Source organism: Leucoraja erinacea, chromosome 28 (assembly GCF_028641065.1).
Source record: "Leucoraja erinacea ecotype New England chromosome 28, Leri_hhj_1, whole genome shotgun sequence".
Taxonomy (NCBI): Eukaryota; Metazoa; Chordata; class Chondrichthyes; order Rajiformes; family Rajidae; genus Leucoraja; species Leucoraja erinaceus.
Window position 1 is genome coordinate 13,152,771 of NC_073404.1, and position 144,179 is coordinate 13,296,949.

A 144,179-nucleotide genomic window follows, 5' to 3' on the forward strand; every position below is an offset into this window, starting at 1 on the left:
CAGGATGTAGATGCTGAGGCAGTTGGTGCTGATAAATGCACTCCATGCGTCTGCCTTGTTGGACATGGTTGTCTTCTGGTTGCTTTGTCATGATTATACCATAACTAATCCATGCAACAGCACCACATGTTTCTATGTTAACCTATCCACTGTGCTGTCACCTGTGTGTCTACCTTTGATTTTTATCCAGCATGGATACCTACTCCAGGCCCCACTGTTCTTCCATTCTCCCTCGGGCCTCCCATTCATTGTGTCAGGAGTCCCCTTCTTAGACCACCTAAAATGTATCACTTCATAGTTATCAGGATTACATTCCATGCCAATGCACCGCACAATAACATTCTATAATCTAAGACTATCCTCACCATCAAAATCACCACCAATGAATGTTGACAAAGTCAAACCCTTAATAAGACTCGAGGACGTATAATTGACCATCAGCAGTGGGTTTATTTTACTTGCACAAGTGGAGAAGTCTCGGTCAAAGGCTGTGATCACAACTCCAAAGTTAGTCGGTACAACAGGATATTTATACACCAAAAACCTGACAACTGAGGAAGTAGAAAGGTGAGGCAGATTGATGTGTTAATTAAAGGATCTATACTTAGATGATACAAAGGTCGTGACTTTTTGCTTCCGGACACAAGGTAAGGATGCTTAATATGTTAATGCTTGACACTAGATTGTGACTAGACACAAAGTGCAGTAATTCAGTGGGTGAGACAGCATATAAGGAGAGAAGGAATGGGTGACGATTCCGGTCGAGACCCTTTGCCAGACTGAAGATTCCACAACACTGGGGAAAAGACTATTCCTCTCATGATTTTAATTACCTTTATAATATGATGCCTCAGCCTCCTGAACTTCATGGAATATAGCCCTAGACTGCCCAACCTCTCTCTCTAACTCAGGCCCTCAAATCCTGGCAACACCCTCATAAATCCTCTGCAGTCTTTCCACCTTCATGCCATCTTTAAATGCCACATTTAGGGTGATTAAAACTGAATGCAATATTCCATATGTGGTTTTAATAATGTCTTACAGAACTGCAACATAACTTATATACTTAATTCCCAGACCGAAGGCCACCATGTCAAAACCACCTTCATCATCCTTATCTGCCTATGACACGTTTCCAAATGTAGATTAAACAAACCCTTCATTCTTTCTTTTCTAATAACTTCCCTGCCACTGGTGTCAGGTTCCTCACAATGTCCATTCTGAACATCATGCCAATTAATCTCCTCTGTCTGCATGCCCAAGGGTTTCGACCCGAAACCTTGCCTATCTCCTTCGCTCCATAGATGCTACTGCACCCGCTGAGTTTCTCCAGCATTTTTGTGTACCCAGTGGTGATCTCTTGATTCCTTTAAAAGGTGCTTTGTAACTTTGCCGACGCCCTTTATGTGGCAACTGTTGGGTATGTGGAACAAGGAATTTTACAGTGACTTGTACATGTGACAATAAAACATTCATTCATTCACCCAACCCCTCGGTAGCATCGGTCCTGGGGGTGCATCCATCTTTAAGTTTACTAACACTTTCTCCTTTTTCAGTGGTAACTTTGTTCTGGAATTTCACTTCCCTGAAGTCTCCAACTGCACAGGTTATGCAAGGAGAGTGTTCGTGTGAGAGTCGCCGCATCCTTGGCTCCCCATAGTCTACCACTTTGGTCCTCTTTACTGTCTGTCTCCCTCTGGTATTAGTTTACCTAACGTTGCCAACTTCTTCTCTCTACCGCTCGGCCTCTCTCTCTATCTCTCTCTCTCCGACCTCCTGGTTAAAATCCCCTCCTCCCGCCGGCCGCTGTGTGTCCCGTGGGGGGAGGGGAAGAGCCCCTGGTGGGAGGAGAAGCTGTGACTGGTGATCCGGAGACCGCTTTGTGCCGACTTCTCTTTGCCGGCGGCCCTGGGCGGAGTTTGCTTCAGTCACGTAACTCTGCGGCATCACAATGGTCTTATTAACCCGGGGCGGAGCGTGGAAAAGCGCATTCAGGGCGCAGGCGGTCCCGGGACTCGGAGAGGAGCCGATCACGGCGAGAGGGAGCAGCGGCTGGTGAGGGGGGCATGTGGGGAGCGGGTGAACGAGGGTGTAGCGGAGAGTCCAGCGCTGGGAGCTGGCACTCACTGAAATGTTTAATAATTTACTGATGGCTTGGCGCGGCATCAGGTCCGGTGTGTCCCCGTGTACGGGTTTAATGTAGAGATCGAGAGCTGAGACATTTCAGCAGCACTCGCTATTCACGCAGCTTCCTGCAGCGTCGCTGAACCTGTTGCGATGCGGGTCCTGTACATTGAATGCACTGTTGCAGAGGGCGCGATCTGTGTTCGACCTGATGTCGAGTCCTTTAAACGTGAAGCTCCCTCTACTCTGTCCCATCACACGCTCCCAGGCAAGGGGCTGGACAAGTGTGATTTCCTCTCTCCCAGTTCTCCATCCCACCTACTCCAACAGCCTGAAGGAGGGTCCCGGCCCGAAACGTTGTCTGCTCATTCCCTCCGCAGATGCTACCTGACCCACTGCGTTCCTCCAGCAGTTTGTGTTTTGCTCAAGTTTCCAGCGCCTGCAGTTTCTTATGCCTCTGGGTAAAGATGGTCATGTATTAGTTGGAGAACTATGTCAATATTCTGATGAAAGTAACATGAATAACCATATATAGGGTTCCGAGCCGCCAGCTGGGAATGGTCCCATCCCCCTCACCGTGGCCTGCATGTGGTCCACGTGTGATAATATGGGCTGTTGAAGTTCTGTAGGGCGAGCGGGAAATTGATGGACTGACTTCCCAGGGCCTGTTGCGAAAGATGGGCCTGGCGCAGATGCCGCGCAATGTGCCAGTCAGCTGCACATTGCCGCACTATCTGTCGCTGGTGGAAAGGTTCTTCCAGACCAACACCTTTGACCACATGTCCATCGGGCAGTGGTCAGCACGGAAACAGCAGGGAAATGAGTCCATGGATACTGTGGCTCCATGGTTCCCTGAGCAGACTGCCCAGCTTGTCTGGCAAAATGCCTCATCGCCAGAACTCACCAACAAGCACCAAGACCTGGCTCGATTGGCGGTGAGGGGAGCCCTCCCAGTCAGATCCTTCCTGCACCGTCCGAACCTCAGAACGGCTGCGGAGAAGTTTGCCCACCTCTTCCTAGAGTGTGGATTTGCAAAGACAGTCTGGAGAGGTTTGCAAGGGTCCCTGGCAAGCTTTATCCCGAACAGCTCCGTCACAGAGGACTCTGTGATTTACCAACTGTTCCCAGAGACGCATTCAGAGACTGATATCGAGTGCTGCTGCAAGGTCATCAACTCGGTTGGTCTGCACGAGCTTTGTTGACCACCCAGCCGAGCTGATGTCCGTCGGGGAATGTTGTTGCTGAAGCTCGGTGCAGCCAACACCAAGGCTCAGTGAGGAAGGATCACAGTCTAGGGCCCTTCGGCTGCTGGATATGGGGGGACAGGGTGTGGTGGAGACTGCCCTCAAAAATAAGGGTGGGATTCCACGCCAGTGGGCCCACAAGAGTTACAATTGTGGGGGGTGAACTTGTGTGTTGAGTGTATGTACAGCCTTCGAGAATGTCGGCTGGAGTCTTGTAAGGATCATGTATTGGATATATTTAGTTCTCGAATAAAGTATATTTTGAAATTAAAAAAAAAAGGCCTGAATCAGGAGATAAGACACAAAAAGCTGGAGTGACTCAGCGGGACAGACAGTCAGCATCTCTGGAGAGAAGCAACGGGTGGCGTTTCGGGTTCAGACTGGAATCGGGAGCATCTGCAAATCCCGCTTCTGAAGTAATTCAAATAACTACATTGAATAAAAATCGGGCACCTCGATTTCACAATTTCCAAGGTCGCGGCTGTGGTCAAACCGCACGTCCGCACCTCTGCATCTGAGGCACCCACCCGCGGGGCCGGGGGGCGGGGGGGGGGGGGGAGGGGGAGGGGGTCCGGCAGGCGGGGGAGCCCAGGTTGCTGAAGATAGATAGACACAACATGCTGGAGTAATTCAGCGGGACAGGTTGTATCTGGAGAGAAGGAATGGGCGACGCTTCCTTCTTCAGACCCCAGGTTGTTGTTTGTTTAACGTGGCCATTGTGATTTCAGTTGAATGCCGGAGGAATCTGCAGTAAAATGGAGGCTCAAGAGACGGCAGATGCTGGACTCTTCAGCAAAACGCAACGGGTCAGGCAGCATCTGTGGAGGGACGGGATCCTTTTCATTCCGATTGTAGACCGAGTCACAAGCCGACCCGAAACGTCCCTCCACAGACGCTGCCCGACCCGCTGAGTACCTATAACATTTTGAGGTGCAGTATTTGCAGAGTTGGGAACTGTTTGCAATGAGCTGACTTGTCCCTGAATGCCTGTTTCCTCTGCCAGTTTCTCATCCGTTCACGGGAGTGTGGTCGGTCCCGTTTGTGGTCGGGCTCTGAAGACAGGGTCTCGACCCGAAACGTCCAACCATTCCTTCTCTCCGGCATTTTGTGTCTATCTTCAATTTAAACCAGCATCTGCAGTTCATTCCGACACACTGCGCTTCAGTTGTTGGTCATTCCGTGGCCGTCTTGTTGGTGGTGGGCGGACAGTCGCCATGTTCCACGGTCCCTCTGGGCTGAGTGGACTCCCAGCGTCACCCTGCTTTTACCCCTCACCAGGGGCCAGTGCAGTCAGTGCGGCCAGTCCCTGCCTTGCAGTGCCCGCTACTGGAGCGGGCTGTGGGCAACGCCGTGGCCCCAGGTCGTGTGGTCCCGACCCACCACACACACAGACAAGAGCCGATACTACAACCCGACAACGCGGGGCCGTCCTGGGGAGCGCAGTAGTGTCACAAACACTGATCTCACATGCGCTGTGAGCTGACGATGGAGACTGGGCAGGCAAGGGCGACATTCCATGGAGGTGGATACGATAACGAGGGGGAAAGAAACATTGGGCGAATCAATGCACAGAATCTTTTTCCCCAGAGTGGGGGAATCAAGAACTGGTGGGCACCGGGTTAAAGTGAGAGTGGGAAGATGTAATAGGAACAGCTTTTTCACAGAGGGTGGCGAGTATATGGAACGAGCGGCCAGAGGAAGTATTCGAGGCGGGTATTTAAACGGCAGGTGTACGGACAGGAGAGGTTGGAGGGATATGGGTTAAATGGGACCAGCTTTCGAGGGGACATTTTGGTCAGCATGGACGAGTTAGGCCGAATGGCCTGTTTCCCTGCCGATTGACTCTGACATAACATGTCTGCCCGACCTCCGGGGAGAAGATGGTGGTCAATGCGGAGAGAGGTGTTGATCCTTTATTAATGAGCGCCGTCAGTAGGGAGCGGGGGAAGGGCGCTCTGGCGCTTGCTTCACTCCGGGTCATGGCACCGGCCACCGCATCAGTATTCAAGCGGCCAGTTAGTAAATAAATCACAACTTGTGCTGACGGCAGCAGCTCCCAGAGCCAGACTCCATCTTCATTTAGAGCACAGACTCCTTTATCTCTGTAGAATTCTGCAGCTGAGAATAGAAGCTTTAAAAAAATCCATGAACACTTTATTATTCATTAAGTTGGAAAAACCGCAGAGAAGATTTACGAGGACCGCGGGGAGATTGGGCAGACTTGGACTTTATTCATAGAAACATAGAAACATAGAAAATAGGCACAGGAGTAGGCCATTCGACCCATCGAGCCTGCACCGCCATTCAATATGATTATGGCTGATCATCCAACTCAGTATCCTGCACCTGCCTTCTCCGCATACCCCCTGATAGACTCGGCTTGTACTCGCTAGAATTTAGAAGATTGAGGGGGGATCTTATAGAAACGTACACAATTCTTAAGGAGTTGGACAGGCTAGATGCAGGAAGATTATTCCCGATGTTTTAAGAAGGAACTGCAGATGCTGGAAAATCGAAGGTACACAAAAAAGCTGGAGAAACTCACAAGTTTCTCCAGATTATTCCCGATGTTGGGGAAGTCAAGGGGTCACAGTTTAAGGGTAAGGGGGAAGTCTTTTAGGACCGAGATGAGAACATCATTTTTCACACAGAGAGTGGCGAATCTCTGCCTCAGAAGGTAGTTGAGGCCAGTTCATTGGCTATATTTAAGAGGGAGTTAGATGTGGCCCTTGTGCTGCACCCGCTGAGTTTCTCCAGCATGTTTGTGTACCTGAGATTAAGAGGGATACGGGCCAAACGCGGGTAAATAGACGATTTGGGCCGAAGGGCCTGTATGACTCTATGACTCTAACTCTTTTAAATGAATGAACACTGAGCCAACACAGTTTGTATTTAGCGCAGCGACGCTTTTGACTCTGCAGAAGAGCGTTGCAGTGGAGGAGGGTTTATTCATTCATTCTTTACCCCCTTCCCCTGGGGGTGCAGGAACTCTGGGGGTTACCAGCCAGCGGGGCAGGCAACACCTGCGGAGGGAACATTGGTGGGTCGGGGTACCTTCTCCAGTGTGAGTTCCCGCAGCAGTTTATTTTGTCCTCTAGACAGGACGTCGAATGCGGCAATTTCAGACAGTCACGTTGGTCTGTCGCGTTCCATTTCACCTCCGTAATGGGTTTGTCTTGCGCATTTCATGTCTCTCCACCGCCACCTTGTCAGTCCGGCTCAAAGATCGAGCTCTGCTCTAAGATCTTTGGTCCTGCTCTTCACATCTTTGTTTTCTCCCACTGCTCCGTGTCGCGTGCCCCTCCCCCACCCTCTTCCGCTCCCCTCCCCCCCCCCACCCCCCCCCCCCCCCCTCCACCGCTCCCTCAGTCCACGGAGGGACCAGTACTCCCTCCCATTTCACCAATGCGCCCATTTTTAACGCCGCCTTCGATTTCAGCTCTGAACTGGCCTCAGAGTAAAGCAAAACCATTCTCACCCCCCTCAGCAAATCCTCTGACTGCCATCGATGCAGACGCAAGAAACAGCAGATGCTGGTTTATAAAAACAGACACCATGCGCCGTAGTAACTCAGTGGGTCAGGCAGCATCTCTGGAGGACATGGATAGGTGACATTTCAGGTCGGGACCATTCTTCAGACTGCAGAGACGCTTGTCTATCTTATCCTTGCCCGTTCCTATCTTTGAAACAACCACCACTCTCCATCTCTCTCGTTTCTGGTTTATATTGTTTCGCTGGATCTCCAGGTTGCTCACCATTTTCATAATCCTTCCCATTCCTACACTATCCTTTTTCCCCCCTGAGCCTCCTCCATTGGGAGAATGGGGCCACACACAAACTAGAGGAACAGCATTGCATATTTCGCTTGGGTAGCTTACAACCCAGCGGTATGAAGATTGAGCTATTCAATTTAGGGTAACACCTCCCTACTCCCTCTCTATTTCTGTGCCCACCCCAACCATTTCATCCACAACCCCCACCCTTTCCCCTTCCCCTTCTGCCCCCTTCCACCTATAGGGGGGCTGCACGTCAGGTAACCGGGTCAAAGGGCCTGGTGCACGGAGCAGCTCAATCCATATGGAGGACATGGCAGCCTCGGCAAACACTGGTAACACAGCGCTGTAAATAATTGTGGGGATTGGGGTAACCGTGAGAGACATTTATCTTACTTCAGAATTCCAAAAGTGAGGAGAAATGATGGTGGAGAGAAACGACGGCTGAAGGGACAACAACAGCTAAAGTGGTTGGCGAACCACTCGACTGCCGTGCAACCTCCCTTTATCCCTTCCTCTGGCTTCACATTTCACGCTTCTTCTTACTTGATACCCTTTTCCACCTCTAGGCTTTGTTCACCCATCTGCCAACCAAAAAAACCCAACAGCAGCTAAAAATGTCCAGGTTTGTAGGTGAACTGGCTTGGGTTTGTATACTTGGTATAAGTGTAAATTGTCCCAAGTGTGTGTAGGCTTGTGTTAATGAGCGTGGATCGCTGGTCGGTGCGGACTCATTGTGCTGAAGGGCCTGTTTCCGCGCTGTATCTCTAAACTAAACTAAACCCAAGCAAAGGCTTTTCACTGTACCTCGGCCCACACGACAATAATGAACCAATGCCATTGTTACTGAATGGCAGAATTGACAAACGATACGATGTGATAGAACTTTATTCATCCCAGGAGAGAAATTGATCTGCCAACAGTCATAAAACACAAAATACATGAAACATTAAATCAAAGTGATGTGGGGAAGGGATTGGGGATGTGCAAAGATTGGGGAGTGGAGTCAGTCTACCCCACGACAGAACGTGGAGTAATTGTACAGTTTGAAAGCCACTGGGAAGAAGGATCTCCTGTAACTTTCTGCGCTGCATCTTGGTGCAACCAGTCTGTTGCTGAAGGTGCTCCTCAGGTTGACCAGTGTGTCATGGAGGGGGTGAGCTGTATTGTCCAGGATGCTCCGCAGTTTGAGGAACATCCTCCCCTCCAAGACCACCTCCCATGAAGCCAGCCTTCCTGACGAGTTTGCTCATCCTGTTGGCTTCAGCGACCTTCGCCCTCCTGCCCCAGCATACAACAGTGGGGCAGGATGATCATGAGGGGCAGAATGGCCTGATCCTGCCGTAGGATTATTTTGTTCTCCCTCTCATTCTAAACGTCCTACACCAGAGGAAATTGTTTCTCTGTTACGAAATCCTTGATTGGATCTCAACCCTCCAACCTCCATAAAACTACCAACCCATTTATCCAGGTAACATCCAGCAAGTGCTGGAAAAGCGAATGAAGAACGGCAAGTGTTGGAATAGCTCAACAGCTGAGGCTGTATCTGCCTGTTCCTCAGCTAATGACTTTCCATCGAGCTCAGGAAAACCATTCTATCACTTTTTTTCCTTAACAAGGAGATTTTATTCCATGGTCACCATTAACATCGTATAACGATAATCAAAACGGATACTCTTGCAGTTTGCAAACAACAGCTATCAGTCAGCCATATCCAGGATGCACTCAAGTCCATGAGGTGCCCACTGTTCTCCAACGTTGGACAACTTCTGTTCCCTTTCCAGGGACACACGGGCACGGATGAGAACACAGAGAGGGGCAGGCAGTCAGTTCGGGCAGAACCCTCGACTGCCCGCGTCCTGGACCCGTGAATGTCCATCTTGGCGCTGGAGCAAACTGCCAAGGAGACCCCCCCCCCAAACTAACCCCCTCCGTACTGGGTGACCAATTCGATAACTTCGAGATAGTGGAGTCAGGGGATATGGGGAGAAGGCAGGATCAGCCATGATCACATTGAATGGCGGTGCTGGCTCAAAGGCCTATTCCTGCACCTATCGTCTATCATCTTTGTCTCTCCTCACCTCTTGAGGTCAGGGCTCTTGGTTCAGTGACTTTTTGCTGTTTATACTGGTGCAAAAAGGGACTTGTCACCCGGAGAAACATACAGCTTGAGTTTGGGAAACTCCCACTGAATGTAGTGGAAGATTCAAGGTAGCATTCCAAACCCCATTTCACCCACCCCTCAACTACAAGCCCCTTTCCAGCTGCTCCCTTTAGCTCCCAGCAGCTGTTGTGAAACAGATTAGTTTAGTTCAGTTCAGTTTTGAGATAGTATGGAAATAGGCCCTTCAGCCCACTAAGCCCACATCGATGATGATCGCCCATACACTAGGTCTATCCTACACACTGGGGACAGTTTGCAGAAAGCCAATGAACCTACAAACCTTAATGCCTTGGAATGTAGGAAGAAACCAGAGCCCCCGGAGAAAAGCCACGTGGTCACAGGGAGAACATACAAACACCGTACAGAGAGCACCCGTAGTCAGGATTGAACCCGGATCTCGGGCGCTGTAGGGCCCAAGTCTACGGCTACGCCACTGTGCGGGGAATTAGTTTTATTTCCGTGCTTCTTGCAGTCATTGTTGAGCTGGCAGAGGGAGGGGACTGTTATTTTTGAATCACAGCTCCAGGGCAAGATGTGGAGAGGGACGACGGTTCGCTGGACGGCCACAATGGAGGAGGAGATGGCTGCAATGGCCTTCATGGCCAGCTGCAGCTGGGACTGTGGAATGGCTCCTCTTGCATATGGACTCAGTGGGCTGCTCTGTGCACACTGCAGTAACTGGGCCAATGTGTTTATGTCTGGGGATAGTCTTGTGGATGTTCATGCCAACGTTGTATTCCACTGTACCTGGTACACGTGACAATGAAGAAACCATTGAGCAATGTTTACCTGCAAGTTTCCGCCTTTGTTGCAGCTTTGAGCACAGATCCCGTGGTTAGAAGATGACGCACCAGGCTCCGGCACTGACTCCTGAGCAGAAGAAGGAGTTGAATGAAATCGCCCTGCAGATTATCTCGCCTGGAAAGGGCATCCTGGCCGCCGATGAGTCTGTGGGTGAGTGCGTCAGCGCCTGGTTTCCAGCGCGTGTTGTATCTGAAGGTGGGAGAGGTACAGTGCGTTGGGGTGCGCGGTGAGATCCCAGGCTCTTCCACACAGCCGATGTGCTCCTATACGTTTATGCCTGTCTCCTCTCCAGGCCAGGCACCCTGGGCCGTGATATGGACTCGAGGTTTTACCCTCTCCCTTTACACCTTGGTACTGGACCAATTTGTTTAGCCAATAATGTAGATGATTCTTGATTAGTACAGGTGTCAGAAGTTATGGGGAGATGGCAGGAGAATGGGGCTGGGAGGGAGAGCTAGATCAGCCATGATTGAATGGCGGAGTAGACTTGATGGGCCGAATGGCCCAAATCTACTACTATCCCGTATATGACCTTATGAGGACAACAAATAGTGTTTAGACTGGGGCAATGGGCCTGGCTGCTGCTATTCCCACACACTGCAGGGTGTGCAAGCTTTAGTTCTGACCCAGGCTCTCTCTCTCTCGCCTTCCTCCCAGGGAGCATGGCCAAGCGCCTGACCCAGATCGGCGTGGAGAATACCGAGGAGAACCGCCGCTTCTACCGGCAGATCCTGATAACAGCCGACGACCGGGTCAAAACCTTCATCGGGGGAGTCATCTTCTTCCACGAGACCCTGTACCAGACCACTGATGACGGGACCCCCTTTATAAACATTATCAAAGAGAGGAACATTGTGGCAGGGATCAAGGTAAGCGGCCAGTGGGGCTTCTGCTGGGTGACCCTGGGATATGGGGAGAGTGAATGGAGCCGGTGAAGGCAATGGAAGGTAATCAGGAAGCCTATATTTCCCCGAAAGTCAGGATTCAGGGTACTGGGTATTGAGGACTTCCAGGGCCACTGGTTTTAACAGAGAAACATAGGAAATAGGACCCTCGACACACACACACCTCTCCACTGCAACACGGTGGTGACCCTCGGAGAAGTGTGTACAATATTTATTGCTTGGAACTCTCTCATCTCAAAGTTGGACTCATTTAGGGACTCAAATAGAGAGAGTACAGAGGAGATTTACTAGAATATTGTCTGGGTTTCAGCACCTAAGTTACAGAGAAAGGTTGAACAAGTTAGGTCTTTATTCTTTGGAGCGCAGAAGGTTAAGGGGGGACTTGATAGAGGTCTTTAAAATGATGAGAGGGATAGACAGAGTTGACGTGGATAAGCTTTTCCCATTGAGAGTAGGGAGGGAAGATTCAAACATGATTTGAGAATGAAGGGACAGATGTTTAGAGGACATGATTTGAGAATGAAGGGACAGATGTTTAGGGGTAACATGAGGGGGAAGTTCTTTACTCAGAGAGTGGTAGCTGTGTGGAATGAGCTTCGAGTGGAAGTGGTGTAAATACAGTACTCAATAGATAATATAACAAACAAACAACAAAAAAATAAGTTCAATCAATAAAAAAATATATTGCAGAAACAACAAAGCCCAAAGTCTCTAGTGCAACCCAGGCAGTTTTGTATTCAAGAAGAAACTGCAGATGCTGGAAAATCGAAGGTACACAAAAATGCTGGAGAAACTCAGCGGGTGCAGCAGCATCTATGGAGCGAAGGAAATAGGCAACGTTTCGGAACGAAACGTCGCCTATTTCCTTCGCTCCATAGATGCTGCTGCACCCGCTGAGTTTCTCCAGCATTTTTGTGTACCCAGGCAGTTTGTAGTTTAGTTGGAGTTCGTAGTGTTCAATAGCACGGGTGATCTGTGCCATTAAATTCTTGTCTCTCTCCTTATCCCTTGATGCCAGTGCCCAACAACATTCTTTCTCTTGACCAAGCGTTGGGGTGAGGATGTCCTTCGCTGTTGCACATACACAGCGAGATCCCAGACTTTCACCAGGGCCCGGAGCCATTCGTGGGTCACTGCAAGGGAAAGCTTTCCATTCACTAGAATTGAATCAGTCCCATCAGAATGTTGCTTGATGCTTGTGACCAAGGGCAGGTTCTATTGTAATGACAGGGACTGGTTCTTTAAGAGTGTTGTGGATGAATGATGAATGTTAATGTTGCATGTGAACACTGGGGGGTTGAGTCGGACTAAGCTGTCGTGTATTTCCAGGTCGATAAAGGAGTTGTTCCCTTGGCTGGAACCAATGGAGAGTCCACCACTCAAGGTAAAGGATCTGTGCAATCTGAACGGGAGCCTTGACGCTGCTCCAAGCAGGCAGGCAGAGTACAGTGACGGAGGGCTGCTAGGGCAGCAGCGTCACAGCACCAGAGACCCGGGGTGCAATCCTGACCTCGGGTGCTGTCTGCGTGATGTTTGTACATTCTCCCTGCGACTGTGTGGGTTTCCTCCGGGCGCCCCTATTTCTTCCTGCAGACCAAAGAGAATATGTGTGGGTTTGTAGGTTAATTGGTCTCTGTAAATTGTCACGGTGCGGAAAGGGAGTGGATGTGGAAGTGGGATGCCATGGAACTAGTGTGAACAGGTGATGGAGGGTTGGCATGGACTTGGTGGGCTCAAGGGCCTGTTTCCATGTGGCATCCCTCAACTAAAACTAAAGACATATGGTGCCCAGAACTAGACTCCTTGACGTCCTTGGGCTTGGTGTCCTGATGCAGCCTCTCAACCCATAGCCTCGATCATCCCTCTGCCTCCACGGATGCTGATCTGTTGTGTTCCTCCAGGAGTTTACTTTTTGTTCCCCGCTCCTGTAATCTGTGCCCCTATTAATAATATCCGGGATCACAAATGATGTTTTAAACCACTTTCTCCTTGCCTGAGTTGTGCACTGTGTACCTAGACATCCCTGTTCTTTCATCCATTTTGGAGTTGTGGCCTAGTTAGAACACCAATTTCTCATCTTGACTCCAGAAACTGTGCTTGGGATTACATCCATTTGTTTACCACTTCCCTAAAACATTTCGGAAGCAATCCTCTACTCCCATAATCTTCAGACAGGCTGAAGAAGGGACGATAATGACTTGTTTTGTTCTTGATAGATTAAGAACATGGAACTGTAGTGGACATGAACAGGCCTTTTGGCCTACAACGTCTGTGCCGAACATGCTGCCATGTTAAACTAATCTCCTTGTTGCCTGCACATAATCCATATCCCTCTAGTCCCTGTATTGTGTAGTTCTCTCTCGCTATCCATTCCCCCCCACATTTGGACGCAGTAACTATGAGAACGGGCAGGGGTTCTGACACCTGAGTGTCTCCTATTCTGATCACAACACGTGGCTCTGTGCGAATTGTCAGCAGCTGGGAAAAGCTAGTTCTATTCTGATAACAAGAAACACTGTGACTGTTCCACAGAGACGGGCTCCATTCCAGTTGGCTCAGGCTGCACCAGGATGTAGCTGGCTTTGACTCAGCATCAGCAGTCTGGTAAAGCAAAGCTCGTATGTTTACGAGCCAAGGGCATTTTTCAGAGATGCTCAAGGTGAAAAGTAATGAAACCAAACCTGTCCATAGAGGCAGGAGGATTGTGACGGGAGAGCAGAGGTTTAACATCTAGCTCACATGAACCAAGAAACACAATGAAGATTTCACAGCAGTTTAATGCCAGTCACACCTGTTTGATCCACGTTAAAATAGAAACATACTCAATAACTATTCAAAAGCTCTTTGGGTAACGGATTCTAAAGATTCACAGCCTCCTGCATAACGACATTTCTCCTGGCCTTACGTGAAGGAGCTCATTCCTTCATCTCGAGACCCTTCCCCCAGTTCTTCACCCTCCTGCCAGAGAGAACAACCTCTGAGCAGGCAAAATGTGTTGGAAGGAACTGCTGATGCTGGTTTATGCTGAAGATAGACACAAAGTGCTGGAGTGACTCAGCGGGCCAGGCAGCATCTCTGGAGAAAAGGACTAGGTGATGTTTTGAGTCTGGACCCCTCCCCCCCTCTCAATCCCTCTCACTGAGAAGACCTTTCAACCGTAACTCCAAGTACCATTGACCAAGCCCACTATATGATCTCCACTGGATATCTTCCTTACATTTTGAAATTAACCCAGTGAAACCAGACTGCACTACCCAGAGAGAGAACACACCACTCCTTCCTTGATCAAACAGCAAGGGCGGTCACAGTGGTGGTGCGGTAGAGTTGCTGCCTCACAGTGAATGCAGCGCCGGAGACCACGTTCGATCCCGACTACGGGCGCTCTCTGTACGGAGTTTGCACGTCCTCCCCGTGACCTGTGTGGGTTATCTCCGAGATCTTCTGCTTCCTCCCACACTCCAAAGACGTACAGGTTTGTAGGTTAATTGGCTTGGTAAATGTAAAAATTGTCCCTAGTGGGTGTAGGACAGTTTTAAAGTGCGATGATCACTGGTCGGCGGGGACCCGATGGGCCGAAGGGCCTGTTTCCGCGCTGTATCTCTAAACTACACTAAACACCGGCACTGGTTCCACGTAGCCCTGTATCATTTATACAACATGGAATACCCTTTGCCAAAGTGACATTTGGTAAATTTGGAAGGAAATGTGATTGAAAACTATAGAGAGACATTGGCAGGACATTTGGGAGAGCATCTGTTTATCTCTGCAGCTTGATGGTTAACAGTGATGTGTTTTGATTTTGAAGGCTTGGATGGATTAGCAGAGCGCTGTGCTCAGTACAAAAAGGATGGAGCAGACTTTGCAAAGTGGCGTTGTGTCCTGAAAATTAGTGCAACAACCCCGTCTGCACTTGCAATCTTGGAGAACGCCAATGTCCTGGCCCGATACGCCAGCATCTGCCAGCAGGTACAGTGAAGGAAGTTCAAGGGAGTGTGTTATATAGATCAGTACAGCACAAGAACAGACCCTTCGGCACACAATATCCGTGTGGACAACTCCTCTGCCTGCCTGTGATTCATATCTCTCCATTACCTACATAATCCACGTGCCTATCAAAAAACCTCTTAAATGCCACAAGCCTATCTGCCTCGACCATCAACCCTGGTAGTGCAGTCTGAAAAAAAAACTTACCCTGCACATCTCCTTTAAACTTTGACCCTCCTACCTTAAAACTCTGCCCTCTAGCCTTTGACATTTCTATTCTAGTGAAAAGACTGTCTACCCGATCTATCCACCATTTTATAAACTAGTATTGGGTCTCGCCTCAACCTCCAAAGCTCCAAAGAAAACAATCCAAGTTTGTCCAACCTCTCCTTGTAGCTAATGTCTTACAATCCAGGTAGTACTCTGCCAAACCTCTTTTGCACCCTTGAAAAAGTTACTTTTATAACAACTAAACAGGTTCGCTTCTTAATAAACAGACAACACACAAACTGTTTGGTAGACCAGTTCAAAACTTTACTTATTATCGGCCGATGGAAGGGAGGGAGAACTCCAGTCAAGTGACCAATATAGACACTTCACTGTCCTCAGTCCACTTCTCTGAACAACAGAATTACATCGTATTATATAGTGTTTTTTTGTCACCTTAGCACATTCCACAGACATTAGTCATGGTCAGAGGTACAGGAAAATGAAGGTTTCTACAGAATGCATCACATCAAAGGCATTTTGTCACAATCCCTTAGATCAGTCTAGCTTATCCTCTCTCGTCACCTCCTCCCTCATAAACATCGGACATTTGGTGCCAGGCATTTTACTTCTCAAATACATCAAAGAGATCTAGCTACCTCTGCTTCCTCTCTCGTCACTTGGGAGACAAATGTTATAGTTTTATTATCTCAATACACCGCAACCTGAGGCAGGCCTAGACTTGCCTTTCTGTATTAATCTTCTGGAGAAAAGCCTGATTTGAGACTAAATATAAGCTGTAAGCTGGCCCAGGAACCAATTTAATATCTTCTTGTATTTTTAACTTAATTTGGCTTTATCACCCTCTCCAATGTTCCCACATCCTTCCCGTAATGGGGCAATGAGATCTGCGCACAATACTCCAAATGTGGGATAAAAAGTCCTATAAAGTTGAAAGTAACTTTGTGGTTCTTGCACTAGCTGGAGCTGGAGTTAATGTTTGCCCCATTGCCATGTATGTTCTCATCTCCTTCACTCTACAATCTGCTGCCAAAGGAGAAGAGTAGTGCAGATTCTCCATGGGTGCTCTTGGTAAATCTTGATGACATCTAATTTAAGATGCGATGAGGCATGGGTGGAGGTAGTAGCGGAGGTGGCGGAGTGGTGGGTCAATAATGGAATTTGTATGTGGCACTGTGCTACACCAGACGGCAGCTGTCAAAACCAAACCAGGCCAGTGCTGTTCACTGACCTGTTGACAGGCAAACAGTGACAGGGACAGCTTGAACGATGAACAAGTTACGAACTGTAGGCTTTACCATTCCCACACCATTTCCCATCTTTGTGTTCTAGAATGGCATTGTTCCCATTGTGGAGCCTGAGATTCTACCAGACGGCGAGCATGATCTGAAGAAATGCCAGTACGTCACAGAAAAGGTGGGTCTGTACAAAGTGCCTGTACACCAGCGGTACCTGTGATCCCGGGCCATTCCAAATCTTTTTTTAGCTGCTGTTGGATGTTGAACCAGAGACTCTTCTGTAAAATGGGAATGAGAGGAGGCAAACTCTACAAATGGAGGACAAATGGAACAATGTAAGGAGTTACAGAAAACAGTGGCCAGTGAATGAATCTCATGGCAGAATTATTGCTTTGGACTCCCAAGTGAAGATTCATCACTGTCAATGTTTGTATCTGGGGTTTCCACCGCGTCCTCTGGTTTCCTCCATTTCTCAGGACGTGAGGTTTATAGGTTAATTTATAGACCTTTGTAAAATTGCCCCTCGTGGGTAGGAAATGTACGTTAAACTAACATTGGCCCGGTGGTCAGTGTGGGCTCAGTGGCACTGGAGGGTCTGTTTCCTTGCTATAGCTTTCAATCAAATGGAAGAATTTGACTCCAAATGTTGTCTGTCCATTTTGATCAGCAGATAATGCTGGACCCTCTCAGTCTACATTTTAGCCTGGTCTCGCTTCTCTCCGAGGGCCTGCCCTTCAGGAGTGGAGCAGAATGTTGGTACTTCCACGTACCAAGCAATTAGTTGTTATTTAAAAAGTTATTGGAAAAAACAGTCTGTGAGAGATTTTCCTTCCCTTCCCATCCCATTGTCCCTGTATGTCTGTGCAGAATGATCTACTGATCAATTTGTGGCCAATTTGTGTCTTCTGATCTGAATCACAATGCAAACACTGGCCTGCGTGAACTTCTACCCATTTAATCTCCATCCCATAACGATAACTATGGTGGGAAGCAAAACCTTTCTCTGAACTAAGCCTTGGTAAACTATGCAATGCTCTACTCTTTGTGTTTTAGGTGTTGGGGGCTGTTTATAAAGCACTGAGTGATCACCATATTTACCTGGAAGGTACTTTGCTGAAGCCCAACATGGTGACTCCTGGCCATTCTTGCCCTACCAAATACAGCCCCGAGGAGATTGCCACTGCAACAGTTACTGCACTGAGGCGCACTGTCCCACCTGCCGTTCCAGGTATTTTGTTCATCAAGCTGTGGTGAGACGGGCATTTGCTTGTGACCTAACTGATATTAATATGGAGCAGGCTGGAGACACAAGGAAGTGCGGACGCTAGGATCTTGATCAAAACACACAAAGTGCTGGAGTAACTCTGAAGAAGGGTCCCAACCCGAAACGTTGCCTAACCATTCCCTCCACAGACGCTGCCTGACCCGTTGAGTTACTCCAGCACTTTGTGTTAATGAGGATCCGTGTGGCTATGCAGTTCCAATGAGTGGCTTTGCTGTTTAAAATTACACATTGGGTTTTTTTCGCTGTTTAATTTCTACAAACCTGACTTTGGTGTCACGTAAAAAGTGTAGATGTGTAAATGCTCGAGGGAGTGATTTCGACCAATTTTCCAGGGAACTTGGAAAATAGTAATTGTGGATCAAACTACACATCCAGTTGCCAGATTCATTCTCTGGCATAGGTTAGTTCCTTGCAGGGAACAATCTTGGCAAAAAAACTTACAGTTTATACCCTCTGTCAGCACTCCAAGTTTAAAATATTTTTAATAAATTTAAAAAACGGCACCCCTATGTCCTTGAGTTTCACAGACATGTTGCTAATAGCAGAATGGTACAGGCACAACTCAGACCTTGAGCTTACCACCAGCCACAACATCTCCACAATCTTTCTGTCTTTCACAGAACCACTCTCTCCTCCTCCGATTGCTTGCTAGCTCTTGACCCACCTCACCGCTTCACCTTCCCTCTGCTCTTTCAATGTGAATGGTGAAAACCATTGACTGCTCATTTCCTCCCACAGTTGCTGCTCGATCCGATGGCTTCCTCCAGCAGATTGTCTGTTGCTTCACACTGTTATTGTCTGCTTTCTCCCAAGGAGTCACATTCTTATCTGGAGGGCAGAGTGAGGAGGAGGCCACCATCAACCTCAATGCTATCAATAAGTGTCCACTGCCAAAGCCATGGGCACTCACCTTCTCCTTTGGCCGAGCCCTGCAGGCCTCTGCGCTGAATGCCTGGGGAGGCGAGAAAGACAACATGCAGGCCGCACAGGATGTGTTCATGAAGCGTGCTGAGGTAACGGTGCTCTCTGGGAACGTGCCGTGGCTCCACAAAGGGTTCCTGGACCTGGCATTGTACCAGCAACCGATGGTGCATGCCGAAGGAAACAGTGAATACATTGGGTGGGACACGGGTTTAATGAGGGACTGAGGTCGGGAGTCTGCCCTTTATCACCATTCACCACCACCTGATCGTGGACATTTAGTTTACAGATACAGCATAAAAACAGGCCATTCGGCCCACCAGTCCATACTGACCATTAATCACCCATTCACACTAGTTCTATGTTATCCCAATTTCTGATGCACTCACTACACATTAGGGGTCAATTTTACAAAGGCCAATCAACCTACAAAATAGACAATAGACAATAGGTGCAGGAGTAGGCCATTCGGCCCTTCGAGCCAGCACCACCATTCACAGTGATCATGGCTGATCATCCACAATTAGAACCCTATTTCTGCCTTCTCCCCATATCCCCTGACTCTGTTATCTTTAAGAGCTGTATCTAACTCTCTTGAAAGCATCCAGAGAATTGGTCTCCACCGCCCTCTGAGGCAGAGAATTCCACAGATTCACAACCCTCTGTGTGAAAAAGTATTTCCTCATCTCGGTTCTAAATGACTTACCCCTTATTCTTAAACTGGCCCCTGGTTCTGGACTCCCCCAACATCGGGAGCATGTTTCTTGCCTCCAGTGTGTCTAAACCGTCAATAATCTTGATATGTTTCAATAAGATCCCCTCTCATCCATCTAAATTCCAGAGTATGCAAGCCCAGCCGCTCCATTCTATCAACATAGGACAGTCCTGCCATCCCGGGAATTAACCTAGTGAATCTACGCTGCACTCCCTCAATAGCAAGAATGTCCTTCCTCAAATTTGGAGACCAAAACTGCACACAATACTCCAGGTGTGGTCTCACTAGGGCCTTGTACAACTGCGGAAGGACCTCTTTGCTCCTATACTCAATTCATCTTGTTATGAAGGCCAACATGCCATTCGCTCTTTTCACTGCCTGCTGTATCTGCAGGCTTACCACACGTATTTGGAAGGAAACTGAAGCAACGGGAGGAAACCCGTAGGGAAATCGTAGGGAGAACGTGGAAACTCCACACAGACAGCACCTGAGGCCTAGATCAAACCTGGGTCTCTGGTGCTGTGAGGCAGCAGCTCTATTAGCTGTGCCACCCTAATGATAATCAGGTCTGCTCCAGTTATTGCTTTACTGACTCTTTGAAAAACCATTTACCTTACTAAATCAGCAACTAAATCACCATGAAGAGTCACAGTGCCCCTTGTAGTACTTCACAGGAGAACCATTAGAAGCAGACATTGATACTGAAATAGATACTGAAATAGATGGTCAGAAGCTTGGTTTAAGACAGAGGTTTGATGGGTATCCTTAAAGCAGGGAATTTTGAGTTTGGGTTTTAGCAAATGAAAACATGATCACCAGTGAAAATGAGATGAACGAGAACACCAGCCACAAAACGGGATGTCCCCGAAGGACAAGATGCTGGCGGAGCAGATATAAATAGGACGGGCAATAGGCTATGAAGGGAGTGATATGAACAGAATGAGAATTTTAAAATGGTAACTGCTGCTGTACCAGGGAGTTTTCCAGGGTGAACATGCACAGGGAGTGGGGGTGTGGGCCTGGGTTGCCAACTAGGAGAACAGGAATATTTTACATGCCCCGTTCGTTATACGTTGGTTTTCGCCAGTGGTCGGCAACTGCATTGTTCTGGGCTTTTTCTATGTTTCAATCGCCTTTCTCTTGTTTCAGGTTAACAGCTTGGCCTCCCTTGGGAAGTACGAGCCAAGCATTGAGCCAAGCACTGAGGGTGAAGGTGAAGGTGAGGGTGAAGGTGCAGCCAACCAGTCTCTCTACATAGAAAATCATGCTTACTGAACGCAAACCACAGGAAAGTACTAGTAATAAAATCAATGAAAAAAAAAATCTCCAATCGGCTTCTCGTAATCAGCTGACCCACAGCCTCTGCTGCCTTGTACCTCGTGTTCTCACTGCCTGCGTTGTTTAACTGTGTAGCTGTGACTTAAGTTTAAGAGTACGGGCAACACTATACCCCCCTCCCTCCAGTCCCAAAAATCAATTGCCCAAGTTAATTTAGTTTCACTTTATGATACTCTCTACCAGATGTCTTGCGACCTGTCGATATCAATGGACATTGGATGTTCAGCACCCTCAAATATCATGCCGTGTTTTCTTGCTTCCCTGAAAGATTGAAACGTAATCGTAATGTTGCCTGCCTTGCCTCTTGCCTCTTAATCACCCAGGCTTGTGATGAACAAGTAATCTTTCCGATAACCACTTGTAGATCAGATAGTCACCGCAGATTGCTGTGTGATAATGTGAATATGTTACTATAGCTTGTCAAGTGAGATCACAACAGAAGAGGTGGCTGCACACTTGAATATAGAGGAGTAATTATTACTAATAGATATATACACACACCACAAGCTGAAACTGGTTGCAGACAGTGCTCATTGTGTTCTCTCCCTGCACAGGGAAACAGGGGATGCACTGTTCGTATATTCCTTTGTACACAGGGTGACAGTGGATGCAATTACATGGGGGCGCTGAGTGTTGTGTTTAAAAGTATTTTGTGATATATAACTGTACTGACTCTACATCTACCAGTAGTTACAATAAACAAAGGGAACAAACCCTAGTATTATTGTCTATACTCAATTTAATGAAGAACTTTTAATTTCATTTGCGGTTGATGCAGAAACGGCCTGACCAACATTGCTGCTTTCTTAAACCTTGTGTTGAATGAATGAATGAGTGAATGGATGATACTTTATTGTCACATGTGACAAGTCACAGTGATATTCTTTGTTTTGCATACCCCAAGGTATGCAAAGAGTCGCCACACATACGAGTCGATAAAGTTACGTATCCCATTTTAACACAAACAATTTTTAACACTTTCCATTTGTCACCACTCTCCATAAAACAAAATCTTTCTTCCCAACTACTGCCTCTGTGCTGTTCTCCAATCTTTCCTGCCACTCTCGTCTTCTTTGAGTGTCCTGGACCCGTTTCTCTTCCCACAGGTGCTGCCTGACCTGCCGAGTGTTTCTTCCACTGTGTGTTCAGGTTTCCAGCGCCTAGTATTTGATCTTCACTTGACATTCATCCCTTCACTTGATGCCCTGTTGACACAGAGAACTGTTAATAAAGCCACAGAAAAATCCTGGTAGTTGTCGTGTCTCTGGGTCCAACCCTGTTCACATTGTATGATCCCACCATTCTACACTGGCCACTTCTCTAGGTTTTGCTAGATCTGATGTGAACTGTGGTGCTGCTGAGGCTCTTGAAAGATGCCCATGAATTCCCCGATGAATTGTTATAGCATGGGTCAATGCAAGCAGCCCTGTGCTTAAATGACAGTTGCATCTGCCAAATCCTAATCTGTGCAGGTTTAGTGATGCCTGCCATTAGTAATCATGACTAATTCTACACATGAGTAAATTATTATCATCTTTATTCAGATGCTTTGATTCCCATTTTCTTTGCCAGAGGCAAGCTCTGTCTAATTCCAAAGAACCGTTCTATTGGACAGTAAAAATAAATGTTTCCTCACGAGAATTGTCAGTGTCTATTATCCATGTAATGGGAGGGAGTCAATATCACCAGCTATTTGTTTACTGATCAGGGGGACACCATATCAAGCGATAACAAGCAGGGAACAGAGTTATCTTAGTTTAGTGTTTTGGAGTTCTGCCAGTCTCATTGAGGGCAGTGTCAATGTTTTCTGTCACTTTAAACTGTTCTCAATGGAACAGAAGGGAATTTGCAAGCTTTTGTTGAATGTTTCTTTGTTTGGCCCTTTCCTGTGGTATTTAGTCTCTGCTGTTCGTAAATGAGTGTATCCTCCAGTGTTGCCCAAACATACTCCATGCTTTGGAGTGTATAGGTAGTTCTGCTATAAAGGACTTTTTAATAGCTACAATAGCTCATTTTTGTTGCGTTAAAAATACTAAAGGCTGTATATGTTAATATAGTGCCATTGCACAATTGTCACAATATAAGTCTGATGAAAGGTCCCGATCTGAAACGTCACCTATCCATTTTCTCCAGGGATGCTGCCTGACCTGCTGAGTTACTCCAGCACTGTCAATAGGAGTGATTTCTTGCAAATTTTAATGGCCATCTGTGGTAAAACTGACAAGCTGCATTCTTATAATACAACAATGTGTTGTTGTTGGCTCCCCGACTTTTTTTTGTGCCAATTCGACTTGTTTTCTGCTTGTCAATTTCCAAAGTAACTTTTAAGTGACTCTCTGGATCATGTTATAATTAATTTGGTCCATGTAATACAATAGCATCCCCCCTAATTCATCAGTGGCATTATACCCAGTTAGTGTTATTGAAACATGAGTTACAGCAGAACAACCTGTAACTGGTTTGAACATTGAGCCTCCCAAGTGAGTTTGGATATTATTTCCTATTCTTGTTTCGTCCATGGATGAAACAAATTGTTTATAATATAAAAACTGATTTAAAGAATAGTGAGCCTTAATGCCTCCTCTGCCGTTCAGTAAGACCATGTCTGATCATTTACCTCAATGCTACTTTCCTGTACTAATAACCATGTGTCTTGATTCTCTTAATAACTAAAAATCTAAAAATCTACCTGCACGAATGAGCCGCTACAGCCCTCTTGAGTTGGGAATTCCATGGATTTACCGGTTTGTGGGTGAAGAAATTTATTCTCATGAGTCAAGTGTTTAATTGTCATGTCTATTGGCAATGGAAAAATTAGATTCTTACTTGCTGTTGTTTAACAGGGCCATTAAAGTAATAACACACAAGGTTTAGTTTAGTTTAGAGGTACAGCGCAGAAATAGGCCCTTCGGCCCACCTAGTCCGCACTGACTAGCAATCCCCGCACACTAACACTATTTTACGTACAATTTACACTTATAGCAAGCCAATTAACCTACAAACCTGTACGTCTTTGGGGTGTGGGAGAAAACCGAAGATCTCAGAGAAAACCCACGCCGTCACTGGGAGAACGTACAGACAGCATCCGTAGTCAGGATCGAACCCGGGTCTCTGGCGCTGCAAGTGCTGGAAGGCAGCAACTCTACCGCTGCACCACAGTGCTGCCCGTGTAAGGTGTAAAACCAAAGTACATAGTGCAACCAAAACAAAAGGGTCTTTATATTTTCTCACCCGAGTCATACCTGAACATCTTAAATGCCCCTGTATCACTGGACTTGAATGCCTGAGATCAAGTCCTCAGTAGATTGTAGACATCCTGGTTCATTGATGCGTTCTGGTTTGGGAACACTTGGATTGTGTTAATGGGAACACACTCCTCCACAAATTTTGTTCTGAAGTTGGTAACAACCGTGGCATATTGTTCAGGTCCCTGAACCTCGCCCAGTCTACCGACATCACGTGAACACAAGGTTACTCCACTGCCTCACCTGTCCAGCTCTACACAACCCTCTCCACTGGAGCTCAGCTCATCAGTCACTGAAGAAAGAGCACAGCCAGCTAATCACACACGATGAGGGCGAGGGATGGAGTGATAGGAATCTTTGATGGTAGAGTTGCAGTGGTCAAGAGTATTTGATCCTCTGGTGCTGCAGGACTTATGGGGGTGGTAGTTTAGAAGTGACTTTGTTAAACTAGCCTTGTTGAAGACTCGGCTGTGATGGGGAATGCTGTCTGTTGACCATGGCATGCAACTCTTCCAGTGCCAGTCGAGCATCTGTCTGGGGAGGGTCATAATGACGGTGGTGAAATCCCTTTGGAGATAGCAAGGACGGCACTTCACTGCTAGATGTTCCAGGTGCGTCAGAGTAGGGGTAGCACAGGACTGGTAAGTTTGAACACTACGAAGAGTTCACCATGAGGCAGACACTGACACCTTCCTCTTTTCTCAATGCATCTGCCCTGTCTGTGCAATCTTCAGGCTGAGTCTCAAGAGTTAGGGGCGAGTCACATTTCAGTGAAACAAAGGGCACAGCCTTCCCTCATGTCCCTTTCGTAAAGAGCTCTTGCCCTAAAGTCCTCAATCTTATTTTCTAGGGTTGGCTGCAGGTAAGAATGAAGATCGACAGAAAATGCTGGAGTAACTCAGCAGGGCAGGCAGCATCTCTGGAGAGAAGGACTGTGTGATGTTTCGGGTCGAGACCCTTCTTCAGAAGACTACATTGGCCAATAGGATGCAAAATGGGGGCGGGGTCGTATTCCCAAGGGTCTCAGTGCCTCGTTGCCACTTCCAGAAACACTACTCACTGTTTATATAAGCATGGGTTTGGGAACTGCATTACTAACAAGAGATTGCAATATTGTTAATACATTTAAATGGTCCACCAGCCAGTCTGCGCAGTACTAATCTTTTCATCTCTATCCTGATTGCTTGACTTATTAATTTGACCTCTGGTTTTAAAGATGCCAGCATCAACATCAGCTGCATGTCTACACAGTCAAACACTGGAGGGATTTAGACAATAGACAATAGGTGCAGGAGTAGGCCATTTCGAGCCAGCACCGCCATTCAATGTGATCATGACTGATCATCCCCAATCAGTACCCCGTTCCTGCCTTCTCCCCAGATCCCCTGACTCCACTATCTTTAAGAGCCCTATCTAGCTCTCTCTTGAATGTATCCAGAGAATACTTTCAGTGTTTCCATGAGATCATCTCTCATTCATCCCCACTCTCGATGAAGTCCAGTCCCGGTCTGTGATCTTTCCATGCACAACAAATGTGCCATTCCTGAAATACAACCTGGTGAACCTCTGCAGCACTTCCTTTATCACAAGTACATAACGTCCTCAGTGATGGAGGGTAAAACGGTTTCCACATAACATTCCTGATATGGTCTCACCAGGCTAGGGTAAGGTAAAGAGGCGTTAATAAATGTGAACCAGGATACTGAATTCAGTGTTTAAGAAGGAACTGCAGATGCTGGAGAATCGAAGGTACACAAAAAAGCTGGAGAAACTCAGCGGGTGCAGCAGCATCTATGGAGCGAAGGAAATAGGCAACGTTTCGGGCCGAAACACTTCTTCAGACCCTCTGAATTCAGTGCACTGACAGATGGGAAGCAGTGAAATTGAGGCATCTAGGTGTCTTGGGGCATGTGTAAAGCACAAACGTCCCTGGAGAGTGCAGTGAGAACTAGTTATACAACGACAGGAAAAATCGAAAGGACAGTTATTGGCGAATATGGAGCAAACAGTAGAGGAACAGGACGTTTGCCCCAGAACTCTTGAGCAGACCTCACTTTAGCTAAATACGTATTCCCCAATCTCCCAATTGACCTCATTTTTTGATCTGCACTTTTTATGTAACTGTCACACTACATTCTGCAGTCCTTTCCTTTCAAAGTTTCCTTTATCCTTTTGCATTACCTGCTGCACACGTGTATAGTTTCAGTTTAATCGTGCACGGGTGACTGATCTGGATAGCAAAATAAAAAAAAAAGCTTTTCATTGTAACTTGGTACACGTGACAAAAGTAAACCAATACCAAAATATGTCCACAGATCATAAAGGTGACAAAACAGATCAATGAGTGTAAGAAAGAAATGCAGACGCTGGTTCACATCGAAGATAGACACAAAATGCTGGAGTAACTCAGCGGGTGAGGCAGCATCTCTGGAGAGAAGGAATGGGCGGCGCCCATTCCTTCTCTCCAGAGATGCTGCCTCACCCGCTGAGTTAAGGGCCTGTGCCATTTGGGCCACATTTAGGAGTCACGCAGATGGAGAGCGAAGATTTTGTACATCCCAAAATCCTGGGCGTCACTGCCTACGTCACCACGCACCATGCGCGCATCACGTGCGCGTCACGATGCGCCGTGGCGCGTAAATGACGCGCAAACGATGCCCGAGTGCGACAGGCCCTTTACTCCAGCATTTTGTGTCTACCTTAGACAGCTCAATGAAATGGTTAACAATGCATAAGGGCGCTTTCTTTCAGTACTAAGGCTTAACATGAGAGCAGGGAGATTTTGCAGAACCACTCAAATAAAGAATTAGGTCACAGCTTGAGTACGCCAAACATTTCCATTAAGATTTTACTGCACTGGATATGATCACAGATTCACTGCAATCAACACTGAAAATGCTGTTCATCGATGGGAAACATTAATACTCTTCTTGCTGCAGATATTAGTTAACCAATTTCCAGCATTTTATTTTGGCACTGCAAATTTGCACTTTGTGCATAGTCCATATTTAAATGATTTTGCAATTGTTTTGGGGTTTTTTTAAAGATTCTTGCGATTGCTGTCCAATCAGTATTGTAGCGTTAAAGAAAGATGGCACAAGATTGTGTTTTCTTTCGCAACTCAGGTAGTGTGGAGATGTTTTGGCCTGTTGAGTCAGTGACAGCTCTGTGCAAGTGATTCTGCTAATGCCATCCTCCCACTTCTCCCATCAGCAGTGCATATTCTTTCAACTACATTTCCACTCTTATCTGAATACAACAAGTGGATCTACCTCCAATAATATCCAAGAGGTGCTTCCAGTTACTAATTATTTGCTGTATAAATGAATTTTCTCGTCACAACTGGCGGGAGAGTCTAGGACCAGAGGTCATAGTCTCAGAATTAAAGGCCGCTCTTTTAGAAAGGAGGTGAGGAGCACCTTCTTTAGTCAGAGGGGAGTTAATCTGTGGAACTCATTGCCACACGGGGCAGTGGGGGCCTCCAGTGGATATTTTTAAGGACAAGATGGACAAGAGACAAAGACAAGAGATGGACAATTGTATATGATGTATATCAATGATTTGGACAAGGGGATTGAAGGCTCTGTGGCAAAATTTGCAGATGATATGAAAATAGGTGGAGGGGCAAGTAGTGTAGAAAAAGCAGGGACACTGCAGAATGACTTGGACAGTTTGGGAGAGTGTGCAAAGAAGTGGCAGTTGGATTATAGTGCAGCCAAGTGTGGAGTCATGCATTTTGTTGGTAGGAATAAAGGTGTAGACTATTATCTAAATGGGGTAAGAATCCAGTAATTGGAGGTGCAAAGGGACTTGGGAGTGCTGGTGCAGGATTCCTAAAAAGTTAATCTGCAAGTCAAATTGATGGTAAAGAAAGCAAACTCAATGCTAGCATTTAGTTCAAGAGGGCTTGAGTACAAAAACAGAGTTGTATTGTTGAGGCTCTATAAGACATTGTTAAGGCGACATTTGGAATATTGTGAACAATTTTGGGCACCATATCTGAGGAAGGATGTGCTGGCTCTGGAGAGGGTCCAGAGGAGGTTTACAAGAATAATCCCAGAAATTAGTAGGTTAACCTATGAGTGTTTTGTCAGCACTGGGCCTGTACTCGCTGGAGCTGAGAAGAATGAGGGGGGACTTCATTGAAACATATCGAATAGTGAAAGGCTTGGATAGAATGGATGTGGAGAAAATGTTTCCACTAGTGGGAGAGTCTGGGACTAGAGGTCATGGCCTAAGCATTAAAGGGCATTCCTTTAGGAAGGAGATGAGGTGAAATTTCTTTAGTCAGAGGGTGGTGAATCTGTGGAATTCTCTGCCACAGAACGTTGTGGAGGCCATCAGTGGATATGTTTAAGGCAGAGATGGATAGATTCTTGATTAGTGCAGGTGTCAGAGATGGGGAGAAGGAGGAGAATGGGCTTAGGAGGGAGAGATGGATCAGCCATCATTGAATGGTGTAGACTTGACGGGCCGAATGGCCTAATTTTACTCCGATTCTCTATGATCTTGGAGACCTGGATGCTGAGGGTGATCGCCATGACGCATGCTCACTGTATCTTTGCTCACCGCCGCCGAGACGCATGCGCGACGCCAAGGGCTGGCGGTCCCGGACGTCCCGCCCCACTGGGTTGTGATTGGTTGCGAGTGGCGCTGGGAGGGGCGCGCTGATTGGCGCACCGTGGTGACAATGACACAGCGTTTCCGTTGCTGGGGAAAGCAGGAAGCAAGATGGCGGCGGCCGAGGCCGCGACGGAAGGTGCGGGAGTTAACATAGTGCGGGGGCCGAGGCTCGGGCGTTGTAGCCGGTTCCGGCTCCGGCTGCCGGTTGTGGTGGGCACCGAACGGGAGATTCTCTGCCGGGGGCGAAGCTCAGTAGTGGCGGCGAGGGACCCAGCCAGGGCCTGGAGTGTTGACACTGTCCACCCGCAGGGCTTGGTTCCTTAATCACCCCGGTAACCACATTCCTTCTAACCACCTTTCCTGGTAAGGATCCTTACCCTGCCATGGTCTGCCCTGTAGTACAGGGAAGGTGGTTGAATCCATTCCCCTCCATCCCCTTTCTATGTATTTGTGTTGCTATAGGGAGCTATCGACTTAGACCCCGCAATCTCTCTATAATGAAGAGTCTTGCCATTAACTTCCCTCTTGTACACGGCTTCAAAGTACAAGTCCAAAGTACAAACTATGATCTACCAGTTGCCAAACACATTAACTGACCTTTTCTTGATCATCGTCGCTGGCTTTGATTTGACCATTTGCATTCATTTGTTCTTTGTACCTCTTCATATCTCTAATTTTCCTCTCCTCTGACTGTCAGTCTGAAGAAGAGTCTCAACCCGAAACAACACCTATTCCTTTCCTCCGGTGATGCTGCTTGACCTGCTGAGTTATTCCAGAATGTTGTGTCTATATTCGGTGTAAACCAGCATCTGCAGTTCCTTCTTACACATAGGAAAGTACAGCATGGGAATAGGCCCTTTGGCGCACAATGTCGAGGCAGCATGTGTTTGGATTAAATTCCATTCACCATTTCTGCGCCCCCTCCCCCCCAACCCACACCTGTAACTGAACTACATCTTGCTGTATAATTTGACAGCCTTCCTCATTGTCTGCAACTCCACCGATTTTGGTGTAGTCTGCAAACGTATTAACCAATGCATCTGCATTTACATCCAAGTTGCGTATATGTATCACAAACAACACGGGTCCCAAAACAGATCCTTAAGAAACACCATTGGTCACAGACCTCCAACCAGGATAACACTCTTCCACCACTGCTGCCTATCAATAAACTATCAAAAAGACAGTTCTGAATCCAACCTATCAAATCACTGTGGATCCCATACATCTTGATCTTCTGACTTAGTGTATCACGATAGATGTTATTATGCCTTACAAAAATCCAGTTAGGCAACATCCACCGTCCTGTCCTCATCACTCGCCTTGGTCAGAACTTCAAATTAAAAAGTTTGTAAGACATGACTTACCAGGGACAAAGCCATGCTGATTGTCACTAATATCCTATTCTCTTCCAACTGAGAGTAAATATTATCTCAACAAATCATCTCCATTGCTTCCCTGAACATGAGGTCCACTGGTGTATAAATTCCTGGATTATCACTACTTCACAGCTGAATCAAAGGAGTAACATTCACCACTCTCCAGTCCTCCAGGACCTTGCCTGTGGAGAAAGAATACAAAGTTATTTGTTGGCTGCATAACCCTCTTTCCCAAAGGCAGTCACCCTTTTGTACCAATGTTTTTACCTCTGTTGATGCTATTTGAGTTTAGTTTGTCATTTGGTGACCCCTCTTTGACCAACACTTTGTGCCACAAATTAGATGATGTTCTATTAGCCCCACAACTAATGATATTTTGTAATCCCTCTTCTGCTCTATGGATCTGAATTTCTCGTCATGGTAATCACTATCACTGGGCAAACCCTTCCTAGAGCAATGTTGCTGACAGCACGGAGATTTGCCCCTCTGTTCCTGCTGAACAGCAAAAATCCTTTTACATTAATCTTGCATGGATTTTTTTTAATTTCACCTCACAGACTTATCAACTCTACCCCTGTCCCCACCCTCCCCAGAATCTTCCACCAAAGGGTCTATTTATTATAGTCAATTAACATACCAACCTGTATATCTTTGAGATATAGGAGGAAACTGGAGTACTTGGGAACAACTTACACAGTCACAAGGACACCATACAAACTTCACACAGAGAGCAATGCATTCAGGGTGGAGCCAGGTTGCTGGAAGGTGGCAGTTCTTCTCGCTGTAACCCTTGTGCCTCCCTGTTCTGCTGTACATTGTCAGGAGACTTCTTCTTAGGCCCCCTTCAGTCATGGCGGACCAAGGGTGTCTCCAGGGTGCTATTCCTTATATGGAGGACGCCTGTGCGTGACTTTGTTTAACGTGGGGAGACTGATGCAGACAGCCACCCCACGGTCCTTGACAGATTTGGGTCAGGATCCAGTGGCATGGAGTCCAAGACGACCGGAGACCCTTTTCTGCTGCCGCTTTCATCCGCCTTCCCAGCCGTTGTGACGCTCCACTAAGGTCAGCCATCGTTCTTCGCCTGTTCCACCATTGAGGTCTTGGTTGGATTGCTCTTTGTCAGAGACCTCCTCCCCCAACCTTACCGCCATTGGTGGCCCTACCAGGAGCATAGCTCCAGACGGCATCGCTCTCAGGATTTCAGGTCCACACAAGCTTCTTCACCACGACAAGGTGACAACCCTCAAAGACTATGTCTACTGATATAATCTTGCTCCCTCATTGTCATTCAGTAACACCACTATCTCATGCTGTTTGCTGGAGTAACTCAATCTAACAAAGGCCCTGAAAGAATATATTAGTTAATGGAAAACGCGTAAGATGAATAAATTATGACAATGTATTTTCCCACGGTTGCTTATTTTGTTTGTTTTTTCTCCGGACGACCCTTGATTTTGAAATGTTGGGCTCCTGGATCCTTTGTGGTGTGAATTGAACTGTCAACAGCAGGAAGGTTGTGAGCACAGATTACAGGGTTGCATTTTAGCACTAAGTGTTGCTCTGGCTATAATTGTAGATTGTTAAGAAAATGTAATGCTATACATTGGAATTACAGAGAATTTGTGAATTATTACACTGTGATTCATAAACAGGCATAGTCCTAAAGCAGCAAATATTGTTTAGAGCTATCAACGGCATAATTGTATCTTATTCTGGTCGCTTAACATAAGGAAAGAAGAGTTTATTTAGTTTATCATTGTCATGTGTAGCGAGGTACAGTGAAAATATTTTGTCGCGTGCTAACCAGTCAGCGGAAAGTCAATACATGATTACAGTTGAGTCATCCACAGTGTACAGATACATGATAAAGGAAATAACATGAATAATGATTAATGCAAGCCAGTAAAGTCAGATCAAAAATAGTCTGAGGTAGACAGTAGTTTAGGACTGCTCCCAACTACTGTTGGTAGGGTGGTTCAGATATCTGATAACAGCTGGGAGGAAACTCTCCCTGAAACTGGAGGTGTGCGTTTTCGCACTCCAGAGAAGGCCTCCGTGGGTATGCAGGGCAGATTTAATCGAAGAGGAATTGTGATTTAAAAAAAATTTTTATAAATACTGCAAATCTGATATAAACAGAAAATGTTGGGTATGTTAGGCAGCACCTGTGAAGAGAAAAAACAGATGAAAAGCCATCGACTTGAACAGTTAGCATAGGAAGAAACTACAGATGCTGTTTTAAACCGAAGATAGACAAAAAACTGGAGTAGCTCAGCGGGTTGCCCAGCACCTCTGGAGAAAAGGAATAGGTGATCTTTTGGGTCTCAACCCGAAACATTACCTAGTCTTTTTCTCCAGAGATGCTGTCTGACCCGCTGAGTTACTCCGGCTTTTTGAGTCTATCTTTGACGTGAACTGTTAGTTCCCTTTTTACTATAATGGTCCCAGAGGTGAGGTATTTCAGCTGGAAGATTGGGATTGAAGCTGAGTTTGTCCTCCCTCGAGCAAAGACTGTGAATTGTAGTTGTTCTCATCCGCAGATGGTTCGAGAGCCAGGGAGATGTAAGCATTTGGGCAGAAGCTGCACGGGAGGGACGGGGGGAATTTCTTAAACTGAAGGAATAGTTTTGCTCTGAAATTCACTGTTGAAAGGAAATTGGATGGAACTTGAAAGCAATCAAGTTGTTGGCGAAGTTGTTTGAGAATGGGATGAACAGAATTGCTCCACTAGAAGACTTGAGGAGCCAAATAACCACTACACGTACAGTAGCAACTGTCTTTCTATGGAGATACAAGGAACTGCAGATGCTGGAATCCCTAGCAAAACACAAAGTGCTGGAAGAACTCAGCGGGTCAGGCAGCACCTATGGATGGAATTGTTGGGTGATGTCTTGGGTCATGACCCTTCTATCATCCTCATCATGAATTTCAAAAGTAATGTGCTTTGGGGCAACAAGGAGTTCTAGAGTTGTGGATCTTTTCCATCATATCAACGATGGTGGGCAAAGGGGATGGATGGATTTCCAGGGATGGGGAAATGTGATGGAGAAAATATAATGGAGTTTTGTTCTTAGTGACTGCCTTGATCTGGGAATTGGAATCGGCAGGGGCGGGTGAGGCACGAGTTTATAGAGATTAATATGGTAGCATTTACTGTAATAGGACTTCTCCAAAAATCTTTATTGTGTTTAGTTGATGCTTTGCAACTGAGGTGCCCGCAACTCAAAAATCTATTTTTATTTGTTCAGAAATATACCGAGGAAAGCTATCCACCAGCTGTATCACTGTGCTGATGATACTGGTTGGGCTGCCTCTCTGGTGGAAGACCACAGAGACCTATCGTGCCTCGCTGCCTTACAGCCAGATCAGCGAGCTAGACCTTCTCTTGGTAAGGGTTCATTATGTTGCTAGTATCATGGACTTGTGCATCTGTCTGCATGTGCAGCTTTGCGGTAGCACTGTGTTTAATGACAAATGCCTCATCTGTAGAGTGAGCCCCATAAGCTGTGCACCACAGGTATCGACAATGTAGGTGAATCCAAGTAGGTCAGCCAGACTTAACATACTGGTGTCTGGGTTAGGAATTGAAAGGTAATAATAATAATAATAAATTTTATTTGCGGGCGCCTTTCAAAGTCTCAAGGACACCTTACAGAAATTAACAAGAGAGAAAAAGCATATAGTCGAAGTAAAATAAATAATAAGGACATCACCAGTACACAAATTAAAGACAGAATTCGCTCCAAAGACAAAAAAATCAAAAACACAATGTGAAGAGAGAGCAGCGGCAGCTAAACCACGCCAGCGTCCACTCTCCCTTCCGACAGCCATCTTGGACACAAACTAACATATTCACATTACACACAAAAAACATCCCCCCACAATGGTTACCACTGTGGGGGAAGGCACAATGTCCAGTCCCCATCCCCAGTTTTCCCAGAGTCGGGCCTATTGAGGCCTCCACAGTTGCCTCTACGGAGGCCCGATGTTCCTGGCCGCTCTGGCCAGGTGCTGTTGCTCTGTCGTCGGGAGAGTCCTCTCAGCGGCTGGGCCACCTGGAACGGCCGCTTCCAAACTGGGGACCGCGGCTTCCGAAGCCGACAAGGCCGCGCTGGTTTGGAGTGTAGTTTGGAGAAAGGTAGTGGAGAGAGTTTTGAACAGGAGTAGTGTATGCCTCGATAGTGTATAATAAGAATCTTTTTCACATGGTAGGGGTGTCTTGGACATAGGGCATGGGTTTAAGGTGAGAGGGAGCAGATTTATAAGGATTGGAAGGGAATTTTTAACACTTGGTGGAGGCAAAGACTCTCATAGCATTCAAGCAACCTTTAGACATGTACTTAAATCCTTGTGGCATAGAAGGCCACAAACTAATGTGGGTCAATGGGGTTAGTTTAGGAAGGTGCAATTGGTGGAATAGTGTGTATATCTGCTGTACGATTGTATAACTGTGTTTTGATTGCTCCCTGTAGCTGGACATAAGTGTGCCAGTGGAGGTGGTCTTTGCGAAAGGCACACTGACAGCAGAGCAACAGAAAAAGCTGCTGCCACAGACCCAGTTCAGCCAGAGGCAGAATCAGCTGGATGGTGAGTGACTAGCCGGGTCGAGTTGAGTTCATTGTCGCATGCACAAGTATGGTCAGATACAGGGACAGTGAAGATAGACACAAAATGCTGCAGGAACTAAGCGGGTCAGGCAGCATCACTGGAGGAAAGGAATAGGTGACTGAGAGCTCTCAGACTGAAGAAGGGTCTCGACTCAAAACGTCACCTATTCGTTTTCTTCAGAGATGCTGCCTGTCCCCCTGAGTTACACCAGTTTTTGTGTCTATCTTTGGTGTAAACCAGCATCTGCTTGTTTCTTTATACAGATACAATGATGCTTACAGATGAATCACATGCACATAGCCTCAGACAGGACACAAAATATGAATTGTAATTGGTGCCAATTACATATAAATTCCATAAGAGTTAAAGGAAAAAGACTGTAAAAAATAACGGAAATAAATCCATAGTAGTGCAAGAGGTGGTCAGTCGCGGTCCATTGCTGAGAGGATTAGCGTTGTGCAGGTCTGTTCAAGAACCTGATAGTTGTAGGAACATAGTTGTTCTTGAAACTGGACTTTAGGCTTCTGTATCTCCTACCCGATGGTAGCAGCGACCTGAGAGGGTAAGAGGACATGGCCTGGATGGTGGCGATCCTTGATCATAGTTGCTGCCTTCTTGAGGCAGCACCTGATGTAGACGCTTTCGAGGCTGGGGGGGGGGGGGGGGAGAGAGGGCTGTGCCTGTGATGGACTGGGCTGAGTCCACCGCCCTCTGTAGCCTCTTGTGTTCCTGTGCGTTGGAATTGCTCGGCCAGGCCATGATGCAACCAGTCAAGAACAGAAAACTGAATACTGAATCCGAGTGAGATCTTGCTCTCAGTTTGGTTTATTGTCACATGTACCGAGGTACAGTGAAAACCTTTGTTGCGCCCTCAACAAGGTTGGCCCTCAAACGTTTCTGTGTGTTACTGATGCTTGAACGAGCGAAACTGAACATTTACCAGCACCATTTCCAAGACTCATTCCGCCCCCAAGCAAGAGTGAGTCGCCACCAGGCAGGTGGTGTTTTGACCAGTTAGTTGATCACGGTCAGATTGCTGGGCTCAGTGACCCAGACCTGCACCTGCCCTCCACTCTCCACTTGTTGACCACCTGCACCTGCATCAAGTCAGGCCAAGTTTAGCCACAGTTCTCTGTGTGGGCACTGAATCTGAGGAGCTTGCTGTCAGCAGTAGTATTACTGTTGTGTCTGTATCACCATCTGATCCTTGTACAAATTTGTTCCGTTCCATTTAATCCTTGTTCTGTCTTACCTTGCAGATAAAACAGGGTTCAAGTATCGGTACGAGAAGACGTACAGAGCTGTAACTGGGTTAGAGCAAGATGCCATAATGAGCAAAAATGTAGAAGGTACGGGTTCTTTGCCATGAATCTATTTTCCTTCTCCGACTGATGTTATAAACCTTAAATAGAATGAAACCTAAAAAGGTAAGAGCAGAAGTAGGTCATTCAGCGTTTGAACCTGCTCAGCGATTCAGTACAATTGTGGCTGCTTCTTCATTGGTGCCATATTCCCATGCTCTCCCAAATCTATCATTCAGGTTATACCTTGTTTTCGATTTATGTTTTTCCATACAAGAATGTGTCCATATCGAGCTGTCTCCATCATGTGTATGCCTACTCGTTTAACTTTCCCAAATGGCCCTGATGCCTCCATTCGTCGTCCGTACAATCCCACCCAGTGTCTTCAGCAAACAGAATACGTGAGACCATAAGATGTAAAGGCAAGAAAAAGGCCATTCAGCCCTTTCAAGTCTCATTTGCTGTTCTCCTTAACAATGTTTTCCTGCCCTTCCACGCATTCCTAGATTCCCTGAATGTAACCTCAGTTCTGCAGTATCCGAGCTGATTGTCCCCTCTTGTATTTTCAGAGGCAGTTGTCACTTTGTCCCAGGTTTACGAGAGTCCGGCGGGGTCGGTGGTGATATACGTGGTGCCTGCTGATTCCCAGCTTCTGCCGGACGAGGCCACGGTTTACATCGGGAAGCACCGGGCCAGCTTCCTGCGCTCCCCTGTGACTGCGTCGCACAGTGTGGAGGACGTACTTCAGGACATCGACGACCGTGTGGAGGATATCCTGCAGACCGTGTCCTTCACCGACGACATGGTGGCTGCGGCATTGTCCAGCCGCGTTCCCTCAGGGAGTTCCGGCACTGACAGCTTCACCACCAGTATTCCAGCGTTCAAATCCAGCCTCGGTGAGGACAGTGTGCTGTTTTCTTCCAATTGTTTGTCCTCACCTGCACTGAGGGTGTGCATTACAGCTGCAAGCCATACTCCAGTGCTTTGCCCAAGAATCGAGGCAGTGGGGGCACGATTTCAACCTAATAACACATAACGATGGAATCATGCTGTACCATGTTCATCACCACTGAAGCCTAAACATGAATAGGCTGATATCATTAGGTTAAGCTGCAACTCCAATTAAACTGGGGATCGTCATTGCTGATTTGAATCCTCTCGGCTAACACTCAGAGCAACTCAACATCTTGCACAAACATTGGTCATATTGCTTGGGGTGGTTCTTGGGAAGGAAGGTTGTATAGCAACAGAGACTCCGCAGAGATTCTCCATCCTAGAATGGAGATCTGTATCACTGGAACGTAGGAGGCTAATGGGTTATATAGAGACGTTCATAAAATGATGAAGAGCATAGACAGGATTGAGTGATATTTCTCAGGCTCGGGGAGTCTAGAACCAGAGGGCACAAGGTTTACGGTGAATGGGAGAGATTTAAAGGGGATCTGAGAGAGAGTTTTCACACAGAGGGTGGTGAATAGATGGAGCGAACTGGAGACTCCATCAAAGGAAGTGGTGGGGCCATACTATTACAGTAAAAGGCATGTTAGCTTGGAAATGCTTAAGGTCCTATCAATTACATTATTGGGCCGAATTTTACTCTGGATTTAAAGTAACTGTAAAGGGTTAGGTACATGGTTACGCCCTGGTCAGGTGTAGCTTCAAGCCTCAGCAAGTGAACCGTGATGGTCATTGGGGGTTTGTCTGTATATTTATTTATGGAGAAAGTAAACGTTATTAACTTATCAATTACATTAATAATTACTATTTAAACAGTAACCATGGTCAGGTGCAGCAAGTGCCGTGATGGTCATTGGTTTGTCTGTATATTTATTTATTGGAGATCGCTTGAATTTCTGGGGGGGGGTTCTACCCTTTTTCAGGCTATGAAATCACCTTCAGTCTGTTGAATCCTGATCCCAAGTCCCACGATGTTTGCTGGGATATCAAGCGAGCTGTGGAGAATTACGTGCAGCCCTTCCTGGACAAGCTGTCCTTTGTTGCCAACTTTTCCGTGGACTCTCAGGTAGGACTGAGTTGGCTGCACCTCCTGTAACCCTGCATCAGGCAGTGTGGGGTTGGACACGTGCAGGACTGCAGTGCTGCCTGTCAGGGGTGGCGGGAGAAGAGGGAACCACAGCAAATCAACACCATAGATACCTTTTGATTGATATAATCATCCTCCCTCAGCCTCATATTGTCGCAAAGCACTTGGCAATCGATGAAGAGCAGACACAGTTGTAATGGAGGGAATTTGACAACCATCCATCATCATTAAACAACAGATAAATTAATAATCAGATCACTTCTTTTTGAAGAAGGGTCTCGACCTGAAACGTCAGTCTGAAGAAGACTCTCGACCCAAAGTCACCCATTCCTTCTCTCCAGATATGCTGAGTTTCTCCAGCTTTTTTTGTCTATCTTCACTTCTTTAACAGCTGTCCACTGGGGCTACATAAGCAGTACAGATGATGATTATATCATGTAATAAGATCTTGTAATTCAGCACAATATTAGACTGCCAGGTGCAGGGTTACTATCCTTCAACTGAAAGCACAATATCTAAGCCTTAGGATTATGTAGGAGTTGGGGAAATGAGATGGGATTTTAAAGATGATCTCTCACTTCCATGGTCTTCAGTATGGTCACAAGATTTTCAGTTTTGTGTGCACTAAGGTATCCTAACTCTTTGTGACTCATGCCCTTCCTTTTGCAGATACTGTATTATGCAGTTCTCGGCGTGACACCGCGCTTCGACAAGTCCTCGTCCAGCTTCTCATTGACTGAGGAGAGCTTACCCCATGTGATCAATCCAGTTGAAGCCAAACTCGGTAAGAATGTTAGTCTGCTCGCTCAATAAACTTAATGGACATAAGCATTTCAGTCTTCGCAGGCTGATCGGAATGAACTAGTGCAAGGGAGCTGGAAGTGGATCTGGGAGCTGGATTCGGTACTAGCTTCAGATTACATAGGCGCATGAAGAGGATAAGTTGCCAGGCTCTGGGGAAACAACAAGCAAATCAGACTGATACAGTTTGTCAAAGAGGTGGTGACGTGAATGACCCGATCTTCAGATTCTCGTGTTATCAGTGTTTAATATTTACTTAATAATATTTTTTTCTTATTTTTTATTCCAGTTTTCCAGTATTTGATTGTTTTACTTTTTTACTCCAGTATTGGCTGAAGTTGTTTTAACCACGATTGCAGCATGAATGAGATTAGCTCAGCCTCTATACGGTTTCATTCATTGTCGATCTCTGACGGGTTAAATAATGCCAGTTCCCATTGTGAACCCCTCCCTGAATCACTATTCTCCATCTCCTTAGTGAGCACAGAACTGTTTAGGAAAATGCTGGAAATTTTCAGCTGGTCAGGCGGTATTAGTGGGAAGAGAACCAGAGGCAACCTGGTAAACCTGTTCTTACACATGGCTGATGTCTTTGGTGAAATCAATTCTCTTAATTCTAGTTATTGGCACATTGACTGTAGTTGGAAAAGAATGGGTTGCGTGTGAGATGGTAATTTTTGAATGCTCAGTCTGCACATTGTTAACAAAACAAACAATCATCAGAAGGCAGATTATTATCTGAATGGTGTCAGATTGGTAAAACGGGAGGTGCAACGAGACCTGATGTCCTTGTAGATCAGTCACTGAAAGTAAGCAGAGCGTTCAAGAGGGAACTGCAGATGCTGGAAGATCGAAGGTACACAAAATTGCTGGAGAAACTCAGCGGGTGCAGCAGCATCTATGCAAGAAGGGTTTCGGCCCGAAACATCGCCTATTTCCTTCGGAAGAAGGGTTTCGGCCCGAAACATCGCCTATTTCCTTCGCTCCATAGATGCTGCTGCACCTGCTGAGTTTCTCCAGCAATTTTGTGTACTGAAAGTAAGCATGCAGGTACAGCAGGCAGTGAAGAAAGCTAATAGCATGTTGGCCTTCATGTTGAGAGGATTTGAGTTTAGGAGCAAGGAGCTTCTACAGCAGTTGTACAGGGCCCTGGTGAGACTTCACCTGCAGTTTTGTGTGCAGTTTTGGTATCTTGATTTGAGGAAGGACATTATTACTATTGAGGGAGTGCAGCAGGTTAATTCCCAGGATGGCGGGACTGACATATGATAAGAAATGGGTTGTATTCACTGGAATTTAGAAGGATAAGAGGGGTTTTTATAGAAACATAAAATTCTTCAGGGATTGGACAGGCTAGATGCAGGAAAAATGTTTCTAATGTTGGGGGAGTCCAGAACCTGGGGTCACAGTTTCAGAATAAGGGGTAGGCCATTTAAGACTGAGACGAGGAAAAACATTTTCACCCAGAGAACTGTGAATTTGTGGAATTCTCTGCCACAGAAGGTAGTGGAGGCCAATTCACGGGATGTTTTCAAGAGAGAGTTAGATTTAGCTCTTAGGGCTAAAGGAAGCAAGAGATAGCAGGAATGTGGTACTGATTTTAGATGATCAGCCATGATCATATTGCTGGCTCGAAGGGCCGAATGGCCTACTCCTGCACTTATTTTCTATGTTTCTATCTGGGATTTATACTGTGGGTAAAGATGATTGCAGGGGGGGCAGGGAGAAGCTGCCAGTGGACAAGAAGCCTGAATGACCCTTCTTTCTGTTTGTCGCCAGGGTCCAATGTTGCTTCGTCCTATCCGGTTTTAAATTTTCTTCTGTATGTACCTGAATACTCTCACTCTCCTCTGTACATCCGTGACAGCAGTGGATCTCCCCTCGAATCCAACGCCTTTCACAGCTCCCGCTGGGGAGGAATCATGGTAAGTAGGAGAAATTGCTCTTAAATAAGAAATGCTAGCGGTTCTAGAACTACAAGCAAGCGGGGGATTTATTCATATAATAGAGGGAGGGCGCCTGGCTCATTAAACCCATGCCGGCTCCCAAGCAGACTCATCTGCCCTGGCCCTGCACCCAAAGATGCAGCTTCAATGTAGTCTCACATTCTGGGTCACAAGGAGAGGTTTGTCCTGTGTTGTCCACACACCATAATCTCCTTAACCTTGTTTGAGCTCATTGTATTCCTGCTTCTGCTGGGTTTGGAGAATTATGGAACCCACACAAAAGGTAGGAGGAGGCTGCTCCACAAACCCTCAGTAAAACATCCAGCTTCCTGGGTTCTCTCTGACGGGTGGTCATTCAGGTTAAGTTTGTTTGTTGCCCCGTGCATGAATGTGGCGAGTAACAGGCGCAATGGAAATCTTACTTGCATCCGAATCACAGGCACATGGACGCACACACACACACACATTCAAAAACAAATTATACATAACTTATACAGAATATACAAAAAGGAAGAATACGTGCAAAAAAAAAAGAGATTAATGCAAAAACACAATTAGAAATAAGGCAGGTCCATGTTATTTCAAGAGGAGTGTCGCAGTGTCGAGGTTGGATTAGATCCTCTTCTCCAGAGATTAATAACTCCTCTGGAAAAATTATTTCTTTCCCACCACGGTGATCAAAACCAGGCTCTCAGCTGCAAGATCATGTCCCACCTCCTTTCTCTACAAAGTTATAGAACTCAGTGAACAGGAGCAGAGTTTGCTGTAGGGTCCCTTGGATTTGTACGGGCACATCTGATCTGGGTTTGGCTTGGCTCCATTTTCCTGCATGTTCTTCAGAACTAGTGGCTCCCCTGTAAACCCAAAAACCTGTCCATTTTCATGTCGCAAAGTTCCTTACATCCTCAAACAACGCAAATGAATGCGCCCCTTTAGTGAAGCAATAGTGACTGTGTTTATAACCGCATTGTAAGTCTTACGCTGGCAGCATTTACCCAATGACAGATGGCAAGCTCATTTTTCTATAACTTCCAACCTTTGTGCTTCCCTCATTTCTTCAATAGGGATGTTACATCTGCAGCCACAGCACGGCACTTATCCGGTCCCCTTTTGCTACTGTCAGAGTCGATCAGCTCTCACCATGGAAAGCCACCTGACTCCTAACCTAGTTATACACTTGTCTGCTCATTATCCCGAACCTAAGACAGCCTCCGCTGCAGATGGTCTGGCTGGCTAGTCCATTCATACGTACTTCAGTTCAATCTCCACAATTTATCTTTTCAGAATGAAAAGCAATGGCTTCCTAAATCTACGATGATCATTAACAGTCTCTAAACTACTGGTCATTGCTCTTTTGAGTGTTTTTTTAAGAGACACTGAATTATTTATCCCCTCCCACTCCTTCCTGTCTGCAGTGAGCTTCCCATCTCTTCCCGCAGTTCACAATAGCTTGTCACAGAGTGAGTATTTAACCCTGGACTTTTGTGTGTGGGCGATGCCTTCACCCACTGCACCGTCTGAGGATATAACCTCTGGGTGTAGAATGAACAGTTCGCCCTGTGGTTCTCTCCAGGTGCTCTGGTGTCCTCCCACATCCCAGAGGTGTGCAGGTTTATAGGTTAATTGGTCTCTGTAAATTGCCCCTGGTATGTAGGGAGTGGATGCGAAAGTGGGATAACATGGAGCTAATGTAAATGGGTGAACGATGGTCGGAGTGGACTCGATGGGCTGAAGGTTCTGTTTTCACGCTGTAAACTACAACTATTCATTGCCAGCAACATCCATTTTGGGATGCTGCCGTCTCTGGCAACTGCTTTAATGTGGTTATGTACTCTAGTGGTGCAGTTGGTGAAGACACCACCCCACACCACAACAGCACAGGGTAAAATGCCCTGAAGATGGTGGCTAGTATTCCTACTGACAGCACTGAGGCAAAGCATTTGTTGCAGGGACACCATTTCCTCAGCCCCTTGGATTGTAACCTTGATGCAGCAGCAGCAGCAGCAGCAGCACCTGTGGCTGGTTGTTCTAGTAACAGTGACCATAGCAACAGCGCTCCCTCAGCCTCTCCCCTGCACCCGTCTGTGTGCATCACAGCTGAAAATAGCACACATTTTAATTTCCTGTTTTTCCAAGGAGACTCCACGTAGGCAAAATCCATAAATCCAGAGTGATTGCTGCTTCCGACATTTAATCTCTGAATTTGTAACCAACAGCATTGATAACAAAAGTGGATGTGTACATTTCCTGCCCTATTATTACAAGCTGCACCAAAATAAGTAGCTCTAAAAATGTCCCCTTACATTTTGTTTTAAATGAATGGTGTCAGAGAAAATTATTCTAACAAGCACTCTTGCTCATTTGGCCTGCCCATGTGCATTTGTGACCCTCACTCTGATGAAGGCTGTGTGCCTCTTGTGTTGCTTGTAACCCTTTGTTGATCAACCTGTAATCTTTCATTCCTTATCAAGAGTCTATGTTATTGCTGGTTTACCAAAATTCTTCTGCCACTGTCATTTGAGAAAGACATACCATCCTCTGAAAGGGGTTTAAAAAAAAAAATATGGCTCAAATTAATTGGATAGTTATTAATTCAATAGATTATTTATTAATTTGATAGATAAAGTTAAAACTCCAATTAATAGGTGGAATTAATTGGATAGTTCGGCCATAAAGCTGCATGTCTATACTGACCCACATCTGATCTTGGTCGGCATGGACAAGTTGGGCAGAAGGGCCTGTTTCCATGCAGTACTACTCAATAATTCATTTGTATCAGAAACTGAAAGCCTTGACTGTTAACACAAGCATTAACTTTGTGTCTCAGGTCTCCAATAAATGAGCTCTTATTCTTTACAAAGCAGAGTAAATCCATATCTGTAGCAGCGGGGAACAAGAAGATGCTGGTTTACTGAAAACACACAAAGGTGCTGAAGTAGGTCAGCATGTCGGGCAACATCTCTGGAGGACATGGATCGGTGACGTTTAGGGTTGAGACCCTCCTTTGTCCTCGTCGGTCTGGTTGTGGCAGGTGTTTCGGAGAGAATGGTGGAGGTCAGACAGGAAGCCATTGTAGCTACGGTCAGCCCATTGAAAGCACCATGTGAGGATGGACACAACATACTGGAGTAACTCAGCGGTGGTTGCTTCACTTTGGAGAAATATTAACAGACTGAGTGAACAGAGCACTAATACCACAAAGCATGGTTTTACAGTAATTGAAAGTTACCTCTGCCTAGAATCAGGGTGCAACAAGGGCCCGGTTAATCTTGTGTGCCAGTGTGTGGAAGGGGGCGTTAAGGCAGCAGAATGTTTGAACTGGTGAAAGGCAGCTAGATTTCCATGGCGTGTTTTAGCCCAGCGCACTCTAGGCTCAGTGTAATACTTCCTTGAAGCAACGTCATCTTTGTACTGTATCGGTCGGTGCAGCCGCCGTGCACAGAAATATCCCACAAAACAACAAAGTGATAGCGACCAAATGGACCTCTTCGTGTTGAGGGTTAGATGGTAGCCAGAATTGGGAATGAGATCATTGACAAGGGAGTGGGAGGGAGAGGGGTGGTAGGTGGGGGCATCAGAAATGTCCTTACTTCCTCAGATATTTGCAGAGTTACAAATATCTGAAAATAAGGTGCTCATTCATAAAATGCACAATGTTAATTAAATTGAATGTACATTGTGTTGTACTGATGGAACCATTTTTGTCAGCATCAGCCGCTGTACAGTGGCAAGCACTCTATATTTAAACATTCGGCATTTCCACACTATTCAAGTGCATCAAGTCCATGTCAAGTCACAGAGTGCTCCCATTCTCCCTGCTAATTTTCCCTGCTCCTATTCTCTGCACATTCCCTTTAATCCTGCCAGCCACACGACACCAAGGGTAACTTAAATCGATCAATTAACCCACTGACCCTCACAGTTTGTGGGATGTGGGGCGGTGGGGGAAGCGGAGTACCCAGAGGAAACCCATGCGGTCACATAGACAGCGGCAACGGTCGGAATTGATCCTGGGTCACTGGGCCTGTGAGGCCTGCTGCCACCCTCACTGTAAAGAGTAAAATTGTTATAGGTTCAGATCACACTCCCAAAACTTGAGCCCAGATTCCAGCCTTGCATTGCTGCACTTTTTTTTTTAATTCAAAAACTGTATTCAATTATTAAAAAATAATATTACACTACAATAAAACAAACCAGGTCCCACTACCATAATACAAGACAAACAAATATCCTTAATAAACTACGGTACAATTATCTTACACTCCTTGTCAAGGATGCATTCAACGCCTGCGGAGCCCAGCGGTCCCGGAACTCCTCGTGGACAGGGCGTATTCCCTTTCTAACCCCACCCGGGCACGGACGTAACCCCGGAAAAGGGTTCATGCAGCCGGCTCGGGTGAAGCCTTCCACCGCCTGGCACCGTGACTCACGGATGGCCGCATTGCTGCACTGTTGGAGGGACACTGCTGAGGGAGGGCTGCAGTGCTGAGGGTGCACTGCACTGTTGCAGGGGCGGTGCTGAGGGAGACGGATAGTGCTGAGTCTAGGGAAGGTGCTGAAGGTTGTGCTGCACTGATGCAGGGGCAGCTGAGGGAGTGTTGCAGTGGGAGGGGCAGTGAGGGAGCATCATGCTGTGGGAAGGGCGGTGGGGGAGCGCCGCACTGTGGGAGGGGCAGTGATGGGGCGCTGCGATGTGGGGGGGTGAGAGTGCCACACTCTTGAATGTCCTCTATCCAACAAGATGTTAAACAACAGGTATAACTTCACTCTCTCGGCATCACTTAATAAATGTGTTATTGCTATCTTGAGAGTTTGTGTTACACAGACAGGTTGCCATGTTTCCTTTATGTTAGTGACTGCACCTCAATAGCTCTTCTTTGTTGCAGAGACTATAAAGGATGTTATAAATACATGTTCTATACATTATGCATAGTGTTTAACCATATCAGCCATGTAATACAAATCTCTAAGTGTGCTCCTGTTTCCCAACACACGGTTGAGATGTTCACTCTTACGTTGAACCTGTTTCCTGGTCAGATTTACAACGTGGACCACAAACAGACCAACGAGACGCTTTTCCCAGTCTCCGTTCAGGTGGACATGGCTCGTGTGATGGAGGTGTTCCTGCCTCAGATGCGGTAAGGAAAAGTAGGAATGAAGCACAGATCACAGCGGAGGAGAGGGTGACCCTGTTGAAATGCTCAAAATCCGTGTGGAGTCTGGCAGGGAAGGGATTCCCTTGTCTGGGAAATGCCGACTCAGGGGTCAGCCTCCAAATAAGGGCTCATCTGTAAGGAGCTGAGAAGAGGAGACTTTGGAGTTGTTTGCCATGGGGGCTGAGTCAGAGTACTTTTAGGATGTGGGTAGATAGATAGTATTTTTAATATTAAGGGTTAGTACGTGAGAGTCAAGCTGAGTAGAACATCAGCCGAGAATCGTTTTAAATAGCAGAGGAGAAATGAGGGGCGCTTCTCCCTCCCTCCCGTCTCCCCTCTCTCCCCACCTTCATTCCCCCTCCCCCCCACCTTCTTCCCTCCCCCCCTTTCTTCCCTCCCCCCTCCCCCGCGACCCCCCTCCCCCTCAGGTCTTCCTCCCCCTCAGGTCTTCCTCCCCACGCTCCCCTCTCTCCCCCATCTCTCCATCTCCCTCCTTCTCCGGTGCACACTCCCATTCCTGCTCTTGTCCCTTCCCACTGCTAGGTTGTTGATGGGCATACAGAAGGTGCAGCACCTTCCCGAGACCGTCACCCAAAGCCCGGGGAACATGGTGGTGACGGACTGGGAGATGGACCGGCTCTTGTGGGTGAGGACAGTGGAGAACATTGCCACGGCCACCAACACGCTCACCTCCCTGGCACAGCTCATCGATAAAATTGGCAACATCGTGATCAACGACAACATCGCCTCTGAGGTGGGTTTAGCTGCTCTCTTTCTTCCTCTGTGGCTGTGTGTTGGAGTGCGGTTGTAAAGGTGTCACACTATCTTGCCTGTCTCTCCCACCCACACCAGGTTCCTGCGATTGTCAGTGGGTGGAGACAGATCCCCTGGCAGATCACAGGACTGTGGGTGGCGCGATGGAGCAGCAGTATAGTTGCTCCCTCACAGTGCCAGAGACACGGACTCGATGGACCAAAGGGCCTGTTTCCGCACTGTATCTTTAAACTAAACTAAAAGGGTAAAAAGCACAACAAGAAATAGCAGGTCAAGTGGGAATTGGACACAGGGAGCATGGTCTCATTCTGTAGTCCACTGAAAGCCAGTTGTATGTTTACTCCGTGTTAGCACTTGAGCTTTGTCTCCTCACGGGCAAACTGCACACGAGCAAACCCCACCACACGGACAAACTCCACCACACGGACAAACTGCACCACACGGACAAACTGCACCACACGGACAAACTCCACCACACGCAAACCCCACCACACGGGCAAACCCCACCACACGGACAAACCCCACCACACGGACAAACTGCACCACACGGGCAAACCCCACCACACGGACAAACTGCACCACACGGGCAAACCCCACCACACGGACAAATTTCACACAGACAGTGGTGAATCTCTGGAATTCTCTGCCACAGAAGGTAGTTGAGGCCAGGCTATATTTAAGAGGGAGTGAGATGTGGCCCTTGTGGCCAAAGGGATCAGGGGGTATGGAAAGAAGGCAGGTACAGGATACTGAGTTGGATGATCAGCCATGATCATATTGAATGGCGGTGCGGGCTTGAAGGGCCGAATGGCCTACTCCTGCAGCTATTTTCTATGTTTCTATGTTTCCTCGGGTAATGCTTGTCTCTCTCCCTGTAACTGCAGGTGTACAGAGCCGTGGCTTCCGTTCAGCTGTCACTGGAGGAGCTGGAGGCTGGGAGGCTCCTGCTCGCCTTCCAAGCCAGCAAAGACGCCATCACCTCGTCGGAGAAAGCCTTCTTCGACCCGTCGCTCCTCCACCTCCTGTACTTCCCGGACGATCAGAAGTTTGCCATTTACATCCCCCTGTTCCTCCCCGTGTGTGTCCCCATCGTGCTGTCCTTGCTGAAGTCAGGGAAGGACCTGAAGTGGAGGCGGAAGGTGGATTGAGGAGGAGGCACTCTGAGGGTGTTCCTCATAGAATTATGGAAGAATGGTGAATGATAGTGGTGAAAGGGTTTGATAGATTTTAATTTATTGGGAGGGTGTCCCCTCTCCTGAATGCAATGGAATCATGCTGGACTAGACTGCATGCAGCTTTCCGTTAACTGAGGCATGCTCTTCACTAGACGGGTGGGCTACTGAACTGCAGCAAGTGACACCACCAAATTAGATGTTGTAAGCTCAATCTGTACAGTTCCCTCTCTCCCAAAGCACAGCCAAAGGTCAGGGCTCGGTGCAGTCATGTCAGGCACGTGAGACAGGACCAGGAGTGTCCAAATAAACTGGACTCCCTCTGCCTTGTGTGTTGTGTGGTACTGGAGTCTTCTGCTCCCATTGGCCAGCAGGCTGCTAAACCTGGCCTTCTGTGGTGTTGGCACTGAACCAAACTAATGTCGAGAGCTGTGGCAGTGCTTGGACTGTATGCACAGCAGACAGAAGCCCAGCATCTGCAGTAAATGCCGTGTTACACTGGGGACAGAGGTCTGCTACGTATCACAACTTGCGATCCTCATACCCTTTGCAAACATGGCTGGTGCATGAGTTCGTGTTGGCAACTGTCATTCACTTCTAGTCGACTCTTTCTTCCACCCTTGTCTCTCTCTCCTAACCTCCCTCTGTTACTTTCTTCTGTCCATCCATCCCATCTCAGATAGACACAAAATGCTGGAGTAACTCAGCAGGACAGGCAGCATCTCTGGAGAGGTTTTGGGTCAAGACCAGAGATGCTCGCCTGTCCCGCTGAGTTACTCCAGCATTTTGTGGCTATCTTTGTTGTATAACCAGCATCTGCAGTTCCTTCCTACACATCCCAACTCGGCCTCTTGCCGCTGAGCCACTTGTTCTACTTCCCCTGCCTTCTCTCCCCCTCCGCCTGTCTCCTCCTCGCTTCCTCAGTCTTCACCCTTTGTCCGCAATTGTCCAACTCCCCGATGTGAGCTCTTTAATTAAGTGGAGCTGCTCTGTAGTAAATGTTTTACCTTGTAAATACTACCTTGTATTGCTGTGTTTAATCAGCCCATTATTAATGCACTCCTGCTGTATGGGGTAGCTTTGTAGACTCGAGCACAATAATTAGTTTATAATGACGGAGCTGTTAATTAAGATTTATGAAACGGCGTTCTCATGTTGTCCTTGCACAAAGACCTTGTTGGGATTTTACTTGCAGCGTTGCTGTCCTCGTGCAGTGGGAGGTGTAGGGGCTGTGGGAAGTGTGCATAGGGCTGTCACTGGACTGTATCCCAGTCTGAGGCATGTTTCCCAGCAGCTTCAGGAGCTGGCTATGTTCAAAATGTGTCAATTTGTCCAGTCTGATCAAAGTTGATAAAATAACCAAAGGACTAAATTGTGTTGAGGTAGACCAGGTTATTTGAGCCGGGAGCTGAGCATTGACTACAAATAAAGACGGGCCCATTTGGCCCATCTTACATGCTGTCGATTCCTCATGTTCTTTCCCTGGGGCGATAGTGGATGTGCTGGATCCCTGAATTGCTTAAAGTGGGTTATTTCTGACCCGGGTGACATGGCCCTGCATTGTAGGCAAAGAACCAGAATGATTTATCCTTGATTACCATGCATGGGGGAAGGGGTGGAGGGTGGGAGTGATTGGCAGGAAGGAACATCACATATTGTATTCCCCAAATGCATGAGGAATTCTGGACTGGGATTTCTCACCTTGGATGGCACAGTGGGTGGTAGAACTGCAGTCTCACAGCACCAGAGACCCAGGATCAACCTGGACCTCAGGTGCTGTCTTTGTGGAGTTTGCATGTTTCCCAGTGACCGCATGGGTTTCCTCTGATTGCTCCGGTTTTGAGTTTGCAGGTTAAGGGCATCTTTATATTAACCCTAGTGTGCAGGGAGTGGATGCAACAGAACGAGCATGAACAGATGTTGGCATGGACTCGGTGGGCCAAAGGGCCTGTTTCAATGCCATACCATTTAATCAAATTTTTGTTTACAAGATGATTGAAAAATTGGTCATCCGAGCTGGGAGTACTGGAATAACTGCTGCTGTATGCCTGTGTGGAGGGAAGGGAGGTGATGCTGCCTGCTGCATCTGGTTCTGCTGCTGTGTTGGATATAGGTTAAACAAGCTCCTGCATGAACTCTGACTCAAACAGGCCCTTGATCATTCTGGACAGCCCCATTTATCCCTCAACAGAGATCACTGTCACCGGTGATCTGCTCATTCACCCTCAAGAGTACGAGCTTGCTGTGAGTAATTTGGCCGCAACATTTCCTGCTTAACTATAACCACTTCAAAAGCACAGTGGCCGGCCGTAAAATTTTATTTTAAGTTATGAACCGTGCTGTGAAAATAGTGATCACGGATAACGCAGTTTACTTCTGAGATACAGAGTGGAAACAGGCCCTTCGGCCCAGCGAGCCCATGCCGATCATCGATCATCCATACACTGGTTCTTCTATGTTAGCCCATTTCTGCATCGTATATCCTAGGCACAATTTACAGAAGCTAATTAAACTACTAACCTGCATGTCACTTGGCATATATTCCATTCATTATTTGCTGCCACTCCTCCTTGTACATTGCCTGGGCTAAGCAGGTTGTGCATGTTTCATTGCACTGTATCCCCAGGGGAGACCTGATCTTGTACAAAGAGTGGATTTTGTTTGGTTTCTTCAGACAGCCATTTCTCCCTCAAACAGAACACAAGGTGCCGGAGGAACTCACTGGGTCAGGCAGCATCTCTGGAGGGAATAGATAGATGATGTTTCAGGTTGGGATACTTCTTACTGTCTCCAGCACTTTGTTTAAGAAGGAACTGCAGATGCTGGAAAATCGAAGGTACACAAAAATGCTGGAGAAACTCAGCGGGTGCAGCAGCATCTATGGAGCGAAGGAGAAAGGCAACGTTTCGGGGGCCGAAACGTTGCCTCTCTCCTTCGCACCATAGATGCTGCTGCACCCGCTGAGTTTCTCCAGCATTTTTGTGTACCTCAAACTTTGTGGTTTGTTCAAGATTCCAGCACCTTGTGTCTCCAGTCAGTTATCCCATCAGAGCACTTGCCAGCAGGGGGCAGTAGATGGCGCATTAGTTGGGACTGGTGAGCTCATTGCAGAGACGGCGTTAGAAAGGAGGACAAAACAGCCCCTGTTGTGCCATTGCAGCTTCCTACATTTTGTCATCTTCCAGGGGTGTGGGCAATTGAAATGATTTTACCTCGCACTAATCCCAGCTGCAAACAGTGGTCGCTGAGAACACAAAAGATGCAATAGACTGCAGAGGCTGGAATCCTGAGCAAAACACACAAGTGCTGGTTGATCTCAGCGAGTCGGGCAGCATCTGCGGAGGGAAATGGACAGGTTACATTTCGGGTCTGGACCCTTCTTCAGTCCCTTGACTGGGCAATAGGACAGTGAGTGACTCGTGTATCTGAGAGATGGGGCATGTTCATATCCTGCTAAACCTCTCCGATCAATGTACATGTCCAAGAGATTTGTAAATGCTGCCTCAGCAACCCGCAGCTCATTCCATACACCCACCACCCTCTGGGTGATAAAATTGCCCCCCAGGTTCCTATTTTAACCCTATGTCCTCTGGTTCTTGACTCCCCGACCCAGTACATTTATCCTTCCCCTTCATGATTTTAACCATGATTTTAATCATGATAAGACCATCTCTCAGCCTCCTGCATTTCAATGAGATATTTATAGTCCCAGTCTGCCCAACCTCTCCCTGTGGTCCAGGGCCACAACTCCTGGCAACCTCTCTGCACTCTTTCCAGCTTAACAACATCCTTCCTATCTACATCTACAATATATGTCCAATACCACGGTGACCACCATTGAACACAATACTCCAATTGTGGCCTCACCAGCGCTTTGTACAGCTGTAACACAAGATAATATTTCAACTTCTGTACTCAATACTCTGACTGACGAAGACCAATGTGCTGAAAACCTTCTTAACCGCCCCATCTACCCACTTTCAAGGAACTATGTACTGCAGTTGGATCTCTTTGCTCTTCAACACTACCCCGGAGCCCTGCCATTTTCTGTGAAGGTCCTGCCCTGGTTAGACTTCCCAAATGCAACATTTATCTGCATTAAACTTAGTGTAGTGTCTAGTCCACTTAGGCTGAGAGTAGATTTTGTTAGAAGTTATGTCACATAAGGTAGACGAAATGTTTAAGAAGGAACTGCAGATGCTGGAAAATGGAAGGTAGACAAAAATGCAGGGAAAAAATCAGCGGATGAGGCAGCATCTATGGAGCGAAGTCGAGACTCGAAACGTCGCCTATTTCCTTCGCTCCATAGATGCTGCCTCACCCGCTGAGATTCTCCAGCATTTTTGTCTACCTTCACGTAAGTAAGGTGATCTTTGGATACAATAGTTATCAGGATTTCAGGGTAACATCTTGACTGGAACCCAGATTCTAATGACAAGGCAGCGTTTCCTAAACTGCACTGGAGTTTAACACTAACCCTGCCGTGGGTCATTCATGTTCCAGTGGAGATCCAGACCAGCCTGGTCAAAGAGACGGGGACTCAGGAGCACCGTAAAGGAAGAAACAAGCGAGAGGGGGTGGAAAGGTTGAGGGAGTCAATCCCAAAGCGGAGGGCCATGGTAGTGCTAATCAAAGATCTTGTATCTTATCAAAGATCTCCGCTATAGGATCTTTGGTGCTAATCCCTGGCCATGCCACCGGAACTGGGGAGCACGGAGATACAGTGATTATATTGTTACCTGCACCGAGATTAATTGGAAACTGTTTTCAGGCAAATGGCTGGGCAAGAGGTGGTTGTAATCGTGGTGTGAATTTTAATGACTTCCTTCGTCCATGTATATTCTATTTTTTTCTTCCGAATTTGCAGCTTACTGTTAATGAGATGATTGAGACAGGCCATTCATCCCACCGAATCCGTGCTAACCCGTTGCACCGATCCCACATTTATCCCATTTAATTATCCGCACATTCCCATCGATGCGGGCAGATTGTGCCAGTCAAATGTGGGCATGGATCAAGGGGCTAGATCCTACACCTGCACCCACAGCACCGGGCACCCTGCACCCACAGCACCCTACACGCTGGAACCGTCCGCTCCCCCGGTCCCGCCAAGCCCTATTTGTGAATGAAGCGGCTGCCCGCGGGCTGCACCATCCTGGCCCAGCTCGGGGTTTGTGGGAGTGGGGCCAAAAAGAGGGGAAAAAGACTGCGGCGCCTTATCGGCGGGGAGCCGGCAATTGCGACCCCCTCCTCCCTCGCCCAGTGTACGAGAACCGAGCGGCGGCAGCTTGAATGGATATTTTTTTGGGGAGGGAGGAGGGTGGTATTGACATGGAAAGGTGCGTGACTCCCCCTCCCCCCTGCAGTGTTGCGCTCCGCGCTGGATACATTCAGCCGCTCCGGAGAGAAGCGGCGGCGGCGCCGGCACCGGGACAGGGGGAGCGGAGGAGCCCGCACCGGGTGGAGCGGGGCCGGGAGCGAAGGAGCAGAGACTGGAACCGGGGGAGCCGGGAGCGGTGTTGAGGACGGAGGGAGAACTGCGAGAAGCAGCGAAGCCTGGGCTGAAGGAGCGGGTCCCGGGCAGCGGAGCCCGGAGCTGAAGAGCTCGGAGTCCGGAGCGAAGGCAGCGGCTGAGGCTGTGCTCCGGACCGGCTCTCGGACATGAGTTTCTCGGGCACCAGGACCCTGAGCAGCGCCGCCCAGAAAGCCGAGGCGGTCGTGATGAAGGTGAAGTCGGCGCCGGAGGGGGTGTGGGCGACCACCGAGGAGGAGCTGCTGAAGAAGGAGAGCGTGACCCCGGACGACGTGCTGGGGCTACAGAGAATCACCCAGGGTGAGGAGTGCGGGCCGGGGACTGGCCCCCGGGACACAGGGCGAACGGGGGCCGTCACTCGGTGGGGAGACCAGGGTTAGTCCAACCGTGCTGGGCACGGGCTCGGGCTCAAGCGGGTCAGCTCAGGGCGGCACTGGTGGGACGAGGCTAAGGAACAGCTCGAAAGAACCAGGTGTAAGATTCTGAAGGGTTGTAGGGCAAAAAAATAATAATACTAAAGCACAGACGCCCCCTGACTGAATAACACTGAGGTACAGTACTGGTGGGGACATGTCTGTCACTGTATAACACTGGGGTACAGTATAGTCATGGAATCATACCATGTGGATTCAGGCCCTTTGGCCCTACTAGTCCATGCCAACCAAGAAGTCCTACAGTAATCTCGCCACCTTTGGCCCATTTCCCTCTAAACCTTCACAAGTTATAGGGGTAGAATTAGGTCATTTGGCCAATCGAGTCTACTCCACCATTCAATCATGGCTGATCTCTGCCTCCTAATCCCATTTTACTGCCTTCTCCCCATAAGGCTTGACGCCCGTTGTAATCAGGAATGTGTCTATCTCTTCCTATCCATGTACTTGTCCAAAATGTTTTTTTAAATGTTGTTGTTGCACCTGCCTCAACTACTTCCTCTGGCAGCTGAATCCATATCCCACCACCCTCTGTGTGGAGAAAATTGCCCCTCAGGTTCCTATTAAATGTTTCCCTTCTAACTTTAAACCTCTGTTTTCTGGTTCTTCATTCCTCTACCCTGTGTAGAAGACAATGCGTTCACCCTTTCTATTGCCCTCATGATCTTATACACCTCTATAAGATCACCCCCCAGCCTTGTGCGCTCGAAGGGATAAAGTCCAAGTCTGCCCATTCTCTCCCCATAGCTCAGGCTCTTGTGTTACCTTGCAACATCCTCGTAAATCTTCTCTGCACTTTTCCCAGCTTAATGCCATCCTTGCTATAGCAGTGTGACCAAAACTGAACACAATACTCCACATGTGGCCCCACCAATATATTGTACAACTGCAACATAACTGCCCACTCCTATACTCGACTAACGAAAGCCAATGCACCGAAAGCTGCCTTAAGTTTGAGGCGACATTCAGGGAGTCATGTACCTGTACTCTTAGATCTCACTGCTCTACAACACTCACCAGAGCCCTGCCATCTATTCTGAAAGTCCTGCCCTGCTTTGACTTACCAAGATCCAACACCTTGCACTTATCTGCACTAAACTCTATTTGCTATTCCTCAGCCCATTTGGCCAGCAGTTCACTGTATAACACTGGAATACAGTACTGGTGGGGATGGGTCTGTCTCTATAACACTGGGGTACAGTTCTGGTGGGGACAGGTCTGTACCGGTGGATTACAAAATCAATAAGCACAATACTCATACAAGTAAACCTGTAGTTAATTATTGTAACCAATTATTACAGAATAATGAAAGGCATAGATAGAGAGGATGTGGAAAGGATGTTTCCACTGGTGGGAGAGTCTAGGACCAGAGGTCATGACCTCAGAATTAAAGGGCACTCTTTTAGAAAGGAGGTGAGTAAGAATTTCTTTAGTCTGAGGGTAGTTAATCTGTGGAACTCATTGCCACAGAGGGCTGTGGAGGCCAAGTCAGTGGATATTTTTAAGGCAGAGATAGACAAATTCTTGATTAGAATGGGTGTCAAGGGTTAGGGGCAGAATGGGATTAGGAGGCAGAGTAGACTTGATGGGCTGAATGGCCTAATTTTACTCCTATAACATGTCAAAGGGAGCCTATAGGTCACAGTTGAGGTAAGTGTTGTGTCATGTTGGAGAGTCTGATGTTAATTAACGGAGGGGTCCCATGGCACACAACTTGGGATAACAGAAGGCATGGAGTTACCGGAATCACCACTGCTGGTGGTGACCCTAGGAAGCTCCATCTTCATCCCAATGGTAGTGGTGTTCTATGAGCAACCAGGTAATGGAGTAATCTGATTTTACCAAAAAAGGTTTTGTTTTAGCAATACAGCGTGGAAACAGGCCCTTTGACCCACGAGTCTACGTCACTCAGGGATCACCCATACACTAGTTCTGTGCTACACTCCAGGGATAACTCACAGAAGCCAGTTACCCAACAAACCTGCACATCTTTGGAACATGGGGTGGAAATCAGATCACCAAGAGAAAACTCACAGTCACAGGCGAGCGTGCAAACTCTGTGGAGAAAGCACCCGTGGTCAGGATCAAACCTGGGGCTGTGGCGCTGTAAGGCAGCAACTCTACCACTGAAGGAGTTTGGATTTCCACTAGCCTGCACTGCCCTCTCTGAGCCAGCATCACTTGGGCATTCCTGCCTTGCATGATCTCTGCCCTTTCACAAACATTCCCTTTTCCTCTCCACTTCTCCCTCTTCCGGGCAACTGAAAAAGTAATCAGTTTCTAATTTGTCCTGAACCTGGTGACAGCTTGTTGATATGAGATGTTGGTTATGATTCCACCTGCGCAGAGGCTGCCTGACCTGCTGAGTGTTCGTGGCTTTATTTTGGATTTCTAGCATCTGCAGTATTTTGCGGTTGGGTCCCTCTGGTTGTGCCTCTGCCTCAGTGGAAGTGGAACCACTGAATGGAGGCCTTCACTGCTCGGGCAAACGCAGGCTCCTTGTGTCAGGATTGGTGCAGGAGCTGCTTTTCCAAGTGTGGCCACTGGAATACTAATGCTCATCGACCTCCCAACTACACAAGGCAGACTGTGTTTATAGAGACAAGAGACTGTAAATGCTGGAAAGTAGTGAGTAAAACAAAAAACATGCCAGACGACACTGTTCTTCATTGTGGGGGAACAGTGTCGCAGCGGGTAGAGCTGCTTCCCCACTGCACCAGAGACCTGCATTTGATCCTGATCTCGAGGGCTGTCTGTACGGAGTTTGCATGTTTTCCCTGTGACTGGTGCTCCAGTTTTCTCCCACATCCCAATGATGTGTGGATTTGTAGGTTAATTGGCCTCTGTAAATTGCCCCTAATGTGGATGGGAAAGTGGGATAACATGGAACTAGTGTGTGAATCGGTGATTAATGGTTGGCATAGATTTGGTAGCTGAAGATCTATTTACATGTTGTGTCTATAAACTCAGCAGGTCAGGCAGCATCTGTGGAGGGAAAGGGATAGATAGCATGTATTTTGGGTCAGGACCTTTCTTCAGAATGTATTTACATCGTGACTGGAGTGCACTAATCACTGGTGTCTGGTTTGGTAAACTAAACGTTAGCATGCCAGAGCATAGTCTTTGTGATTTCAGTGGTGTCAGAAGGGAAGGGGTTAACAGCAGGGCCAATACCGGCGTGGTTTTTGTAATGGGTTGTGAAGGGAGGGGATCTCCCCCTAGCCGAGGGCGGAGGAAGCCCCCTCCTCGTGGGGGGGGGGGGGGGGGGGGGGGGGGGGGGGGGGGGGGGGGGGGGATGGAAGAAGCCCGCACAAGTCCCCGGCTGGTAGTTGAATCAGTGGTCAATCAGACGCAGGGAGTGGGCAGGCACAGGGGAGAGAGGCTGGGTGAAGCTGTGTGTAGTCAAGGGTTATTAATATCCAGTGCTTATCTGTGAGATTAGGCTGCACTCGACTGTTGCAGCAAGGCCGGGCGGGCAGTGAGAGTGATGCCTTGTGCCCTGCTACCACTCTAATCTGGCTGATCGACATTCTGCAGCTCTCCCACCGCTGGTTGTGAATGCTGCCTGCCAGATTTCTGCTGAAGAAAAACCTACCTGTTTGTAACTCAAAGACTCGGGGTGCAAACCTGTCTGCACCCCCTCTCTGCTGCTGTCACATCAGCACTCAGAGGGGTGAAATGGGAACTCTGCCCACAAGCAGTAGTCGAACCAAGACCAGCATCCTCCTGCTCAAAGCCTTAACTCACTTGGAAGTGTCTAGTGACAAGACCCTTCCTAGCAAAGATGCTATAGGATCTTTGCTTCCTAGTATTGATGTACAGAGGGAACTTGGGGTCCAATTCTGCAGCTCACAGAAAGTGGCAACACAAGTGGTAGAGGAGGTGTATGGCATGCTTGGATTATTTGCAGCATTGAGTAATAATGCCCCTGTCCCACTTAGGAAACCTGAACGGAAACCTCTGGAGACTTTGCCCCCCACCCAAGGTTTCCGTGCGGTTCCCGGAGGTTGCAGGTGGTTGCCGGAGTTGGAAGCAGGTAGGGAGACTGACAAAAACCTCCGGGAACTGCACGGAAACTTTGGGTGGGGCGCAAAGTCTCCAGAGGTTTCCGTTCAGGTTTCCTAGGTGGGACAGGGGCAAAGGGTCAGTAAGTCATGTTGCATGTCTACAAGACTTCTGGCTACGCTGTATTTGGAGTATTGTTGGCAGTTCTGGTCACCCCATCACAGGAAGGTTAGGGGCTTTGGAAAGGGTGCAGAGGAGATTTACCAGAATTCTGCCTGGATTAAGGAGTATTAGGTATAAGGAGAGGTTAGGCAAACGTGGATTGTTTTCTCTGGGGCATCAGAGGCTGAGGGGAGACCTGGTAGAAGTTTGTAAAATGATGGGAGACCCAGAGAGGTGGACAGTCGGAATCTTTTCCCCTGGATGGAAATCTCACAGATAAGCACTGGCTATTAATAACCCTTGACTACACAAAGACTAGACGGCACAGCTTTACGGCGAGTGGGACAAAGTTTAAAAGAGATGTAAGGGGCAGTTTATTTTGCACAGTGGGTGACTGGAACATACTGCCAAGATGGTGGTGGAGGCCATTAGATAGGCACATGGATAAGCAGGTAATGGAGGGATATGGATCTCATGCAGGCAGAGGGGATTAGTTTAACTTGGTATATTGTCCACATGGGTAATGTGGGCCAAAGGGTCTGTTCCTGTGCTGTACTGTTCTATATTGCATCATGTTCAGCATGGACTTTGTGGGCAAAATGGCCTGTTCATCAGTTCTATGCTTTAACCGCTATTCCTGCCTGTAGTCCCACACGGGAGTTGTGCTGTGCATGATGAGACCCCCCCCCCCCCCTCCCCCCTTACCCTCGCTGTGCCTCTGGCATTGCAGTGACCAGACCAGTCTGGGCACCTTGTCCAGTGGCTGCTGTGCAATCCTGACCTGGGTGCTGCCTGTGTGGAGCCTGCATGTTCTCCCTGTTTCTCCAGGGTGCTCCAGAGTCATCTCGCATCCTTAAGACGTGTGGGGTGGTAGGTTAATCAGCTGCTGTGATGACCCTCCCCCTCCCCCCCGTGTAGGTGAGTGGTAGAGTCGAGGTTACGGGAATGTGGGAAGAATAGAATTAGATTAATGTCCACGGTTGGTTGATGGTTGGCACAGATACGATGGGCCGAAGGGGCTGTTTTGTTGGTGTATTTGTGAGCAGAGGCTGAGGGATTGGGGAGATCCTGTGCAGGGATTAGTGTCAGAGGTGGGAGGTCATTGGGCTGGGAGGGGGAGGGGGAGTCCCAGAGTCGCAATCAGGAGGTCCCAGGTTTCGAGGTCGGGGATGGGGGTCAGAGGTGGGGGGATCCCAGGGTCAGAGGTGGGGGTGGGGTCAGGGGTGGGGGTCCCTGGGCCTGGGTTAGGGGTGGGGGAACCCAGGGTCAGAGGTGGGGGTCAATCCCAGGGTCAGGGTCGGGGGGGGCTCCCAGGGTCGATGTCAGGAGTCCCAGGGTTGGGGTCAGGGGTGGGAAGGGGAGTCTTAGGTTCAGGGACAGGGGTCAGGAGAGGGTGGGTCCTAGGGTCAGGGTCAGGGGTGGGTGGTTCCAGGGTTGGGGGGAGGTCCCAGAGTCAGTATCAGGGGGGGGGGGGGGGGGGGGGGGGTCTTGTGCAGGGGTCAATGGTGTATGTGGAAGGTCTTGGGGCAGGAGCTGATGTCCGTGGGTGCAGGGTTGGGGCGAGGTCCTGGGACTCTGAGGCTGGGTATCTGCATTGATGTTGATGTTTGGCCTCCAGCGATGATTGACGCCCGTCTCTCCCCGCCCCCCAGGGTACCTGTGCGCCCCTGAGGACAACGTCTACAACATTGACTTCACGAGGTTCAAGATCCGGGACATGGAGTCGGGGGCCGTGCTGTTTGAGATCACCAAGCCCCCCGCGGCGGGTGAGTCATGGCCGTGCTCCGTGATGAACGTCCCCCCACACTGGCACTGACCGCACTGCCGGGGACCCTCCCCGAGGATGGGCACAGCTGGGTGGGCCGAGGAGTGGGCGGGATAGTGGGCCAAAGGGCAGAGTGGGTTGCTGCCCCTTACAGGGCCAGTCTCTGAGTACTTTCCCTTCGACACGTCGACCCTTTTGAGTTCCCACCTCCCCGGAGCCTGTCTCCAGCTGCTCCAATTCACCAATATCACGGAACTGTGACACCCCTGGACACCAGTGAGCACAGGACTCGACCCCCACCCCCGCTGTGGCACTGAGAGCCTGCGCTCCTCGATGTACACCTCTGGCCAGCTGCTCCAACCCAGTTCCAACATTTGTCCGATGATCGGGACACTGCCCAGGGAAGTCCTGTTCAAAAACAGCAGGATAATCCCAGCCATCAATGTGGGGGGGCGGTGGGGGGGGGGGGGGGGGGGGGGGCTCACCAGCGATCGGCCGTTTCGAGTTCCACCGGGACCCTCGGCTCCAGACCTCACCACAATTGTGGGGGCGATGGCCCAGTGTGGGACCGGGGAGCCCGGGTAAACTGGTCAGTGGGCACCGGGGTCAGATGATGGTCGGAGTCACTCGCCCCAGCCCCAGGCCATCAGTGTGGGAGTTGCTCAGGGCAGGGTCCTGGACCCAGCCACCTTCTGCTGCTCCATCAGTGACCGTCCCTCCATCCGAAGGTCAGGGGTGGGCATGGCCACTAGTGGCATAGGGTTCATCTCTAATCACATCCCCTCAGTGGGTGAAGCTGCCCGTTGCCTGAAGGCAGCAAGACCCGGGCAACGTCCAGGCACCGGCTGGTACATGAAAGGCACCATCTGTGCCACGTCAGTCCCAGTGAACAACCCTCTCCATCCAACACCTACCCTCGCATCCGGTGGCTTTCCCATCGTGGCATGGAAATACCTCCATTCCTTCATCCTCACTAGGAGTCTCTCCCCCACATGCCCACCTGCTCACGGGTATCAAGGGGAGGGCAATAACTGCTCACCTTGCCCTTGATGCCAGGTAAATAAATAAAAGACCCAGAGCACAAGCAACCCGTTGGATCGCTCGGGATCACCCCAGGACCTGAACTCCCCCCACCCCAGCCTGCATGGTGCTCTCCCTAGGGTGGAGGAGATGATCTGACCCCCCCCACCCCGCCTCCCCCCGGCTGTGCTCCCGATCCCGGCGTTCCCGCTAACTGGTCTCCATGTTGTTGCAGAGCGGGATCAGTGTGACCGCAAGGAGACCGATGCCAATGCCGGACGGTTCGTGCGCTACCAGTTCACGCCCGCCTTCCTGCGTCTGCGTCAGGTCGGCGCCACGTGAGTCCCCCTGACCCACCCCGGGGAGAGAGGGGGAACGGGACCCCCGCAGAATCACTCACTCCTTCCTCCACTTCTCTGTAGGGGTTTCCCCTGGGGTGGGGGTCTCTGGGCCGAGAGGGGGTTGGGGGTGGGGTGGGTGAGTGTGGGTGGGGGGGGGGTACTTTGGGGGGGGGTCTCTCTGGCCAAAGAGAGGGGTGAGTGTAGTTTGGGGTGGGGAGTGGTCTCTTTGCCAGGTAGCGGGTGGGCCCTGGGCCGGGTGTGGGAGGGGGTTTCTGGGCCTGTTCTGGGTGGGTGTTACTCGGGGTGGGGGTTTTCAAGACCAGGTGGGGGGTGGGAGGGGGGGTCTCTGGGCCGGATGGAGGGTGGTGTCTGGGTCGAGTGTGTGTGGGGGGGTCTGTGGGTTAGGTGGGGAGTGGGAGCGAGGGAAGGGGGTGTATGTCGAGGGAGAACAGAGAAGGTTCACCAGACTGATTCCAGGGATGGCAGGACTTTCATATGAAAAAAAGACTGGATAGACTCGGCTTGTACTCGCTAGAATTTAGAAGATTGAGGGGGGATCTTATAGAAACTTACAAAATTCTTAAGGGGTGGGACAGGCTAGATGCAGGAAGATTATTCCCAATGTTGGGGAAGTCCAGAACTAAGGGTCACAGTTTAAGGATAAGAGGGAAGTCTTTTAGGACCGAGATGAGAAAATCATTTTTTACACAGAGAGTGGTGAATCTGTGGAATTCTCTGCCGCAGAAGGTAGTTGAGGCCAGTTCATTGGCTATATTTAAGAGGGAGTTATATGCGGCCCTTGTGGCTAAAGGGATCAGGGGGTATGGAGAGAAGGCAGGGATGGGATACTGAGTTGGATGATCAGCCATGATCATATCGAATGGCGGTGCAGGCTCGAAGGGCCGAATGGCCTACTCCTGCACCTATTTTCTATGTTTCTATGTATCTATGTAGGCCAGGGTGGGGGTGGTGGTGGGGATGGTGGTGCTGACCCCATGATAATGTGCCCAGTCATGGTCATTTCCCCTTCTCCCCGACAGGGTGGAGTTCACTGTGGGTGACAAACCCATCAACAATTTCCGGATGATCGAGAGGCACTACTTCCGGGAGCAGCTGCTCAAGAGCTTTGACTTTGAGTTTGGTTTCTGCATCCCCGGCAGCAAGAACACCTGCGAGCACATCTACGACTTTCCCCAGTTGTCCGAGGAGCTGAGTGAGTATGTTCATGCCGGCCCCCTCCCCCCCCTCACCCTCACCCTCACCCTCACCCTCACCACCACCCCTCGTCCTGCCGGCCCCTCCGGCTGGGACAGCAGCAGTGAGAGGCCGTTCGGCCCCTCTCCTGCCCTACCATCACCGAGTTGAGCTCAGTCTGTGTTTTCACCCCCTTTGATGATCCTCTTGCCCCGCCGCTCAGCTCAGGTCCACGGACTGACCGCAGCCTCTCCGTCAGCAGTTCCCGCAATATCCTGAAATCTCCGATGTTCCTGAACCTCAGCATAGAGTCCGAGCAGTACAGCACACCGTAAGGCCCTTCGGCCCAACTGGTCCGTGCTGCCCAGGATGCCTGTCTAGACCAAATCCCATTTCCCTTTGTTGCATGTTCATCAAGCATAGGAGCAAATATTAGGCCATTCGGCCCATCGATCCACTCCCCTATTCAATTATGGCCGTTCTATCTTTCCCTCTCAATCCCATTCTCTGCCTTCTCCCCGTAACCTTTGACACCTTTATTAATCGACCTATCAGCCTCCGCTTTAAAAATATCCATTGACTTGGCCTCCACAGCCATCTGTGGCAATGGATTCCACAAATTCACCAGCCTGTGGCTAAAGAAATTCCTCCTCATCTCCTTTCTAAAGGCAAAGCCATAACCCTCAAAAACCTGTGCTGTACGATTATCTTAACCTGCATGTAGTTTGAGCAACTGCCTCCGTCATTTCCTCTGGCGACTCGTTCCATATACCCGCCCCCCTCTGTGTGAAAGAGTTGCCCCTTAAGTTTCACAGGTGTTGGTGCTGCAGCTGTACACAGCTGGATCAGCGGGGGCATGGGGTAAAGATGCCGAGGGTAGACGTGCAGGGGAGGCCATCTCTAGGGGTATTTAACCAGCTTGTCTGCAGAGGGCACAGCAGGGACTCGATGGGCCGATTGGCCTCCTGTGCCCCGCGCGCGGGTTGCCTGCTGCTGGTCCAAGGCACGCTCTAACTGCACTCCTCCCTCGTGCCCCAGTCCAGGAGATGTCCGCCCGGCCCTACCACACCCGCTCCGATAGCTTCTACTTTGTGGACAACAAGCTGGTGATGCACAACAAGGCCGACTACGCCTACGGGAGCGGCCCCTGAGCCCCCCGGACCCCGGACCCCTGGAGCCACGACGTCGCCAGGACCTCTCCTCAGCACTCTCGGAACACACCCCCTCCCCCTCATCCCGGGCTGTCTCCCCAGGGGATTATTCCCGTGGCACCCAGGGGTGCTGCCTGTCTACTGGGGACCGGTAACTGGGTGATGTACTGGTAGTGTAGGGTGGTTACTTGTGGACCCGAGTCTGTGCTCTTCTCCCCCCCACCCCTCCCCCAGGGGGATGGATCCCAGACAAGGCACCTCGCACATGGTCAGGGCCACCCATGGGTGCTGCTCCCACCCATTGACTGCCCGGCAGAGGGTGTGCAGGATCCCACGGTCCTGGTGGGGGTGTGGTGGGGGTGTGGGCACCTCGCAGTGTGAGTCAGGGCCGGGCGATGCTGCACCCTCTCCTCCCTCCTGCCTAGGGGCAGCAGCCCAGTGGGAGGTGAGGGGAGGGAGTGGCGGCTGGACACAAACATGCTGCTGCCCTATGCCCACCCCACCCACCCACCCACCTATCACTCTGCGGTGGGCATAGTGGAGCAGCTTGTTTGTGGCTGGTGCTTTGTAGGGGATGTGTGTTTCGCTGCTGCCCCGGCCCTCATCCCAACCCCCCCCCCCCCCCCCCGGCATCGTTGCCCACTGCCCCACCCTCCCCACAGTTGCCCGGACATCGCGGGCAGCGATTCCCCCTCTATGGGTTCATCTTTCATCATCCATTGGGACCACTCGTCTTCTGACACACTTGCCCCTCCCCCTCACACGGACATATCTGCCCCCCTCCCACACGCACACACACGTGGTCCCCTCCATCCCTCGCACACAAGTGGGGTAGGCGGGTGGGTTGCAGTTGTGACCCTGGGCTCAGTGAATGAATTGGCAGTGGGACGGCATTCATTCTCACCAGAGCCTGGGTCCTCACACACGCACACCCCCTCGCGCCACACACGCGCGCACACGCACACACACACACACACACACACACACACAAACACACACTCTCTCCCCCTCACACACGCACACCCTTGTCTCTCTGCCTGAGGCCAGTGACGTCCCTGGTTCCCAGAGTCTGTTGGGGATGGAGATTATACCCAGGAGGGCATCCTTGGTCCATGGGGGTGGGCAGTGCCATGAGGGGTGGGGTAAGAGTGGAGATGCACATCAGCTGGGGATGTTAAGAATGGGCGGTGGTGCTGAGAGAATGAGGGGGGGGGGGGTGAGGAGGGAGGAGGGGTGGGAAGAGGGTAAAATGAGAGAGGGGATGGGGTGATGGGCTGTGGGAGGTGAGGGTGGGAATGGGGTGGGAGTTGTCGGGTGAGAGAAAGGGTGGAGGGTGTGTGGAGGGGCATGGAGAGAGGGGGTGTGTTGAAAGAGGGTGGTAATGAGAGAGGATGGGTTGGGAGATGTGGGATGAGAGAAGGGGTGTGGGTGTGGAAGGGGTGTGGGTGTGGAAGGGGTGGGGGTGAGTGAAGTGATGGGGGTGAGTGAAGTTGTGTGTGCTTGTCATTGATGTTGGGGCCACTGTAATCACCAGTGTCCCCCTCACCTCTGTCACAAACAGTTCCTGTTGTGGGTGTGGACATAGACATAGTTGATTGTGAGTTATAAATAAAGACAGTGCACGCTGTTACAATTGAGCCTGAGGTCCACTCCCTCCTCCACTGTCGCTGCCCGATCTGCTGAATGTTTCCAGAGGCAGCAGACTAGAACACAGTGGCCACTTCAAACCGTTTAATATAAAATATGTACAGGTTTCCGTCAGTAAAAGGCACGTAATTTGAAACAGTTCTGCATTTATCGGCGCCCCCGTGGTGGGTGGGTTCAGCGATGCTGTTCCCCACGAGACTGGTCTCCCGTTGGACCGAGGGACAGATGTGGTGAACAGTCACACTAGTACACGCGTGCCACATAGTCAGACACTGACACCCTCTCACACTGACTCTAGAAAAAGCCTCTGGTCTGTTTGCCTTCACTAGTTGGGGCACCGATAACAATCAGGAAGTCGTGTTGCAGCTTTGTGGGTCTTTGGTTGTGGAATATTGTGTGTGGTACTGGTTACCCCATTACAGGAAGGATGTGGAGGCTTTGGAGAGGGTGCGGAAGTGATTTACCGGAATGATGCCTGGAATGCAGGGTATTAACTATACGGAAAGGTTGGACAATCCTGTATTGTTTTCCCCGGAGCGTCGGAGGTTGAGCGGTGACCTGATGAAAGTATATAAAATAAAGATTGGGTAGACTGTCCAAACCTTTTTCCCCCAACGTAGAAATATTAAAGACCAAATGCATAAGTTTAAGATTCGAGGGGAAGAGATTAAAGGGGATGTTTTTGTTTACACAGAGAGGTGGGTGTCTAGAACAAATTGCGTGGCAATGGAAGGAGATACAATGGTGGCATTTACCAGGCACATGGATATACAGGGAGTGGAGGGATATGGATTACGTGTAGGCAGAAGAGATTAGCTTAGTGTTTGAATTAATTGTCATTGCCTCTGAAATTTGTGGCCGATGATGTTATTTCGGAGGGAGCCCACCACTTCACCAATGTGGAGCGTGGAACACCAGGGAGCTTATGGCCTGCTCTTTGGCAGCAGTTGTGCCCGGGGAAGGAGTCTTTCATCCAGACATCCTTCCCAGAGGTATCTCACAAACAAAAGTATCAACGCCTTTGATTTGCTGTAAGTAACGTCATTCTCCTGCACCGCCATTGGCTGTGTCCAAACCATGTTCAGCACCGTGATTGGCCGTGTGTCCATGTCTTGTGTTGTATCGAAGCATTGTCCTGCACTGTGATTGGCTGAATATGTGTGTGTGTCCAGCACCTCTCCATGGGAGCAGCTTCAGTGGGTTTTGGCAAAGTGGTGGTTATCCAATCTGGGACAGGCACAAGAAGCTGGAGTGACTCAGTGGGTCAGGCAGCATCTGTGGAGAGAAGGAATGGGTGACATTTTGGCTGGAGACCCCATACCGCTGGGTTGCAAGCTGTCCAAGCGAAATGTGAGGCACTTGAGGTGTGTTGTTTCTCAGCAGTTGTTGGGCTGCAATCCCTGGCTGATTACATCAGTGTGTGGGGCTGGTGCCTCCTTCCATGGGGCAGGGCCTGGAGCCTGGACTGCCCCCACACATCTCCAGCAGCCCAGGCTCAGCCAGGCTGCCCTCCGAGCTCCAGGCCTGGCTCAGCCCGGTCACCTCTGCCCAGCAGAATGGAACCAGCGAGGTGCTTTGTGGTGACATCACCATGGAGACCAGCGGGTCGAGGGTTAAACTCTCATCATTCAGCACTTCCCACAAGTTACCTGTCAGTGGGGGAGGGGGGGGGGGACAGAGATTAAATCAGCAAAATCAGTGGCACACTGGGAGGTCAAATCCACAAATTCTAATGTTGCAAAGGATTCAAATTAATATTAGTAAAGAATCAACAGCAACTTAAAGACAGACAAGGAGCCCGATCTGTGTCAACTGGTGACAACTGAGATGCTAGAAATCTGAATGAAAAGCAGAACATGTTGGAAACCCCCAGCAGGTCGGGCAGCATGTGTGGAAAGGAAAACAGTTCACAACTGTTTTACACCGGGACCTTTCATCTGTCCAGTCGGGGCAAATTGAACAATGCTCTGATTGGAATGATCTTTTGAGGTCAAATTATCTGCACGCATCAATTAATACTGCTAGCCCCGATCTTCAATGCATTGATATCATGTGTGAACTCTGCTTTTTAATATCAAAATCCAAAGGATGTAACTACTGTTTGTGCACCTAGTTCTTCGATAATTAGTCAACATTCCTAAAGTGACTGTGATAGTTTATGAATTGTATTTTTTCAAGTTCTGTTTGATTCACCTGTTGATGAGAGTTGTCTGCTAACCAGCGCACCAACGTGCTGGAGAGTTGAAGTGAAATGTTTAGGTGCTTGATAAAGTTGTCTACTGTTTATTGGTTTGTCGGGATACGGGCATTGCCAGTGAAGCCAATGTCCTCACTGCCTCTCAGACAGAGGTCGTCTGCTGCTTTCCAATGCCCTGGTGCACTGAGAAGCTGCAGGTCGGCACGAAGGAAGACATCTCAGGGGGGGGGGGGGGGGGACCTCTTGTCTTCAGAGCACATGTGATGTACATAGAGGGCCCGGGAAAATAGGGCTACAGGAGGGAGGGAGGGATGTATGTTTCAATGAGGTCTCCTCCCAGTTGTCTAAACTCTAGGCAATAAACCTCCACTCTGCTCAATCTCCTCGAAGATCTCCCCACCTTCCATGGAGGCAGTCTGATGAAGCTTCACTACACTCACTCTGTGGCAACTCTACCCTTTCTTAAGTAAGGAGACCGATAGCACAGTAGCTAAGTGTGGCCTCTCTAAGGCCCTGTACAATTCTGATAAGATTTTCTCATCCTGTAATCAAACTCCCTCATAATAAAGGTTATCGTACCATTTGCCTTTTGACTGCTGGTTATGTGGCTGCTTGTTGTCCTGTATAGTGGCACCCAGGCCCCCGCCAACATCAAGTGCACTATAGTGGGTGTTGGCCATCCCAGTTGGCAATACCGTGTTCCACCTGCTCTGACCTCACTCAGCTTCTCCATATCCCCTTCAAGTCTCTTCACTTCCTCCTCTCCCCCACACAAACCCACAATTGTTGTCAGTAAAGCTCGAAATAAGCCATATGGTCTCTCAGCCAACTCGTTGATCTTCTAGGTTGTGAGTGGCTGGGGTCTGAGCAGCGACCCCTGTGATGGGCCACTGGTCACAGTCTGACAGCCTAGGAAGCAACCGCTACTCCCACTCTATGCTTTCTGTCCGATAACCGATTCTTAATCTATGTTGATACATTACCACCAACTCCATGAGCCCAAAGTAGACAAAAAGTGCTGGAGTAACTCTGTGGGTCAGGCAGCATCTCTGGAGCAAATTAATAGGTAGCCCTTCATCAGACACAGTTGGGAGAGGGAAAGTAGAGGTTTGGAAAAAGTACAGAACAAATCAGAACTGGCCCTGGTGACCAAGGAAAGGTGGAGCCCACAATGGTCCATTGTTGGCTGTGGAAGAGGTGATAATGAGGGGCAACAGTGAAACTAGCAAGGCAACAAGGGTGGGGGAGGGACGGAGAGAAAGGGAATACAGGGGTTAATTGAAATGAGAGAAATCAATATTCATACCGCTGGGTTGTAAGCTGCCCAAGCAAAATCTGTATGTCAAGATCCCACTGCACATCAATGCTGTTGAGGGTCTTGCCATTAACTGTAAAATCTCCCCTTGCATTCAACCTCCTAACATAGAAACATAGAAAATAGGTGCAGGAGGAGGCCATTCGGCCCTTCGAGCCAGCACCGCCATTCATTGTGATCATGGCTGATCATCCCCTATCAATAACCCGTGCCTGCCTTCTCCTCATATCCCTTGACTCCACTCCTCGAGTGCAACACCTCACATTTACTTGCATTAAACTTCATCTGCCATTTTTCCCACCAGTCTCAGCAACTGGTCTACACGCCACTATATCTTCTGGCAGCCTTCCTCACTGCACTCCTCCCATTTTGGCATTGTCAGCAACCTTATTCATTGGAGTTATTCATATACGAGCTTGAATCCCAATGATGAAGAGCAAGAGCTCGCTTGTATACCAGGGCGAATGAGATTCACGTTGAGATAAACATTGGATAACAACAAAGGGCAGGACCTGAACTCAACACCTGGTGTGTGTATGTGTACGTGCGTATATGTGTATGTGTGTGTGTGTGCGCTTGTATGTGTGTGCATGTAAATGTGTGTGTATATGTGCGTGTGCATACAATCATCAACTGAAGCATCAGAGGAAGGCTGTCCTCAGCTTGAAACTGTTAACCCACAGTGACCACATTTGAACCCAAGCTTTTTTCATCCAGGAGTGTGATCAGCCTGAGACTGGGGTTTACCTTGAAGTTCGAAGTCCATGAGACTGGGATTAAGGGCGTCGATGTCCGTGCTGGGATCTCCCTCCACGAGGATGTCCCGTGCATCCTTGGCTGCCAGCTGCTGGCTGTGCAGTTGGCTGCTGCTGTGAGCAATGCTGTGGGTCGCCAGGCTCTGACCTGACCGGCATGGTTCCAGCACGCCCTCGTCTGGGGCTCTGCTCTGCCCAGGCCGATGAGGTTGAGGCAGGGATCTGCGTTTGGAGAGGTCCAGGCGGGCGTTTGCCCGAACTCTGCCCCGGCCGTGTCGGTGAAGTCGAGGGTGGGCCGGTGGGCACTGAGACTGAACCTGGCCCAGATACTGGGAGTAGGGAGTGTCCCAGGAACACAACCCGGCTTCAAGGTGTACGGGAGGTGGCACCATCACTGGAGACCTGCTATTATCAGGCTTTGTTCCAATTAATCTATCCAGTTGATCTGTTAAAAAAACAGTTGAATATAATGATATTATCATACACAGAAATATTCTACAGGAATCCTCACCCCCACTCACCCCCACTGGTCACTCTGACTTCTCCCGTAGATTTCAATGAACATAGATTGAACAGCACAGCACAGGAACAGGCCCAATGACTGAGTCAAACGTGATGATTGGATCAACTAATCTCCTCTGCCCGTGTGCACGTGACCCAATATCTCTCTAGTCCCTGCATATCTGTGAGCAAGATTATTAAAAAATGAAGCGGATAAAGCAGGCTTTATTTCTAGAGGAATGGAATTTGAAAAGTAGGTAACTAATGTTGAACTTTGAATAAACCACACTTGGAGCATGTAAAATTTGTGGTGGGATCAACAGACTGGATCCAGGGAGGGTGTTCCTGCTGACTGAGGAGTCCAGAGGAGCTGCAGGAGATAGGGGTGGTCATAGATATCTGTATTTACAATGAAGAAGGACATGGAAGCTGGGAATTCACGGAAGGGAATGGAGATGTCCCGAAACATCAATATTACAAAAGAGGAGGTGTCGGCACTCTTGTGGCACTTGATGGTGGATGAATCCCCAAACCTGACGATGGGAAATATGGGTATAATAATCCCCATCTTCAGGGGTGTTGGAAGAGATTTTTGTATCTCTCTTCGCTGTGGGTGGGGTAACTGAAGACTGGAGGGTGGCTAGCCGCCAAGATGCTCTTTGTTTGAGAAGGCAAGGATGCACCAACAAACCTCAGGTTGGTGAGCCTAACATCAGTGGCGGGAAGGTTACGAGAGGGGATTCTGAGGAACAGGATCTACCTGCATTTGGAAAGGCAAGGACTGATGAGGGATAGTCAGCATGGCTTTGTGCGTGGGAAATCATGCCTCAATGATTTGAGAGAGTCTTTTGAACAAGCGACCAACAGGATTGACAAGGGCAGGGTGGTAGATGTTGATTACATGGCCTTTCGCCAGGCAGCTCTGGAAAATTGAGCTCTCATGGGATCCAGGATGAGCTAGCTATTTGGATATAAAATTGATTTGATGGAAGGAATCGGAGGGTGGTAGTGTAGGGATGTTTTTCATACTGGAGGCCAGCGACCAGTGGTTAATCAAAGCTAGATCTGTTGTTTGTCAATATTAATGATTTGTATGAGAATTGAGGTGACATAATTAGTAATGTTATGGTTGACTTAAAAATTGGTGTTGAGGTGGAACAGCGAGGAAGGTTATAACAGCATCTAGACCGAATGGAAAAACGAAGAGCAAATCAGACAAGCACAAAGTGAGGCATTTGAGAAGTTAATCCAGGCGAGGGTAAACATAGTGAGTAGCAGAGGACTGGAGAATGTTGGAGGCCAGAGAGGCCTGGAGATACAAGCATTCCCTGAAAGTGGTGGCATGTGCAGACAGGGTGGCAAAGGTGGCATTTGGCACAATTGCCTTCACCGGAGAAGGCATTGAGTCTACAATACAATACCGTTTATTTGTCATCTGAACCTCACATGAAGTTCAAACAAAATTTGGTTTCCGCAGTCATACAAGAAAAGAACCAAGACGCACACCAACACAATCCACATAAACATCCATCACAGTGAATCTGCTCCTCACTGTGATGGAAGGCAAAGTCTTGTCTCTCCCCTAAGAGTTATGATGTCATGTTACAACGTACAAGACACTGGAGAGATCACACTTGGAGTATTGTGTGCCGTCTGGTCACTAAGATGCAGGAAGGCAGAATTCTCAGATTTTATCCTTTAAAGCCACACGTTAATTAGAGAAATTAGCAATTTAATTTCTGTGCCGGAGGTGATAGTGGAGGCAGACACAATTATGATTACAGGAATAGAGGGATACAGATCAGGTGTAGGCAGAGGCGATTAGTTTAACTTGGCAGCATGGTCACACAGATGTTGTCGGCCGAATGGCCTATTCTATGAACAAAACTACCCACCCGCCCATCCCTTGGGCACATCCTGCCCATTTGTCTGTGGTTCCCACATCAGTGCTCTTGAATAGTCAGGGTGTGTGTCAGGGGTTATGGGGAGAAGGCAGGAGAATGGGGTTGAGAGGGAAAGATAGATCAGCCATGATTGAATGGCGGAGTAGACTTGATGGTCCAAATGGCCTAATTCTGCTCCTATAATTTTTTTTGTAGTTTTAGTTTTAGAGATACAGCATGGAGGCAGGCCCTTGGCCCACCGAGTCTGCATCAACCAGCGATCCCCACACACTTACACTATCCTACACACGCAAATAGGGACAAATTACAATGATACCAAGCCAATTCACCTACAAACCTACACAACTTTGGAGTGTGGGAGGAAACCGGAGATCGCGGAGAAAACCCACCAGGTCATGGGGAGAAAGTACAAACTCCATACAGACAAGCACTGGTAGTGAGGATCAAACCTGGGTCCCTGGCTCTGTAAGGCAACAACTCTATCGCTGAGCCACTGTGCCACCCTCTAATAATAACGTGAACTTATCAGCAGCCTTGGAGCCCATGGACTGGAGTTGGAGCAGGTCACCTTCGACCTGAAGGACTTCCTGAGGAGATGGAGCCCAGCAGCAACACTGGCGAGGCTGCCAACCGTGGGCTCCCCACTCACCTGGCTTGGCCATGCTCTTCCTGACTGCTGCGGGGTCTTTCCTCCTCCACTTCTGCAGCTCCTCCTGCATCTTCTGCACCTTGCTGGGGTTGAGGGCCCACAAACAGCCCTTCCTCGAGTTGCCCCCAAACTTGTTCTCCACTTTCTCAAAGCACTTGTTCAGGGAGAGGTTGTGTCGCACGGAGTTCTTCCAGCCGTCCGGTGCGGTCTGCAACAACGAGGGCACACACCGTGGTCTTTACTTCACCAGGCTCTGCATATCCCCCGAGCCATTGTCGGCAGAACCCGGGGCTCAAAGTGATGGTCAGTAATAGACAATAGGTGCAGGAGTAGGCCATTCAGCCCCTCGAGCCAGCACCGCCATTCAATGTGATCATGGCTGATCATCCACAATCAGTATCCCGTTCCTGCCTTCTCCCCTGACTCTGCTATCTTTAAGAGCTCTGTCTAGCTCTCACTTGAAAGCATCCAGAGAACCAGCCTCCACCGCCCTCTGAGGCAGAGAATTCCACAGACTCAGGCAGCATGACTGCCGGCCAACAAGTCCTCAGTCACCACCTCCACACTGCCTTCATCTAGTCTGGGTGAGGGCTGGCTCTGTATTTTGGCACTGATGCCATGTCATGAAAATGAGGGCCAGTGATGGAGATTTTAGTTTGATTGATACAGCATGGAAGCAGGACCTTCAGCCCACCCAGTCCATGCTGATCATCCATTCACATTAGTTCCATGTTATCCCGCTTTATCATCCACTCCCAACACACACGGGGCAATTTGTAGAGGCCAATTAACCTGCAACCCCCCCACATTTTGGGCCGTGGTTGATGGGCTGTGGGTTAATGCTGGTAGTCAGGCTTGGAGATGGGCTCCCATTAAGATAGATGGTCTTATTATTCATAGATAGATGGTCTTATACATTCCTTTCTGGGGATCTGGGTGTTGCTGGCAGTCATTGGCCTAGTGAAGATGGGCGTGAGTTGCCCATGGAACCGCTGCAGTGTTTCTGATGAAGATCTCCCACACCAAGGTGGGAATGCAGATCGGGATTTACACCCAGTGACTATGATATACGACCAGCGATAAACTTCAACATAGGACCGTGAGTGACTCGAGGGAGAATGTGCTGGGTGGTCAAGGAGACAAACAGCGCAGTAACCGACCCTTCCACCCACTGTGTCTGGGTTTGTTTTCCATGAAGTAGAGAAAGCTTGAGGTGGAGGCTGATATACATCGCGATGAGAGACATGTGGAGAGCGTGATCAGTTAGAAACATTTCTCCAAATCAGAGGTATCTAAGACTAGATGGCATGGATGTAGGAAACGATGTAAGTGGGTTCAACAGGATCTGAGAAAGAATCTTTTCACCCAGAGGATAGTTGGAATCTGGAATGTAACCATATAACCGTATAACAATTACAGCACGGAAACAGGCCATCTCGGCCCTTCTAGTAGGTGGTGGTGAAGGCAGACTCTCACACAATGGTTCAGAGGTGTTTAGATATTAAGAGGTGACTCCCAATAGTCTTGCCAACGCATTGAAGGTTGGTACATGGGCTGATGAAGATAGTTGTGATGGGCCGATGGGCTTTTTGGCTCTAATCCACATATAAACTCACTAAGATATCTAATACCGTCTCAAAACCGGAGATCTCATTTTATATTTTGCTGCAGGATTGTACCATCCCCCAACCTGAATTCTCCACGATGACTCTAGGTGGAAAATACTCATTCACACCCTCATGCGCCTGTGGCTAGTGTCAGGTGGTTGGAGGCGATGTTGGAGTTGCCTGGGCATGTAACTGCAGGCTTTGGTGAGACTACACCTGGAACACTAAATTCAGTTTGGGGCTCCTAATCTTAAAAAGGTGCAGCTGCCACAGAGGGCGTGCAGGTACACAAAAATGCTGGAAAAACTCAGCGGGTGCAGCAGCATCTATGGAGCGAAGGAAATAGGCAACGTTTCGATTCCGAAACGTTGCCTATTTCCTTCGCTCCATAGATGCTGCCGCACCCGTTGAGTTTCTCCAGCATTTTTGTGTACCTTCGATTTTCCAGCATCTGCAGTTCCTTCTTAAACACAGAGGGCGTGCAGGTTCCCTGGACTGGTGCCAGGGGAAATGCGTAGGAAGGAACATCAGGTGCTGGTTTATACTGAAGATAGGCACGAAATGCTGGAGTAACTCGGCGGGTCAGGCAGCATCTCTGGAGAAAAGGAAAAGGTGACATTTCGGGTTGGGAAGTGCCGTGGGGCTGATGAACGGTTCCGACCCTAGTCCTTTTCTCCAGAGATGCTGCCTGACCCCCCCCCCCCCCCCCCCGAGTTACCCCAGCATTTTGTGTCCATCTTCTGGTCCCAGGGATAGCAGGCTCCATGAGGAAAGATTGAGCAGAGTGGGACTGTGTTCTCTGGAGCTTTGCAAAACCGGAGATCTCATTTCTTCCAGGGTTTTCTCGACAGGCCGGCCAGCTTCCAGCGAGGTCTAGGAATAGGCATCATTCTCGGCAGAAGGCGTCAGCTGTTTGAGATTGTGATGGGATAAATGTTGTCACTCAGATTTTTTGGAATTCTCACCCCCATAGGGCTGTGGATCCTCGGTCACAGTCAAAGATCCTATCGCTATAGGATCTGTGGTCACAGTTGCTTAATGCAGCAATTGATAGTTTGCAGGCTTTTTAGTTTAGTTTAGTATAGAGATACAGCACGGAAACAGGCCCTTCGGCCCACCGAGTCCGCACCGGCCAGCGACCCCCACACGTTCACACTATCCTACACCCACTAGGGACAATCATACCAAGCCAATTAACCTACAGATCAGTCCGTCTTTGGAGTGTGGGAGGGAACCGAAGATCTCAGAGAAAACCCACGCATGTCACGGGAAGAACGTACAAACTCCGTACACATGGAACTCATAGTCAGCCCCTGTCACACTTTCCCGAGTTACTCACGAATTCTCCCGGGTTTTCCACTTGATTCAAACTCGGAGAATGTCCGTAGCGAGTCCGTAGGTCGTAGGAGTCCGTAGATATTTCGTAGCGACTCGTAATGCCAGCCGTAGGTACTAGGGGCATTTAGTCGGGACATTTTTTCAGCATGTTGGAAAATGTCCACGAGTAAAAAAAATAGCCCCGAGTACCTCCGGTTGGCATCTCCAAGTTTGAATCAAGAGGAAAACTCGGGAGAATTCGTGAGTAACTCGGGAAAGTGGGACAGGGGCTAATAACACCGTGTCAAGTCCGTACCGACCAGGGTATTAAGGGAATCAGAAGACATGTGGTCAGCACAGCATTAATTAATAATTGTGCAGTGGCCTGGGTACAGGGGGGTCAGCGCTCAGGTGTAGATTCAGGAGACCCCAGGAGATAAATATTCTGCAGTTTCATGTTGCCCTTGGCAAAGATTGAGTGATTGATTTGATTGCAAGATACGGCATGGAGACAGGGCCTGTTCACATTACCCGTTCATACCAGTTCCATGTTATCCCACTTTCTCACCCACTCCCTTTACATCAGGGAAAATTTACAGCAGCCAATTAACTTGCACGTCTTCAGGATGTGGGAGGAAACAGGATCATCCATGATCACAAGGGGGACGTGCAAACTCCACATTCACAGCACCTGAGGTCAGGATCGAACCCAGTTCTCGGGCGCTGTGAGGGGTTTGGGGCTGACGTTCTCCGTGCTGCGTGTGGTGATTGAGCACTACCTGCTGGTCACACAGGGTCACTGCAGCTTGTTGATGGTGTAATGCGAGGCTGCAGAGCTAAACACTCAAGGGGGTTCGTGCAGCAGGAGCGTGCAATGATACAGGGGGGGTGGGGGGGGGGGGCGTGGAATGACGGGAACTCAACATAAACTATTGACTAGAAGCATCTTTTGTGGAACAGGTTTGCAATATAGAGGCAGGGAATATGACTGTATTGTACCTGCCCACCTGACAGTTAGATGTACGATGATGCATCAGATTGAGTCATAGAGTCTTACAGCATGGGCAAAGGCCCTTCGGCCCAACACGTCCATGCCGACCAGGATGCCCATTAAAGCTAGTCCCATTTGCCTATACTTGACTCACTAAACCTTTCCTATTCATGGTACACAAATTAAAAGTATTTTAAATGTTAAAGTACCTGCCTCAACCACTGTATCTGCCAGCTCCTCGCATATACCCACCACTCTCTGTGTGTGAAGCAGTTATCTCTCAGGTTCTTATCTTTCCTCTCTCACCTGTAACCTTTGACTGCTTGTTCTTGATTCCCCTACTCTGGGGAAAAGACTATGAATTCTCCCTATCTGTGGCCCATATAGGGGATATAACTGCAGTTGTATGGGGTCGGATTTCTTAATTCCCTGAACATGATCATTACTTACTTCTTTTTGTCTGATCTATGCTTTTGGATCCACAATAAGATGTATAACATCATCAACAGTGGTTGTTATTGGTGTGTGGGGGGTGGGGGGGGGGGGTTAATCTCACTCATCTCCTCCCAGCTCTTCGCATCGTCCCATGACAGGTTGTCCAGACACAGGAACTCCCCGGAGCTTTCATTCCCTCCATGTAAACTACCACAATTCACTCAGCGGAACTGTTTTTGTAAGTAAATAAAATGTGCGGGAAGGAACTGCAGATGCTGGTTTAAACCGAAGATCGACACAAAAAGCTGGAGTAACTCAGCGGAACAGGCAGCATCTCTGAAGAGAAGGAATGGGTAACATTTCTGTTTTTTGGCTTTCGTTTTTCGTTTCGCTTTTTGTGTCTATCTTTTGTAAGTAAATAGCTTGGATTTCAATGTCGTTCACAATTATAAGGTGGTGGTTGTTGCACCCACTCTCACTGCTTGAGTCCTTGGAAGTGCTACACAGAGCTGCTGGTGGTAGCAGGTCCTGACTAGCTCAGTGCTTTGCTCAATGAGACATGTAGTTAGTTAAAGCTGTTTTGTCCGATCAAGATGCAGGGGTGGAATCTTACCTTAAAGTAAGGGAAATGCTCCGTCATGAAGTTGTAGATGTCGCTGACAGGCAAGCTCCCTGTTTTACTGTTCTTCAGAGCCATGAAGATCAGAATGCTGAGAGGAAGCAGGGACACACTGAGGGAATGTGCTTGTTATTAACACAAAACAAATCTCTTCCCAGCTCCTTGGTCCCTCACACAATCTCCGTCTGATTTAACCCAGGGACCAACTTGAAGGTATTTTAGAAACCCACCCCTACACCATCCACCCCCCCCCCACCTCCATTGCCAGTTGCACCAGGACCAGATCACCTCCCCTCAGCCCACCCCACCAACACTTACCCATTCCCCCAACACCAACCAGCTCCACATCACTATCCCACTACCCAAAACCAACCCACTCCACAACACCACTTCCCCCAGGATCAGTCCACTCCCCACCACTAGCCCACTCCCCACCACTAGCCCACTTCCCACCACTCTAATACTAGCCCACTCCCCACCACTAGCCCACTCCCCACCACTAGCCCACTCCCCCACCACTAGCCCACTCCCCCACCACTAGCCCACTCCCCCAACACCCCTTGTTGTTGATCTTTGCTGGCTCATGATACAGCAATATTTAGATTTTAAGTGATGATTAATCCCTGTACAGCCTCAACCCCGCCCAGTTACAAAACCTCTGATATTAATACATGAACAAAGATTTGTTCAAAATTATGGATTTCAAAGAGTTTTCTTAAAAGTTATACGCAGACCTCAGTCCTGTATCTTTGAGCCCTGCTTCAATGCTGCCTCCTTTTCATTCCTTACACAGGCACAAGTTCTACTGAATATCCACCAGGGAGGCAGGCCGCTCGGCCCACCTTTCCTACGCAGCCTCGTGACGGTCAGCTTCTTGCCTCAGATTAGCATCAGTACCAGTTTGAACAGGGTGACAGTTACAAGGGTAGGCCGATCACTGGGGCTGACTTTACCTGTATGAGTAGATGGGCTTGGGGTAGAGCAGGTGATGCATATCCTGGTTAACGTGAGGTGCAATCCTTTGGTAAGAGTACGGGACAGTCGGTGGGATACCCCCAGAGTAACCCGTCATAGCAGGGTACTGATAAACAAAGACAAGTTCAACAGTTAAAGTCTGGACTGAAATCAAAGACTAACTTGGATCTGCATAGACCACAGTGTCTCTGGAACTATCATTTCAACATCCTCACATGTAAAGCTAATTTGAAATGTAAAGTTGGTCTCATCCTGCAAAGCTCACACTCAATAACCCAGCCTTTACATCTTCCCCAACCACATCCACCTCCGCTGCTTGTGTCTGAGCTATCCAGCTCCCGTATATCTTGTATTCCCCAGTTTCCTGATCTTCTCCAGCTCCCAAACTTGTAAAACCAATACGTGTACAGTTCTCATTCTTGTTTTCAATTCCCTCAGTGACCTCTTCACTCCCTATGTCTGTAAACTGATCTGGCCCCATATCCCCCAAGACCTGTCCTCTGTCCTTGACTCTGGTATATCCAGATTCCATCGTGTTCATTTATGATCCTCCATAAACATTTGCACGTTGGTTTGGTCGGCCATATATCCTGATACTTTTTACATGGGTTGGTCAAATCTTATTTGATAACTCTCCTCAGGAAGGCAATACATAAAAGCAACTTGTTTCTGCTCCTATAAACCCAGAGTCTAAACATGTATCTGAGAGAAAACACAGTATTGGATTGAATTGAATTGCATTGAATGACACAGCAAGGAAACAGGCCTTTGAACCCACCGAGTCATGCTGACAATCGATCATGTTCACACTTTTTCTACGCGCTTTTTCTACCCACTTTTGCATCTAATCCCTACACACCAAGGGCAATTTTACTGAGGCCAATGAACATACAAAACCCGCAGATCTTTGGGATGTGGGAGGAAACCGGAGCACCCAAAGGAAACTCATGCAGTCACAGTAAGAATGTGCAAACTCCACACAAACAGGACCTAAGGTCAGGATCGATCCTGGATTCTTGGTGCTGTGAGGCAGCAGCTCAAGCAGCTCCATCACTGTGTTCTGCTGATTCCTAGTTCAGTGGCAGGTTCATGCCAGCATGATAGTATTCCATTCGGCTTGAAGGGCCGAATGGCCTACTGCACCTATTTTCTATGTTTCTATGTTTCTGTGTTTCTATTTGTCAGTGGAACACACTCTCAAGGAGATATAGAGTCATACAGCACAGAAACAGAGCCTGGAGCCCAACTCAGCCATGAAGACCAAGGTGCCCCATCTAAGCTAGTCCCATTTTCCTGTGTTTGGCCCATAGCCCTCTAGACCTTTCCTATCTATGTAGTGGTCCAAATGCCTTACTACCTCCTCTGGCAGCTCATTCCATATACCCACCACCTTCTGTGTGAAAATGTTGCCCTTCAGCTTATTATTAAATCTCTCCCCTCACAGTTTAAATCCGTGCCCTCTAGTTCCTGATTTTACTCTGCATTCACCCTGCCAATGTCCTCATGATTATATAAGATTGCACCTTGGCCTCCCGTGCTCCAAGGAATAAAGTCCTTGTATACAAAACCTTTCCCTATAGCTCACGCCCTCCAGTCTTGGCAGCGCCCTCTGCATTCTTTTCAGCTTAATGACATCTATCATGTAATTCACACCTGTAGCTCTGTGCACAGCACACTGGGTCTCCAGTCCTACACCCATGGGGGAAGCATTGGAACCCAGATGGCCACCTATTGATCAGCAGACTGGGATGGCAGCTAAAATTGGGTCATCTCATCTCATCCATGTAAGCTCTGGGTATATACTGGTTGGGATTCACCTCACCTGTTAGACTCAGAACAAGACACCAGGGCTCTCAGCCTGGGTACTGGGGAGTGGGAGGCAGAGGGAGGTGCTTCACATTAAGGCAAGTGGCAAATGTTACTTTGTCACTAGACAGTCTCCGGCCATTGCTGTTAGGACCGGAGGCGTTGGGTTGCTGTAGAGCTCGAAGAACTAGTTGGAGCTTGCCTGGTTGCTGACGGATCTCAGGCAGGGGTCTTTAGCCAGATGTCAGCCCCTCAATATATGTCCAAGCAGTAGGGTTGGCACGGTGGCGCAGCGATAGCGATGCTGCCTTACAGCGCCAGAGACCCGGGTTCGATCCTGACTACAGGTGCCGTCTGTATGGAGTTTGTATGTTCTCCCCGTGACCTAAGTGGCTTCCTCTCACACTCCAAAGACGTACAGGTTGGTAGATTAATTGGCTTGGGTAAAAATTCTAAATTGGCCCTAGTGTGTAGGATAGTGTTAGTGTGCGGAGATCAGTGCAGTTAGGTGGCCTGAAGTGCCTGTTTCCACGCTGTATCTCAAAACTAAACTAAATTCTGCACCTGTTTCAGAAGGGAGAACTGATTAACACCTTAATTAATTCAGTTTAGTTTATTGACACGTGTACCGAGGTACAGTGAAAAGCTTTTGATGCTTGCTAACTAGTCAGCAAAATGACTATACATGATTACAATTGAGCCAATTACAGTGTACAGATAGTTACATGATCCCTCTGGTGTTGGGCATATTTTGCCTGCAGTAATTGTACACTTTTTCCCAGTATTGCACCTGATATTTGACTAGAAAATGTTGTGTCTGCTCTAATGTTTAACAATTGGGCACTGCCATTCCCAGCCACAGGCAAGGCTGCAGCTTTTATCTGATCATTTGGTGCCCGTGCGATGGGCCGAGATGGCTGCATTGGTGCTGGTCCCCTGCAGTGGGCATACCTGCTGCAGCAGAGCAGGAGCGGGGCAGTAATCGTGCATTGCTGGAGAGCGGTAGTGCAGCAGCTCGGGGCAGCTCAGGGCAGTCTGCTCAAACCCACAGCCCACCAGCGCTTCACTCTCATCCTTGCAGTTCTGGCCCTGGAATAGAAGCATACAAGAAGCACAGATAGAGTGGAAAACAAGGCGTACGGTGAGCTTCCCTTCATCGGTCGGGGCACAGAGTACAAAAGTCAGGAAGTCATGGTGAAGCTTTATACACATTGTGGACAGGCCACGTTTGGAGTATTGTGTAGAGTTCTGGTCAGTACATCATAGAAGGATGTAGCGGCTTCGGATAAGGTGCAGAAGAGGTTTACAAGACATTAGTAAACAATGAGAGAGAGAGAGAGAGAGAGAGAGGGTAACACAGGAACCTCCCAATGATGTGTCATCTTATCCAGGCTGTAATTGAGGAAGTAAATTGATTGTCACTCATCTGCCCCTTGGGAATACTGCATTCCAAGTCGAGCAACCTTATCCTTTGATGGCCTGGAACCACTTGTGGAAATCTATCCCTGGAGATTAGGTGTCACAGGTCACCCTAGACGTCTGCAATTCACTTTCTAGCCAACGTCTCCTGCAGTTGTGTCTGCAACTTGAATTCTCATCGCTTCCCTCTGCACTCCAACTTTTAAAGCAGAAGGATTGAAATTAAGTGTGTAGAAAGGAACTGCAGATGCTGGTTTACACCGAAGATAGACTCAAAGTGCTGGAATAACCCAGCGGGTCAGGCAGCATCTCTGGAGAAAAAGGATGGGTGAGGGTTTGGGTTGGAACCCTTTTTCAGACTCAATCTATCAGTGTCTATCTGTAGGATTTAATATAATATGATTTACAGCTTCATTGGCTAAAGGTGTGTGTGTTGACCAGCAGTGGCCTTGCACTGGCTCCCTGGCACCAAGGGCAATTACCTTCACTGAACCTGTGTTTGATTCTTTCTCTTTTACTGGATTATTTGATTTGCTTCCCCAAGTATTTGAACTTGCTGAACTATTCCTGCAGCACTTTAAATGCAGCGGCAGGTGTAATTTGTACTGTACATTGTGCCCCTGTATTGCAAAGGATGCATTCTATCATCAGCTCATTGTGAGGCTGTTGACAGAGAAGCCTCTGCATATTACATTCTTAATCCAATTGATTAGAGCCAAGTAGTGAGCCATCGCATCATTGTGATATGTACAGGTCACCACACTGTGAGAGGCCGATTTAGGAGCAATTACTCTTATGTAAAACCACTGTATAGGTGTACCCAGGGGTAGTGTGCATCCTCAAGTGTGCCCTGCATTAGTGTGCATTCTCAATTGTGCCCTGCGTTAGTGTGCATTTTGAAGTGTGCCTTGCAATAGTGAGCACACCCTCAGGTGTGCCGTGTGACAATGTTTTAGGAGGGAGTTAGATGTGGCCCTTGTGGCTAAAGGGATCAGGGGGTATGGAGAGAAGGCAGGTACAGGATACCGAGTTGGATGATCAGCCATGATCGTATTGAATGGCAGGTGCACGCTCGAAGGGCCGAATGGCCTACTCCTGCACCTATTTTCTATGTTTCTATGTGAACTCCTACAGGTGAGCCCTTTATTAGTGCAGTCCCTCGGGCATTCCCTGCGATAGTGCACGCTTCCTCAGGCGTGCCCTGCAATAGTGTGCATCTTCAGGTGCATCTTCAGGTGTGCCCTGTGACAGTGTGCACTCACTCAGGTGTGCCCTTCATTAGTGTACATCCTCAGGTGTGCCCTGGGAGAGTGCATGCCCTCTCAGGTGTTCCCCTCACACTGGCTTCCTGGTTTCAACATATGTTCAGGTCCCCCTGGTGAATGTTACCTCCACAACATTCTGACTCGGGCAAGACTCTGCCCCCTTGGACTGCTTCTGCTCACGTGAATGATTAGTTTGAATAACTGTTGTCAACTGCAAGCATCGTAGAGTCCCGAACATCGGATGAACTGCATCAGATGTACTACATCCCTGGCTAAATGTCTGAGCATTTGGTGCTCGCGTTGCGTTGCTCCTGAAAGCCTCAATGCAGGAGCCCAGGTGTCGGGGAGAGAAACGAGTTGCTGGTTGGGGATGTCGGCGGATGGAGATGGTCATTTGGGAGAGGGGGTGCGAGGGTGCAGGGTGCAGTGCTGCTCCTGCAGTGCTGGGCGCGACTGGGAATGCAGTTGTGTGCAGATTAGAAATACTCACGGTGTGTAGAAGCTGCCGCTGCGGGTCACCCTGCCGCCGGCACACGGTCGGTTTGCCGTCCAGCAGTGCGGACAGGTAACTCGCGTCTGCTGGAGCGGGGCACGTTGCTCTGTGTGCTGACATCTGGGGCACCCCGCTCGCCAGGAAACCTGTGGAAAACAAGCAATCCATCATGGCCAAAAGTACCATGGACCAAACTTTCTCCCCGTGTTCGACACACATCCCTGCTGGGCACCAGACCCCATGGGGTGAGCTCCCTCACGTGTATCCAGTGAACAAGAGTTGCTACCTTACAGCGCCAGAGACCCGGGTTCGATCAGGACCACGGGTGCTTGTCTGTAGAGAGTTTGTACGTTCTCCCCGTGACCGTGTGGGTTTTCTCCGGGTGGCCGGTTCCACAATCCAAAGACGTGCAGGTTTGTAGGTTAATTGGCTTCTGTAAATTGTTCCTAGTACATAGGATAGGACTAGTGTAGTGCTGGTCGGCTCGGACTCGGTGGGCCAAAGGGCCTGTTTCCACTATGTATCTGTAAACTAAACTAAAACTCCTGTCCCATGCTGAATTCCACACACTGTGTGTTGGTGGGCACCTGGATCAATATTCTCCCTGAATTCAAACATCCCACTGCTCATTGTAAAGCTTGGCCTCTTGGATAGGGCGGGAGAGGACAGTGGCCAGTGGCCAGCCCGAGGAGGGGAGGGAGAGGGTAGGATTGCCACGGTGGATGGGAGGGTGAGCCGTGCTTTACAAAGTCATCGAGTCATAGAGTCTCACAGCGTGGAAACAGGCCCTTCGGCCCAACTTGCCCACACCGACCAATATGTCCCATATACACTAGTCCCACCTGCTTGCCTTTGGCCCATATCTCTCCAAACCTGTCCTACGTTTCTAACAAGGGGTCACAGTTTAAGGATAAGGGGGATATCTTTTATGACCGAGATGAGAAAAACATTTTTCACACAAAGAGTGGTGAATCTCTGGAATTCTCTGCCACTGAAGGTAGTTGAGGCCAGTTCATTGGCTATATTTAAGAGGGAGTTAGATGTGGCCCTTGTGGCTAAAGGAATCAGGGGGGTATGGAGAGAAGGCACGTACAAGATACTGAGTTGGATGATCAGCCATGATCATATTGAATGGCGGTGCAGGCTCGAAGGGCCGAGTGGTCTACTCCTGCACCTATTTTCTATGTTTCTATCCTATATACATGTCTAATTATCTCTGCAATAGTCCCTGCCTCAACTACATCCTCCAACAGCTCGTTCCATACACCCACCACCCATTGTGAAAAGGTTACCCCTCAGACTTCTATTAAATCTCTCCCCCTTCACCTCAAACCGAGATGAGAAGAACTTTTTTCACGCAGAGAGTGGTGAATCTCTGGAACTCTCTGCCACAGAGGGTAGTTGAGGCCAGTTCATTGGCTATATTTAAGAGGGAGTTAGATGTGGCCCTTGTGGCTAAGGGGGTCAGAGGGTATGGAGAGAAGGCAGGTACGGGATACTGAGTTGGATGATCAGCCATGATCATATTGAATGGCGGTGCAGGCTCGAAGGGCCGAATGGCCTACTCCTGCACCTAATTTCTATGTTCTAAACCTGTGTCCTCTGGTTTCTCGATTCCCTTACTCTGGGCAAGAGTCTACACTGTTTCTCTCACCCATCAGTGTTGCCTGACTGCCAACACTTGATCGTCCTGTGGGGCTGCGCCAGGCGAGACAGGGCAGTGGCTTCCGCACTGCTGTCTGCCGTCATCCGATATTATGCAAACTGACAAACACTTCATAAGCCGTTCGCAGCCAACCTAACCAAACAGCAAGCTCATTTCAGGCCGACGGTGATGGAACTTGCTGTCAGGCGCAAGGTGTTGTCTTTCTGAGCTTTTGACTTGAGACCAACTTGTAATGCAAGCCTTAGGCGTTAATTAATTTCACCATGATATGCTATTTGCTTGATGTCAGTTCTTTTGGCTTTCCCATCAAGGGAACTAACACACCAATCTCCCAACGTTTCCCTCGTCAAAGGCAGAAAAACTGCAGAGAAGTTAGATCTCTTCAAATTATAGCTTCACATTGCTCATTTCAGAACACAAGATCTTGTTCCAGTGCAGGCAGGAAGCTATTCTACCCATTATATCGGTGCCAGATTTTCTGAAGAACAATTTAGTTAATGCAACATTTCCAGTCTGCAATCCTGCCATTTAATCGTGCAATTTTCATTTTTCCCACTATTTCTGCAATAAAGGCTTCCTTGACTCCATTCAGAAATGCAGCCCTACTCCTATCCACGCTGCATAAAAAGCTTTATTTACAGTCTGACCTCAATCCTCTTTCCCCAATCACTTTCCCCAACCCTGGCACAAAATGTCACTAATAACTCTAATTTCAAAACGTTTTATTTTTAATTGATTGCAAGGTACACAGTGTGGAAACAGGCCTTTCTGAACACCGAGCTCACACCGACCGCTAGTTCTACAAGAACTATATAGCAATAGTTTTACGTCATGCCACTTTTGTAACTATTCCCTACACACTAGGGAGTGATTTACAGAGGTCAATTAATCTACGAAACTGCACTTCTTTGGGATGTGGGAGGAAAGTGGGGCGCATGGTGCCACACGGTCACAGCGAGAACGTGCAAGCTCCACACAGACAGCACCCGAGGTCCGGATGAGGCACCAGCTGTTCCTTTTTGAGTGCTGTCGTTGTCAAGCTGAACACGGCCTGCTTTGCTTTTTATCCTGATAGATTTTCTCTAAGCCTCGCTGCTCGGTGGGCAACAGCCCCATTCTGGGTTGCCACTCCAGAACTGCAATCTTGCACTCTCAGAGGCGTTCTGATGTATTTACTCCAACTGCTCTGAGGACTTGGCATTTTTCCAGGTGTGGGCTGAATCCATGTTTTCTACGGGTTTAGCATAATTCCCTGGCTATTCTGCCCTGCGCCATGTGCCGGCGCATCCGTTTTATTTTGTCATGTTGATTAAAAATGGGTGTGAATCTGTTGTGGCTGCTCTTTTACACGTGCAGCCTGTAGAGGTGGTGACGCTGTTCGAACATTCACAGTAAACTAAGAAGAACGGTTATACACAAGATAGACACAAAAAGCTGGAGTAACTCAGCAGGAAAGGCAGCATCTCTGGAGAGAAGGAATGGATGACGTTTCGGGTCAAGACCTTTCTTCAGACTTGTTATACAATCATGGCAGGTGCAGCCAATGCGAATCTGTGGCTGGTCGCTGGGAGAGAATGCTGTACCAATTGATCCTCAATCACTCCCCTTGCGTATCAACTCTGCCATCACGTCATTTAGTTGGAAAAAAGCCCAGCTGCCGTTTAATGTAGCCAGCTGCCTTAAAATGCAGCCAAGTGAATTCAAAGGGCAGAGTGAATCAGGGAACAGATTCAACGGGTAGCCAGCTACTGACATCATTTAAGCATCGTCTAACATATGTAGGATCAGTAACTGGACGCGGCAAACTGGCATTCTACACAGAGGGTGTTGTTACTACTACATGTCACTGGTGTCAGATTAACGTTCCAGCCAGCAATTAAAAAGACACTTGGACATTTAGACACTTAGATTATCTTGGTCGGCATGGACCAGTTGGGCCGAAGGGCCTATTTCCATACTATGCGATTTTATGACTCAAAATTTTGCTAATGACTAATCTTTCTTAAAGATGTAGACCAAAAATGACATTGCATAAGATTAGCAGTGGCACTAACATTGCCCAGGCATTCACAATGAGTGTTCAGTGAATTAGCCTCCAATTCCTCTAATATTAACACATAAAATACTCAACTATTTTCAAATGGCTTAAAAATATACAACGCAGTATTCAGGAAGCTTTGCATTCTTATGTCTTAGTGCTGTTTCAAAATGGGAGTTAGTAAATATTCCTGCAGCCTACTGTAGAAACTGCAGCCTACTGTAGAACACTACCTTCCTTCCCCCACAAATGCTGCTAGACCCATTGCGTTCCTCCAGCAGACTGTCCGTTATAAGGTTTAAAGGATATTTTGACATATATTTCGATAGGAAAGGCATGGAGGGATACAGGATCTATTGCAGGTAAATGGGATTAACATAGCCCAACCTCATGCTTGGCAAGGACGAGTCAGGGTGAAGGGCCAGTTTATGTACTGTACGACTCACTGGTCCTTAATCCTGACTGTAATCTTCTCTGCATAGAAAATAGATCAACACAGAACATCCTCCGTGTCTTCACCGACTATGATGCCAATCTAAACCAATCCCATCTGCCTGCACATGATCTAACTGTTCCCTGCCTGTTCATGGACCTGTCTAAATGACTCTTAAACTTTGCTATAGTATCAGCTTCCACTACTTTCTTCCCCTGCATGTGTGTTTCCACTTTTTGTGTAAGAATCTGGTTTCATGGATCCGCTCTGAGCTCTCCTCCCCCCCCACCCCACCCCTCACATTGAAGCTATGGCCTCCGTGTAATTGACATTTCCACTGGGAAAAAGTGAATGGCAAAATGAGCCAGGGAGAAGTTGAGAGAAAAGAGAATGAAACTGATGGGGCTTCACCCCCTTCGGGCCAGCATGGCTCTTTTTGGCTGAAGGGCCTCCTTTGGTGTTATTGTAAGTTTACGGCAAGAATGACTGCCCTTTAAACAGTACCTGTGTAAACATTTGTTGTGCGGTGGTACACGGTGCAGGTTGTAAAGTTGCATGTGGATAGATCCTTTCACTGACTGAGGACTGGAGTCCGTGGACTGACTGTTGCAGTCTGCAAGGCTTATAGTTTGCACGGCAGCAGAGAAAGGAAACCCTATGTTATTGGGCACAAAATGCTGGAGTATTCAGCGGGGCAGGCAGCATCTCCGGAAAGAAGGAATGGATGACGTTTCGGGTCGAGACCCTCCTTCAGACTCATCCCGAAACGTCACCCAATCCTTCTCTCCAGAGATGCTGTCTGTCCCGCTGAGTTACTCCAGAATGTTGTGTCTATCTTCGGTTATTGGAGTTATCTCACCATGGGCAACAACACAGAACACTGCAAGCTGACCAATGATTACCCGTACACTCATTCTATCACACACACACACTAGGGACAATTTATAGAAACCACAATCTACAAACCTGTACGTCTTGTGAATGTGGGAGGAAATCAGAGCACCCGGAAAAAAACGATGTCGTCACAGGGAGAACGTGCAAACTCCGCACAGACAGCATTTGTAGTCAGGCTCGAAATTGGGTCTCTGGTGATGAAAGGCTGCTCTACCGCTGCACTACTGAGTTTCTTGTCTGCCATTTCATTCTTTCTGAAGAGTGTTGTATTCTGTCTTTACTACATCTGAGATTTTTCTCACACCTGAGTGGGATAATGCTCTGTATTTACAGGTGCAGGCTATTAATGCATACAATACCAGGTTTAAAAATAGCTTCTTCCCAACAACCAGCCAGCTGATGAACATTCCACAACACTAACCTCAACTATGAACTATGGACTGTCTTTAATTGCTCTACGGACTTTGTACCAGTATTATTGGGGTTATTAATTTATTATTTTTGTGTTTATTTTACATTATCTATGTATATTTTGTTTACAGGCCTGTTAAGCTGCAGCAGGTAAGAGTTTCATTGTTTTAATTGTCAATATATATGACCTCTTGACATTAGCGACAGTGGTCTCAGTACCGAGTGCTGGGAAATACCATGCACAGGCACCCCTAGCCACAGCCACAGCCACGACCTTCCTTTGCAATTATCTGGACCTCCTCTCAAAGATAGGAAGACTTCTCTGGATTCACTTTCCATCCCCATTATGAAAATGCAGGCAAGTCCTGGCCAATGTTCTTTCCCCGACCAATTCCACCTACAATACATGAACTGGTCAAAGAGCTTGGTGCAAATGTGTGATTTGTCTGTAAGAAAAGTGCCTGCCTCTTGTGCCTGTATAACAAGTTATTTCATGCTGAAATCAATGCTTCACATAGAAAGAAATAAGATGTGATTTCAGCAGCTTGGCACAGGTGGCTGAGTTCAAAATTAGATGTTTAAATCTGTACGAAATCCTCCCTCAGAAAGAAAATATGCACGATAATAATTCTAGGGTTAATTTTCAGCATTTAAAATGTTATTTCACTATTGACAGACAAATGTTTCTTTGAAATGCAATGTTCCTCTCCTCCAACTCCTGACTATGGACACACCTGCAAAATGAATCCTTTGAAATATAAAACAGATCAATCATTATGAGTTACGTTAAAATGCTGTTTCTCAAGATGACACATTAGTAACTCAGTTACTTGGCACAGTCAACTCAATCTTTTTGTTATTAGTGAGTAAGGAAGATGGCAGAGTTGCTCCCGGCCATCGATATGTAAATACACGCTGTGTTGAGGCATGTACAACCCCCGGCAGGCAGCGTTCAGAGCAAAATCTGCCTCACCTGAAAGGGAAACCCCACCTTAGTCGTCATACAAATGCAAATTGGAGGAACAGCACCTTATATTTCGCTTGGGCAGCTTACAACCCAGCAGTATGAATATGATTTCCATAACTTCATGTGACCCTTCCATCCCCTCTCTCTCTATCCCTCCCCCACCCTAGTCATTGTACTAGTTTCACTGTCGTCCTGTTCAATTTCATTGTCTGTATAATTGTGGGCTCCACCTTTCCTTGATCATCGTTACTTTTCTGCAAATCTTTAATTCATTTGTTCTATATCTCTCGATATCACCGTCTATATTTCTCGTTTCCCTTTCTCGTGACTCTCAGTCTGAAGAAGGGCCTCGACCCAAAACATCACCTATTCCTTTTCCCCAGAGATGCTGCCTGACACGCCGGTTTAATCCAGCTTTTTGCGGCTTTGACTTTGACATCGGGAGGCGAATGGGGAGTGCAGGGGAGAGATAAGACATTGCCTTCCATCACAGTGAGGAGGAGATTCGCTGTGATGGATGTTTGTGTAAATTGTGTTGTGTCTTGGTTCTTCTACTTGTGTGTATGACTGCAGAAACAACATTTCGTTTGAACCTCAATGAGGTTCAAATGACAACAAATAAATTGTATCATTATATCATCTTCGGTTTAAACCGGCATCTGCAGTTCCTTCCTTCAGAGGGAATCATTCAACATCTTTGTCAAATGGAAGAACAGTTCATCTAAGGAGAAATTATTACCAGTGACAGGAGTCTCATTCGAAGTTGCAAATTTAAGGAAATCAGCAAGATAACCAGAAGGGAGATGAGGAGAAATCTTTTTATTCAATGAGTTTTGTAATTTGAAACACACAACCCAGGAAAGCTGTCGAAACACATTCAATGGAAAACTTCAATAAGGAATTAGATATATACTTGAAAGGAAAGAGCAGTTGAACTGGACTCATTGAATCCATGTTTTATAAAGAGATGGCGCGTGCACAAGAGACTGAATGGCCACCATACATGCTCTCAGTCTATGGTTGTTTGCAGAAGGAATTTATTCTTGAGGTGATCAGAATTAGTGCAGGCGCAGTGTACATTTGGTATTGGTTTATAATCATCACATGTATCAAGATAGTGAAAAACATGGTTTTGCATTCTATTCAGGCAGTTCAGATCATACATGTGCTCATCATCTAATGCAAAAGAGAAAATAAAGAGTGTAGAATATATTTTTACACTTGCCGGATAAGTGCAGATTTAAAAAAGTGCAAGGACCTCAACAGGATAGATTGGAAGATCAGGAATTCTTATGAAATGGCTTATGAAAGGTTTTGATCAAGAGTGTCAGAATAAAGGGGAAGAAGGTGTTCCTGAATCTGGTGGTACATGCTTTCAGACTTTGTATCTTGTGAACGATGGGAGAGGGGAGAAGAAAGAATGACTGGAGTATGAGTGATCCTTGACCATGATGGCTGCTTTCCTGCATGAAGTAGAGATGAAATGGACACAAAGTGCTGGGGTAACTCAGCAGGTCAGGCAGCATCTCTGGGGAACATGCATAGGTGATATTTCAGGTCGAGACCCTTCTTCAGTTTGATTACTCCAGCACTTTGTGTCTTTTTGTGTAGTAACCGGCATCCACAGTTCCTCGTTTCCACATGAAGTGTACATGCAGTGGATGGGGGAGGTGGGAGGATGGTTTGTGTGTTGGACTGAATTGTATTCTCTTGTGGTCTTGGGTAGAGCAACTTTAAAACTAATCTGTGATGCATCAGGAGAGGATGCCTCTTCAGTGCATCTGTAGAAATGGAGCCACTGGAGACATGCCAAATTTCCTTGGCCCAGACACATTTATTTCAAGAAAAAGTTAAATATTCAACAATGCAGGAGATTATCGTCAATGTAACTACGGCCAACATGGAACATGTTTAGGCTTCAGCTCTATGGCCTGTTTGACAGAGACAAAATAAGGCCAGGTGGTGGAGTGAAATTCAGAGCACGCTGGTGCTGGGAGAATGGACAAGGTGGCAATGACTCTGAGCTGGGGTCTGCAAGCAGTGAAAGTAAGAACAGAGACCGAAGGAAGCAAGGAGTTTGATAAATAATCAAATAGGAGAGAAACACTGCAAGGCTGCAGGAAGGAGGGAGCAGAACACAATGTGGAACAGGTGAAGAATGTTCAGAGGATCAAAGTGTCATTGATAAGATGGAGAAGGACCAGAAATATCCAAGACAAGCCTTTGAACAGAGTACAATTCATCATTCACAGGCGCCACAGTGCCATTACTGACACGTTCCTATGATTAACCGCACCCGGCTGACATAAGGTTGTACCTGTCTCTGGGACAGCTCTGTTGTGTTCCTGGTCCAGCTCGTACTTGCAGTTGGGGAAAGCCATCTGCCCCGACTGAGCCAGCCAGCTCAGTCACACTGGATTCCTACACCTTCCATGGCCGAACCCTGCACTGGCGATGGTGTTTAGCCCCTTCCGTTCTGCAACACAAATACAAATGCATTTGAGATTCTCACACAAGAAGAAACATCACCTCCGATCACCCTGTCAAGACTCCTCAAGATCATGCAGGCTCAAATCATGTTCTCTCGCACTGTTCTATACACAAATTTAGAAGTGGGATTTTATCTTAATTTTAATTCAAAATTCAATTACATCAATTTACACGTAGTTCAATAAAATCAGAGAGGTAAAAATGTTCTCACAGAGATGAAAGAGCTATGCATTGTCAAACACTTCACGGTCAGTTGTTGGAGTATCCAGTTCACTGTGGTAAATGTGGGGACGGGTACTGGCAATTTGTCCTCAACAAGTTCCTATAAAGCTGTATAATAATGGCCAGCATTTCCAACAGTGCTGCACTGTCTCTGTGAAACACAAAATGCTGGAGTAACTCAGTGGGTCAGGCAGCATCTGTGGAGGGAATTAATGGGCGATATTGTAATACTGTGTTTGGCAGGAGAAAAGGTGATTACATGAAAGAATGGCAGTGCAGGGGTGCAGCTGGTATAGCCGCTGCCTCAGACCTCCAAAGACACAGGTTCGATCCCGACCTCTGGCGCTGTTGTGTGAATTTGCATATTCTCCCTGTGACTGCGTTTTTCTCTTTTCTACAGGAATATGTAGGAAGGAACTGCAGATGCTGGTTTAAACCGAAGATAGGCACAAAATGCTGGAGTAACTCAATGGGACAGGCAGATTCTCTAGAGAGAAGGAATGGGTGACATTTTGGATCGAGGCCCTCCAACATCACCCATTCCTTTTATCTAGTGATGCTGCCTCTCCCGGCTGAGTTACTCCAGCATTTTGTGTCTATCTTCGGTACAGCACAGGAACAGGCCCTTTGACCCTCAATGTCCATGCCCAAGATGAGGCCAAGTTAAACTAATGGCCGGTACACAAAAAAGCTGGAGAAACTCAGCGGGTGCAGCAGCATCTATGGAGCGAAGGAAAAAGGCAACGTTTCAGGCCGAAACCCTTCTTCAGTCTGAACCTGCTGCTGCACCTGCTGAGTTTCTCCAGCTTTTTTGTGTACCTTCGATTTTCCAGTATCTGTAGTTCCTTCTTAAACTAATGGCCATTGCCTGCATATGCTCTATATCTCTCCATTCCCTGCAGATCTATGTGCCTTATCTGAAGGCCTTTTAAACATCACTGCTGACTTGCCTCAACTACCATCCCTGGGGATTAAAATCTTTCAAGACAATAAGACATTTACCAGCATATCTCTGGATGTTCCTCTCATGTCAGCCTAAAGCAACTTCCAGCCAATGAAACATCACCTGGTGTAATTATTGTTGAAACTGGCGAAGTGGCAGTATATCACGTGACCAACATCATTCTGGTGACGGAGACATGGGCTGCTTTCGATCTGTTCAGCACAACCCCATGTCCACTCCAACCTGCCCTTGAATTTCACCCTCACATTTGCTACTCATCAGAAGATTAGATATTCTAGTCCAAGTTTGAATTTCTGTCACTTGGAAACAGTAAATTCGCTGGTTGCTTGGTACATTTCACTTTAGCTTCCACACCCATGAACATAGTAAAGCCTCTCACTCCAAATCAGAAAGGGTGTCTGTGAACCTTTTCGAAATAACTATCTGGTTTTACTTTGTTAATGTCCTGCTGTATCTCACATCTTTTTACCGCTATTTACTCTATGGAAGCAACTGATGTGAAAAGACCCAGGAAATAGACCACTGATGATACAGTGGGCAGCGGTAGAATTGCTGCCTCACAGCGCCAGAGACCCGGGTTTGGTCCTGACTACAGTTGCTGTCTGTACGGAGTTTTTTCCCTGTGATGTTTTCCCTGAGGGTTTTCTCGGGGTTCTCCAGTTTCCTCCCACATTCCAAAGATGTAGAGATTTGTAGGTTAATTGTCCTCAGTAATTTATCCCTACTGCGCAGAATAGAACTAGTGTACAGGTGATCACTGGTCAGCGCGGGCTGAAGGGCCTGTTTCCATGCTGTATCTCTATACTAAACTAAAAAGACTGACTACTCTGAGGTACCTTGGACAGTTTAATATTTGACATGCCAAAAAGGACCATAAGGGTTACTCTGTAAGGTACTCTATACTGTGAGGTAGAGATAGATGTGCCTCAGCAACAGGCTGGTAACTTGACCTAGAAGACTGATGATTAATTGCACCAGGCCAAGTTACTCATGCTCCAGTAACCGTACAAAACCTTCATAAGGAAGTGTCTAAGGATGACACTGAGTGATGTGTAATTAGGTAGTAAACTCAATGTAATGAAGTTTCAACATGCAGGCTGAATGAAACATGCAATAAATAGAACATTACAGTGCAAGAACAGCCTCTTCCGCCCACAATGTCAATGTCCATGGTGCCAGCACAAACTAATCTCCTCTGTCTGCATGTGATCCATATCCTTCCATTCCGAAGGGTCTGTTTCTGTGCAGTGCGATCCCATAACTCTAACTTTATTTTAAAATAACTTATTTTACCGTAGATTGTCACTTTAATGCTGAGCTAGAACCCCGGATACACGCTAGCTAGTTTCTTGCTTCTTACGGCGACGTGTTGGGCGGATATATGTACTCATTCACAGGTTCACCAGCTTTCAAATTGGTATGGAACATCATGGGGAGAGGTGGAGCAGGGGGGATGGGTGATGAGGGAGTTCAATTTCCAACACCGCTGCATCATAATATCAGAAAGGTGGGCACTGTTGAATGGGTCAAGTACTGTAGTGCTACAAGGCTGTAACACTATATTCTGCACTCTGGTGTTTTTCTCTTTGCACTACCTGTTGTACATGTATATGGCTTGAGTGTACTCAGGGATAACTGGATAACACACAAAGTATTTCACTGTATCTCGGTACACATGACGATAATAAACCAATACCAAGGTGATTTGTGTATGAAATACCTAAAATACAGGAACTGCTCAGCAAGTCTGGTGCATTTCATTCTGGGTTTCCAAATTTTAATTTGACTGCTTTCTGCAGGCTCCACTTTAACCATGCGAGTACTCCTCATGTAGTTTTAAGTTGCATAATTAAGTGGAACATTGGCCATAGTTGACCCCCATCCTGGCAAGTCCTAAGATGGCATTATTGAGTCCATCACATCGAGGCCAGTGTGGATAACTACAACAGATTTCATTATCAAAGGAGGCCTGGAATAACAGTTCACAGTCGCTGGTTTTGATATTGGTTCACCAAGATACAGAGAAGATATTGTTTTGTGTGCTGTCCAGGCAGATCACACCATAAAGTCAATCAAGTTTATTGACATATGCATGAGGTACAGGTACAATGGAAGTCTTACTGCAATAGCATCACAGGTACAGAAACGCAGAGCACCGCACAGTACAATGTACATGCAAAGGAGAACATAAATAGAATGCGCAGTATAGTGTTACCACCAGAGAATGTGCAGTTAAAAAGAAATTGCAGGTAGATTGGAAAATCGGAAATACATCCTTAGTGTATGAAGACTATCCTTCTGATTCTAGATTATTTAATTAATTGAATTTAAATTCCCCAGATGGGATTTGAGCTCATGTCTCTGGATCAATGGTCCAGAACTCTGGGTTGCAACCAATGTTCATAAGTGATATGCGCAGAATTAGGCCATTCGGCCCATCAAGGCTACTCTGCCATTCTATTTCTCCCTCCTAACCCCATTCTCCTGCCTTCTCCCCATAACCCCTAACACCCATACTAATCAAGAATCTATCTATCTCTACCTTAAAAATATCAATTGATTTGGCCTCCACTACCTTCAGTGGCAATACATTCCACAGGTTCACCACCCTCTGACTAAAGAAATTCCTCCTCATCTCCTTCCTAAAGGAACGTCCTTTAATTCTGAGGCTATGACCCCTGGTCCTGGACTCTCCACGTGAGTAGAATGGCACAGCTGGTTGACCCACTGCCTCACAGCGCCAGTGACCCCTGTTCAATCCTGACCTCAAGTGATGTCTATATGGAGTTTGCACGTTGTCCCTGTGACCGTGTGGGTTAATTTCTGGTGCTCTGGTTTCCTCCCACATCCCAAAGGTGTGAGAATTAGTGAGAATGGGTGATCGATGGTCAGTGTGGATTCGGTGGGCCGAAGGGCCTGTTTCCATTCTGTATCTCTAAACTAAACTAAACCAAACCGGCCACCGATATTTACTCCTATAGAGCTGGTGACCCCCCCTCCCCCTGTGTCTGCACTCTCTATGCGAAAGTTACTGTGTTGTGGAGCGTGTTTTTTACACTGCAGCCGAGGCTGTTGCTCCCAGATGTTGTCATACGGGAGGGCTGGAAGCCGGACAGGATGCACCAGCCAGTGCCTGTGGCAGCCCAGGTGCCCGGTTAGTTGCAACTGGCTACACTGTGGATTGGAAACTTACCGCGATGTCGAATTCAGACGCTCCTCCGTCCCGCCGCTGCACTGGATAGCCGTGCACTGGAGTCCGTGTCCACTGGGGTGGCGTGCACTGGGGTCCGTGTCCACTGGGACTGGCCGTGTCCACTGGGGTGGCGTGCACTGGGGTCCACTGGAATGGTGTACACTGGTGCCCACTGGGGTCGCGTGCACAATGTTCACTGGGGTCGGTGTGCACTGGGGTCCACTGGAATGGTGTACACTGGTGCCCACTGGGGTCGCGTCCACGAGGCTCGTTGTGCACTAGGGTGGTGTGGAGGAGGGTCGGCGTGCGTGCACTGGGGTGCGTGTGCAGACTCAGGGGCTCTCTCTCCCCGCCAGTGATCACTCCCGTTTGCCGCACGACCCGCTGCTGCTTTTATGCTGGAGGCCGCCACTCGGCCGGGTTTACTTTGGCTTTGGTTTCAATAACTGCCTAGCAGATGTAATGTGAACATTTCCGCTCACCTCTTCGCCCTGACCCTAGTCGGTAACCGCAGCTCCTCCACACACCGCGTGAGGGGACGCATCCAGCAGCAGCGTGAAGGCTGCACACCCAGTAACAGGTTACTCCAGGTGGCTAGTGGAGCTGGGAGCGGAGAACCCTTTCCATGTGGACGAGGAGCTGCTTCTTGTGCGGGGGAATACACCTGCCCCCAGCTCCCTCTGCCGCCGACCGACCTCCCTCCCTCCATCCTTCAACCTGCCTAGCCTCAAACCCTTCTCAACCCACAGCCAGAGGGCCGTGGGCTCGGACCCCAACACAGATGTGAGGGCAGATGTGCAGAGGACTGCCCGGGGAACAGGCTTGAGGTCTGGTGGCTTCTCTCCAGCATCTTGCCTTGCCTCCCTCACCCTCCCTCCGCTCCCCATTCATTTGCAACTCCTGGGCGGGAAGGGGCGAATGAAGAGCTGAAATAAATTAGCACTGGTGAAAAAAACCCCAACGGTATATGGAATAATTAATAGGGCTGACAGTCACCAGATCGCCTGTATCCCAATGCTATTCACTGGGGTCGCGTGCACAATGTTCACTGGGGTCGGTGTGCACTGGTGTTCACTGGAATGGTGTACACTGGTGCCCACTGGGGTCGCGTCCACGAGGCTCGTTGTGCACTGGGGTGCGTGTGCAGACTCAGGGGCTCTCTCTCCCCGCCAGTGATCACTCCCGTTTGCCGCACGACCCTTAGAAAATTAGCAATTTCCATTAGCAAGGCAATTAGAAAATGATAATAGGACTAGGCAGAGATACTAGATGCACCAGTTATCATCAACCAGAACACCAAACCAAAGGGTCAGAACCTTTCTCAAGGGTGAACATTCAACTGGAGGACATGTCTTTATGAGGGGCAAAATGTAAAAGAGATATGCAGGGCAAGTATTTTCATACAGAGAGTGGTGGGAGCCTGGAAAACGCTGCTAGAGGTGATGGAAGTCGATACAATAGTGGTGTTTAGAGTCATAGAGTGATAGTGTGGAAACAGGCCCTTCAGCCCAACTTGCCCAACAATATCCCAGCTACACTAGTAGGTGATTTAGGAAGTGGTAGCAGGGCACTTAGAAAATGATAATAGGACTAGGCAGAGTCAACAACGGTTGATAAAAAGAAATCCATGTTGACAAAGCTGGTAAGAGATAGTAAGCAGTAGATGAGGATATGTTGCATTCGGACTTACAGAGGTTCTGTGATAAGGTGCCACACAGGAGTTACAGGAGAATATTAGAGCACATTTGATGAGGATAACATTTTACCTTCGATTGAGGAATGGTTCACAGTCAGGAAACAGAGGGGAGAAAATGGCTCATTGAGATATTGGGAAGTAGGTGGTCTTGTGGGTGGTCATGGATTATATTTCACTTGGTTCCTTCATCCAAGTGTTGAGTATGGATGGTGAATAGCTTGCATCCCAGGGATGCAAGCTATTCACCATCCATACTCAACACTTGGATGAAGGAACCAAGTGAAATATAATCGAGCATGCTCACGATACAAAGCTGATGACAGAGTGGGTCAAGAGGGTACAAGTTTCATATGGATAAAGACAGGTTAAGTGAATGGGCATGGACTTGGCAGATGGAACAGAATGTGAGCTCATCCATTTTGATAGGCAAACAGAAATGCAGAGTCCTTTGTAAATGGTGGATGGTTTAAAGGTTTTGGTGTTCAAAGGGGCCTTACCCATGAATCACTAAAAATGTAATAGAAACATAGAAACATAGAAATTAGGTGCAGGAGTAGGCCATTCGGCCCTTCGAGCCTGCACCGCCATTCAATATGATCATGGCTGATCATCCAACTCAGTATCCGTACCTGCCTTCTCTCCATACCCTCTGATCCCCTTGGCCACAAGGGCCACATCTAACTCCCTCTTAAATATAGCCAATGAACTGGTCTCAACTACCCTCTGTGGCAGAGAGTTTCACCACTCTCTGTGTGAAAAAAGTTCTCCTCATCTCGGTTTTAAAGGATTTCCCCCTTATCCTTAAGCTGTGACCCCTTGTCCTGGACTTCCCCAACATCGGGAACAATCTTCCTGCATCTAGCCTGTCCAAACCCTTAAGAATTTTGTAAGTTTCTATAAGATCTCCTCTCAATCTCCTAAAATTCTAGAGAGTATAAACCAAGTCTATCCAGTCTTTCTTCATAAGACAGTCCTGACATCCCAGGAATCAGTCTGGTGAACCTTCTCTGCACTCCCTCTATGGCAATAATGTCCTTCCTCAGATTTGGAGACCAAAACTGCACGCAATACTCCAGGTGTGGTCTCACCAAGACCCTGTACAACTGCAGTAGAACCTCCCTGCTCCTATACTCAAATCCTCTTGCTATGAAAGCTAACATACCATTCGCTTTCTTTACTGCCTGCTGCACCTGCATGCCTACCTTCAATGACTGGTGTACCATGACACCCAGGTCTCGTTGCATCTCCCCCTTTCCCAATCGGCCACCATTTAGATAATAGTCTGCTTTCCCGTTTTTGCCAACAAAATGGATAACCTCACATTTATCCACATTATACTGCATCTGCCAAACATTTGCCCACTCACCCAGCCTATCCAAGTCACCTTGCAGTCTCCTAGCATCCTCCTCACACCTAACACTGCCCCCCAGCTTAGTGTCATCCGCAAACTTGGAGATATTGCCTTCAATTCCTTCATCCAGATCATTAATATATATTGTAAATAGCTGGGGTCCCAGTACTGAGCCTTGCGGTACCCCACTAGTCACTGCCTGCCATTGTGAAAAGGACCCGTTTACTCCTACTCTTTGCTTCCTGTTTGCCAGCCAGTTCTCTATCCACATCAATACTGAACCCCCAATGCCGTGTGCTTTAAGTTTGTATACTAATCTCTTATTTGGGATCTTGTCGAAAGCCTTCTGGAATGCCAGATCCACCACATCCACTGGTTCTGCCCTATCCACGCTACCAGTCACATCCTCGAAAAATTCTATAAGATTCGTCAGACATGATTTACCTTTCGTAAATCCATGCTGACTTTGTCCAATGATTTCACCACTTTCCAAATGTGCTGCTATCCCATCTTTAATAACTGACTCTAGCAGTTTCCCCACTACCGATGTTATACTAACTGGTCTATAATTCCCCGTTTTCTCTCTCCCTCCCTTCTTAAAAAGTGGGGTTACGTTTGCTACCCGCCAATCCTCTGGAACTACTCCAGAATCTAAAGAGTTTTGAAAGATTATTACTAATGCATCCACTATTTCTGGAGCTACTTCCTTAACTACTCTGGGATGCAGCCTATCTGGCCCTGGGGATTTATCGGCCTTTAATCCATTCAATTTACCCAACACCACTTCCCGACTAACCTGGATTTCACTCAATTCCTCCAACTCCTTTGACCCGCGGGCCCCTGCTATTTCCGGCAGATTATTTATGTCTTCCTTAGTGAAGACGGAACCAAAGTAGTTATTCAATTGGTCCACCATATCCTGGTTCCCCATGATCAACTCACCTGTTTCTGACTGCAAGGGACCTACATTTGTTTAAACTAATCTCTTTCTTTTCACATATCTATAAAAACTTTTGCAGTCAGTTTTTATGTTCCCAGCCAGTTTTCTTTCATAATCCATTTTTCCTTTCCTAATTAAGCCTTTCGTCCTCCTCTGCTGGTCTCTGAATTTCTCCCAGTCCTCCGGTATGCTGCTTTTTCAGGCTAGTTTGTACGCATCATCCTTTGCTTTGATACTATCCCTGATTTCCCTTGTTATCCACGGATGCACTACCTTCCCTGATTTATTCTTTTGCCAAACTGGGATGAACAATTTTTGTAGTTCATCCATGCAGTCTATAAATGCCTTCCATTGCATATCCACCGTCAACCCTTTTAGAATTAATTGCCAGTCAATCTTGGCCACTTCACGTCTCATACCCTCAAAGTTACCTTTCTTTAAGTTCAAAACCATTGTTTCTGAATTAACAATGTCACTCTCCATCCTAATGAAGAACTCAACCATATTATGGTCACTCTTGCCCAAGGGGCCACGCACAACAAGACTACTAACTAACCCTTCCTCATTACTCAATACCCAGTCTAAAATAGCCAGCTCTCTCGTTGGTTCCTCTACATGTTGATTTAGATAACTATCCCGCATACATTCCAAGAAATCCTCTTCCTCAGCACCCCTGCCAATTTGATTCACCCAATCTATATGTAGATTGAAGTCACCCATTATAACTGCTTTGCCTTTGTCGCAAGCATTTCTAATTTCCTGTTTGATACCATCTCCAACTTCACTACTACTGTTAGGTGGCCTGTACACAACACCCACCAGCGTTTTCTGCCACGTATATGTAGGTAATACAGATAACTGATTCTGTCAAAGGGACTTTGATCTGAAATGGTAATCATACTGCTCTTTCCACAGATGCTGCCTGACCTGCCGAACATTGGCAGCATTTTCTGTTTTTAATTCCCTATGTCGGGAGAGGGAGATTTATTCTGCAACTCATGCTGCACCTGTTCCAAGAGAGGAGACTCACTCTTACTCTGATCCGTGCTGCCCCTGTCCCTTGAGATGGAGAGTTATCTATAGGGTATCCTTGTCCCAGAAGAGGAGACTTATTCTATATCTAACCCATGCTGCCTGTGTCTTTTTCTTTTCTTTCACAGATGTAGCCTGACCCTCTGACTTCCTCTAGCACTTTATTTTTTGCCCAAGACGCCAGCATCTGCAATTCCTTGTATCTCCCTTGAACAAGAGGACATAGTTACAAGTTTAGAGATGGTTGTTTAAAATTGAGGTGCACAGGATCTTCTCATAGAGGATGGTTACCCCCAGATGGTTATGGATACTGGGTCCCTGAGTGCATTTAAAAATAAGGGAAATATATTTGTTTAAATTGAGGGAACTGAATGTAATAGAAAAAAAGTCATGATCATATTGACTAGCAAGACTGGTTAGAAATCTCTGGCCTGCTCTAGCTCCAGCGTTCTAATCTTCTTAGACTGTGACTAACCCTACCATAACTGGAATGGGTGTTTGGCAGTGATCCCATGGAGTGAAGTGGACAGGAGAGGAAAGGCTGAGGTTGCATGTATGATTATATCCTCATTTCTAAATTGCAAACACAAAGTTGACGAAATTGCAGTGTCGACATATTGGCCTGCATTTCTGATATATATTTCTAATACCTTCATTGCACTCCACAGGCCTTCTTTCCCTATGTGCCCTATTACCATCCATTTGCTTCCTTGCTGCTTTGAAGCTTGCTCTTATTAACTCACGTTTAACCCTACCCCCTTAAAACTCAACTCTTTCCTAAGACCCATGATTAGCTTTAGCTTTCATTCCTCTTCTCCCCCGCCCACCCCACCATTCACTTAATTATTGTTTTAGGCTTCAACATAGGCCAGAGTCACTAATTACTCATCTCCTCAGCCATTGTCCTCCTCTGCTTTCCAAATACAGATAAGGGCAGCTCTTTAAAGATATGGCTTATCATTTGCTTTGTTAAAATCATACATTTTTACCCAAGGTGCCAATACCATGGACCATGATCCTTCACTCGTTCTAGCTCTCTTACAATCGTACACTTTAACAACTTATTGAATAGCAACATGATGTGAAATGGCAGATCACATCTGATCTTCACTGTACAGCATAACCTTTTGCCCAGATTCCTCAATTTAAAATGTTACCAAACCAGACCCTGAACATTGTACATGAGACAGCAAGACACTGAGCATTAAGATCAAGAGGCTAGGAGATAATTAAAATGATTATGCGATAAGATAGATTTGAGAAGGTATTTAAGTGGAGACAGAAAGTTTGGCAGAGGGAATCAGAGAGAGAATAGTTGAGATAGCTGAAAATTCTGCCAACATTGGTGGGACTGAGGAAAGATGCACGAGAGATAGTGGTTGAGAGGACAAAGAACAAATAAGTCGCAGAGAAAGAGAAGAATGAAGGAATGTGAAGAATTTGCTAATTCAGTCAAAAATATTCGGAGTTTGTGGTACAGAGAATGAAAGGCCAGTCTGGATCTAGCATCCTGCTAGATGCACGAAGATTGTTCCCGATGTTGGGGAACTCCAGGACAAGGAGTCACAGTTTACGGATAAAGGGGAAATCCTTTAGGACTGAGATGAGAAAAACATTTTTCACACAGAGAGTGGCGAATCTTTGGAACTCCCTGCCACAGAAGGTAGTTGAGGCCAGTTCATTGGCTATATTTAAGTGGCCCTTGTGGCTAAAGGGATCAAGGGGTATGGAGAGAAGGCAGATACAGGATACTGATTTGGATGATCAGCCATGATCATATTGAATGGCGGTGCAGGCTTGAAGGGCCGAATGGCCTACTCCTGCACCTATTTTCTATGTTTTTATGTTTCTATGTATGGGGAATGGGCAGATGAATTTGGATAGAAACATAGAAACATAGAAAATAGGTGCATGAGTAGGCCATTCGGCCCTTCGAGCCTGCACCGCCATTCAATATGATCATGGCTGATCATCCAACTCAGTATCCTGTACCTGCTTTCTCTCCATACCCCCTGATCCCTTTAGTCACAAGGGCCACATCTAACTCCCTCTTAAATATAGCTTTACAAATAGATACTTTACAAATTGAAAAGAGTGTTGGAGATATCACCCATAGTTCTGACAAGGGCATGGCATTGAGTTACGGCGCAAAAGGATGTGGATGACAGGGGGATAATTTTGCTGCATAGACAATACTTATCCCATCCTTGGAACTAGGATACATGACAGGAAAGCAGTATTGCAAACTATAAGATCTAGCCAGGAGAAACTAAATACAAAGTCCAATTGATATCAGATAGTCAGATGAGCAATAAAAATAAATGATCTGTGGGATGTTTAGAATGGAAAAGAGAGTACAGGCATGCAGTCAAGTCCTGAGCTGATCTTGCAGGCAGAAAGGAAGATACACATATTTGATCCCAATGGCTGCTTCAATGAATTTCACCATTTCACACTTTACTGCATCTGGCATTACAAGGAACTAATGGCTTGCTTGACATGTTGGAAGTTTCCACAGCTGTCTAAGTGCAGGATAGAATATACACAGGCTTGTGGCTTGGTTGCACTAGATTCCAATTTACAAACATTACATCAGAACTCAAATGATTTTGATGTACAACAGACTCTCGATTACCTCATCATCTGCTGTCCTTTTAGTTCTTGGACTGAAGTTGAAGTCCAGATGGACAGGAGGCATGAAGCATCTTTAAAACCCGCTAAACAGGACTGCTCCCATGCAGCATTCTCTACCGCAGGTCCTGTGTAGGGGCAAGAGCTGGACACAAAGTGCTGGAGTAACTCAGCGGGTCATGCAGCATTTCTGGAGGAAAAGGATGGGTGATGTTTCAGACCCATGCTTTTTCTCTAGAGATATTGCCTGACCTGCTGAGATACGCCAGCACTTTGTGTCTATCATTGGTAGAAAGCCAGCATCTGCAGTTCTTTGTGTCCACCTGGGGTGGGACACCTCCACGAGAGAAGCTCGTCACTGGGAGATGTCAGAAAGTATTGTCATGGCATGTCCGAGAGTCCGACTGACGTGAATAGGTGGAGAGTGGGCATGGGAAGGCCACATGGGAAATACAGGCATATCCTAGAGGCAGCTCAAGTTGTGTGGGCCTGGCTCCAAAAGAGACTTTATGGCCTGGATCTGATGGGCAGTTCAGGCTGAGCTGGGATCATCTCACTTGGAATTATCTCACAGTCTCTCTCAACACTCACCGCGATGGGGCTACTGAGGGCTTCAGCTGCCGGCTTTGATGCCATGTGTTCCTATGTCTGTCCGCTCTGATAGCCTTCGTGCCTTCCCCTACTGGCATAGTCAAAGGGAGTCATTGTCATATTGTCATATTTTATCGTCTTATGTCACAAAACGGAACAATGACATTTTTGTTCTTTGTGAAGAGGGGTCTCTGACTGGAGGTAACCATGTGTAAGATTCTGAGAAGATGCCAGTAAGAGGCAGCCAGCTACGCTAGAACAGTGCAACTGACTCGGAGCTGCACGCTGTCCTTAAGGCATGGTCCTAGTGGGAAAAGTAGGTTGCCAGCACATAATGTACAGGAGGATGCTTTAGGTACAGGTGCCTTGGCCGGCTCCGAATAATATTATTATGCTCCAAGGTTCTTTGGACAAAGGAGTGATGGCAAACAGCTGGAGAATAGCCAATGTTATTCCCTTATCCAATAAAGGCAGTAAAGACAAACCCAGAAACTACAAGCCAATCAGTTTGACTTCAGTGGGGGGAAAGATTTGCGAAACTTTGATCCACAACAGGATTAATAGTCGCCTGAAGGAAAATGCATTATTTAAGACAAGTCAGCACAGATTTCTGTTGCAAATTGTGTTTAGTCAAAGTGAATTTTAACAGCTAGAGTTGATGAGGCTAACAAACATAGTCCATGTGATGTCCAAACGCCTTGTGATAAGTTGCCACGTAATTGGCTTAACAGTAAAGTTAAGATGGACACATAGATGGATATGAAGTTGGCTAAGTGTGAATGTAAGGTTGCAGTGAATCGTTGATTTTCAGACAGATTGTAAGTTGGGGGGGGGGGGGGGGGGGGCAGTAAAGCTGGAAGAGAAGAGGGCAGGACAAAGCCTGAGAGGTAATAGGCGAGGAGGATTATTTGATAGGCAGACGGCTGGATAAAGGACTGAGATGAAAAGACAGAATGTGTAAGACAGCAGTATTGAAGAATTGTGAAAAGATAGAGGAAGGAATATAGAGACGGACGGGGAAGGGGAGAAATAGGTACAAGTCCAGCCGGGCGACTGGGTGGGGAGGGGGAAGAGAGGGGGTAAAGAGAAGGGGAAGGGGAAGGGTGGGGGGGTAACCATATAACCATATAACACCATATAACAATTACAGCACGGAAACAGGCCATCTCGGCCCTACAAGTCCATGCCGAACAAATTTTTTTTCCCCTTAGTCCCACCTGCCTGCACTCATACCATAACCCTCCATTCCCTTCTCATCCATATGCCTATCCAATTTATTTTTAAATGATACCAATGAACCTGTCTCCACCACTTCCACTGGGAGCTCATTCCACACCGCCACCACTCTCTGCGTAAAGAAGTTCCCCCTCATATTACCCCTAAACTTCTGTCCCTTAATTGGATAATATGGGAAAAGGAAAATGGGGAGGGTTATTTAGTTAGCTAACACTGGAGAACTTAATATTCATACTCTGAAGAAGGGTTTCGACCCGAAACGTCACCTATTTTCTTCGCTCCATAGATGCTGCTGCTGCACCCGCTGACTTTCTCCAGCTTTTTTGTGTACCATTAATATTCATACCGTTGGGTTGTATGCTACCCAAGCTTAATATGAGGTGTTGTTCTGCCAGTTTGTGTGTGGTCTCACTCTGGCCAGGATAGAAAGGTAAATATGGGAATGGGAAGAGGAGTTACAATGGATAGCAGCCAGGTGACCCTGCAGGCCTTGGAAGATTGAGCATGGGTGTTCGATGAAATGGTCAAAGACTCTGTGCTTGGTCTCGCTGATGTAATAAAGGCCACATCGGGAACATCAGATGAAATAGATGAAGTTACACAAGGTGCACATCTGAAGAAGAGCCTCGACCCGAAACGTTACCTATTGTTTCTCTCCAGAGATGCTGTCTGTCCCACTGAGTTACTCCAGCTTTTTGTGTCTATCTTCGATTTAAACCAGCATCTGCAGATCCTTCCTACACAAGGTGCACATGAACATCTGTCTCACCTGGAGGGACTGTTGGGATCCCTGGATGGAGGAGATATAGGGACAGGTATTATATCTCCTGCGGTACAGGGGCAAGTACTGGGGGAGGCGGTGGTTTAGTATTAGGGCCATTGCTATTTTTGATCAACATTCATGAGGCAATGGGATTAAAAAATATATATATATTAATGAGTTAACTTGGTGATGCAAGTCATTATGAATTATAAATAGACAATAGACAATAGGTGCAGGAGTAGGCCATTCGGCCCTTCGAGCTAGCACTGCCATTCAATGTGATCATGGCTGATCATCCACAATCAGTACCCCGTTTCTGCCTTCTCCCCCCATATCCCCTGACTCCGCTATCGTTAAGAGCCCTATCTAGCTCTCTCTTGAAAGTATCCAGAGAACTGGCTTCCGGTCAGTGACGGACTGGGTCTAAAAATATTGGTTGCCAGGAGACAAAGGGGGCCCACCCATAACTACAATGCTATCATTTAAATTGGGCCCACTTGCCATCACTTGCCATCATTTCATCAGGGGCCCACTTGCCATCGGGCAAGCTGACACCCTGGCCAGTCCGCCATTGCCTCCGGTTGCAGCAACCTATAAACAGGCTGGTGGAATGGGCAAATGGATGGTCAATGAAGTTCATGTGGAGATGTGTGAGGTGATGCATATTGGTAGGAAGATTGCGGAAAAACAGTTATATAGGTTAAAGGATGGTGCTCTAAAAGTGACGCAGGTGAAGTCCGAGATTGTGAAGGTGGCAAACCAGGTAGAGAAAATAAGGCAAACATTTCTGGTCTTTATCAATAGAGGGATAAAGTATAAAAACAGGTAACCAATCCCTCAGAGAACACAAAGTGCTTAAGAAGGAACTGCAGATGCTGGAAAATCGAAGGTACACTAAAATGCTGGAGAAACTCAGCGGGTGCAGCAGCATCTATGGAGCGAAGGAAATAGGCAACGTTTCGGGCCGAAACCCTTCGGTTTCGGCCCGAAACGTTGCCTATTTCCTTCGCTCCATAGATGTTGCTGCACCCGCTGAGTTTCTCCAGCATTTTTGTGTACCTTCAGAGAACACGTTCCAGTTCAGCTGCAGGATTGTGTTCAATTTTGTCCACCACATTACAGGAAGAATGTGGAAGCTCTGGAGAAAGGAGTTACAGGAATGGTTCCTTGTCTGGGCCAACAGTAGCATGGATAGACTGGAGGGGCTGGGGCTTTCAGCAGTCATCTGCCCATGCATTTGCAGCATTTATTCTTCACCTGTCACAACCCAGCTTTCTTTTTATTAAGACAACAGTAGACCCACTTTTTTTTTAAACTGACACTTGGAATAAGTAAAAGACTGAAATTTAATCGCTAGCTTCCAAAAGTATCAGTAAACAACTGATGCATTATTCTGAAGGCAGCTATTTCTGTCTTTTTTTTAATGGTATGTTGAGCACTCTGGGGATAATATTGACAATGGCAACAGTGTAAAGCAGGTGGTGTTGGCTCAGTTACTGCTCTTCCATGAACCGAAGGAAATACAAGCCGTGAGAGTTGGCCAGGGTGGAGTTGCACATTTTACACAAGTTTATGCTCATGGTCAGGTTGGGGAGAGTTCCCCCCGCCACGGGTACCATGTAATCCCGTGCTACCTGCTCCATGGTCGGATAGTCGGCAACTAAACCTCCAGAGGGCGGTGGAGGCAGGTTCTCTGGATGCTTTCAAGAGAGAGCTAGATAGGGCTCTTAAAAATAGCGGAGTCAGGGTATATGGGGGGGAATGCAGGAACGGGGTACTGATTGGGGATGATCAGCCATGATCACATTGAATGACGGTGCTGGCTCGAAGGGCCAAATGGCCTACTCCTGCACCTAATGTCTATTGTCTATTGTCATAAACCGTCTTCCCCACCTGGTTTGCCAGGTGAGGAGGGGACTGTGGACCCCCAGCAGGACCAAAAACAAGACCTGTCAAAGGGCGTATGAGCTTCTAGCGCGCCAAAGGCCATCCACACTTCAGTAGAAGTTGCGATCACTGTCGTACATAGCATTGTAAGGAATGATGATAAAGCACACACGCACCAATATCCTGTACTTCCAGCGGCGGAGGTCTGCAGGGACTGGAGGACAGGGATGTGTGGTGCGTCCGTCACCGTTCCCGTTGGAAACCAGCACCACTGCGTCGCTAATGGTTTCAATGATGATGATGATGTTCTGTGGGATCACACATCCTCTTCTATTGCACTGGAGACCATGTGGATACTGCTTTGTGGCTTTGCTCTGATCTTGTGAACTCTTTTGACGGTTCTTTCAACCCTGACCTCACAGTTTGCTCATCCCCTCAATCCCTACCTTTGTAAAGCACTTTGGTCAGCGAGAGTTGTTTTTTAAATGAGCTATATAAATAAATGTGACTTGACTTGACTTGACTTGACTACCTTGTACTCAAGAACCTCTGCTGATGATGGTCTATCCAGCACACCGAATTCAACAATCCTGATGCAGGGTTTCGCCCTGAAACACGGCCTCTAGGGATGCTGGTTTCTCTCTCCACAGACACTGCCGACCTGTTGAGTTTTCCCACTATTTTCTGTTTTTATTTCACTATTCCAGTAGATGCAGGGTTTGTTTGTTTTTAATTTCTCAATAGTTGTAGGATTTAGAGACAGGGGAGTGCAGATACTGGAACCTGGAGCAAAAGGTACACTGCTAAAAACAACTTTGCATGTCACCCAGCATCTGTGGAGGCAGTGGGTGACTGATCCAGACTTTCTCAGCGGCTCTCCTTTTTCTCCAGTCAGTTATTGCCCTCTGGGGTGATTCAAAGGGCCATCTCATAAAATCCTTGGTTTTCATCTCATCCTATCCCTCAACAATCTGTTCCTTTCCGTTACAGCAGCTACTGCAGTCACTCTGCCAGCCATGGTCATGACTTGTGTGTCTTGCTTCTGTGATCTGAGCGCACAGTTCATGCTGTCACTAGCAGTCCACTTCTCCCTTGGCAATCCCTCGGGGTCAATGATGACTTCCCGCACAGTACAATAAGGAATGCAGAACACTTGGGAGGTGCCCACTGCCCTCTCTGCCTCAGAGAGTGGTGGAGGCAGGTTCTCTGGATGCTTTCAAGAGAGAGCTAGATAGGGCCCTTAAAAATAGCGGAGTCAGGGGATATGGGGAGAAGGCAGGAACGGGGTACTGAATTGGGATGATCAGCCATGATCACATTGAATGGCGGTGCTGTCTCGAAGGGCCAAATGGCCTACTCCTGCACCTATTGTCTATTGTGCTGTTATTCAGACATCTATTCATCTTGGTTAGGTGTAAAGGATTCCGTGGCATTATTTGAAAAAGAACTAGCTACATTTTCATGGCATCCCACCCAATATTCACCCACCATCAAACATGGGATATCAAAAAGACCTGGTCAGGATCACTCTGCCGTTTGGTAGCTTGCAGTGTGCAAGCTGGGTGATAAAGGCATTAAGGGTCCCAAGTGTCTCTCTGGTGGCAAGGCAACCAGTTTCCAGTCGACTTCCCAAGATAGATCAAGATGAAGGTGGCCAAACCAGTCTGGAGCTTTGAAGTAGCACGGACTCAACACAAACCATGAATAGATCTGTATGCACATAATAGAGAGGCATTTCAACTCTTTGTGATCAATACTTACTGGGATATTTTAGATGTATTGAGCACACATCAGAGATACCCTTGGCAAAGAGTGAATGTAGATTTAAGAGGCAAAGGGATATAACTGATAAATTCCTATTGCCATTTGATTAAATTTAGTAAATTCAGCACAACGCAGTTATTTGGCCGAGGCAGCCAAAGCCGACATTTGTGCCACTCCAGAAGCTTTCTTTCTTTCCAGATCTAACATTGTCAGCATATCCTTCTACTTCAATACTATTCTCCTTATTTCCCCATTTTCAAAACTACCACTAACAGCCAGCAGTCACTTTTCTCTTTGGTCAGGACTCGCTGTTATTCTGGTCAGGTTGTGGGTTCAGGACACGTACAAACAGCACAGAAACCTCTGATGAAATGAGACAACATCACAGGACCAGAAGTTACACAGAGGCCTATTCACAGAGTAGGAGGAGAGCATGACCTGCTGCCAATATCAACAAAAAATGTCACTTTGTGCATTTGCTTACAAACAGCATCACTGTTCCTAGAGCAATTCACTGCAGGTTAATTCATGAATAAATGCCGTGTAAAATTGGCCTCTTCTTTTCTGTTCATTAAGCTAACCATGAAGATGTTGATGAAATCCACAAAACAAATGTAAGATTTGGAGAGTAGCATGAACTGGAGCATAAGCCACACTCTGCATTAAATGTAACAGCATTTCTCACACAATGGTAGCCACAACCTAGCTGCATAAGAAGGGTCTCGATTCCTTCTCTCCAGGGATGCTGCCTGTCCCGCTGATTTACTCCAGCTTTTTGTACCTATCGCTTAAGCTTGTTTCTGGGGACAAATCTGATTCTAGGCTCATGACCACATGAATTTAAACTGACAAATTTAGTGCTGAGGATCACTACCTAAGAAGCGTGTACGCTAGGAAGGCCTATATTGAATGAGCATACCACCTTACCACCTCCAGGTCCCTCAGATCGGCCGACTTGGGGTTACTGACCATCCCGCATCTTGGCATAAGCTCAGGGGCGAACGCGCTTTTACGGTTGCAGCACCTAGACAATGGAATAGCATCCCACTTCCCATCAGAACTGCCCCCTCCATCAACTCTTTTAAGTCTAGACTTATTTCTACTCTCAAGCCTTTCTTGAGGTCCTCTGAGTGTATGTATTTATGTATGTATTGTTGATCCATGTACCACTGTTTGTTGCATGTTAGTACCAGCATTATTGTAAAGCACTTTGGTCAACTAGAGTTGTTATTAAATGTGTTATTGAAGCTCAGAATGCTTTCCTGGTAGTATATTTATGCAAACAACATCACCAAAATAAAAATGTTCAACTTGTTGTGGGAATTTGGTCTGTTTCAATTGACTGCCGTGCTTCTTACATTATAATAGTAACTGAACTTCACAAGCTCTTGAATTGTTTTAAAGAGATAAGGACAAACAGAAGATAGACAGAGAAAGCTGGAGTAACTCAGTGAGCCAGGTAGCACCTCTGGAGAAATGTACGGGTCGAGACCCTGAAGAGGTATCTCGACCTGAAATGTCATATTTCTTTACCTGGCCAGCTGAGTTACTCCAGCTTTTTGTGCTTATTTTTGGTTTAAACCAGCATCTGCAGTTCCTCCCTACAATAAATACACCGATACTCACTCTACTTATATTGTGTTTTACTGCAGCTGACTCCTAACTGCTGCAAGGTAGACAAAAATGCTGGAGAAACTGAGCGGGTGAGGCAGCATCTATGGAGCGAAGGAAATAGGCGATGTTTCGGGTCGAGACCCTTCTTCAGACTGCTGCAATATCATCTATTCCCTGCAGGTGGCTCTGCTGAGTTCTCCTGAAACTGCTCAGAGGAGCAACCAACAGTAATTGTAGACACAAGGAACTGCAGCTATTGGAATCTTGAGCAAAAGACAAAGTGCTGGAGTAACTCAGTGCGTTAGGCAGCATCTGCGGAAGAAGTGTATAGGCAGTTCTGGGGTCGGGTTCTTTCTTCAGATTGGCTGAAAAGTTCCGACTAGGAAGATGGCCTATCCATTTCCTCCTCAGATGCTGCCTGACCTGCTGAGTTACTCCAGCATGTTGTGTTTTACTACAGTAATTGTAACTCAGCTGACAATGGGATACCGCCATGATGGCCGGCTTTATTGGTGGCATCAGTCGATGAATCTGAGAAAATTCAGAACACAGAAAGAGGCCACTTGGTCCATCAAGTCCGTGCCGGTCAAGAGATCCCTTCAACTTAATCCAACTTTGCAGCCTTGGATCTGTAGCCTTGCAGGTTACAGGCCTTTAAGTATACACCCAAGTACTGTTCAATTGCCACCCGTAGTTGCCCTTGAGAAGGTGACTGTGAGCTGCTTTCTTGAATCATTGTTTCCCTAGAGGTGTGGGTATCCCCACTATCCTGATGAGTAATCACAGTCTCAATGTTGGGTCACTTCCCCGGGAGAGAGTACTGTTTCTTTCCCTGAGTGTCAGCAAGATGAAGGAGTTAGCTGTTGACTTCAGGAATGGATGTGATGGAGTACATTGCCCCAATCAGCATCAATGGTTGGAAAGTGGATATGTTTGAGAGCATCTATTTCCTTGACCCACCATCTGTCATAGACCAACCACAATGAAGCGACAAGCAAGAAAGCACACCAACGCCTCAATTTTCTCAGGAGAGAAGTGGCATACCTGGAATGGTTCCTTTAAATTTCTACAGATGCACCATAGAAAACATACTGTTGCGTTTGATCTATTTCATCTTGGTAATTAGATTAGCAAGATCGGGTAGAAGATGCAGAAGCTTGAAAGCATGCATATTGAAACTCAGGATCTGCTTCTTCCCCTACATTGTCATGCTTCTGAATGATCCTTTCACAAGCTAGGATGTTATCCGATTCTCCTCTACCCCATTGCGGACATTGGACTTTATCTCTGGAATTGTCGAGCTACATTGATGAGAACTATATTCTTCATTCTGTATCTTACCCTTACCCCTACTATTTTACTTGAGTTGGACCCTGTTTTATTTATCAATTAATTGAAGAATGCAGGAAATTGCAGAGAGTTGTGAATGTTTCCCAGTCCATCATGCAGACCAGATTCCCCACCGTTGACATCATCTAAACTTCACACTGCCTCGGGAAAGTGGCCAACATAAGCAAAGTGCTGTCTCATCCCGGCCATTCCCTTTTCTCCCTGTCCCCATCAGGCAGATGATACAGAAGCTTGAAAGCACAAACCATTAGACTTATGCCCCTGTCCCACTTAGGAAACCTGACCGGAAACCTCTGGAGACTTTGTGCCCCACCCAAGGTTTCCGTGCGGTTCCCGAAGGTTTTTGTCAGTCTCCCTACCTGCTTCCACTACCTGCAACCTCTGGCAACCACCTGCAACCTCCGGGAACCACACGGAAACCTTGGGTGGGGCGCAAAGTCTCCAGAGGTTTCCGTTCAGGTTTCCTAAGTGTGACAGGGGCATAAAGAACAGCTTCATCTCCTCTGTTATCAGGCTTCTTCTGAACAGTCCTTCCACAAGCTGGGGTACTGACTGACTCTCTCAAATCTCATTGCGGACTTTGTCTCTGGAATTGTTGTGCCATAATGTTGGGAACGATATTCTCCATTCTGTATCTTTCCCCTTCCGTCTACCTATTCTACATGATTTTCGATCTTATTGTACTTATCTATAGTACTACCTAATTTCATTGAATAGCAGGGCAGCCCAGTGGTGCAGCTGATGGAGCTTCCACCTCACAGTGCCACAGACCCGGTTCAGTCCGTACATAGATTTATACAGTCATGGAGTCATATGGTGTGGAAACAGGCCCTTCAGCCCAACTCGCCCACATCCATGTACCTGTTTTTCTTAAACGTTGGGGCAGTCATTTAACTACCTCCTCTGGCAGCTTGTTCCATACACCCACCATCCTTTGTGTGAAAAAGTTGCCCCTCAGATTTCTATTAAATCTTTTCTCCTTCAGCAAGGAGGAATTAATTAAAGTGTTTAACCACTGGCTTCTGCTTTATTTTTATCCGCAAGCAGCGTTCTTCTTCTTCTTGCATTTGAGGCAGCAGAAATCTGCAGCAGGGTGATGCCATCCGGTTCGACATCTGTGGGTGCCCTCCCTAAAAAAGGCGCATGCTCCGGGTTGGCGCTAAGCTGCGGCGCTGCTGCTGTCTCTGTTTGTTGTCGTTCTCCTGAGTGAGGTCAGTTGACAGGGCTCACCCACGGGGAGGTCGACAACATGAGCCCCCAAGCAGCGTTAAAACAGTACCATTTCCAAATGACCCTTATTTCACGGGCAATGTTTTTTGCTGTGCACACTGGCTACCAGGAAGGGTGTTCCTTCAGGCATTGCCCAGCACGCGTGGTCACCAATGATGTGGCAGATTTATGCCCCGCAAGCTGTAGAATCAAGAAGTAGGCCCAGAAGATTTTCACAGATGATTGCAGCTGAAAAGTGCTGAGTGAATTTTTAACTGGGCTTGTCACCAATTTTCTCTTTTTTTGCGGGCAGTTTTAATTAAAAGTCAGCATTACAGAAACCACTCCATGAATAGAATGAATACCAATTTCTAGACAAATTTATTTTTTTTGAAAATTAAGTCACCCTCATACTTTATATAGTATTTTATAATGGCATTAACCTCCGGCTCTGAAACCCTTGTGGGGAACTCTCCTTTCATATTCAGTGATATTTGAAAAACGAAGGTAAATGTTGTCTTTGGCGTTGCTACATGCACTGTTTCCTTGTGCCCATTTCCTCACACTCTGTAAACTTGTGTTAACAAGAGTGTTGCTGCAGTATCCTAACTTGCACAAAGTCCTGCTCACTCATTCCTCCTGTGCTCACCGACCTGCACTGTCCTTGATAACCTCCATGATCTCTAAGGTGATGAAATTCCCTCCTTAAATGTCTCTGCTTCTCTCTCCTGCTCCGTTAAAAGGTCACTTCATTGTCACGTCCCGTGTACCGATTAAGGTACAGTGAAACTCAAATTACCATACAGCCATACTAAGAAAAACAACAAGACACACAATTACGTAAAAGTTAACATAAACATCCACCACAGCGGATTCCCCACATTCCCCACTGTGATGGAAGGCAATAAAATCCAAACTTCTTCCTCTTTTATTCTCCCGCGGTCGGGGCAGTCGAACCATCTACAATCGAGGCGATCGAAGCTCCCTCATCTGGCGATCGAAGCTCCCGCATTGGGGCAATCAAAGCTCTTGCGGCCTGGAGCTCCCGAAGTCAGTCTCAAACCAGGGAACACTGAGCTCCACGTTGGCAAGTCCGCAGGCCCCCGCGGTTGCAGCTCCCCAAAGAGGCCGCCAGCTCCGCCGGTCTCTAGCAGATGCCGCCAGCTCCTCGCTTAGGCCGCAGTGCAGATGGAGATACGATACGGGGAAAAAAATTGCATCTCCATCGAGGTAAGAGATTAAAAAAAGTTTTCATGAAACCCCCACCCCCCACATTAGCCAAGCTAAAGAACACTAAAACATACATTTAACACATACTAATAAAGCAACAAAGAAGGAAGGGACAAGACAGACTGTTGGCGAGGCAGCCATGGTTTGGTTGAAGCATGACAAAATGCATTCAACTTTAAACCACGGATAAGCTGTTATTAGACACCTCAACAGCCTCTTCCAGATGACCTAGCACTGTACAGTCTCTGGGGATAGCTCAGGAGTGCTCAGGAGTGAAAGCCAGTTCACGCTGGAACCTTATTTAAGTTTCAACCACTAAGTGGCAGTCTCCAAGCCAAAGAATTTTATACATTTTCCTCCCTAATGTTTCTGGTTCTGAAGCTGATGACTAATACTGTGGAACAGTGACAGCGGTGTCAATCAATGTGGGAAAAAATTACATATTGTTCAACTGTGATCTTTGCTATTCAGCCAGGAAGACGTTGCAGCCAAAACCAGCAAGAATCCATTAACCACAAGTACAGAGGATACAAGATTAGAAAAACTAATGTTTCCATCCTTCCTCTCCACCTGGGAAACACTGAGCCAGATTACTTTGGTCTCCAGAATGGAATTGAATTTTAATTTAATTTTGGTTTTATGTGCAACTTAAAAGAACTGTCGAAGCGTGCTGAAGTTTGATTAGTTATGAAAAGCAGTAATAGCAGCAATAATGAAAGAGAAAAAATAGAAAGATCAGCTTTTGTGTATTGCCTTAAATTAATTCATTGCTTTTGATATCCAGATCTTTTAAAAATTGAGCTAACATGGTGATTGATTTGCACACTGCAATAATGGAAAATCATTGTTTAATGATCTCAGTTGAAAGATAATAATAGTCAGAACAATGGGAAAGGTGAAGTCTGTAGAAAGGTGCCAACCTGAAAGGTTACTATCCATGTTCTCCAGAGATGCTGCCTGACTCGCTGAGTTACTCCGGCACTTTGTGTCCTTTTGGGAAAACTATCAACTTGTTAAAAAATAGGGCAGTGTGATTCTCTCCAAAAAAGAGGTATACAAGGATAGGCTGGAAGAGCTGAGGTTACTCTCCTTGGGGTAGAGAATGCTGAGATTGATGCACAAGCCGTGATGGTGTTGGACAGAATGAAACGAGAGAAGCTACTCCACCAACAAATGGATCAAAAACCAAGAATGGACTTAATGGGGTAAATGGCCTCCTTGTGTGGTTAATATTCAATGATTTTACTTCGGAGTCACGTGAGTGACTACGTGAAGAAGCCCGCCCCAGGACGCATTGCGGCATTACGTTTCAGCAGGCAACAGCGGCAGGCGGGAGACAGGGCTCCCGCAGAAACGAGAAAAACTAAGTTTAGGTAAGTACTTACCTTTATTTTTACAGCCCCTTTGCGTCTGCTTGTTCCCCGCAGGGCATGCAAGCGGCCCCCTTGGACTCCGGGAGGAGTTTTTTCCGTTCGCGGGAGGGGAGGAAAGACGCTACCAGGACCGCACTCACGGCGGACCATGGATGGGAGCTGTGCCGGTGCGGTAACTCTCCACAGGGGCGACAAGAGAGCGCAGGAAGACGGCGCTTGCACTGCGTTGGAGGTCCCCTCAGTCCTCGCTCGCCCTCGAGTACTGCCCAGGTGAGGCAGGCAGGCGGGCGGGAGGAGGCTTCCGACATTTTCGGAGCCGGTAAGGGGACCCACTGTGCAGTGCTGGCGTGAGTGCGCTGCAGCCCGAGTGCAGGTGAGCAGCAGCCCGAGTGCAGAGAGAGAGAGAGAGCGAGGACCGCTAATCAGCGGCCCGCTCCCGACACTGCACCAAGCCCGTCAGCATCAGCAGCGGGCTGGGGGGAAAAATGCTGCACCTGCCCGCTCGACGAAAGAACGTCATTGGGCAGCAACAGGCGGTAGGACCGCTTAGCGGGCGGTCCGCAAACCCGACACCGCGACCGAGCCAGCCCGCTAGCGCCTGAGCAGCGGGCTGGATGTGTGTAAAACCGGGCGGTGGAGCCGACATCGGACTGGGACGTCTCTCCACCCAGGAGGGGGAGAGACAACCGCCTGAGCTGCAGGAGCGGCTCTTGGGCATTGGAAAGGTGAGTTTGCAGTTGTGTTTTATTGCAGGTTTCAGGAACACAACGCAAAAAACTCGCAAAGAGAAACTGCCCCGCTCCAACTCTACCAGCGGGGCAGCAACCGGCGGCAGCGTCGCTCGCAGAGCGTTTTTCGCTATCCCTGAGACCGAGCCAAGCCAGTCTCGCCAGAGCCTGCACGGCGGACTGGGAAAGCGGCCAGGAAGCCAAACGGCCGGTCGTCTCCGATTCGTCGGAGGGGGACATGTCTCTACCAAAGCAGAGAGAGACAGCCGCCTGAGCTGCATTTAGCAGCTCCTGGAGGAGAAGGTCCACCGGGAACAGCAGCGCTCCCGGCGAGACAGGACAGGCACCTCCTCCATAGTGTCGTGTCAGGCACTGCCCTTTGCTACCCTCATACCACGGGTTGGAGCAGGAGGCTAGCATTGGTGACCAGGGCAGGGCTGGTCTGCAAATGGGGCAGGCGGACAAAATCGGGAGTATGCATGGGGTGCAGGATCAGGAACAGCTGTTGGGTGTGGTGGACCGCTTCGTAGCAACCCCACGGGCTGGAGCACCGCCGGAGCCAAAAAATGGCAGCCAGCACAAACCTCTACTGAAAAAAGGTGCTCGCCGAGGAGCTGCAAGAATATACAGCACCAGAGAACTGTGAGGCCCTTAAGGGGAAAAAGCCTCAAACAGCAAAATCTGCGAATGTGGGGGCCCTTATGCGGGCATAAAAACTCAAGCTACAGCGGATCCGAAGGCTCCTGACGTCAGCTATCACAGTCTATGCTCGTTCTGTGGAGACAACGAAGATGAACACATACCAGCAGAAAGTGCTGGTATTAAGGTGTACCACACAATTCGAACTAAACAATCTCCGAAGGGAAATATAAGACCTGCCCTCAATCTCAAAATTTGCAGGCTTGAGCAAAGCCCCAGCTGCGGAGGCAGACTCACTGCTATTTGGGAGAGATCTGAACAAAAAGCTGAAGGAGATGGAAGAGGCATCAAAAACCTTCGGCATCATGAGGGCAGGCCCCGGGACGAGCAAACCACGACTTCCGATACCCAAGCAGCAGCACCCCACGGCATCCACCAGTCGACGTCTAGAATATGGGACTGGTGAACGCTTGGGGCCGCACTATCCCCAAAGATCTTTTAGATCAGGGCCCGCCGCGGACCCCCTGGAAAATGCGCCTCCCCCCCAACGTCGCCAGCACGTCGTCAGAACAAAAGCACTCAGAAAACAGAAAACACAAAACCGCCAATAACCATGGAGGTAGGTGGGTCTGGTTCCTACCAGCATATAGAGCGCTTTCCTGGACTATCTTGGGTTTCATATTAATTCAGTCCACGTAACTATAATGTTGCCAAGAGACAACATAGTTGAATTGGCACAAACAAGCAACAAATTAATGGTCAACAAACTACCAACTACTCGACAAGTAACAGAGTAATTGGGAAAAATGGTAGCATTTCTGTCTACATGATGCAGACCTTAGTATCAAAAACAACATATAGGTTGTCATTGAGCATCTCATGAAGTTACCCACTGAAGTAATATCAGAAAGACAGTGGTGGGGTTACCACTTATACTGGGCATTAATTATCTAAAAAATGTTCGGGTGAATTTTATGAGTTTTAAAGCACTTGCATGTATGGGTATAAATAGACTACACTACGGAGGTGGCCTATATTAACCATATGGGCAGCATAAAGTCGGTATCATATGACAAGTTGGTCAAAACAATTTGGCAATGGTATATCCAAAGATGTATTTGACTATCAACAACTTACCTGCCAGGTAAGCAAAATACAGTGACAGACACCAGGTCACATAAAATTAAGGACAACATCAATTAGATGTTTTCATATAAAGTTTTAACAAAACTATCAAGCTATATGACGCAACAGATATTAATGCATTTCATTGTCTCTGTACTGCACACTGACAATGACAATTAAAATTGAATGTGAATCTGATATCGATTATTTGCATCAACGCTATATCACCAGGTGTTTGGGGATGTCCTATGTATGTCGCGGGGGAAACCAGACCCTGGGGCAGTGGAATCTTCATTGAAAATTTCTCTGGGACAGATAGTTCCAGCAGAAAGCTCGTCAGCTATATATATTAACTTTTCTGACCTATAGGTCATGTTGTCATTCAAGAATGTATTTATAATATTGATAGACAAATGCGTTTCACGCTGCATTGGTGAAATTAATTCTATGTATTTTTCCCTTCTGCCTCACCAATCGAGAACAACGCACAGTACAAAAGGATTCTGCTTCAGGTATTTGATAGTACCTGACGGACTTACGCAGCCATTGTTCACTATACGCCATGACATGGTTGTTGAAACTTGGATGGTATTTCCCAGTACCCAGAATTATTAACAATCGGAGCCGGGCACAAGTCAACTGTGCCATGGGAAAATTAAGCTCCTGAGTTGCAGATTCTGCACAAGCCTCATCTGGGACTGGGATTGTTATACTGAACCATCGACACCATGTCAGCATCCTTCTGAACATCCACTGGACTACAACACTTGTCCAGCATCAAGAGAAGTACTGCAAGGATACAGGGATAACCTACTCATCCGATACAGTTACTACGAACTGGAATTCCTGGAGAACCTTCATCACGATGAAGGATTCGGCTACAGTACCATCAACACAGCTAGAATTGCCCTGCCTGTTGTTTCAAAACAGCTACAGGACAACAGGCCATGGGGTCACTGGCTGGTGGTAAATTTGAAGGGTATTAAAACTCTAAACCCCTAGACCAGGTACACCCATATATGGGATGTCACAGTGGTATAACCATACTTCAGGGGATACCCACCAGCCAGATCCCTAAACCTGAACCTTCTATGCACTAAACACATATGTTGAAGGCACACGGAGCAGCACAGAGGGTCCAGTCACTACTCCTATTTACTACTGGACACCATGCTCATAGCTTCAGACCAGATCTCTATCATTGTCCAGGGAATGGTCAAACCAAACCAGGAACACCTTATCCAGTCATAAAACCCGGGCTTACCCGCCAAGAAACATGGTAATGTGCCATGACCCTATTACCTTACATAGACACACACCCTAATTATTCGAGGGAGATGAAAAGCCTTGTGGGTTGGTCACAAAAAACCGTGTGGTCGTGTAACAAGCCTTTTTTGAGATGGCTCAAGCAGGTATTAAAGCTCCTGGGATAAAACTAACATGTACAAAGTTTTTCATTCCACAGGACAAGCTTCCACGTCAACGGCAAAAGAATGGACGTGCCTGTAAACCACATCCTGGCTACAGCAGAATGGTGGGGGTAAACGTTCAGAGAAATAATTTATTATAAACTGTTGACAAAACCTGTTTTTATTTGCAGCAAAGATTCCAATCTGCAAATATTTAAATTAGCCAAGGGGAGCATTTAAATTTCTTCAGTGTTATTGTAAAAATACCATTGTTTTTCTATAAACAGATTCATTGGTTGATTATGATAACACGCTTCCTCCCTCAAAGGCTTCGGCAGCGAGTGATATAAAGCTGTTACACGGTTTGAAATCACAGAAGCTTTGAAATCTTCACGTAGTCACTCACGTGACTCCGAAGTAAAATAGTAAGATTAAACGAGAACTTACCAGTTTGAAGTTTGATCTGTATTTTATGAGGAGTTACGATGAGGGATTACGTGCCCTCCGCTCCCACCCTCATTACATGGATCAAACTGATAAATTGATGTCTCTTTGTCTTTACTATGTTACTTCAAATACTTGTGTCTATCTGTGATTCCACACCGCTGCTTTGAAGTATGCCGCAATGCGTCCTGGGGCGGGCTTCTTCACGTAATCCCTCATCGTAACTCCTCATAAAATACAGATCAAACTTCAAACTGGTAAGTTCTCGTTTAATCTTACTATTCTAGAGCACATGGACATCGGTTAAATGAAGAAATACACCTTTGGCTGTGTAGCACTCATAGTGCTCTGTTGAAACATCCACATGGATTATGTGAGCAAGTTGCTGAGGATGGGACTTGAACTCACAACCTTGTTGATTCCAAGACAAAGAAGTTATTACTGGGTTACAACTGATAGTAATGTGGATCAAATTAATAGTATGTGCACTGATTTATTCTGCTTCTTATTCTCCATAATAGTCCCCTCTCTGACATGACAGGCCAAATTGAAAGAAAGGCAACAAACAGTGAATTAGATCTAAAAATAGGTAACTATTCTGAGTACAAATTACTGCCTTCAATTTCCTTCTTGTAAGAACACAGAAATGCTTATAGATTGTAATCATAGTAACAAGGAACTGCAGATGCTGGTTTATAATAAATGATAAATACTGGAGTAACTCAGCAGCAGCATCCCTGGACAACATGGATAGGTGACATTTCAGGTCGGGACCCTTCTTCAGACTGCACTTCATTCTGAAGAAGGATTCTGACCCGAAACGTCACCTATCCATGTTCTCCAGGGATCTGACCCACTGACCCACTCCAGCACTGTGTGTCTTTCATTGATTTCACTCAGTCCTTTCTCCAGATTAAGTTGGCACTTTGGCGCAGCGGTAGATTCGCTGCCTTACAGCGCCAGAGACCCGAGTTCGTTCCTGACCACGGGTGCTGTCTGTATGGAGTTTGTCCATTCTCCCCGTGACCTATTAGTCTCTTACCCTCTATATTGTCCACTTATCCTTCCCCTTTTGAATCTAAAGTTTGACCTCTCTGTTCAATTTACTGATCATTTCAGTCTACACTTTGTCTCGCTGAAGTAAAGGAGGCCACATCAGGAGCATCAGAATGCATTGAACAAGGTTGGAGGTTGTGCAGGTGAACATCTGGTTGATGGAACGGTAACATTTGGATGCCACGCCTGATCTAGAACACGAAGCATCCGGTGACATTCGGCCTAGTTTATGTAGCATGTGAATGCACGCTAGCAGACTACAAACTTTGCAATTCAATGTAGATAGTACATGCTGGATCAATCAAAGTTGCTTGAACCTCTGAATTTACAGGTAAGTAATCTAAAGAATGGAGACAAAAGAGGGAAGAATTTGCACTCTATATTGAGCTGAATCTGGCAGATAGTTTCGTTAGGTTTAGAGATACAGAATGGAAACAAGTCCTTTGACCCACAGAGTCTGTGCCAACCATTGATCACCCGTTCACACTAGTTATCTCACTACGTACTCGGGGAAATTTACAGAGGGCAATTAACCTACAAAGCAGCACGTCTTTGGGATGTAGGAGGAAACTGGAGCACACAGAGGTAACCCACACGGTCATAAGGGATAACATGCACACAGACAGCTCCCAAGGTCAGGATCGAGTCTGGGTTTGTGTCTCTGGCACTGTGAGGCAGCATCTCTATCACTGCATAACTGTGCCACCCTAAGATAAACCAGAGCAGATAAAAGTATAAATGTTATTGCATCTCTTGCCATGAAGCCCTCAACTGGGGGCCTGGAGAATACTTTAGATGCAATACATCTAAAAATGAAAAATTTGACCACTAGCATTACCTTACTCATGAGTGAGAGCAGAAAGAATCCATTAATATTTCCCTAAAGGACCTAAAGTTTTCAGGTGATATTTACAATTTTGCAGATTTGAAAGATTCTCTCATCAGAGGTCAAGCTACTTATTGAATCTAGGAGTGAAGTAAGAAGCAGCAACTACAAGAAAAAGATAATGCCAGAAGCATGCACGCTGTTGTGCAAAACTGTAGAACCATTCCCAGTCAGGCAAGAAATGTTGAATGGCCAACACATGGAGCACATGTAGTAAAGGATGAAGCAGTGGGCACAATAAGGAAGGTTCAGTCTGAAGAAGGGTTTTGGCCCGAAATGTTGCCTATTTCCTTCGCTCCATAGATACTGCTGCACCCCCTGAGTTTATCCAGCCTTTTTGTGTACCTTCGATTTTCCAGCATCTGCAGTTCCTTCTTAGGCACACTAAGGAAAGTTGTTATGAAATACTGAAAGTTTTTCTCTACAGATACACACTGACATGAGCATTTCTCCAGCAATTTCTGCTTTTATTTCAGACTTCCAGAATAGGGAAAACATTGCCAAGTTTGCTTAGCTTCAGTCAGTACTGACTATAATGGTGTGAGTGGCTAAGTAAGAATGCCCTACGTATAAGAGAAACAGTGCAGGGCGTGGATTTGATAGTAATTTCTGCAGGCAGCGAACAATGAAGAAATCATCATTAGTGCAGAGAGTGGAAGAGATGAGATGCACCTGGCCAGAAACACAGCCTGATTCATTGCAGAATGCACTTGGTGCCAAATGAGGTCGATTCCATTTATTTTGCATTCACAATCGGCTTCCCGTTTTGTGTGCTTTTTGTTTTATAATAACTTTATATATATTCTTTAAATAAAAATCTTATTCCCACTGTCCAGGATGCAGTCTGGCCACTACAGTTCCCACCAGATATGGAATGGCCCCGGATGGCCAGCAGATACCATGTCTCTATGCCCAGCGACAATGGAAAGAACACCCACCGGTTGCACCTACAAGTGCAATAGTAACAATTCATGTTGACAGTGAGCAATATGTAATATTCTCTCAATACAAACTATCAATTTCAAACCAGTGCAGCTACAGTATAAGCAATCAAAAAAGTCTGCAATCTATAACAACAGTACACTTAAGTCTCAGGAGGGAATGGATAGGCAGTGTTTTGGGTCAGGTCTGAAGAAGGGCCTCAACCCCAAACACCGTCTATCCATTCTAGATAGTTATTTTAGATCTTTATGTTTAAAAAAATACGTTTTCATGATTAAAGGGGAGGTGCAACGTGTGAATATCACCATTTGCTTAGACGAGCGCAATTCCAACAACATTCAAGTTTGTGCAGCTTGAACACACCCTGACCCCTGCAGTTCATTTGATTGGAACCTCACATACCGCACTAAACATTCATTCTCTCCCCCTATGGGGCACAGTGGCTGCACTATGTATGATCTACCAAAAACTCTGCAGTTAATCACACAGGCTCTCCAAATCCCCTACAACACCAGCATAAAGAAGAAATACTTCAGGCATCGGGAAACACCGCCACTTGCAGGTTCCCTCCAAGTTACACACCATCCCAACTTGAAAATATATTGCTGGTCCTTTATTTGCTGAGTCCAAATCCTAGGGTTACCTGTCAACACTGCTGTAGGATCACCTCCTTCACCAAAAGGACTATTGTGGTCAAGAATAAAGCTTGGCATCACCTTTCTCAATGACAATTAGTGATAAGGCAATTAATGCTGTCCCTGTCAGTGATATCAGATCCTAAATAAAAACAGTTCACACAGAACATATCTACGAGAGCCCAACCAGAAATTGCAAAAGTTAGGTTTCTTTTCAAGAGAGTTTTATCTGAATGAGGAGTAACGCATGTGGACTGCTGCTGCCCACTCCATAATGGCCTGGTTCACCTGCCAAAAGCTGCCAGTTCTAGGTGGAAGGTGCCTGTTAATACCACATAACTAAGTGAGGTTCCTTGTAACGGTGGAAGAGTCAAACTTCTAGTCAGCTGGCAGCATTCCAGAGGATGAGTGACAACTTTTGCAGATTTCCCAGCACTGAGGATCAGAAATCTGACACTGAGCCTGGCACAAGCTTAGAGACCTATTTATTTGAATGCAGAATTTTATCGACAAGGGAGAAAAGAAAATAACATTGATATTCACTATTTTAATTTGAGTTAATATACTTAATAATATTTAATAGTTATCTGAGCATTTTCTAGTGATTTAAGTGCTTTTTGTATTCAAAAGTTAACGTTTGCTATGTTCAAGAGCTTATATCATTTTTAATAGTTTTTGAATCTTTGTGAAGGTCAGTGGTTTAACCAATTGTTTAAAAAAATCTATTGGAACACCCTGAACTGCTTCGGGCCTGATTGATCAGATGGGAATTGACTTCATAACATCAACGAACAAAAGCAGGAGTAGACCATTCAGCCCATTGCAACTGCTCCACCATTCAATAATACTGTGGCTGATATTTTCCCTCAGCATCACTTTCCTCCACTATTCTCATATCTATTAATTACCTTACTATGCAAAAAATCGACAGTTCTCTGTCTCGGATATACCAAGTTTAACTGTGCCACATCAGCATTCTTAGGTCAAGAATTCCAAGGATTCACCATCCTCTGGGAGAAGAGATTTCTCCCCATTTTTGTTGCAATTGACTCATTTTGAAACAATGACTCCTGTTTCTAGAAACGATGGCCGGGGGAAGTCTCATTCTTGCATTCAACCTATCAAGCATTATTTCTATATTTTAATCAAATCACCACTCATATCCTTAGGACCCAATCGGGATAAGAGCACGTTTAACTCAGCAGGTCAGGCAGCGTTTTTGGAGAACATGGATAGATAATGTTTCAGGTCAGGATGAAAACGATCTGCAGTTCCTTGTGTCTACATCTAAGAGCAGGTTAAGCTCACTGGTGAACGATGAACTTGGGCAGCTTATCAAATAACAAAAAAATTAGGCTATTAAAAGGATGAGGTCTGCTCATGGCCCAATTTCAACAAAGCCCACCTCAGCCACAAATAGCACTCAATCTTCCTGCACACTGCTCCTATATCCCAATAACTCCAAGGTGTTGCACACCCCCCAAGTTGTAATCACAGCTCTAAATCTGTTGGAAATCCACCAGGTCGCTGACTATTTTCCTCAAACAATGAGACCCTCTGCTTGAAGCGAGGTGAGTAGAAGGACATAAGAAATGTGAGCGGAGTAATCTAAACAGCTCCACAATCCTAGACATGTCATTTAAATAAAACCATGGCTAAACTTCTACCCCAGCTTCACATGCTGCCCTCATGCTGAGACTCTAAGACTTAAGAAACTTAAAATTAAAGTCAGCATGCCTCTGCAGCATTAGTTTTCTGTTCAAGGAAATAATGAAAAATAAAACGTGGGTTACATTTAAAACACATTATTCATATGAGCTCAGTTATATGTAGTTTATTACTTTAGATATAATTCTGCAACATGTTTCATTATACTTCCCTTTTTATATCCTGTTTTGAATCATTTATAGTTAGTGATTTTGCAATGTAATCTCATGAGTTTAAATAGATATAATTTCTGCATAATCTTTCCTGTACTCTGGCCACTTTTTGCTTTAATTCCACTCTGCCCCCATTATTATGGCTTTAATTGCGACAGAGTACAGTTCTTCAGGAAGAAAGCCGGGTTCCATGAACCTGTCTTCATCTGCGGGGCAGCAGTGGAATCTACATCTCCAAGTCCTTAGGTGTGTACATCCCTGAAGATATGTCCTTGGCCCAGCACAATGATCCATCACGAAGAAAGCTCATCATTTCCTCTACTTCCTTGGCAGATTGATGAGATTTGGTATGTCTCCAAATACTCTATCAGACGTTTGTAGGTGTATGGTAGATAGCATGCATACTAGCTGATTGCATCAAGGCTTGTTTCTTTACTTACAAGTTATTATCTATGCCTATTGTTCTCCTGCAAACCAAATTAGGCAGTAATTTAAATAATGCCTTGCCCAAAATGAATATGCATTCTGCAACAGGAGTCAACATTGCAGAGGGGGAAGGATAGGCCATTTCTATTCTCCACAATCCACAAATATTGAGGCCCATTGTGACATAACAGTTGTGACGTAACAAGATTATCAGGGACATTTCTGGAGTCAAGACTGAATCTTGTACCTGTTATTAGGACGGATTCCCTTTTATTTCACTCACATACCGGCACAATCATAAGGTGAAAAGGTTAGGAAAGCTTGGATGACATCCAAATAACTGTTACACACTTCACTCAATTGATTTATCTGAATCCTTGAGCTAAATAATAGACTTAAAATGATCGCAAAATCCAGCATTTGTTGAAGAGACAGGCACAATGGCTTCATTCTGCGTTGTAGTTTAGATTAGATTAGATAGCCTTTATTGTCATTCAGACCGAAGTCTGAACAAAATTGCAGTAGTCATACATATAATATAATACAATAAAAACAACAATAAACACATATTAACATCCACCACAGTGAGTCCACCCAGCATCTCCTCACTGTGATGGAGGCAAAAGTCTTAGGTCTACAGTCTCTTCCCTCCTCTTCTCCCTCTGCGCTGGGGCGATACCCCCCCGGGCGATGTTATAAATCAGTCCCGCGGCTCAAACACCGCGGCCCGGGGTGGTCGAAGCTGCCGCCCACCAGTCCTGCAGACGCAGCCGCTGGCCCGCGGCCGAATCCCGGACTCAGGCCACCACCACCAGAGCACCGTCCTAGCCACCCTCACGTGAGTACCGCACAACGTCTTCAGCCTCCAGTTTCTATGATTAATAATATTTCTTCCATGACAACACAGATATATAATCATATAGATAGCGAACATATATTATTTGATATTGGCTGAAACGACATATTATAGAATGCTGTCTAATTCATGTCACCTTCAATCATGTCCTTCAGAAGCAGTGATTCCTCTGATGCTGCATCTCTGTGAAAATCTATAAAAGTCAAAATTATGCAGCATTGATGACCTGGTTTTGTCGATTATAAGTCCTGAAGAATACTTTTCATTCACTCAAACCGTAAACTATAGTCAAATTAAAGGTTGTAGCAAATTCAGATCGATGTATTATTTCTATAAAGATGTGTAGGAAGGAAATGCAGATGCTGGTTTAAACAGAAGATGGACACAGAAAGCTGGAGTAACTCAGCAGGACAGGCAGCATCTCTGGCAAGAAGGAATGGACTATGTTTCGGGTCGAAACCTTTATTTCTATAAAGAAATTGATTCCCGAAGAAAATAAAGAAGTTTCTCAATTCCTGGATTCCATTTCAATTGCTATTATTACTTCATCAGATACTGAAGAATGTATAAGACCGGGGGTTCCCCCCTTCCATTATAGATGAGGCTCTCACTAGGGTCTCCTCGATATCCCACATATCCGCTCTTGCTCCCCCCTCCCTCCATTTGTAACTAGGACAGAGTCCCCCTTGTCCTCACCTTCCACCCCATCACCCGTCGCATACAGCATATAATCCTCCAACATTTTCACCACCTCCAACGTGATCCCACTACTCGCCACATCTTCCCATCTCCACCCCTTTCTGCTTTCTGCAGAGACCATTCTCTCCGAAACTCCCTGGTCAACTTGTCCTTTCCCATCCAAACCACCCCCTCCACAGGTAATGTCAAGAGAGAGCCCTATGGCTCTTAAAGATAGCGGAGTCAGGGGATATGGGGAGAAGGCAGGAACGGGGTACTGATTGGGGATGATCAGCCATGATCACATTGAATGGCGGTGCTGGCTCGAAGGGCCGAATGGCCTACTCCTGCACCCATTGTCTATTGTCTATTTCCCCTGCAACAGCAGGAGATGCAACATCTGTCCCTTTACCTCCCCCCTCGACTCCATCCAAGGACCCAAACAGTCTTTCCAGGTGAGGCAGAGGTTCACTTGCACCTCCTCCAACCTCATCTACTGTGCCCGCTGTTCCAGGTATCAACTTCTCTACATCGGTGAGACCAAGTGCAGGCTCGACAATCATTTCACTGAACACCTCTGCTCAGTGCATCTTAACCTGCCTGATCTCCCTGTGGCTCAGCACTTCAACTCCCCCTCCTATTTCCAATCTGACCTATCTGTCCTGGGCCTCCCCCATTGTCAGAGTGAGGCCCAGCGCAAATTCGTGGAACAGCACCTCATATTTTGCTTGGTTAGTTTACACACCAATGGTATGAACATTGGACTTCTCTAACTTCAAATAGCCCTTGCTTCACCTCTCTATCCCCTCCCCCTTCCCAGTTCCCCCACCAGTCTTACTGTCTCTGACTACATTCTATCTTTGTCCCTCCCATTCCCCTGACGTCAGTCTGAAGAAGGGTCTCGACCCAAAACACCACCCTTTCCTTCTCTCATGCTGCCTGTCCTGCTGAGTTAATCCAGCATTTTGTATCTACCTACTGAAGAATGTATTTTGCCAATTTAAACATCAATCCAGTTTGTTTTCTCTCAAGTACTTGCATAACATCTGTAGTGAAGCCAGTCACTCTCTGGTCATAGAGTCAAAGAGTCAGAGTGATATGGCGTGGAAACAGGCTCTTTGACCCAACTTGCCCGCACCGACCAACATGTCCCAACTACACTAGTCCCACCTGCCTGCGTTTGGTCCATATCCATCCAAACCTGTCCTATCCATGAACTTGTCTAACTGTTTCTTAAACTTTGGGATAATCCCAGGTTCAACTACCACCTCTGGCAGCTTGTTCCACCTTTTGTTTGAAAAAGAGTCACCAGGTTCACAGCTGAAATAATTCAAAAATGTCTGTGACAGATTATTTTGCAATCGTCCTGAGGGAATATGCAAAAATAAATCTCATAAATATTACTTACTTATGGCCAGACTATTCCTCCAAACTCACTGTCAGTTATTTTTGGTATTCCTCCCAACACCAACCTCTCTGTTGCGTTGAAGCGGGTCCTGGCTTTTACAACCTTGTTAGCACGGAGACTGATCTTGCTTAACTGGAGGCTTACCCGTCCCCCGACACACGCCCGTTGGATCAAGGAGGTGCTCTACAACTTAAAGCTTGAAAAACTTAGGTTCTCTCTCAAAGGACCCCTCCCCCCCCCACACACTTCTTTTTTTTTCTTTTCATTTTGTTTATCTTATCGTATTTGTGTGGATGTGTACTATGTGAGTGTTGTTTGTCCCCGTTTGGTCCCGACCGGATGAGGGTGGCGAGGGTGGGTAAGGTAAGGGTTTTGAGGGTCATTTACATACTGTTGTACAATTATGTCCTGACTATCACTGTCTGTTATCATTGTATGTATGCAAATTGCTGTTAAACTCAAAATTCAAATAAAAATATTTGAATTATAAATATTACTTACATCCTTTTTTCAAATCCTCATTACTTTATTTCCTTAACTCGTGACATTTTATCCTTTCTGAAATGTTTAAAATGAGTATCATTATTTGCTAAAAAAAATTAAAACTATGTCATTAATACAAAGCAGAGGAGAAGTAGATTTCCCTCCTGCCCCTCCATAGTGTTTTATTCCTGTATTTACTGTGCCAGCAACTCTGCTCAAAAAGATTAGAATAAAAGGTTACTGTTGCAAGACAATGGCTAACAATTGGTCTCCATAGTGGCTATTGTTTGTGCATCTCGGACAAGTGCACTGAGCAAAAAGATTAACCCCTAATTTACTGAAAGGTGCACAAACAGCTGCCTGCCTATTCCCATTCTGTTTCTGAATTTTTGATCAGGCCTTTAAAATATTGTGTACAGTTATGGACAGGATGTGGATGCTTTGGAGAGGAGGGTGCAGAAGATGTTCTCCAAGATGTTGTCTGGATTAGAGAATATCAACTATAAGGAGAGGTTGGACAAACCAGTGGCTGTGTGGAGATCTGATTGAATTTTATAAAATTCTGAGAGGTATAGTCAGGGTAAATAGTCAGTCTTTTTCCCATGTTGAATATGTCAAGTAGCAGAGGACATAGCTTTCAGGTAAAGGATACCCTTTACCTGAAATCTCGATACACATGATAATAATAAACCAATACCCTTTCATGTTAAATCAATGCCTTCTAGTTTTATACTCCCTGACCCTGGGAAAAAAACCATGACTATCTACCCTATCTATGCCCCTCATCATTTTATGTTTCTATTGGTGTATTACTGTCATATGTACGAAAGCAAAAATGTTTGTTTTGCATGTTATCCAGGCTAATGATGCTACACACGAGTACATCAGGTGGTACAAAAGAGAAAATAAACAGTGCAGAATATAGAGATACATCTTCAGAGAAAGTACAGGTAGAAACATTGCAAGGACTGCAATGAAATAGATTGGAAGATTTGGGGTATATTCAAGAATCTGATAACAGTGGAGAAGAAGATGTTCTTGAACTTCTTAGTTAGTACGTTCTGAGGAAGTAGAGATGTTGACGCGCTTTCTCGGCCACAGCTTCAACATAGTTGGACCAGGAGACATTTGTGGTGATATTTACAGCAAGGTACATCTCCTGACCTCTTTCATTCCAGGCAAAACAGTCTCAGTCTGAAGTCTGAAGCGAAAGGTCACCTATTTGTTTTCTCCAGAGATACTGCCTGACCCGCTGAGTTACTCCAGCGTTTTGTGTCTATCCCCAACCTATCTAATCTCTCCGTATAACTCAAGTCCTTCAGTGCCAGGACCATTTGTGAGAATCCTTTCTGCATTCTTCAGCTTAATTATATCCTTTCTACAGTGTTGTGACCAGAACTTCACAGTGCAGTCTACCTAACAATTTGTACAACTGTAACATGACCATCTAACTCCTGTTCTCAGTGCCTCAGGCAATGACAGCAAACATAACTTGGGCCTTCTTCACTGCTCTGTCTACTTGTGTGGTCACTTTCACGGTATCATGTGCGTTGTATCCCAGCATCTCATTATTCAATAACACTCCACAGGACCTGCAATTCAATGTATATGTCCTAGCTTTGTATACGTTCCAAAATGCATGACTTCATACTTGCCTGTTAAATTCTATCTGCTATTCCCTTGCCCATCCCATTTGATCAAGAACCTGTTGTAACCTAAGGCAATGTTTTTCATTGTCTGCTGTACCTTCAAATTAGGTGTCATTGCAAACTTACTTATCAAATCACCAACATTCCCGTCAAAATGTATAACATGTATGATGAACATGTATGTTCAACAGTATAATGAACTGATTAATATAGCACACAGGTCTCCAATCCGAAAAGCATTCCCCTACTTCCACCCTCTGTTTCCTACCATCAAGCCATTTTTGTATGCAATTTACTTTCTCACCCTGCATCCCATGTATACTAACCTTCTGGACCACCCTACCATATGGGACCTTGTTAAAGGCCTTGCTAAAGTCTCTGTGGACAATGTGTACCACCGTGTCAATTCTGAATCTCTACGTGTTGGAATGGGTAGTGGACCTACCATAGCTGAAAGCTGCTTGAGTGGGGAGGCTGTGAGATGTGTGGGTAACACGTGGGAAGTATGTGAGGTTGTTGAATGCCAGGCATGAATCATGATTGATAGACATTGTTGGTGCATGAGTAATCATGGATCAGTGCTGCGGTTTGTGTGTCATTGAATCGTTGATCTATTATTCACTGATGATAACCATTCTGTCCACGCCCTTGAATTTAATTCCTATGTTGACCTCTGAATGCTGCCTCTGCAGATACATTTTGGGAAAAGCTGGATTCCAATTATTACCATTGATTGGCCTTGGCTTCTGGCACTAATTGCACCCTCAACGTACTTTCCATTTAAGTATGCACAAATGGATTTAATCAGGGCTCTAATATGATTAACTTAGACTTAGTTCCTCCAACACTGTTGGGTGCATAGGACAGCAAGCGTTCGCCATTCTGTTCGGTCATGTGCAACGTCTTCCACCCTCGATAGGTTCGCGTCCCGGGCTTCCAAATCCTTCTGGAAAGTTTGCCTCCATGTGAGTTTTGGTCAGAGAAAATGTTACTCTTTTTCGGGGCGCAAGCGTCCTGGAGGCTTTGGCCCGAGCCCGTCATACTTGTCAGGGGCGAGCTCCATCTCTCATGGTGGTTTCCAGTATAGTTTATGCTTGCTGTTTACGTAACGGTTTAGGGTTTTACGGGGTGGGGGTGTTAATATGACCTGGTACTAATCATTCACAAAACTCAGTCCCGCTGGTATGCATTAAAACAAACAACAGTACAGTTAATGTAAATTGTTAATAATGAACCATAAAATTTATTTGTAGCCTCTACCTGGTCAAACAGGCAAAGATCAATTGGAATGTTTCTGTAACCATTTTGTAGCTCTATCCAATTTAGCCATAGTATATTTAACATTATGATAGAGCAAAGAAAGAAGCCATTCAGAGTTGCTTTGGGTCTTTTAATTAAACAACCAGTTAACCCCACACCCGTCTTCTTTCCTCAGAACCCTGTAATCATTCTCCCTTCAAGTAGTAATGCAATCTCCTTTCAACATTTCTATTGAATCTGCTACCATTTCCCACATAGGAAATGTAGTTTAGCTCATAATACATTGAAAAATATATATTTCACCTCCTTCATCAATTTAGTGTGGATTAACCTACGCTGAGATAATTTCATATTGCTAATCATTTGTCTGTCTTACTTTCTCTATTGAATCGTCTATTCGTTTCTTGAATTCTTACCACGACGGAGGTGCGATTTTTTTCCATATCGTATCTCTATCCTCACTGCGGCCTAACATCGTGGAGTTGGCGGCCCTGCCTGGAGACTAACGGGCGCGCCAAGCCGCGGGAGTCTGCGGGACTTTAACATCGCGGAGTTTGCGATCCCTTTGCCAGGGGTCAAAGCTCCAACAGTGGGACCTGTGGACTTTAACATTGTGAAGCCCGCGGTCTCCGGTAAGAAACCGACTCGGGAGCTCCATGCCGCGGAGAGAGTTTCAATCGCCCCGACGCAGGAGTTTCGATCACCCCGACGGGGGCTTCTATCGCCAGCTGCGGGGACTTTGATCACCCCGACTGCGGATGGTTTGACTGTCCCGACCGCGGGACAACAAAGAGGAAGAAGTTTGAACTTTATTGCCTTCCATCACAGTGAGGAAGGTGGAATCCACTGTGGTGGATGTTTGTGTTAACTTGTATGTGGACGTGTGTCTTGTTGCTTTCCACTTAGTATGGCTGTATGGTAACTCAAATTTCACTGTATCTTAATTGGTACATGTGACAATAAACTGACCTTGAATCCTTGAATTCATCTTTCCTCATTCTTGCCTCATAGACACTGTTCCTCTCCTCCCTCCTATTCTTCTTCAGTCCTTATTTATCGGCTTCACTGCATCTTCTGTCACTCAACATTTCCCCTCTACATCTTAAACACAGAACAGTAGAGCACAGTAATGGGCCCTTCAGTCTATGTTTGTGCCAACTATGATGCAAATTTAAACTGCACATCTGCCGGCACATGAACTACTGTATATCCTTCCATTTCCTGCCCCTTCGTGTGGCTGTCTAAATGTATCTGTTTCTGAAACGTTGATATTTTATCTGCTTCTACCACTTCCCCTTGCAGCATGTTCCTGGCATTTACTGTAAAAAACCCCAACTTGCCTCGCTCATAAATCTCCTTTAAACTTTCCCCTCTCAATTTAAAGCTGTACACTCTAACATTTGGCATTTCCACTGAGAAATCCCATCTACACCTCTCATGATTTAAAAAAACTTCTATCATGTCCCCCGCAGCCTCCATCACTCCAGAGTAAACAATCCCAAATTTGTACAACCCCTCATTACAGCTAATCCCATTATCTGGATCCCATCACTCGATGACTCTCACTTTCCCTTCCATTTCATCTCCTCTCTCATTTTGTTATTGACATTTTCTGTCACTCCTCTTGCTCTTTGCTTCATTCTCCATTCCTGTCCCTCACTCAGCCGCTCCTTCACTGATCATTCTCTGCCCCCTAATTCTTCACTGTATCCTTCTCATCCCTATCCCTGCTCCTCCCCTTCTTGTTACCCTTTTGCTCTAATCCAGTGATTCCCAACCTGGGACCATGACAAATCTCAGGGGGGCCACAGAAAAATTTGGGGATTTAGGGGGCCACAGGTTCAATGAAGGGGGGCCCACCTTTTTCCCGCTAATAATGTCGGGGGGGGGGGGGGGGGGGGGGCACAGAAAATTTTAAAGAGCCCAAGGGGGCCATGAGCTAAAAAAGTTTGGGAACCATTGCTCTAATCTACTGTCAAACTCAGTGCCTCCGCCTGTCACCCTGTGCTTTTCTCACATTTTCACTCCCTCTTCTTCATTATGTCTGCATTCCTCTTTCACCCTCTCCATCAAAGATTATCCTCTAGGATCTTTGCTCTCCATTATCTCCCTAGTTCCCTCAATTCCTCCCTCATTCTGTTTAGTTCTCCCTCTCTTTCAATTCTCCCTTATATCCATGCTCTTCTCCACTCTTCTCTCTCCCCCCCCCCCTCATTCTCCCTAGTTCTCCACTCTTCTCTCCCTATTCTCCCTAGTTCCCCGCCCCTCATTCTCCCTAGTTCCCCCTCCCCTCATTCCCCCTATTTTCCCTAGTTCTCCCTCCCCCCTCTCAGCTCCCCCTCCCCCCCCCTATTCTCCCCCCCCTCCCTCCCCCCCCCCCCCCATTCATTCTCCCTAGTTCCCCTCCCTCCCCCCTCGCCATTCCCCCTCCCTCAGTCTCCCTAGTCCCCCTCCCCCCCCCCCCCCTCATTCTCCCTAGTTCCCCCTCCCTCACCCTCTCCATTCCCCACACTGTCTCCATTATTCTCTGCTCTTCATCCCCGCTTGGGCTTGGCGGTTATTTTTTAAATCCTGGAGTGACCAACTGCCGAAGTGCGTGTTTGGCGCGCAGAGTGCGCCGTTTGCATGATATCGTTGCTTTTATGTGGAAACTTTTAAAATACGAACCATCTGGTATTTGGAATTTGTGAAATCTGAAATACTTGACTAAATGTTTCTAAGGAAACAAGCCTCGTATGCGGAAGGGAAGCGAGTCGCACCGCGGCCTGTCGGGAAATGTAGTTCTACGTTGACGCATTGCCTTCGGGAACCGGAAGCGAAGCCTGAAAACTTCAAATCCCATCATGCACTGCGCAGTGCACTCGTCCTCAAAGATCTGCTCCGCTCTTTGATCTTTGCTCTTCCTCTGGGAATCGTGAATCTTAAATGCACATTCAAGTTCTCTTCAATGTTCATGATTTTTGCATCCATCTCGACTAGTTCAGACGTACTGCAATATTCAAGTCAAGTCGACTTTGGTGTTTTGCCACTCAGTGTCTGACATAAGGATCACTTATTTATTGCGATAGATAAACTGCTAAATGGATTCAGCAGGTCAAGCAGCATCTGTGAAGGTAAAGGGATGGTCCCTATTTCTGGCCAAGACCCAACATTCAAAGGTTTAAAGGTTCAAAAGTATATTATTGTCACGTGTACCAATTAAGGTACAGTGATATTCGATTTACCATACAGCCATACTAAAAAAAAAAGCAACAAGACACACAACTACATAAAAATTAACATAAACATCCACCACAACGGGTTCCTCACTGAGATGGAAGGCAATAAAGTCTAATCTTCTTCCCTCTTTATTCTCCCACTGTTGGGGCAGTTGAACCATCTGCAGTCAGGGCGATCGAAGCTCTTGCGGCTTGCAGCTCCCGATGTCGGTCTCTAACCAGGGGCCACGAGCTCCACGATGTTAAAGTTAAAGTCCGCAGGCTGCCGCGCTTGGAGCTCCCGAAGTCGGTCTCCAGCAGAAGCCGCCAACTCCTTGATGTTAGACCGCAGTGCGGACGGAGATACAATACGGAAAAAAAATCGCATCCCTGTCGAGGTCATAGATTTTTTTTAAGTTTCCCCAAACCCCCCCCACATAAAACAAGCTAAAGAACACTAAAACATACATTTAACTTACCATAAAACAGCAAGAAGGAATGGATGAGACAGACTTTTGGCAAGGCAGCCAAGCTGGCACCACCTGATGACAGTTCCATAATCCTCTACGCAACTTGTCATGCGGTTGGCATTTGACGTGGATGACTGATGTCCCAACATTTTTTTTGAGAGAATGCAATTACTCTCCTTGAATGCTTCCCAGTTGCTTCAAGACTGATTTCTGGTAGCTGATTTCAGTCAATTTTTGATGATTCTTAGGTCTTTTATTGTGTAGGAAGGAACTGCAGATGCAAGTATAAACCGAAGCAAGACACAAGAAGCTGGAGTACCACAGCTGAACAGGCAGCATCTCTGGAGAAAAGGAATGGGTGACGTTTCGGGTCAAAACTTTCGGGTCGGGTCTCTGAAGAAGGGTCTCGACCCGAAACGTCACCCATTCTTTCTCTCCAGAGCTGCTGCTTGTCCCGCTGAGTTACTCCAACTTTTTGTGTCTATCTTAGATCCTTTATTTATTTTCATCTCTGTTCTTTTCTATAACTATACTACATCTAACTGAGTTATGATCCTTACACACAAAGATGATCCGCATTTAATGTTTCTTCTCTCTGACCAACTTCATTCCCTGAAATTAAATCCAGAATTGTCCCCTCCACTGATTCAGGGACGGTTCTCACTCTTGTTGCACTTGTCAGAAATTTTACTTTGAGTTCTTCTTCCGTCTCCCTTAATTGTTTGGAGCACAATAATGCGCTCTTAACAATGTGATTGCCCTTTTCATTTACCCTCATTTGTTGATCCTTCCTACAGGTTATCTCTTGATATTGGTTTATTATTGTCACGTGTACTGATATACAGTACAGTGAAAAACTTGTATGCCATCCAGGCAGTGTCATGAAAAAAAGTAGGAAGGCCACAACAAGAATGCATCAATTGAAAGATCAGAAATGCATCCTTGGTATATGGGAGGTACATTCAAGAGTCTGATAACAGTGGGAAAGAAGCTGTTCCTGAATCTGGTGGTATGTGCTCTCAAGCATTTGTATCTCTGCCCAGCAGGAGATAGCAGTGGTTTATGCCCGGCAGGAGATGGCAGAAGAGGCGATGGTGGGAAACATCTTTAATTATGTTGATGCAGGGAACTGCAAATGACACAACGACACAACGTGGTGGAGTAAATCAACGGGTCAGGCAGCATCCCTGGCGAAAATGGATGGATGATGTTTCGGTTCAGAACATTTCTTCAGACTGATTGAAGAATTTTCCAATTTTAAGTAACTATGAATTTTCCAATTTTTAAAAAACATTGAATTTTCTAATTTAAATAACACATTTAATTTTCTAATTTTAAATAACTAACATTGAATCTGGAAGTTATTTAAAATTAGATAATTCAGTGTTTTTTTTAAATTAGAAAATTCAATGTTTTAAGTTTCTTAAAACTGGAAAAGTAACTAACATAGTCCCCCCCCCCCCCCCCCCCCCCCCCCCCCCCCCCCCCCCCCCCCCCCCCCCCCCCCCCTCCATCCTCCATTTGTCCCATTTACAATGGATAAACAATTATTTATCCTTTTCTATCCCCAAGCTTTCAATTGAGAAGACCCAGGACAGAAAGGTCAGTACAGGAATGGAAAGGGGAGTTGGTGTGCTTTCTTGGCTGTATCGTCAATGAGGTTGGTTGAGGTCAAATTGTTGGTAATAATTACAATGAGGAACTTGAAGCTTTATTTTTGTAGCTAAGGAGAGACACACACAGATGATCCTTCATTTTATATTCAGTTACCCAGTGATGAATCCTGTCATTCTCTTAGCTGTCCCATTTACACACTGTAGCCAGCTGTTGCTGAACCATGCAGATGGATACCCAGATCCCTCTACATCTCAGAGCTCTGCAATCACTTGTCATTTTGATAGCAAAGAAGGTTGTCTTAGGATATAGCAGGACATAGTTCAGGTGGTAAGTTGGGTGGAGGGTTAATGGAGGGAATTTAATGTAGACAAGTGTACGGTAACGCGTTTTGGAAAGTCAAATTCCAGTACATATAGAATAAATGGTATGGAGGAGCTGCAGATGCCGGTTTAAACCGAAGATAGACACTAAATGCTGGATAACTCAGCGGGACAGGCAGCATCTCTGGAGAGGAGGAATGGGTGACGTTTTGGGTTGAGACCCTTCTTCTGAATTTCTGAATTCACCCATTCTTTTTCTCCAGAGATGCTGCCTGTCCTGCTGAGTTACTCCAGCATTTTGTGTCTACCTTCGAGTACCTTAGGGGCATTGATGTATTAAGGGCCAAGTGCACGTCTATTATGCTCTGAAAATGCTGACATGTGAACAGGGTAGTTAAGAAGACATTTGATATGCTTGCCTTCATAGGCCAATTCATTGAACACCATGGAGGTCAGGTTGCAGCTGTACAAAACGTTAGTTAAACCACAGAGTATTGTTTGCAGTTCTGGATGTTACACTACGGGAAGGATGTTGCCTGGAATGGAGCGCTGTAGTTATAAAAAGAGATTGGATAGTCTGGGTTTATTCACATTGGAATATAGGAGGGTGAGGGTGTGACTTTACACAGGTTTATAACATTATGAGGGACATAAAGAGTATTTTTCCCGGAGCAGGGGAGTCTAGTACTAGAGGGCAGAGTGAGAGATGAGATAGTGGGAGAAAGTGGTATGGCACAGAAACCTGCCCAATGGCCATTGAGAGTGCCGTGAGTCTCTGTAGTCTATCTGCATCTGATGGACCCAACATATCCAAACTTGCAATAACATTAAATCCCCTACAAAGACACATCTGAAAAGGCCTTTGGCTTGAAATGTTAACTCTGTTTCTCTTTTTGCACTTCCTGTCTGACCTGTTGGGTTTTTTCCCCACACTTTCATTTCTCATTGCAAATTTAAAAAATCTGCAGTTTTTGTTTTATTCAAGGAGATTTTTCAAAGCATGGGTGTGGCTGTTAAACCAGATGGGTCTGGCAATGATAACTTGCATAATGAAGTTCAGTTTCATTGGACAGCCTCAGGAAAAGTAGAGAGCATGCTTTTTAAAATTATATCCCTGGTCTAAGGTCCTGGGCTTGATTTGCTAAGTTTTCACCATGGTTTACCTACCTCACCAATTCGATGGTAGCAAAGGACAAATGTATCCAGTTTCCAGCAGCTGCCTCACTGTTGGAAGTGGCGCCATTGTTTATCCCACGCCTGAAGGGTCACAAGCGGAAAGGAAGTCCAGCCAAACAAGGAAGGTCCCAAAATAGGATCAAAATAACTTGCACTTGTCGAGAAGAGCTGGCAGCTACTGGAGCTTGTGAGGGAGTGCTGACAGATGTGGGCCAGCAAGGACATTCCTCGTGGAACTCGGGAGAGCCCAAAGACTGATCTAAAAGTATTCTGCAAAACATTCTTTGTCTCCTGAATTCAGCTGTGGTGTGTCCTGGAATAACCCATTCATGTATAGACAGTCTAAATGTACCACAACAAAACAATCACTCCCCAAGAGTATGCACATGGTATCTACTTTTGCAAAATAGAAGGGATAAATCACACAAGGTGTTAGAATCTTGAGCAAAACACAAAGTGCTGGAGGAACTCAGCGGGTCAGGTAGTATCTGTGGAGAGAAATGTAGACAACATTTCAGATTGAGTCTGTTCTTCATAAACACAAGGGGTAGAGCTGAAACTATGTAGAATGGACCACTAGAACCCGTAACAAACAGAGAATGACAAAGTGCCCAGCAGGTGAAGCGGCATCTGCAGAGATGGGCAGAGTTGATGTTAATACCGCCTGTGTTGCCGAGTGCTTTGAGCATCTTCTGCTTTTGTTTTGGATGTCCAGAAACTGCTGCTCTTTGTTCCAGCTTGGTCACAGAAGAGCAAGTGTCTTCCAGGTGGAGTCCAGTTTCAGACCGGCAGTGTTTCCTGCTGCCCTATGCAGAGAACGTCCATCCTTGCTTCCACTCAGTATGGCAGATGTGAATTCTGACTTAAATAAATGAGCAGTAATGTTGGAACTCGTGTTACCTCTTCAATTTCATTTTATTCGGTCACAGAATATGAAACATTTCAATTTGAATGAGAATGTAGTTGGCATGGTTAATGAGATGGCGTATGACATCAAAAAGTGTGGTATTGGGGACATTGAAGAAATTGTCTAAGATTACAACAGAACTTCGATCAACTGATCAAATGGGCCAAGGTATTGCAGATGGAATTTAACTCGGACAAGTGTGAAGTATTGCATTTGGATAAATTAAACTATGGGAGGATTTACACTGTGAATGGCAGGGCTATGGAGAGTGTTGCAGAATAGGGAGACCTAGAGCACACAAGTACATAGTTCTCTGAAAGTGGCGAAACAGGTGGACAGAGTGGTGGAGAAAGCATTTGGCAATGCTTACCTTCATTGCTCAGGGCATTGAGCATAGAAGTTGGGGCATCATGTTACTATATCCCCCCCGATGTAGGAGCTGGATCGCCCCGACGCGGAGGGCCCAAAATGCCGCTGGCTACGGGAGTAACGATCGCCCGTCAACGGAGGGCTCGAGGCCCCCGACCACGGGAGAGCTAAGGGAAGAGATTGGACTTTTTTTCGCCTTCCATCGCAGTTGTTGCAAAACATACTTGGCTAATAAAGTATTATTGTGATTGTGATACAAGATGTTAATGAGATCACACTTGGAGTAACGTGTGCAATTCCAGTCACTGAGCTATAGGAACGGTGACATCAAACTGGAATAGGTTCAAAAACAATTCACAAGGATTTTACTGGGATCGGGGGACATGTTTCATTGTAGAGCACAGGGTTCTAGGCGTGCAGGTGCATGGATACTTGAAGGTGCAATAGATAAGGTAGTCAAAGGCTTTTGGCACATTAGCCCTCATCAGTCAGAGTATTGAGTATAGAAGTTAGGAGGTCATGTTGCAGTTGTATAAAATGTTGGTGAGGTCACATTTAGAGTATTATGTTCAGTACTGAGCACCATGTTATAGAAAAGATGTTGTCAAGCTGGAAAGGGTACAGAGATTTACGAGGCTGTTCATAAGATAAGAGTTAGGAGCAGAATTGGGCCATTCGGCATCAAGTCTACTCTACCATTCAATCATGGCTGATCTACCTCTCCCTCCTAACCCCATTCTCCTGCCTTCTCCCCATAACCTCTGACCCCCGTACTAATCAAGAATCTATCTGTCTCTGCCTTAAATATACCCACTGACTTAGCCTGCACAGCCTTCTGTGGCAAATAATTCCAAATTCACCATCCTCTGACTAAAGAAATTCCTCCTCATCTCCTTTAATTCTGAAGCAGTGACCTCTAGTCCTAGTCCTAGACTCTCCCACTAGTGGAAATATTCTCTCCACATCCACTCTATCCAAACCTTTCATTACTCTGTATGTTTTAATGAGGTTCCCCCTCGTTCTTCTAAACTTCAGCGAGTACCGTGCTGTCAAACGCTCGGTATGTTAACCTACTCATTCCCGGGATCATTCTTGTAAATCTCCTCTGGACGCTCTCCAGAGCTGGCACATCCCTCCTCAGATATGGTGCCCAAAATTGCTCACAATATTGCCAGGACACGAGGGTCTGAGCTATAAGGGGAGGTTGAGTAAGCTGGGACACTATCCCTTGGAGCACAGGAGGATGAGGGGTTACCTTAGGTAGATGTCTAAAATCATGAAAGGAATAGGTCGGGTAGATGCACAGTGTCGCTTGCCCAGAGTGGGTGAATCGAGGACCAGAGGACATAGGTTTAAGGTGAAGGGGAAAATATTTAATAGGAATCTGAGAGGTCATTTCTTCACACAAAGGGTGGTGGGTGTATGAAACAAGTTGCCAGAGGAGATAGTTGAGGCAGGGTCTATCCCAACTTTTAAGAAACAGTTAGACAGGTACATGGATAGGACAGGTTTGGAGGGACATAGGCCAAACACGGACAGGTGGAACTTGTGTAGCTGGGACAACTTGGGCGGAAGGGCCCATTTCCACGCTGTACAACTCTATGACTCGGAGACTGGATAGGCTGGAGTTCTGTAGCAGAACCGTATAGAGGTATATATAATCATGAGGGGTATAGATAGGGTAAATGGTCACCGTTTCGTTTTGCAGGATGGGGAAGTCTAAAACTGGAGCACATAGGTTTAAACTGAGAGGGAGCAAAAGCTAGCCCCAGTTCACACTGTGTAGTAAGCACATGTTCGCGTGCACCACTTTCCAAGTTCCCACACTACATCCCACTAATTAAAATAAATAACATCCAACAGTCAGGAAAAGCTGCTTATCCGGCAAATCAAAATGCCAAACGTGCCAGATTATAGGTGTTTTAAGGTAGATTGTGATCAGTTATGCGGTATCACATCATCACTGGAACATTCTTTTACCAAAGATCTTATCGCTATAAGATCTTTGCTTTTACCCTGTTGCACATTCCTTTGCTCCACCCACTCCCTACCTTCTCTGCGATCTTGACAAACGGGTTTTCTTCCCCGGTTGTGAAGACGTTTTTTTGACCTGAGACATTAACTGTTTCTCGTTCCACAGGTGCTGTCGGACCTGTAGAGTATTTCCACCATTTTTTTAATTTTTATATTTCCTGCGTCTATTTTTAAAAAATATATTTAAGCTTTAATCACACCATACAAAACTGAGGGTGACCTCTTTATTCCCAGTGAAATGGACAATAATATTAATTCATGGGCGGGCGTTGATAAACATCGGAATTTCCGCGGCGATTCACTGTTCTCCGTGGCATCTGCTATCTTTGATCCCCGGCGGGCTTTAAGGCTGAATGGCCTAGTGTACT

General features: G+C 46.9%; 4 protein-coding genes across 5 annotated transcripts; 3 read left to right on the forward strand and 1 right to left on the reverse strand.

Annotated features, from left to right (window-relative positions):
* Positions 1 to 1,899: 1,899 nt before the first annotated feature.
* aldocb (aldolase C, fructose-bisphosphate, b) lies at positions 1,900 to 21,441 on the forward strand. Its single transcript, XM_055657763.1, has 9 exons — positions 1,900 to 2,055; positions 10,120 to 10,259; positions 10,767 to 10,978; positions 12,344 to 12,398; positions 14,820 to 14,980; positions 16,559 to 16,642; positions 17,518 to 17,692; positions 18,563 to 18,762; positions 20,535 to 21,441. The coding sequence occupies exons 2-9, from the start codon at positions 10,148 to 10,150 to the stop codon at positions 20,658 to 20,660; spliced, it is 1,125 nt and encodes a 374-aa protein (XP_055513738.1). The 5' UTR covers positions 1,900 to 2,055; positions 10,120 to 10,147; the 3' UTR covers positions 20,661 to 21,441.
* Positions 21,442 to 28,634: 7,193 nt separating this feature from the next.
* pigs (phosphatidylinositol glycan anchor biosynthesis, class S) lies at positions 28,635 to 48,099 on the forward strand. Of its 2 annotated transcripts, none has more exons than XM_055657764.1 (11): positions 28,635 to 28,727; positions 33,222 to 33,361; positions 34,446 to 34,560; positions 35,841 to 35,930; positions 36,452 to 36,778; positions 37,763 to 37,905; positions 38,596 to 38,710; positions 40,507 to 40,652; positions 45,711 to 45,811; positions 46,373 to 46,583; positions 47,488 to 48,099. In XM_055657764.1, exons 1-11 carry the CDS (start codon positions 28,700 to 28,702, stop codon positions 47,749 to 47,751), a joined length of 1,680 nt encoding a protein of 559 aa, XP_055513739.1. In that variant the 5' UTR covers positions 28,635 to 28,699; the 3' UTR covers positions 47,752 to 48,099. The 2 variants fall into 2 exon arrangements, with proteins under 2 accessions (XP_055513739.1, XP_055513740.1); XM_055657765.1 differs by lacking the exon at positions 28,635 to 28,727 and adding an exon at positions 28,756 to 28,954.
* Positions 48,100 to 53,132: 5,033 nt separating this feature from the next.
* Positions 53,133 to 63,725, forward strand: unc119a (unc-119 homolog a (C. elegans)). Its single transcript, XM_055657766.1, has 5 exons — positions 53,133 to 53,608; positions 59,559 to 59,672; positions 60,927 to 61,029; positions 62,073 to 62,245; positions 63,265 to 63,725. Exons 1-5 carry the CDS (start codon positions 53,437 to 53,439, stop codon positions 63,375 to 63,377), a joined length of 675 nt encoding a protein of 224 aa, XP_055513741.1. The 5' UTR covers positions 53,133 to 53,436; the 3' UTR covers positions 63,378 to 63,725.
* A 2,550-nt stretch (positions 63,726 to 66,275) lies between these two features.
* Positions 66,276 to 96,658, reverse strand: LOC129710628 (forkhead box protein N1-like). The gene is made up of 9 exons (XM_055657767.1): positions 96,551 to 96,658; positions 91,999 to 92,157; positions 83,270 to 83,418; positions 81,047 to 81,184; positions 78,268 to 78,395; positions 77,309 to 77,405; positions 72,346 to 72,553; positions 69,284 to 69,736; positions 66,276 to 66,673 (listed from the first exon to the last, which is right to left on the reverse strand). The coding sequence occupies exons 2-9, from the start codon at positions 92,060 to 92,062 to the stop codon at positions 66,438 to 66,440; spliced, it is 1,473 nt and encodes a 490-aa protein (XP_055513742.1). The 5' UTR covers positions 92,063 to 92,157; positions 96,551 to 96,658; the 3' UTR covers positions 66,276 to 66,437.
* Between the last annotated feature and the right edge of the window lie 47,521 nt (positions 96,659 to 144,179).

Coding starts and splice junctions, on each gene's coding strand:
- unc119a (XM_055657766.1), top strand. CDS start 53,437: ATGAGTTTCTCGGGCACCAGGACCCTGAGCAGCGCCGCCCAGAAAGCC. Junction 61,030..62,072: donor CTGCGTCAGGTCGGCGCCAC/GTGAGTCCCCCT, acceptor TCTCCCCGACAG/GGTGGAGTTCACTGTGGGTG. Junction 62,246..63,264: donor CCAGTTGTCCGAGGAGCTGA/GTGAGTATGTTC, acceptor CTCGTGCCCCAG/TCCAGGAGATGTCCGCCCGG.
- pigs (XM_055657764.1), top strand. CDS start 28,700: ATGGCGGCGGCCGAGGCCGCGACGGAAG. Junction 35,931..36,451: donor AATGAGCAAAAATGTAGAAG/GTACGGGTTCTT, acceptor TTGTATTTTCAG/AGGCAGTTGTCACTTTGTCC. Junction 45,812..46,372: donor GTGTTCCTGCCTCAGATGCG/GTAAGGAAAAGT, acceptor TCCCACTGCTAG/GTTGTTGATGGGCATACAGA.
- LOC129710628 (XM_055657767.1), bottom strand. CDS start 92,062: ATGGCTTTCCCCAACTGCAAGTACGAGCTGGACCAGGAACACAACAGA. Junction 81,185..83,269: donor AGCGGCAGCTTCTACACACC/GTGAGTATTTCT, acceptor CTTCTATTCCAG/GGCCAGAACTGCAAGGATGA. Junction 77,406..78,267: donor AAGCCCATCTACTCATACAG/GTAAAGTCAGCC, acceptor GCTTCCTCTCAG/CATTCTGATCTTCATGGCTC.
- aldocb (XM_055657763.1), top strand. CDS start 10,148: ATGACGCACCAGGCTCCGGCACTGACTCCTGAGCAGAAGAAGGAGTTG. Junction 14,981..16,558: donor ACGCCAGCATCTGCCAGCAG/GTACAGTGAAGG, acceptor TTTGTGTTCTAG/AATGGCATTGTTCCCATTGT. Junction 18,763..20,534: donor TGTTCATGAAGCGTGCTGAG/GTAACGGTGCTC, acceptor CTCTTGTTTCAG/GTTAACAGCTTGGCCTCCCT.